Genomic DNA, 139,909 nt, shown 5'->3' with positions numbered 1-139,909 from the left:
AATAGGAGAGAAGGACTTACGTTTTTGCAGCGTAGTCGGAGATATATCCGCAAAAATGTGAAATGTAAGTTGTTGCGCTATTCTAGCAGCTTGTAATATTTTGACCTGGTTCTGGTGATTTCTATCCCTGGCTGGACCTTCCTTTGCCTTTGGTCGAAGTGCCCGATGGATTCTAACTCCAATCTCTGTAGGAAGATCCGGGAGGAAGGTAGTGAGTATTACATGAACTGCCTGTTGTATCTCTATCACCGTTTCTGGTATTCCACGAATGCGTACGTTATTCCTCCGAGATCAATTATCCGCATCCTCGATTTTGCCCATGGCGTCTTTCAATTGGGATTGCGTTAAAATGATATCTTGCTCATGTGCATCCAAAACCGTTACAACATCGCCATTTTATGCTCCAAAGTATCAATCCGATGGCCCAGGTCATGTATTTGGGAAGATATCTTTTCAGTGATATTATCTGCAGTTTTGGATAATTCCTGCTGTCAAAGTACCTTAAATTTGTCAAAGATTTCCGTTTCCCCAGAAGTCGTCCGCTGTTGTTGAGATGAAGCTGGTTGGGAATCTGGGCCGAACCATAAATCATCCTGCGACATCCTCGGTGCGCTTCTGTTAGCTTGTGGCGTAGTTAGATATGTCGCGAGGGTTTGCGGTTGTTTTTGTATCTTGGTTGTTGTCCCCTTCTGGTCTCTCGTTTGCCTTGTACTTGCCATTCGCCAACTACACCTTGCTCCAGCCGCTTGAGAAAATGAAGATTCCCGGGTCAGTTTTGTCTAAAACGTGATAGAATGTGGGACCTGTGGATGAGGAGCGATCTCAACGCGCAGCCATCTTTGTGACCTCACATGTGATTTGTATTTCTAATAATGCATTTATTGTAACTTATTTATTCCAATGACCCCTTGTTTGTTACTACTAATTGATTGTTTAGCTGTAGTGCTTTGCCCTCGAGGAGCGCTATAGAAATAAAATATACATACAGACATCCCACAGCCAATGTATTTCAATGGGGTCAGACGCCATCAGGTTTTATTGTGTTGGATGAAGAGGCAGCGTTTGCATCGGTTGTGTCGCATCAGATCCATGTAGTTTACACATCACATTTTTGTATCAGTCCCAATATATTCTGACTTACACAACTACATCCCACTAGTAACATGTGTTTCATCCATCCGACACCATCCTGCAAAATCTCCTTTGGTGTTTGGCTAAATTTGGTCAACAAACGCAGAGATCTGGTTATGTGCAACAGCATCAGTGAGTTTTCCTTTTAGATTGTAAGCTCTTTTTGCACAAGACCTTCCTCACCTTCTATACTGGTATTGATTGTGATGTATGTAACTCCATATGTTCTATGTATGTAATTCATGTGACTTAGTTGTATAATCCCATTTATTTTACAGCTCTGACAAATACATTGGCGCTATACAAATTCTGACAAATATTGGCGCTATATAAATAAATGTTAATAATAATAATAATGTGTGCAATGTTAATATGTCCCCATGAGTTAGAGTCCTGCAGCGGGTCGGAGTTCTGGGTGCGGGTATAGACCCGGGTTGGCGGTTCTGCTGGTTCACGGGTTGGGCCGCAGGTCTTCTCAGCGATTCTTACTCCTGTTTTCTGATCACGTCTACTTCCGATGAGGTCACTTCCAGTTTACAATGACATCACTTCCTGATTCTTGATGGTCAGCGGGTCAGTTAAGATACTTGCGGGTCGGGTAGCGGGTCCAAGCGGGTAAGAATGCGTGTCCGGGTTGCAGATTGCAGGTACGGGTTCCAAAAAAATGGACCCGCGCAGGACTGTACTATGAGTGCAAGGTGGGAGCCTGGGCTGGAAGGGAAGATTTTGTGATACTTTAAAAATGTAAAATGAATTGATACAAAATGCCACGAGCTACTGTGTGTGTTACTCTGGCACCCAGGACTGCTAATGTTAGGGTGCTGTGGGTGAATGTATCCAAAGTGGGAGTAATGAGACGTCTTCAGTGATCACTGAGCAAGTCCAGTTGTTCTACTGCAGGGATCCCCATGACGTCGATCGCCATCATTTTCCTGGTAGACCACGACCTGCCCAACGTTTTTCACCTGCACTTCCTGGTTGTGATGTCAGAAGCATGGGCGCCCTTATTGGCTCACTCTCAGTGCCTGATCAGTATATGATTGGTTGCACAGAAGTCAGACGGACATCAAGGTAAAGTGCTCAGTCACCCCCACACACAGACACACAGACATCACCTGAACGGACAACTTCCCTTTCACTGGCAGTGACTGACACTTGTCACAGAGATGGAGCCACTACTGACCGAGGCGAGGGAGTCGGGACATGGAGCAGGAGCAGTAGCGTTTCCGCAATGTTCTCCCCAACCGTCGCACTAGGGCTGCTGGTGGTGACCGTGGTGCTGTCTCACTCTGACTGCCTAAGCCTTTGAAATGAATGCACCCCTGGAGTTCATTGCAAGAAGCAAGGTCCAAGGTGAAAGCATCCGAGGAGAGTCACAGTCCCACGGGCGCCAGTTGCAGCCCTAACGTGGCAGTTGGGGAGAACATTGTGGAAACACTAGCGATCTGCTTCTGCTCCGACTCCATGTCCCGACTCCCTCGGTCAGTAGCGGATCCACTTCTGTGACACAGTCCCTGGCACAGGCCTGGTATGAGTGGGCAGTTAAGGACGTACCTGGGGGCTGGGGCAGGTGTACTTGCACAGTATTAACCCCCCCCACACACACACACACCTGGAAAATAAATCTTAATTAATCTTAATGTGTACTTAATGCGTCTGAGCATTTTCTGTCCTTATTAAGGGGCACCAGACTGCAAAAATTCTTTGGTCCCTTTAGATTGGAAGATTTACACTTAAATGGCTGGGAAAGGTCAGACGGCCTCATTATATCATCATTTGCCCTGAAACATTGCAGTATATTACATTACTATATGCTGGTGCATGCGGGAGTGAAATAAATGGAAACTCTGCATGTGTTTTAAAGGAGAAGGAAAGCTCCAAGACAGTTTATTGCCAATAGATGAGCCACAATAGTACAAGCTAGAACACTATATTTATTCTGCAGAATGCTTTACCATACCTGAGTAAACAGCTCTAGACACTCTCTGTTTGTTTAGGATAGCAGCTGCCATATTAGCTTGGTGTGACATCACTTCCTGTCTGAGTCTCTCCCTGCTCACTCATAGCTCTGGGCTCAGATTACAGCAGGGAGGGAGAGAGGAGCAAACTGAGCATGCTCAAGCCCTAGCCCTGGAGGTTTAAGCTGAAAACAGTTAGTCTGATACAGAAGCCCATGAGTACACAATAGAAGGAAAGAAATGTGATGTTTCTTTGTGGACTCATTACATTGAGGGGTTACTGGTGTATTTATATAGACCTTTCTGATAAAGCTTATTTACTTTTAGCCTTTCCTTCTCCTTTAAGTGCAACTATTTGCCCGGCTAATAATGAAGGACACATTTAACACAATTAAAATAGGAACTTTTGAGTGCAATATATACAATTTTTACACATAAGGGTGAGCGGACAGCAACAAGCACTGAGGGAAAGGGAGGGCTGAGCAGCAAACATGGAGGGAAAGGGAGTGTGTTTAAACTTTCATAACCAGTCAAATTTTGTAAAATTAACATGGTAATTAGAAGGTGTGGTCCAATAAATGGGCGTGGTCAAAAAATTGCAGCGTGTTACCAAGGTAGATCTGATGGGGGCCAGGTGTCAAGAGTAGATCCCAGTGCAAAAGTCTGGGCACCCCTGTTCTACTGGATATACCATGACCTGGATGAAAGAGAATCTTCATAGTCATATTGCCATTCATTTTGGAGAGAATACTGTAAAACTGGTTCAGGAATAGGAAAGAAATCTGGCGGACTATCAAGTGGTTACTGAATTCCCCATCACTCTATAGGGGGGTTATCCACTTAAATGAGTTTCCACAATGTAAATGATACAGAGAATGGCTCGTACGTCTGGACTGATCAAGGTACTCGAGCTACACGGACGCTACGCTGCATTGACGGAACATGATCGGTCTTCCTTTTATTCATTTTTGTATTAAAAACCAATAATACATTCCTGCTAAACAAAACAAAAGAATGATAGAGTGCAGAGAATGAGTGATTTGCACTCACGGGTCATTAGTAACAGACACTCAGTTGAGAGGAATCAGCGAGAGACACTCAGGTTGGGAGTCAAAAGAGAGAACCGCGTGACACATTCAGCTTGTGCATTAAAGGGGAAGGAAACCTAGTTGGTGCAAAAACCCTCCCCCCTCCCGTGTGTTGCCCCCCCTCCCTCCTGGCCTACCCGTCCCGCTGGGCAAATGCCCCTAACTTGTTACTTACCCTTCTGCGCAGGTCCAGTCCAGGGAGTTCACAGACGACATCTTCTTCCACGCGATCTTCTTCCTGCTTTGACCGGCGTTTTGCTGCATGCGCAGTAGGAGCATCTCGCCGGTACGATCTACTGCGCATGCGCCAAAAGTACTTTGTGACTTTTGGCGCATGCGCAGTAGATCCGTACCGCCTGAAACGCTCCTACTGTGCATGCGGCAAAACGCCGGTCAAAGCAGGAAGAAGATCACGGGAGGCGGGGGACGGTTTTTTCGCGCCAACTAGGTTTCCTTCACCTTTAAAGGGGTGGTTCACCTTGAATTGAACTTTTAGTATTTTATAGAATGGTCAATTCGAAGCAACGTTTCAATTGGCCTTCATTGTTTCTTTTTTGTATAGTTTTTGAATTATTTGACTTCTTCTGCCGACTCTTTCCAGCTTTCAAATGGGGGGTCACTGACCCCATTTAAAAAACAAATGCTCTGTAAGGCTACAAATGTATTGTTATTGTTACTTTTTATTCCTCATCTTTCTATTCAGTCCTCTCCTATTCATATTCCAGCCTCTTATTCAAATCAGTGCATGGTTGCTAGGGGAATTTGAACCCTAGCAACCAGATTGCTGAAAAGGCAAACTGGAGAGCTGCTGAATAAAAAGCTAAATAAGTCAAAAACCACAAATAATAAAAATATAGTCTCAGATAATAAAAAATAGTCTCAGAATATCCCTCTGTACATCTTACTAACAGTTAACTGAAAGGTAAACAACCAGTAGCAGCAGACATTGGGCTTCAGAGAAAGCCAAGAATCCTTTGCGGATGTGCCTGCGCAGGATGCATTACATTAGCCCAGGTGCATAATACTCGGACACAGCACAATTTGGCAACGGAATGCAAGCTCTTGTGTTTAGGAGCCAAACTGAAGGCACATGAAGCAGTGGAGGCTATAGGACAGGCAAGTGAGGAATCAGTGTGTGACACACTCATACTGGGAGCAGTGGGCTGCAATCATTATGTGACACAACACTGGGGGAACCAATTGGCCATAGACGTAGAGATCGACAAACAAGCAGATCGCTCACTGACTTGCCCACATTGACGTGGGCGACATTGGGCTGATCCGTGGGCCCTAGGACCCAACGACAGGCTCATAATGGATCTGCACAGATGCGACCGCGATCTGACGGGATTTTTAACCTGCCAGATAGAGATCTGCCCGATTTTCAGCCAAATATCACTCAGGGAAGCCCGTCGGATGGCCCCCCACACACGGGCCAATAAGCTGTCAACTCGATTATTGGCCTGTGTATTGGGGCCTTTACAGGCCTAACCTGTCCAATCAATATCAGTCTGGTTTGAAGAGCATTCAGGGCAAGGAACACATTGATGCATTGATGCGACCCTCACCTGCTAATAGGGATACACGGATTCCAGGATTCAGCCTTTTTCATCAGGATTCGGCCAAATCCTTGTGCCTTTGCATATATAAATTAGGGCTGGAGAGGGAGATCATGTGACTTTTCGTCACAAAACTTGGAAGTAAAACATTTGTTTTCCACTTTGTCCTTTCCTGCCCCTAATTTGCATATGCAAAATAGGATTCCGTTTGGGCCGAATCTTACATGAAGGATTTGGGCGAATGAGTGGATTCAGTAGATCCCTACCTGCTAAGTCTGACTCAGTGATTGGCCGACACGGGCAGAGATCTGCTTGTTTCTGGAGCACAGGAGCGGCTCTGCTATTGTGGATTGTGCTTCTATAGAAGAAGAAGAAGAAGGCAAAGTGGCTGCATGTGGGTTACAGGTTTATGTACATACAGGGGTGCAGCTCAGCTCCTGCACAAAAAAAACTTGGATTCTCAATTAAAACTGTTAAATAAAAACTTTCATAAATATTAAAAGACAAGGTGAAGGAAAAATGAAAATCTCTCAATAAAATGGGAATAAACGTATATAAATCAGCCGGTGCTTTTATAAATAGTGTTCGGTGCAAATTCCTCGTTACGAATATCCCGACGCCCTCACACACCAGTGCACTTGGGAAAGGAATCCGGCCCTCCGTTTTAATTTGCAGTTTAGCAGCAGAGCAGCGACCCCCCCCCATCACAAGGCCATTTTCCCTCCGCACCCATCAACATGTTGTTCTGCTGATCTCCCGCTGTAACACTGGAGCACCATTGAAATTCAGGGTGCAAATAAAAGAGGGGTAACGTCCTGCTGATGCTGCTCTCTAAAGGCTGTAGTGTAACAATAGCTGTAACAATAACAATAGGTGTTACTATCCATAAAGGATTCCACCAAACAATAGAGAATCCTTATTGCCCCCCCAAATGAATACAGCAAATCTGGGGGGTAAGAAGCTGCATCACAGGGTGTCACACAGTCCGTGCTGCTCCTTGAGGAGGGGTATTGGCACAGGTAGACATTTGGTTCGGCTTCCATTCAATACAGAACAACTTCAGTCAAACTAATATTGTCCATAGTCACCATGTAATTCAAGGGGTGACCATACGGGGGGTGCATATCCCCATCAACACGTCCATTAGAGTGAATGTGAGGTCACAGCGCCAACGGAAATAGGCAGCAAACGCTTCTACAAAAAACTTTTGGTCCATTAATGCAGCATCAGAGTCAGAAAAATATATCTAAGAGGGGAAAGGAATCTCCTCTCATGAAGGGACTGCAGAATAAGGCAAATGGGAGGAGTTTAATCACTTCTGGAGAGCAGCCATTGGTCTGTTTGTAACATCAGCATGGGAACGCCCGGTCGGCTGCAGACAAGTTTGGTTGAGTGAACAGGATTGTCTCGTCCAAGCGCAGTGATGTCACCCACGTTGCCTCCTGGGTAATTTGTTGCCAACAGAGCTGGCAATCTACGTGTGGCCCTGCTGATCCACAGTGAAGAAAGCAGCCGTGGAGAATCCCAGCTCACTGTGCGGGAAGAGAAGGAGGAACTGAATCAGGCTGATATTAAAGGGGTCTGCAAGATTGTTAACTGCCTCCCCACAGAGTCTCAGCATCTGACCTCTCTGGGCCTCTAAACCAGGGGCGTTAATTTGTGAATTTTAAACATCCTAAAAAAATCAGAGATAACCCCCCTCCCCTCTAACAGAACTACAACTCCCAGAATGCATCCAGGTGTACATTGAAGAGATCATCTCATTAGAGACTAACGTCTACAGTGTTTTGCCCTTTCTCCCTCCACAGTCCCCCAATTCATCAACTGCCTACCCAAAATCCTCCTCTCCTGTTTAGCCCATGACTGCCCCAATAATAACTGCTAAGTCTTTTGCAGGAAGTGAAAACCTTCGGGCCATTTCCAGCTTTGCTGGTCACGTCTGACTAATGCTCGGTAGGATATGGTAACGCAGTCTAGAACCCTAGAACAAGTTCTAGAGCAGATTGTATTAGAGCAGGGAGATGGGAAGCAGAAGTTGGACCCACTTTCCCTTCAGTCTGAATTACGTACAAAGTGGATCTCCGTCTCAATCTGGCTGATGTCCAGAGCCTCTTCCTCTCCTCCTCCTCCATCTTCTTGGTTGGATTCGTCCAGTACTTCAGTTCTGCAGAAAAGATGAGACACTGGGACAAGAGGCATTGGCCACAAGAATTTCTCTCCATTCAGAGACAGAGAAATAACTCGCTGGGAGTTCTTCACCCATTCTCCCCTCTTACCTCACTGTGTTTAACTCAATCTCTGTCACTTCAGCTTTGTGCACTTCCACCCCCACAGACCTGTGAATGACAGAGAAGAATGAAGTGCACGGATATAGGGACACAGACCTGGACCTGAAATATACACCTGGCTACATACCTGTGTGCCGGAGAGTTCAGCCCTCCACTGCCTAGTGAGGAGGTGGATAAGGTGGTGGCCAACGAATCACTGGCAGCTTCATCCACAAGAGGGGTTCGAGGAAGAAGGTCGGGGCGTCCAAACTGACCCACTGCAGAAAGGAAGTGGCTGTGAGCAAGTGAAGAGCAGGAGGTTGCCATCCTGGATTTGGGCAAACAGACTTACCTTGTTCTGAATCAACTTCAGGTGACAGATACTGCTTAGTTTCCTCCATCAGCTGCAAGTGGGTGGGTACTGCTGCCTGGGTGGGCCTGCGGGAGATACCTGGCATCGTACGGCTCTTCTTGGAAGGAGATGTTTTTACTGTAATGACAAAGGAGTCCTGAGACTGGTGCTACACTCAATTGGCCATAAAGCCCCACTAAACCTAACAAGCACTGCTCTCTAGGAACTGGACTTACATGGGATCTTCTTGAAGACAGAGACGCACATGAACTTCTGGAATCGGTCAGCATAGAATCCAGGTCTGTGAACCGACACAGTGTCCTGAGAACCAAAAGAGCCACCTTGTTATAGAGTGGTGACATTAACCCTGTCACCAATAGCAAAACCCTATAAACTACTCACCCCATCATGCACCAGGGCCTTCCAAGAGTGTTCCAGCTTCTTCATGAACCTAAAGAAAACACAAAGGAACTGCATCACTACCTCACTTAAGTTCTAAGGCTCACAAAATCACACCCGGCCGCCCCCAGCATCAGTTTTACTTGGAACACGGCAAGTAAAACACCTCAGCCTCACCTAATGCAGCGACTGAATGTTTGCACATGTTGAAAGACAGGGGGAGGAGCCACAGAAGCACCTACCTGTAAGACTGTAACACATCAATGACGCCAATGTAGAGCAGCAGGCGTTCTCCTTTGGCGTTGCGAGCGGGAATCCCACCCATTCTGTTTGAACAATGGACAAGATATATATTGTGCTAAGTATAAGCTTGAGTGCAAGCCCTATACCAAAGCTCAGAAGAGGGGCACAGGCTATTAAAGCAAAGGTAAGATGTATTTAAATGCAAGCATCACACCTACAGCCAACTGGGGGAGTTGAAGTTCAACCAGCTCTAGGAAGCCATAGATTACCCTTCTGATTTTACAGCCAAAAAGTGGGCACAGTTCTGATGAATAAAACAAATTGCACGTACTGGTCGTCTGTCTCGATGGCTCCCCCTCGCCGTGCCTCACCCTGGATAGACTCCATGGCAGTTGAGTAGAGTGCTTTCTGTGCAGCTGGGCGGCGGGTATCACTCTGAGCATCCACCACCATTGTTTCCTTCTGAGCAAAGTCCATGTTGTGGACTCCCACCAGTAAACTGTAATCCATGATCTTGAAGCTCTGCAGCACCTAGAAAAAAAAATGGGGAGTAAAATGGGGCAAATGTTCAATGGCTGAATAACTTCTCACAGATCTTATTGGCCTCAAGTCTGAGAGACCCTAGGTAATCACAAAAACATACACAAGTACCCCAATCTACATTGGACCTCACCAGACAGTCCCTCTGGATTGTCTTGCAAAGAGCGTTGTGCATATCGGGGTCCAGGTAGAGACCATCAGGCAAGTCCTGCAAAAAGTCCAGGTCCTTGTGTGTTGGGGAGCTCTTCTCCCGTTCTTTGGCGGAAGCACGGCGCTTGTACGTGGACCCCTTAAGGTCGTACTTGAGGTGCATTCTGACAGAGCGGGGCAGCAGATTGTTCATCACCACTATTCGAATGTTCTTGCCCCCGGCCTGGACACAGTACAAGCCATAGAACTTTGGCAGCAGAGTTCTGGGGTTCTGATTCAGGTTCTAAAATGAGAAAAGGAAACGGAAATCTGTAGGGACAAGTGATGTGGACACAAATAAATATCTGCACACATCTGATATATATATATATATATATATCAACAAAAGTGAGCTTGTGTATGTGAGCCAAAACATTGAATAAATACGTTTTTCACTTCACAAGACCTATTGAGTGCGACTACTTTTGTTGTTGTAATATTATGGGATTTGTTTGTTCCAGCACCTAGGCATTAACAGCTGATCTGCTGTGCACCAGGCCATAGGTATTTACCATGTAGTAACCAGGCAGCAGCTTCTGCAGGAACTCCGCCTCCTTGTGTTGGACCGTCTTTATAATGAACTCATCATCTCCAGAGACATAGAACACAGAACCACTGGCACCGGGATTGGACAATTCAATGAGGGGCTCGTTGCACAGAGAATACTGGAAATGTAAGAGGAGGAACCATTAACCCTTGCTGTGACACTCTCCTGCAGCTCCTAGGAGCAGGGGCGCATTTCCCACAATTCATTGTAAGCCGCAGGCCTGTTTATCATGAGGAATTCAATATTTTGTCTATACATACCAGATAGTCATCGGGCCGAATGCCAAAAAGCTCCCTGAAATATCGGAAGGCAACAGGGGCGTAGGTCTTGAAGCGGAAGTCATTATAATGATGAGCAGGTGTTAGATTGCTGCCCTCACTGTGGGGAAACAGACCAGTGACTGTTACTGCACATTTGGCTATAGAAATCATCATCATCCTCACGCTCACCACTGAGGGACACCATCATCCTCACGCTCTCCCCTGAGGGACACCATCACCCTCACACTCTCCCCTGAAGTACACCATCATCCTCACACTCTCCCCTGTGGGACACCATCATCCTCACAGTGTCCCCCGAGGGACACCATCATCCTCACACTCTCCCCCGAGGGACACCATCATCCTCACATTCCCCTCTGAGGGACACCATGATCCTCAAGTTCTGCCCTGAGGGACACCATCACCCTCACATTCTCCCCTGAGGGACACCATCACCCTCACACTCTCCCCTGAGGGACACCATCATCCTCACAGTGTCCCCCGAGGGACAACATCAGCCCCACACTCTCCCCTGAGGGACACCATCATCCTCACATTCCCCTCTGAGGGACACCATGATCCTCAAGTTCTGCCCTGAGGGACACTATCATCCTAAAGCTCTCCCCTTGGGCTACACTCATGCTCTCTTTGGGAAAAACGTGTCCGCCCAGTAGCCATGCAGGGAGGGGTTAAACCATTAAAAGATGACTTACCCTGGGAAAAAGATACTCTCCACCACATAGAAGTCCTGCATGAGGACATCTCTCTCAGGCTTGGTGCTTAGACTGCCCACTGTGTGAGTGATGCCAAGTTGGATTGCACCTTTCAAAGCAGATGATGTGGTCTGTTCAATGAAGCATTTTTGTTAGTGTATAAAACTATTCCTATAATGAAGCTTCTTGTGTTCCTAAAAACCCTTCATTCCCAAGGCCTCACCTTTTTGTACGTAGTCTCACCAGTCGAGTCAACTCCTCTGTGGCCAATTTTTTTCATGGTTTGAGCAGCAGACTGAGCAGAAGAGCCGGGTACCTGAGAGTAAAGTAGTAGTAAGTGTAAGGTTAGTGGTACAGGCGGTACTGAATACTGCAACTCTCTCGGGATTCTCTATAACCTTCTACTTGCTCAATGGGAGAAGCTGTTTCAAGTCTTGTTTAGAAGCCAAACTTCACTAGCACCCTGATGTGAGTCAAAAGCATGAACCCCCCCCCCCCACACACACACTAAGGTGCCCAGAAATAGATCAAAGCCAACAATGGTGAACGTTGTAGTGATACGGATTAGATCAGAGATGTCCAACCTGTTGCCTCCTCAACTAGAGAACCAGGAAGTTGAGGCCAGAGGCAGGGGCCACGGGAAGGCTATTCCTACACTAGTCATTCTGTAAATGTCTGGAGGGACTTGATGTAACTATGGGACATTTACAGCGTGCCACAAAGGAAGGTCTGTGAGATTTAAAGCATGCCACAAAGGAAGGGCAGGTTTCTCACCTCAGCTGGAAGAGGTTTCGTCAGAGTGGTTGTTCCTGTTGGGGAGAAGAGACGGGATTAGAAGATGCAATGGGAACGGCAGACTGAGGTAGAGGACTGACTCTACACATTCCATCTGTGTGTGTGTGTGTGTGAGACTGTGTGTGAGAGTGCGTGTGTGTATGAGAGAGTGTGAGTGTGTAAATGTGTGTGTGTGAGAGTGTGAGTGAGTGTGTGTGTAAGAGTGCGTGTGTGTATGAGAGAGTGTGAGTGTGTAAATGTGTGTGTGTGAGAGTGTGAGTGAGTGTGTGTGAGTGCGTGTGTGTATGAGAGAGTGTGAGTGTGTAAATGTGAGTGTGAGAGTGAGTGTGTGAGAGTGAGTGTGTGTGTGTGTGAGAGAGTGTGAGTGTGTAAATGTGTGTGTGAGTGTGAGTGTGTAAATGTGTGTGTGAGAGAGTGTGTGAGAGTGAGTGTGTGTATGAGAGAGTGTGAGTGTGTAAATGTGTGTGTGAGAGAGTGTGTGAGAGTGAGTGTGTGTATGTGAGAGTGTGAGTGTGTAAATGTGTGTGTGAGAGAGTGTGAGTGTGTAAATGTGTGTGTGAGAGAGTGTGTGAGAGTGAGTGTGTGTGTGAGAGAGTGTGAGTGTGTAAATGTGTGTGTGAGAGAGTGTGTGAGAGTGCGTGTGTGTATGAGAGAGTGAGTGTGTAAATGTGTGTGTGTGAGAGTGTGAGTGAGTGTGTGAGAGTGAGTGTGTGTATGTGAGAGTGTGAGTGTGTAAATGTGTGTGTGAGAGAGTGTGAGTGTGTAAATGTGTGTGTGAGAGAGTGTGTGAGAGTGAGTGTGTGTGTGAGAGAGTGTGAGTGTGTAAATGTGTGTGTGAGAGAGTGTGTGAGAGTGCGTGTGTGTATGAGAGAGTGAGTGTGTAAATGTGTGTGTGTGAGAGTGTGAGTGAGTGTGTGAGAGTGCGTGTGTGTATGAGAGAGTGTGAGTGTGTAAATGTGTGTGTGAGAGAGTGAGTGAGTGTGTGTTTGTGATCACACCTGTCACGTACATAACACACATACCTGCCTCACAAGGAAGTTGCCCTGAGTGACAAAACAGGTAAAAGATCTGCTCATTGGTAACTTGCTGCACAAACATGATACTAATAGAGTGTAAGATTCTAGGCACAGGATCTCCTATTATAGCACTAGAGTGTAAGCTCCTCAGGTGCAGAGTTTTATTGTAATGTGCCTATGATAACAGAGGATAGTTTGTCACACAGTGTTAGTAGTGTAAATAGAATGATACAGTTACAGATCTTTCTATAAACACATTCCCAGCGCCTGCTCAATACACTGTGCCCCATACAGAGAGGGCATAGTTCTACTACAGGGGGCACAGTGCAGATATAGTGTACAGTCAGTAAAGCAATACATGGGGTATCTGCCTACAGAGACAACTTGTTACCCACAATACACAAAGCCACAAACATTGTCAGACTTTCCTCTGCACAATGTCACACACCCAGGGGCCCAGGCTGTGCTGAATGTGAAATAAACAAGGGGTGTCATGTACGTGGCACAAGCTGGTACCTCTATGGGAGACTCAGGTGCCACAGGCCAGACAACTCAGCATGACTCCACAAATACAACATCACTCTGCATTACATACAGGTAACTACCCATTCCCAGCCAATGCCTCACTACACTCAACTCTTGTACCTGCAGAGTCCAGAATGGAATGGGCACTGCCTGAATTCCCAGCAAACAAACAAAAAGGTAGGTGTGTGTGTGTGTGTGTGTGTGTGTGTGTGTGTGTGTGTGTGTGTGTGTGTGTGTGTGTGTGTGTGTGTGTGTGTGTGTGTGTGTGTGTGTGTGTGTGTGTGTGTGTGTGTGTGTGTGTGTGTGTGTGTGTGTGTAAAGGAACCTCACGGACAACCCAAAATCTCCTTTCCCTGCACCCCCTGCTGTAATGTACCTGGGACAGGTGTGCACACAAACACTTCAGCCTGGGGCTCATGCCAATAACATGGAGTCTAGACGTGAGTCAGATCAGCCACACGGGCTGGGACATGTCCAACTGGTGTATGGATTCCAGCAGCTTCAAAAGCAGGAAGGCCCCCCCCGTGTGTGTGGAGCCGCTTCTCCTCTTCCTCATGTACAACTGTCACACACACACACTCACATCCCACACACCAAACTTACTTTCATTTCTGTGTCTGTGGTTCCTCTCTGAAGCTGCTCACAACTCTGCACTGAGTCTCCCCTTATATCAGAAGAGTGTAAGCTCCTTGGGACAGTGTCTCATTATCATGGAAACAATGAAGAGATCAGTAAGTGTTGATATGAGCCAGTGACTTGCTCTCCCAGTTCCGGTGCTTAGTGGCGCCTGTAACTGTCGGTTTGGCCAAACACACCAATGACATCCGACTGTCATACTCCCAACTGTCATAGGAGCACATTCCTGAGCCAATGACGAGGCAGCCGGGCCATGTTTACCCGTGGGCAGGAGGAATTTGTGTGGCCATTACACAATAGTCAGAAAGCAGGTGTGTGTGACCAAACGTGACACCTGTGATTCAGTCTATAGAAGTCTGTCTGTCTCACCTGTACACAACTCTCAGCACTGCCGTTACATGACACTTGCTCTTCATATTTGCCACTGTGTCATAAAGAACTGCATCACTAGTCTCAGCCAATCATGGAGTGAGAAATACACAATATAGCACAATATTCATTAATGAAGTGCAGCCATAAAAAGCCTGACACGGGGATGTGATAGTGAGCAGACACAAAGTCATCACAACTATTCATACAATACATATGTGTATCAGACACACAGCACCCATGGGTGAGCAGGAGGCGCAGTCAGCCAGTGCTACACTCTCACAATAGGCTGCAAAATGTGTCTGTCACATGGGTTTAGTCTAAGCTGGGCCAGACATATGTGTGTGTGATCCAATCCCCAATCCAGTCATTTATTTACTTGTGTAAAGCACCAGAGCCTGGAATGTCATATTTACATGTAACTGTCTGACTACAGATACACACACCTCTACTCTAAACACACACACTGTTGTGTACATAGAACGGCACCATGGGACATCTGTTTAATGTATGACACACACACACAGACTCACAAAGAGAGAGACACACACAGAGAGAGACTCACTCACACAGACACACACACTCACACACACACAGAGACACACACACAGAGACTCACACACAGAGACTCACACACAGAGACACACACAGGGTCCAGGCCTACCAATCAGTGGAGTGAATGACAGGCCAGTTACACACTGCTTGACGCTTGGGCACAGCCACAGTAACAGACTTTGTGTTTAAAGTAAAAGAGTGGGAAGAATAAAGAGCAACGTCACATGACGCCCATAGTCCCCCTCACACCCACCACGTCCCACCAGCCCAAGCAGTGAGATCCAGAGGGCCTGACAATAGCCCATGGTGGGGGGTGTATAGCGCCTGTGAGACAGTGGCCCAGGTACTTACACTGATGGCCCAGGTGCAGGTAGGTTGCCAGTGAATAAGTGAGTGTATGTGCCTGGGTTACAGGGAATATCAGGAGGGCAGCACACATTACTACACACATACACACAATAATCACAGCACTAGATTTCTGGCCAGGTTTCAGGGACAACCCCTTTGCTTTGTTTTCATTAGGAAGTTTCTCTTCCTGTTCCCAAATTCCGAGCAACAATCAGACACTCCTACGCGGGTGCCAGTCCCACGGGGCTGGATATAATTGCACCTCTAGGGAAGAATCAGGTAGAGTAAGGTACAGGGAGTTCCCAGTTGTTACAGTGTTCCCTATAATAGCGACTACTCAGCACTAACGGATTCCCTTTATCTCACCTGATATATGGGACCATCCCAGCCCCTCCCCCTACTGTCTGACCAATAGGGGATATTGGGGATCCCCAGTGCACAAGCCCAACTATTAGTGGGGCCAATCAAGGTGATATGTATATAGTGGGTATAACAGGCAGCGTGGGGTGCAGAGTAGCAGGGCCCCTGGGAACATGGGGTACAGTACAGCAGAGAGTTTAATAATAACTTATGGAGGGCCCAGAGGGCAGAATGAGGGGGCTGGGCAGTAATTAATGAGGATATGTCAGAGGAATAATAAAGCCCATCTGGTAAGGGCAGCCATTTATTCAGCCCAAGATCACCAGTGATGTCACAGAAATAAGAGGGGTCAGACAAAAAGGTTAAAGGTCACAATCTGTCCCATGAAGATCCAGTTATATATTGTGTGACTGGCAGTTAGAGCTGACAGCCATACTGAGAGGCACTAGAACATTGTGTGTAGCCTACACAGGGGCCCCCGGGGGACACCCAGCTCATACACAGTCCTTTGCTCACAGACAAAAGAGGTTTCCCTTGGTGCAGGAGGGCCGGCTCTGGGGGCTGCTGATTATGGGCCAATTCGTTTCTCTTACCTGGGCTTGTGCCGCTCACTGGCTCCACAGCTGCTGATGCCATTTTGGCCCCTGGCAGGAGAGTAGTTGTGGGATGTCGGGGGCTGCTGATAGGTCTGTCTCTGATCCAGACGGTTCCGCCTCTGAAGGGTCAGTATAGTGAGTGCGGCCCCTGCTCCTTATCTTTTAACTGTCCCATAAAGTCCAATGTCCTTATTTCTGGTTCTGAGGTGATGGGATCACTTTACTGGGATGTTGTTCTGCTCAAGCCCACTGCTCCCCTCAACCCTTCTGTATCAGGGGCCCAGCGAAGTAATAAGGGGCCCCAATGGAGTATCCTGGGTCTTTCTGTATCAGGGGCTCTTCTGTATCAGGGGCCCAGTGAAGTATCCGATCATCAGGTATGAGACTTGCCAAGGGGCCCTGGGGCCACAGGAGACAGCTGTGCCCCACACACAGGACAATGTATAGATATATGTGTGTGTGTGTATATATTAGGGCCTGTAGTATCAGTGGAGCTGCCGGAGTGTCGCCGCTCTGGTCACTTTCTTGTCACTGTGAGACGAGGAATCGGTAGCGGCACCTCCTGGGACTCCTCCGCCGCTTCTTTATCTGTTTGGGGCCCTCGGGTTCCCTGAGTCGGTTTGTAGGGGTAACACACCCCAGTGTCCCTCAATGGCGCTTCCGTTGTGCCGACTGCACCGCTCCTCACAGTGTCTCTCACACAAACAATTCGTCTCGCGGCAGCTTCACAACACGCATGCGCAAAGCGCACCACTGAAGAGGCGGGACAGAAGTGACGCAAGAAGCACGCAGCCTACGTCACACCGGAGAACCCCCATTGCCTCCTCCTACGCATTGTCACTTGAGAGAGACGTAACGTCCGCACGTGATTAATATAAACAATACGGCGTAGTGATGCCTTTGCTCTGCGGCAGGTGGAAGGGGGCGGAGTCGCTAGTGCAGGCGGAGGAGGGGCGCTGGGAAGACTGTACTTGTAGGGCTGACTAATGCCACGCCCAGCTGCTTGTCTCCTGCTGCACTTCCGCATGTGCGACATTACTGGGATCTACACACAGTGAAGCAAGTACAGTCTGAGGGGAGCGATTCCCGGCTGCTCTGCCTGAGACATTGGGGGGTTGTAGGGATTCTAGTGGGGCACAATGGCTGGGGGAAGGCAGATTAGTTAGTAATTAGTTAGTTAGTAATTGTGGGGAGAGGCAGATTCGTTAGTGACTGTAGGAAGGAAAATGGGGTGCAGAGATGGTTTGGGGATCCTATAGAGGGAAGCCTTTAACAAATACACATTTGAGGACATAGAAACACTATATAAACTCTAGATAAACACTATATAAAAACGATATAAACTCTATATAAACACTATATAAACATTATATAAACACTATATAAAAACGATATAAACTCTATATAAACACTACTATGTTGAGCAATCAGGAGACAGACATAGGAAATGAGGAACTGACTGTGCAACGGGCAAAAACTAATCCCAAACATTGTTATTTGAAGTAAATCCGTTTTAGTTGGGATCAAGTACAAAGTACTCGGTTATTATAACTAGGGATTCAGTTTGTGATTCGGCCTTTTTCAGCAAGTTTCTGCTGATTTCCTTCTGCCCCACCGAACTGAATCCTAATTTGCATATGCAAATTAGGGTCAGGTGGGGGGAGATTGCATGAGGAAGTAAAAAATGTTTCCCCCTTCCCACCCCTAATTTGAATATGCAAATAAGGTTCAGATTCAGTTCAGTATTTGGCCAAATCTTTCGCAAAGGGGTTTGGCTGAATCCATAATAGTAGATTCGGTGCATCCCTAATTATAAAATGGGAAAAAATAAATCATTTTTAATGGGGACCTGTCACCCTAAAAAAATAATTCCAAATCCTGTTTTCTGATGTTAGTTAAGCAAGATTACGTTTACTTACACTATATACATGATTTCAATCTTCTTTCTTTTAGTCTTGTTAATCACAATCACGTCAAACAGGCGGCAGCCATTTTGTGGACACTGTTATTAAAGGGATACTGTCATGGGAAAAAAACATTTTTTCAAAACACATCTGTTAATAGTGCTGCTCCAGCAGAATTCTGCACTGAAATCCATTTCTCAAAAGAGTAAACAGATTTTTTTATATTCAATTTTGAAATCTGACATGGGGCTAGACATATTGTCAATTTCCCAGCTGCCCCAAGTCATGTGACTTGTGCTCTGATAAACTTCAGTCACTCTTTAATGCTGTACTGCAAGTTGGACTGATATCATCCCCCTCCCTTTCCCCCCCCAGCAGCCAAACAAAAGAACAATGGGAAGGTAACCAGATAGCAGCTCCCTAACACAAGATAACAGCTGCCTGGTAGATCTAAGAACAACACTCAATAGTAAAATCCAGGTCCCACTGAGACACATTCAGTTACATTGAGAAGGAAAAACAGCAGCCTGCCAGAAAGCATTTCTCTCCTAAAGTGCAGGCACAAGACACATGACCAAGGGCAGCTGGGAAACTGACAATATGTCTAGCCCCATGTCAGATTTCAAAATTGAATATAAAAAAATCAGTTTGCTCTTTTTAGAAATGGATTTCAGTGCAGAATTCTGCTGGAGCAGCACTATTAACTGGTGTGTTTTGAAAAAAACATGTTTTCCGATGACAGGATCCCTTTAAGTGAAATTCTATCATTTTGCCAGTTTGGCCCCCACCCCATTGTAAGAAACTTACCTGGGGTGAAACTATTCACATAGTTCCTGGGTGTGATTTCTACTCTTTCTAACCTGTTCTTGACCCTGCCTGACCCTGACCAAGCCTGTTCTGCTGCCTGTCCTGACCCTTGTCTGTACTGGTCTGTACTGCTATATTGCTATTCTGACCTTGCTTGTGACCTTGACTACAATTTGTATGTGTTATTACAGTTTTGCTAATGGAGGTGAATTGCCCTTTATGTTGTGTAAGTTCTTATCATATCTAAAACCATTACAAAAGTATGTTAAGGATCCAGCCAGAATTGTCATGTTGGGTAGAAAGGTGTCACGTGACTTGTAACTGATTAGGGAGAGATTTCATCATGTCTGAACTGTCACTATGGGGCATTCACTAACATTATCATCATATCCCCCTTATATATTTATATATAGTGATCATATCCCCTTATATATTTATATATAGTGATCATATCCCCTTATATATTTATATATAGTGATCATATCCCCCTTATATATTTATATATAGTGATCATATCCCCTTATATATTTATATATAGTGACCATATCCCCTTATATATTTATATATAGTGATCATATCCCCCTTATATATTTATATATAGTGATCATATCCCCCTTATATATTTATATATAGTGATCATATCCCCTTATATATTTATATATAGTGATCATATCCCCCTTATATATTTATATATAGTGATCATATCCCCTTATATATTTATATATAGTGATCATATCCACTTATATATTTATATATAGTGATCATATCCCCCTTATATATTTATATATAGTGATCATATCCCCTTATATATTTATATATAGTGATCATATCCCCCTTAAAGTAATTGTTCAGTATAAAAATAAAAACTGGGTAAATAGACAGTGCAAGCTAAAAAATGTTTTCAATATAGCTAACCAAAAATGTAATGTATAAAGGCTGAAGTGACCGGATGTCTAACAGAACAGAACTTTGCAGCTTTATTTCTTACACTGAACTGTTCCTTTAAGTATCTCTACATAGCAAACCCCTGTATCCCATTCAGAAATAAAAGGTCAGGACTCAGGGGAAATCCACACACAATTCCTCTCTACTTTATTATTTGCCCTGACAGTGCATTAGCCCAGCGGCCTAACTGGGGGTTAAATAAAACTAAAGAACAATACAACACTCAGAAAGAGATGCCCCTAATCCAGTGTCCTGTATATAGGAGGGGGCACAGGGCCTGTATATAGGAGGGGGCACAGGGCCTGTATATAGGAGGGGGCACAGGGCCTGTATATAGGAGGGGGCACAGGGCCTGTATATAGGAGGGGCGCAGGGCCTGTATATAGGAGGGGGCGCAGGGCCTGTATATAGGAGGGGGCACAGGGCCTGTATATAGGAGGGGGCACAAGGCCTGTATATAGGAGGGGCACAGGGCCTGTATATAGGAGGGGGCGCAGGGCCTGTATATAGGAGGGGGCGCAAGGCCTGTATATAGGAGGGGGCACAGGGCCTGTATATAGGAGGGGGCACAGGGCCTGTATATAGGAGGGGGCGCAAGGCCTGTATATAGGAGGGGGCGCAGGGCCTGTATATAGGAGGGGGCGCAGGGCCTGTATATAGGAGGGGGCGCAGGGCCTGTATATAGGAGGGGGCACAGGGCCTGTATATAGGAGGGGGCGCAAGGCCTGTATATAGGAGGGGGCGCAAGGCCTGTATATAGGAGGGGGCGCAGGGCCTGTATATAGGAGGGGGCGCAGGGCCTGTATATAGGAGGGGGCGCAGGGCCTGTATATAGGAGGGGGCGCAGGGCCTGTATATAGGAGGGGGCGCAGGGCCTGTATATAGGAGGGGCGCAAGGCCTGTATATAGGAGGGGGCGCAAGGCCTGTATATAGGAGGGGGCGCAGGGCCTGTATATAGGAGGGGGCGCAGGGCCTGTATATAGGAGGGGGCGCAGGGCCTGTATATAGGAGGGGGCGCAGGGCCTGTATATAGGAGGGGGCGCAGGGCCTGTATATAGGAGGGGGCGCAGGGCCTGTATATAGGAGGGGGCACAAGGCCTGTATATAGGAGGGGGCACAGGGCCTGTATATATATATTATAAGTAGAATACAAATGCACACATTACATGGAGTGAGTGGCCCCTGCTGCTGCTCATCAGACTGTGCGTAGGGACCACAGCAGTTATTTCTAATCTAGAGCTGACTGGAACAAAATGTCTATTCTCTGGCTGGAGACACTGGGTACTGTGGCCCTACAGAACATGGTGGGACAGATAAGCAATGGCCGTCTCACCTCATGCCAGGGGACAGAACATTACACATGAGACAGAGGTCAGGCCGGGGGACACCATCATGAGTACAAAGGCACAGCTGATTCTGGGAAGCTCAATACAAATATAAAGGCACTGGTGAGAGACTAGAGGTTTTTGGGTAAAGGGACAAGGCATCGTCTCACACACAGGGGGTCCCACCTAATAGGATTTATAACAAAAGCACATTGTGGGGATGCAGCTGGACTCCATCCACCATCCCAGCTGTATTACTGGTGGGAGAAGTGTGTTACTCCCTGTGCACATGAGGAGTGGTGCATGAGTTACAAGGCACAAGGGGTTAAGGCAGACGGTGCTCCACATGTGAATAGTAAGGTCAGTGTGACTATTCTCTTTATATAAAATACAAACTTCCCTATCGGGGACAGAGAGAGGTAAGAACAGGGTTACTCAGTGCAATATACAGGGCACCATTACAAGGTACAGCTTGCCCTTTAATCAGCTGCCAGTTCTTTATCTCTCCCTGTCGTACTTCTTCTCCTCCTTCCAGTTATGGTGGTGCTTCTCCTTGTGGTGGTGCTGGTCGTGGTACTGACCATCCTTTGCCCACTTCGGGCTCCGTGTAGGATCCTCGTGCCTGTGGCCGGACCATTCCTCCTTGCTGTAGTACGGAGCAGGGGGGCCGTGTTCTTTCCAAGGCTTATGGCTTTGGGGGTGTTGGTGGTCCTGCTCCCCGTGCTTCTCATAGTGGGGCTGGTGGTACTGTTTGTGTTGGTCTTTATGGGCATAGTCTTTGCCCTGCCCCCGCGCCAGCCTATCCCCCTGTGGGTACTTCTCTTTGCCGTACTTCTTGCCATGCTCATGCTGCCACTCCTCCCCATGCTGATAATCCTTGTGCTTGTACTGATAATCGGGGTTCACTTGCTTCTCATAGTGGGGTTTGTGCTTGTGAAACTGCCCCTCGTCAGAGGATGCCCCGTGGCCTTTGTACCCATGAGAGTAATTCGATTCCTCACTCTCCTTGTAACGAGCTTTGTCTGCTTTGTATTTATCATTCTGGTATTGCTCTCCATGGCCTTTGTCTTTGTGGAACTTATGGTTATGGTGGGCATGGGCCTCCCCCTCGGGATACGTTGATTTTGGCGGCCTCTGTTTGTGTTCCCCATTTCGTCTCTCCTGCCCTTGATTGTGGGGTTTGGGGTAATTTTTAGCTTCGGGGTAGTTCTTCTTGTGAACTTTGGCAGCCAATCTAAAAAAGGAATTTATTGAGTCCTACAACATGTTATTAGATGAACTGCAAGTAACACTCTCCTCTTCCTGCACTCCAGCACCCACTCACTCACTCGCCCACATCAGCCCTGAAGTCTCACCCTTTCCCACTCGTTTAGGGAGTATTGGAATATATTGCCTGGGATGACATTGCAACACTAACAAATAGCTGAGGACTGGCCATACACATGTGACTACTGGCAATGCCAACACACTGACTTACCTCTTCTTGCTGATAGCGGCATCTCCAAAGAAGCTGGTGTAGACGTATTTCTCAAAGTCATCTACGATATCGTCGTCCCCAGTCTCCCTCTTCGCTAAATCCTCCAGGAAGTCTTCCATGTCGTCTACAAAGTCCCGGAAGCGGATCTTGTGGTGTGAGAAGACAGGCCCATCGAAGAAGCCGTCCAGAAGTGGAAGGAGCTCTGGGAGGGTCTTGGAGAGCTCCACTTTGGCCAGGTAATTGTGAAGAATATCTTCCAGTTGCTTCCTTTGAACTGGTTTCAGTTCCACGTTAAACAGATCCATGCCGTCCTTCCTGGCGCACTCTTCCACTCCGGAGCAGCCTTCAGGGATGCGGTACTGGTGATCCGACAGTTTCTTCCAGAATTTGTTGTGGTCATGGTGTCGGTGATGAGAGTCCTTCCCATGTGCTTGGCCTTCTTGCCCTTTCCGTTGGCTGTTCTTCTCCTCCTCCTTCTGGCTCTTGAAGTCTCTCTGTCCTTTGCGAGGGTGGAAATTGCCCCCTGTCTCTTCATGATGCTGGTGATGCTTTTCCTTCCAGTCCCTCTCAGAGGTCTCGTACTGGTGCCGTTTTGGGTCTCTCTCTTTGCCCCTCTGCTCTCTCTCCCAGGGCCGGTATTTCTGCTCCTCCCTCCTATCCTCTTGCTGTTCATACTTCTTTCTTTTCCATTCTTCATGCTGAGACTCCTTACCCTGATCCCTCCAGTGTTTAGAGCCATGTGCGGGTTTGATGAACTCCCCATTGGAAGAGGGAGTCTCGGGTCTCCGTAATTTCCCCCCCTTTTTCCACTCTTTATGGCTATGGTCTCTCCTCTCATCTTTGATTTGTTGCTTCCTCTTCTGGGCATGCTCATCATACTTCTTCTCCCATGTTTCTGATCTTTGAACCTCCAGGGCCAGGCGGCTGCTCATGTCGGAGATCTTTGCATGCAGTTGCTGCTCATCCTCAGGTTCTGCTAGCTGTGTATTAAGATTCTCCAGGTCTCGCCTGATGGAGGCCACTAAGAGTCTCTGCTTGTCCAGCTCCTGGCGAAGCATCTGTGACTCGGCCACAAGAGTTTCCTTCTGGGAGAGAAAGCCTACAATCTGATGTTGGGAGGAGTCCAGGTCTGCTTTCAGCTTTGTGTTCTCTGAGGTGAGAGCCTCCTTCCCCACCTTGCTCCCTTCCATGGCCTCCACTTTCTCTTTCAGGGCCTGCAGTTCCTCTTGGGCAGAGAGGTGTGCTGTCTCTTCCTTCAGCAGCGCCTCCTTCAGTCTCACATTCTCTTGCTTCAAGTCGTGATGCGGAGGAGCAGCAGTTGTTGTTTCCCCTTCGCTGACATTTAACATCACTTCCAGTTCCTCTTTCTGGGCCTGCAAGAAACAGGAATTGGGGTCAACTTGAACCAATAATGGCATGGAGTCAATGCAAGTCTCATTATTCACTTCCCAAAACTAAAATACAGAGAGCATCAGGCTGATGCTAAGTGATCACAAGGGCCCAGGTGGGATATTGCAATAAACATTCCTGCTAAATAATAGAATGTCCCCTGCCACTGAGGGGCACCTTGCCGGGCCCCTGTATCCCATGCGCCAGTTCCCCAACAGTATTTATAGTTCAACGGTGTGTGCCCAGTGCTCCCCGTACTGACTTATACACATTCCACTGGAGCAGTGTGAGGCCATGGAATGAGAGCAGAGCACTGGCAGCATGTATGAGCAACGGCCCAGTTACCTGTAGTGTGGCCTGCAGAAGTCGGATTTCCTGGTTTTCCTTGGCCACTTTGTCCAGAAGGCTGCTCATCACTTGTAAATTCCCAGGATCCCCAGTGAAATCCCCTGCGTGTTGCTTCATCCACTCCTGTGAAAAATCAGTGAGAATGGAGAATTCCCTGCACAGACACCAATCTGAAAACCCAAACTCCGCCACTTTACTGCATAGATGTTATGTGTGACTACTGTAGCGCACAAGTGTTGGGGATTATATGACTAAGAAGTAAACTGCATGGGGTTTGTGTAGAAAGGACATGATCTTTATCAACAGCCCACTGTTTCCTCTAATGGGCATAAGAAAAACAAAACAATAAGGAACCAGTGTATAAGGTACAGTGTAAAGGTTACCACTGTGTACGGTGGGCCCAGGCCTTCAGCAGAGGTAGCAAACACCAGGAAACATCAAAAAAAGGCTGGCACAAGCCGAACCACACAGAGTGGAGAAGCAGGAGCCGGATTGTAGAAGTTAAAAAATTACATTTTATTTTCCATAGCTAAAAGCAAAGGCCTGGACGATCTACTCTTGTTTCTAGCTGACCCTGGTCACTCTCTAGACCATACCCTACAGGTGCTAGACGAATTCCGGGACTTCTCTGGACTAGCTATAAATAAAGGAAAATCTGTAATCATGCCAATAGACCACCTCCCAAATCAGACTGATAAAATTAGCCCAGGTCTGAAATGTGCCCCCCAATTTAAATACCTGGGTATTACTATTACTAAAGATACAGCCTCATATACAACAAACAACCTAGAGCCAATTGTAGTCCATCTCAAAAAAGCTTTGTTAACATGGGCCAAATTACCGATGACACTATGGGGACGGGTTAATATTTACAAAATGATATATTTACCGAAACTGTTATATGTGCTGCTAAACTCACCAGTTAAGATTTCGCCCCTTTTCTTCAAGAAGGTTACCTCACTGCTTATTCCATTCATATGGGCTAACAAACCACCCAGAATGTCCTGGGTTGCCTTAACTGCTCCCATTGACATGGGGAGATTTGGGCTCCCGCATCTATTCCTTTATTATATAGCAGTCCAACTTTATCATATTCACTCCTGGTTTCACTCGGAAGAGGACAACCCTAACAGCATGCTATTGGGCACGCTACTAGGCTCACTAGAAGCGCTCCGCAATGTCCCCTACAGGCATCTAAGGGACTATGGCCCATTACCAACTACAGTTACTACCCCACATCATGCATGGAAATTGGCATGTAAAATCTCGCACAGGTCTATACCCCATAAGTCCCCCCATCTACCTCTTTAGAGGAATACCTACCTTCCCCAGCTCCAAGGGTTGCAAGATTTCCACTACTGACCCCAACTACGAGTCAGGTTCCTCAATGGCCTCCTGGTTGACTCTAAGTTTCCTACTATGGACCAGCTTAAGCAGAACTCGGGTCAGCAAAACATTCAGTGGTTTAGATACCTCCAACTCAGAGATGCCTTTCGTGCACAATTCTCTTCCCTGAAAATTACATATGACTCCCCCAGGTTTGAAGAATCCCTTTGGGATGTGAGTAAGCAAAAACTGGTCTCTAGTCTGTACAGGCCGTTAATAGTCTGCCTCCAGGCCCCCTTTGATAGAGCCCAACAGAAATGGCAAGCAATATTACCATCACTAGACCCAGATGACTGGGATGAGTCAACTGAAGGCCTATATGATTTCCTGATTTCAACCAGGGGCCGACTCGTTCAATTTAAGTTTACTCATCAGCTATATGTCACCCCAGTGAATCTTAAAAAATTTGGTAGATCCCCAGAAGCGAAATGCCCCAAATGTCAGCAACCCGGTGCATATGGTCTGGGAGTGTCCCCTAATCTCCCGATTCTGGACTGAAGTAATAGGACACCTGTGATCACCTAGCATTCCCAGGGACAGTCACGCAGAGGTATGTCTGTTGGGCATAGTTGAGGGATTGCTCCCACTAGTTAAATCCAGAATATGTGTAAAAACTGTCTTACTCTATGCTAAAAAATCATTGATAATGAAATGGAGGTCTCCTCATCCCCCTACATTACAGCACTGCTTCTCCCTTATAAATAAAAGCCTAGTTAATATAAAGCTGACTTACGAAGGCAGAGGATGTCCCGACAACTTTGAGAAAATTTGGTCCCCCTGGTTAGAGGCAAAACCAGAGCACGAACCTCAGATCCCTCACCTTCAAATCCCAGGTGATTCCACTTAATATGTAAAAAGGACTATTACTGTATAAATAATATGATATTGAAAATGTTGTAAAACAGAGAAATCAATGCAGACTACGTTGTATATTTGGACTATATTATTTGTTGTTGTAATCCCAACTCCCTCCCCCCATCTCTTTTAAAATGAATAAAATATACTTTCAAAAAAAAAAAAAAAAAAAAAAAAAAAAAAAAAGCAAAGGCCTGATGTGTTTCATGTCTACCAGGGACACTTAGTCATAAGCTGAGTGAGTACAACATACATGGTATTTAAAAGAGAGGGAGCCAATGGGAAATGAGTAGCCGGAGATACCTAATAAACCAATCAAAAGAGGGCCATTGGAATCCAACATGTTTAAACACACCCCAAGGCTAGAAAAGACAATAATTAACTTAATTAAGGAATACAAAATGAATATAACAATAAAAAGAAAAAAGTGGCTATTATACATAGCAGGAGACATCAGCATTTGAAATTGAATAAACTTTTTCTATCAGTGCCTACTGCTTTTTTTAAAGGCCGTTCCCATATTATCTCTACTGTAAACTTTCTTAAGCAGTCTTGTTTTTAAGTCCTCAAACTTATTAATTTTAATAAATCCTATAGCTTTGTAGGATTGGTATTTCGAGAAAATGACAAATCGTTATTAGAAATGCGGATAAAGGGGGGACAAATAGTTGTATTAAATAAAATTGATTATATAAAAGAGGCTGATAGACAATTATCTGATAAAAAATACTTACAATCATTTGGATACCAATCCTACAAAGCTATACAAAAAAACTTATATAAACTTATTTCAGAAGCTCTTGAAAATAAGATTATAGACGAAACAGTGGCTTCTTATTTAAAAGTAGAATATCCCAAATTCGAGAAAGTGTGGTCCCCTGGCTAGATATTCACGCTATAGATGATACGGGTAACTAATATGAAATAGCACATAATGTAAAGGGAGATATATCAACGTGTATGGTCTGTAACTCTGATAACTTAATTTGACTCTGAGTTCTCCTACAGTATTGAACCACTAGAAAAGTACAAATATATGTGCATTGGACAACTTTTTCTTTATCTTTACTTTCTTCTTCCTTCTTTAAGTTACACTAAATTGCCTGTTTTCAAAATGCAAAATAAAAACTTTAAAAAAAAAAAAAGTAGAATACCCCAAGACTGCAATTTTTCACCATCTTCCTAAAATTCACAAACTCACCCGCCCCCCATAGGCTGGCCCATTATAGCGGCCATCAGTTCACTGAGTGAAAATCTGTGTGCCTATATTGATTATCTGCTTCAACCGCTGGTATTCCAACTTACCAGCTATTTAAAGGATAGTGGTCACCTGATTTTTACTTTGAATAGCTTTAAATAGAAACGTGGTTTTAATTGGGCATCCATTGATGTAGTGGCCCTTTATTAATGCATCCCTCCATCTTGGATTACAGGCCATTGAATACCATCTTACTCGTCTTAGTTCACATGACTCTAACCTTATCTCATTTATCTTGCAATCCATCAAATATTTACTTACACATAATTTCTTTTTGTTTAACAACAAAAAATATTTGCAAAATTTTTCAAAACTGTGATTTTTCTATGGCTTTTCTATGATTGGTACATGTGGTAGTTCCACCCACTCATTTCCTATTGGCTCTCTCTCTTTTAAATACCTTATATGTTGTACTCATTCTTCAGCCTATGACTAAGTGTCCCTGGTGGACACGAAACGCGTCAGGCCTTTGCTTTTAATTATGGAAAATAAAATGTGATTTGTGAATTTTTACAATCCGGCTCCTGCTTTTCTACTTGGTGTGGTTCGGCTTGTGCCGGCCTCTTCTGATGTTCCCTAATGGGCATGGCTGAGGTGACTCAGGGGTATATTCATGCATGCAGTGGCAGTGTTTTTTTCATTGAGGCCCCATTCTACCCTCAGTCCAGGTATCTATGAGACCAATGGGTTAATGGATAGACCTACATAAAAGGGCACACTACAAAGAATACGACTTGTTTGGCAATGTGAGCTGGGGGGGACATGTAACAATGACAATACTCACCTGTATGGCTACAATAGACTGTGCATCCCCTCCACTCACACTGCGCAAATGCACATTCTCATAGGGGTCTGTGTATAGAGACAAGAGACAGCTCAGAGAATTTCCCCCAATAAACATAATATAGCACTCACACTCACACTCAGCAGTGCACTCACCTTCCTCTGTCATCATTCCACTGCCTGAAACACAAACCACAAGCTGATTAGTGCCCTTTCACCAGCACCCAACACTGTCCCACAGCTTCCTAACAACAGCTCTCCCATTATAGCACTAGAGTATCAGCTCCTTGGGACACAGTCTCCCATTATAGCACAGAGTATCAGCTCATTGGGACACAGTCTCCCATTATAGCACTAGAGTATCAGCTCCTTGGGACACAGTCTCCCATTATAGTACTAGAGTATAAGGGCAGGGCCTCACATTATAGCATATATAGGTCTCACATTGCTGTTAATGGCCCAAGGAGTCACGCTGGCAGGAGCCATACTAGAGAACAAACATGGCAGACCTGAGAAGAGCAGGAATCCGAGGGCTATGAGTGCCACAGCAGCAATGATGCACTTGTTGAGAGTCAAGCTGAGTGTCATGTCTGTCTCTTGCTCTGGGGTCTCTCTGGCAAAAGTAGGACCAACGTTGACTGGCGCAGCCCCCCGCACTGCACGTTTCCTGAGCCCCTCCACATCTTCCTCACTGCTCGAGCAGCTCACCTCCTCCAGCTCCTCATCTGTAGGCACAGAGTGGCAATGGGTACAGATATGAGATACTCTTGCACACACTCATCTCAAGGTGCAACTCTGCAGCAGCAAACACTCTGATCGAACCCCACCCATGATGCCCCGCCAGCAGAGATCAGAAACCCAAATGAAATGATCTTGCTCTCAGCAGCAGATAATGACTGTGCCCCTAAACCACCCCATATGAGCCCCTCTATAACCCTCGCCTATTCTTTCCCGTCAGTGCCTAGGCATGTGCCCCATGCAGTGTCGCCATCAGCAAAGCATGCCACACGCAGCACCTGCTCCACAATCCGAGTGCCGCCCCCAGCTCCTCAATCCTCCCCAGCTGGCAGGGATGTAATGGCTGAGCTTGGCAAGGAAACTCTCTTGAAGACAAGAAGGAGACAGACAGGAGGGCAGGTTTAATGGACCCTACAAATGATGGGAGAAACCACAGGATTGCAAGCGCGGGGGTGTCCTCCTCAGCTGTTCCTTATGTGCCAGGGAGGCCTAAGGATGGCAGTGGGCATTTGTGGTACATGCATTGAGATGGGGCTACACCTGTCACTCTACACAGGTTCATGCACTTGTGCCCTTGCCCATTCAGTTGCAGCAGGGGGTGCCCATACAACAGGGCATGCATAAATACATTGTAGAGAATCTGGCCAGGCTTGCTACTGACCCGCTGTCCTTGGCAGTTCTAAGCTGAGCTTCGGGTGAAGCGGTTCCAGCTCGGGGGCAGATATTTCAGGCACCTCGGGGGGGATGAACAACTGCTCCTCTTTGGTGGGGGTGGCAGCAGGCTGAGATGGTGGAGGAAGGGTCTCCTTAAGAAACAGAGAGAAATATGTGGGTGTTATTCTGTATACTGGGGGGCAGCATTAGTTAACAGACAGAGACACCCCTCAGTCCCACCTCGCTGACTCTGGAAACAGCCGACCCATCTGTCTGTGTGGCTCCCTGGTCTCTGCCAGTATCAGAGGCTGCAAGAAACAGGAGGAAGAGATCATTGGCACCCAACAGCATCCTGGGTATCTCCAGCTGCCACTGGCCTTACGGCTTCAGGGACACTTACCTGCGGACTCCTCCTCTGGTTGGACTTGATGGGCGGCCGTTTGGGAGGCTCCTAAAGTCTCTACTGGGAGACCCTGCAGAGAAAGTGAAGGGAAGTCAGAGAGAAGCAGAATGACTGTGTGTTGGAAGGAGGAAACACAGAGCAGGAACCCAACAAATCTCTCCCACCCTCTCTACAGAACAGCAAGGGGCAGGAACCCCCATTTCTTGTGTTAAAGGGTAACTAACACCACATAATGAAATATACCACTCATTGAATGTAGTGCAGCAAGTGAGCCAGTGTACAGTGGGGTACAGGGGCAGGATGAGGCAAACTTCTTCCTTAAAGAAACAGTTCAGTGTGAAAATAAAAACTGGATAAATAGATAAGCTGTCCAAAAATGTTTCTAGTTAGGCAAAAATGTAATGTATAAATGCTGGAGTGAGTGGATGTGTAACATAATAGCCAGAACACTACTTCCTGCTTTTCAGCTCTCTAACTCTGAGTTAGTCAGTGACTATAAGGGGGGCCACATGGGACATAACTGTTCAGTGAGTTTGTAATTGATCAGCCTTCAGCTCAGATTCAAAAGCAGATATGATCCATGTGACCCCCCTCAAGTTACTGCCTGGTAACCAATCAGCTGAAAAGCAGGAAGTAGTGTTCTGGCTATTATGTTACACATCCACTCACTCCAGCCTTTATACATTACATTTTTGCCTAACTAACTATATTAGATACATTTTTTATTTTGCACAGACTGTCTATTTACCCAGTTTTTTATTTTTACACTGAACAATTCCTTGAAGTGGTTTCTATTGGGTGTGTAGGGTGTGTAGGGCAGCCCCAGGGCCCGCAGATAGTCACTGGAACACTTCCCTGTGGCCTGTTTCCCTGAGTCACAGAGGAATTTTGAGAGCTGTGTCAGCTGCCCATGAAGCAGTATCTCTGTGGGGCCGTTTATAGCTCAGGATTCCGGTTACCCTGACAAATATCTCGACAGCTGCACTGCTCATTCTCCCTGCAGAGAGGGCCCCCACAGCACCCCCTTCCCCTGCTTCACCCAATGCTACAGAGACACAAAGCGTAGGGAAGAAAAACCAGTGCTAGACTGTGAGCTCTTTAGACTAGAGAGCTGATGTAACCTGACTCCATGCCCCTCCTGTTTATGTACCTGCACATAGGCTTTTTTACTTACACAGACAGCCAATAGGGTGTGAGTAACAGCCCGCACCTGCCTATGCACTTACCTCATTATTAGTGATCACCCAGTTATTCTCCGAGTCCCTGCTCTCTGCTGCACCCGACATCTTGCTCTAGATCCACTGTGTCCCTGGCTGGGGGTGAGAGAGGATCTTTCAGGTTAAAGGGGCAAATTAGAAGATATAGAGGAATTCAGGAGGTTCTGCACCTATGAAATACTAAGCACCTCAGCTCTGCTCCCACTCACTTCCCTGTTCTCCGGAGCCCTTGCACACAATATTTACCTGTCATGCAAATCAGCTCTAATACCCAAATATTTCCTGCACTGCTGCCACAGACAGGGGCCATGTTGCTACAGTAAACTATGGCAGCATAGGTATTCCGTGTACTCAGCACAATTCAGCAGGAACAGTCCCTAAGTTTGCTCATAGTCTGTACAGAGAGATCCCATAAAACTATGGTACATAGGTATTCCCTGTACTTAGCACAATTCAGCAGGAACAGCCCCTAAGTTTGCTCATAGTCTGTACAGAGAGATCCCATAAAACTATGGCAGCATAGGTATTCCCTGTACTTAGCACAATTCAGCAGGAACAGCCCCTAAGTTTGCTCATAGTCTGTACAGAGAGATCCCATAAAACTATGGCAGCATAGGTATTCCCTGTACTTAGCACAATTCAGCAGGAACAGCTAATAGGAGAATAGTTATCTCTAATAGGATGGTTGTTATGAGTGAATAGAGCAGCACAAACTAACAGCAGATAGGGTGGCCAGTAATGCTAAGTCCAGTTGCAAATCTTGTGGCCTGCAGCCATAGTGAATTGTATAGGGGCGCAATGTTAAAGGGACAGTTGGGTACCCCTGAAGGGAGAGATAGGTTACTGTGAGCAAAATATAGTGGCCGAGGATATGGCTTTGGGTGGGTTATATTATAAACTAACATAGGAAGTTTGCCTTGGCCATGTAACGGGGTGCATGTGCACATCACTGGATCCCCATATAATGAGTGTTACTTACTGAGAAGGAGCAGGAAGTCAATATTTATACAAAGAATATTATTATATTTCCAGTGCTTCCGTTCCCTAGCAACACTGCATAGCCTCATACAGATACATGGATATGCATGAGTTACTCCTAGGACTGACTATAATCCCCACTAACATTCACATCATGGCCCCAGCAGGCATTGGCACTCACATTATGGCCCTAGCACTTACAGCACAAACTCAGCAGGCAGCAGCAGCAGTCACATTATGGGCATCAACACTCACATCAGGGCACTTCATGGCTCCAGCAGGCAGCAGCAGTCACATCATGGACTAGTCTGAACAATACAAACCAAGCAGGCTCCAGCAGGCAGCGGTGCTCACATGTTGCTTATGAAATGCCCTGCAAGTCCTGGTTAAAGAATGAATTGTGTCTCAGGGGCAGAGAGAGCAGAGAGAGCAGTGGGTGGTACCTACTATATAGAAGCAAATGCTGATGGGCATGGGGAATGGGCTGACTGTGGCCAAACATGGCAAAAAGCAGCACAAGAGGATTTCTTTGGCAGCTCCTCACTGACACGTGATTGGTTGGTACAACAGGACAGTTGGGGGCTATAATATAGAAGAACATGCTCTCTTGCTGTTGTACAACCATTGCACTAGACTCATTATGGAATTGTGTGGTTCAATAACTCAGAGCAAATGTGTGAAGCTCCCCTCGTTTCATTGGGGTGACAATGTTCCTCTGACAAACATCATAGAGATGCCAACATGTACCTCCCACCCATTACATCTGAACAGTCACTGCACTCACTATAATACCAGTAAGCTCAAGCAGGAGGCACCCTTATAATGCCCATGAAATGCCCATGTAATACCCATGTACTGCCCACGTAATATCCATGTAATGCCCATATAATATGCATGTAATATCTATGTAATGCCCATGTAATACCAATATAATACCCATGTAATATCCATGTAATGCCCATATAATATCCATGTAATGCCCATCTAATGCCCATGTAATATCCATGTAATGCCCATCTAATGCCCATGTAATATCCATGTAATGCCCATATAATATCCATGTAATGCCCATCTAATGCCCATGTAATATCCATGTAATGCCCATCTAGTGCCCATGTAATATCCATGTAATATCCATATAATATCCATGTAATATCCATGTAATACCCATGTAAAACCCATGTAAAACCCATGTAATGCCCATGAAATGCTATTCATCACTGGTCAACCTGTGCCCCCTCCTGCCTGATGGATCCAAAATAAAAGCCAAACAAAACTCCCAGAGTCCCCTTGTGCCTCCCACCCAAACTCATCAGCTTGCGCCGCTAGAAAGCAACTGGCACGGGGGGTGGAGGTTCCCAGGAAAGTGACAGAGAGGGGCATTCTGAGAGGGGCACGCTGAAGGGCAAAGTCTGCCCAAGTGAGGAGAATGAAGAGCGTTGCTAGGGGCAACGGCAGAACAAATGTGGGAAAAAGAAGTTGGATGTGGGTTCCTGGCAAGGTGCAACATCTGAAGTGCAGATCAGTCACACAAGGGTGCTGGGGAGAGAGGGTTTAACCCTTCACAGGAGAGACGAGGGATGGGGCAGAGCTGCACAGTGTAAATCTAGTGGCACCTACAGGAGGGCAGATCTATAGATTAGAGAGAGGAGAGGGCCCACATTTCAGTACAAGTGCACAGGCTACAGATGAGTGTGACATGTAACATCACAAGTGTTTCACACACTGACACTTACACAAGATCTATTCATAAACTCACTATACACATAACTATCCAGTACAGATATGGGCACCCCAGAACCAGGAGAAATGCACCCTCTGAGCACCCACCCATCAACCCACAAAGCTACAACCCCCTCCTACCACACACACCGTGCTTTACTATACACACACACTTACTATACACACACTTACTATACATACATTTACTATACACACACACTTACTATACACACACTTACTATACACACACACTTACTATACACACACTTACTATACACACACACTTACTATACACACACACTTACTATACACACACACTTACTATACACACACTTACTATACACACACTTACTATACACACACACTTACTATACACACACACTTACTATACACACACTTACTATACACACACTTACTATACATACATTTACTATTACTATACACACACACACACTTACTATACATACATTTATTATTACTATACACACACACTTACTATACACACACTTACTATACAAACACTTACTATACACACACTAACTATACAAACACTTACTATACACCCATTATACAAACACTTACTATACACTTACTATAGACGCACTTACGTGCCCTCAGAAGAATTCCATAAAAGCAGCAGTTTATTGGTAGCAACTCCCTGCGCTGCTTGTGTGCGACACACTGGGAGTGAGAGACGGGCCGGCTGTTCCTCTGAGTCCCGGGGATGTGATCAGATTGCACAAACACTGAGACATAAATAGAGAAGTGAGTGAGCGACAGTGAGAGAGAGTCACAGACACTTCTACTGCTTTCTCTTTATGTAACACTTGTGCTGCCATTAAAGGGGAACGGTCGAGAAAATGAAAATTCAATATAAGTTTCCTCACACAGAAATAAGAAACTTTCTAAATACAATCAATTAAATATTCTGGATCATTTCTGAAATAATCAAGTTTATCTTCACTATTCCTCTCTCAGCATCTGTTTCTCTTCATTCTCTCTTCATGCAGCAGTTGGGTGTCAGATATTCATATTCATTCATTACATCCAATATATGTAACTGTCAGTGAATATCTGACACCCAACTGCTGCATGAAGAGAGAATGAAGAGAAACAGATGCTGAGAGAGGAATAGTGAACATAAACTTGATTATTTCAGAAACAATGCAGAATATTTAATTGATTGTATTTAGAGAGTTTCTTATTTCAGTGTGAGGGAACTTATATTTCACAATAGTTCCTTCCTTTATATCTCATTCACCATTTCTGAGATTTCAAACCCAATTTGGATGTGTAGCTGTACAATTCCATTCACTCATTTAAAGACTTGGTTCTTGGGCCCAGATCATTAGGGCCCAGTTGTACAATAGAATCAACATGAGCTTTTCAGGGTCACAAACAAACACACCTCCCCCGCAGGACTGACAACTATAACATAATAAGGGGCTCACGGCTCAGCTGAAATAAATGGACAAAAACACTGAATGTAAAGTGACTCCTCCCACTCACCTGATTATTATTTGTGTTTTCCACTCAACTCACTCACCTGCTCCTTCTTCTCCCTCTTATATCTCTATATATCTCTATATATATCTCTATATACTCTCTGTACTTTCTACTGGGGTCACCTGCTCCCTCACTGAAATCCTTGGGGCCCCGTGTAGTTCCCTGAGTGAAATCCTTGGGGCCCCGTGTAGTTCCCTGAGTGAAATCCTTGGGGCCCGTGTAGTTCCCTGAGTGAAATCCTTGGGGCCCCGTGTAGTTCCCTGAGTGAAAATCCTTGGGGCCCCGTGTGTTCTGAGTGAATCCCTGGGGGCCCCGTGTAGTTCCTGAGTGAAATCCTTGGGGCCCGTGTAGTTCCCTGAGTGAAATCCTTGGGGCCCCGTGTAGTTCCCTGAGTGAAATCCTTGGGGCCCCGTATAGTTCCCTGAGTGAAATCCTTGGGGCCCCGTGTAGTTCCCTGAGTGAAATCCTTGGGGCCCCGTGTAGTTCCCGGAGTGAAATCCTTGGGGCCCGTGTAGTTCCTGAGTGAATCCTTGGGGCCCCGTGTAGTTCCTGAGTGAAATCCTTGGGGCCCCGTATAGTTCCCTGAGTGAAATCCTTGGGGCCCCGTGTAGTTCCCGGAGTGAAATCCTTGGGGCCCGTGTAGTTCCCTGAGTGAAATCCTTGGGGCCCCGTGTAGTTCCCTGAGTGAAATCCTTGGGGCCCCATGTAGTTCCCTGAGTGAAATCCTTGGGGCCCCGTATAGTTCCCTGAGTGAAATCCTTGGGGCCCAGTGAAGCGGCAGAGCCCGGGGTATCACTCACCTGTTACAGTGAAGTCTCCCAGTTCCAGTCCTGGTCCGGCTGCCTCACAATCTCCTCACAACCTGTTCTGCACCATCAATTTCACTCTCTGCATCCCATGTGACACCGACTCACCAATCAGCGCTTCCCCCAGACAACAGCAGCCAATCGTATCCTTCCATTGTGTGTGAGTGACAACTGGCTCTGCCCCTCAAAAGACTCGACTCTGTATCTCTGGGCTGGGAGAGGGGCGGAGCCTGAGGGAGTGAGTGGCAGGTGCAGAGGGGACACATTCTTTTCATGCAGTTCTGAGACATTGGGAATATATCAGCTACTGACCTACAGAGCTTACACTCTATGTTTTGGGCCAGGGGGTGGCGGAAGTGATTATTATTATTGTATAGCCAATAGTATCACCATTCCTGCCATTGGGCCAGCAGGAGGCGTGTCACTTCCCTTCTGCCACTCCTCCTGTAACCACCGGCCTGCTGCCCTCAACCTCATGCTCCATCCACTCCTACTGTCTCCATCTTGCCCTACTGTCTCCATCTTGTTTTACTGTCTCTATCTTGTCCTACTGTCTCCATCTTGTCCTACAGTCTCCATCTTGCCCTACTGTTATCTTGTCCTACTGTCTCTATCTTGTCCTACAGTCTCCATCTTGTTTTACTGTCTCCATCTTGCCCTACTGTCTCCATCTTGCCCTGCTGTCTCCATCTTGCCCTGCTGTCTCCATCTTGTCCTGCTGTCTCCATCTTGTCCTGCTGTCTCCATTTGTCCTGCTGTCTCCATCTTGTCCTACTGTCTCCATCTTGTCCTACTGTCTCCATCTTGTCCTACTGTCTCCATCTTGTCCTACTGTCTCCATCTTGTCCTACTGTCTCCATTTGTCCTACTGTCTCCATTTGTCCTGCTGTCTCCATCTTGTCCTGCTGTCTCCATTTGTCCTGCTGTCTCCATCTTGTCCTACTGTCTCCATTTGTCCTACTGTCTCCATTTGTCCTACTGTCTCCATCTTGTCCTGCTGTCTCCATTTGTCCTGCTGTCTCCATCTTGTCCTGCTGTCTCCATCTTGTCCTGCTGTCTCCATCTTGTCCTGCTGTCTCCATCTTGTCCTACTGACTCCATCTTGTCCTACTGTCTCCATCTTGTCCTACTGTCTCCATTTGTCCTACTGTCTCCATCTTGTCCTGCTGTCTCCATTTGTCCTGCTGTCTCCATTTGTCCTGCTGTCTCCATCTTGTCCTGCTGTCTCCATCTTGTCCTGCTGTCTCCATCTTGTCCTGCTGTCTCCATCTTGAACTACTGTCTCCATCTTGTCCTGCTGTCTCCATTTGTCCTGCTGTCTCCATCTTGTCCTGCTGTCTCCATCTTGCCCTGCTGTCTCCATCTTGCCCTACTGTCTCCATCTTGCCCTACTGTCTCCATCTTGCCCTACTGTCTCCATCTTGTCCTACTGTCTCCATCTTGCTCTACTGTCTCCATCTTGCCCTACTGTCTCCATCTTGCCCTACTGTCTCCATCTTGCCCTACTGTCTCCATCTTGCCCTACTGTCTCCATCTTGCTCTACTGTCTTCATCTTGCCCTACTGTCTCCATTTGTCCTACTGTCTCCATCTTGTCCTACTGTCTCCATCTTGTCCTACTGTCTCCATCTTGCTCTACTGTCTCCATCTTGTCCTACTGTCTCCATTTGTCCTACTGTCTCCATCTTGCTCTACTGTCTTCATCTTGTCCTACTGTCTCCATCTTGCCCTACTGTCTCCATCTTGTCCTACTGTCTCCATCTTGCCCTACTGTCTCCATCTTGCCCTACTGTCTCCATCTTGTCCTACTGTCTCCATCTTGCTCTACTGTCTCCATCTTGTCCTACTGTCTCCATTTGTCCTACTGTCTCCATCTTGCTCTACTGTCTTCATCTTGTCCTACTGTCGCCATCTTGTCCTACTGTCGCCATCTTGTCCTACTATCTCCATCTTGTCCTACTGTCTCCATCTTGTCCTACTGTCGCCATCTTGCTCTACAGTCTCAATGTTGTGCTACTGTCGCCATCTATGTCTATGTTGTGTCTTTGTCGCAGTGTGTGGAACAATATTGTTTGTGTCTCAGGTGAGAATAAATGTTGAGACTTTGTGGCACACAAGTGCACAGCTGAGGGAACATGTGGGCTCATTACTGGGGCCCCTTTATACTCTGGTAATATCCTTACTATATTCGTTGGGACACCAGGAGTGCACATTAGTGGAGAGGTGCGACTCATGCAGATTATTTTGGTACAAGGAATGTGTAAGTGGAAGGGAATTTGCTGCAGGGACAGATTTCGGCTGCTCAGATTCATGTTCCTCTCCCAGAGCCCAAAAAAACAACCAGTAGCCACTATGGCCGACCCGATAGGTCTGAGCAGCACATTCACTGGAGCAGCTTCTTCTGTTCTACCTACCAGCACCAACCTGCTCCTCCTTTTCTCTTCACCCTGATTGGCTGGGAACTGGGGACTGTCCTGGGGCAAAAGCTGCTCTTCTTGGAGGCCCCATGTACATGAGATGATGTTGCCAGATATCTTTACTCAGTACTTTTTCACTGTGGGGGTTACATGTAAAATCAGACAGGTACCCCCCTTTTCCACTGCAGCCTGGCACAACACAGGAGGACCCATATTCTGCCTGGCTATAGAATCACTAGCGCATTTCATGCCTATCCATCGCAGGACTGTAGCTCACAACCGGCAGAACATTGAGAAAGTCCCGGCCTTGTGCTAATTAACATGTTGCACATAATCCCTGAGTTCTGAACCCAAACAGATAACATGTGGGACTGGAACAGGCTCCTTCCTACAATGGACCCACAGTTTACTTTTATTTAACTAAATGGTCCTGACAACCCACCCCAACTGGCAACACAACCCAACAGACACCCCAATGGGCAACACAACTCAACGGACACCCCACCCCAACGGACAACACAACCAAACGTAAAACACAACCCAAGGACACCCCACCCAACAGGTCACACAACCCAACGGACACCCCACCCAACAGGTCACACAACCCAACGGACACCCCACCCCAATGGAAACACAACCCAATGGGCAACACAACCCAATGGGCAACACAACCCAAAGGACACCCCACCCCAATGGACAACACAACCAAACGGAAAACACAACCCAACGGACACCCCCCCAAGGGGCAACACAACCTAACAGACACCCCACCCAACAGGTCACACAACCCAATGGACACCCCACCCCAATGGACACACAACCCAATGGGCAACACAACCCAAAGGACATCCCAAAGGACAACACAACCAAACGGACACCCCAATTCAACAGGCAAAACAACCCAGCGGATACCCCACCCCAACGGACAACATAATGGACACCCCACCACAACGGACACCCCATCCCAATGGACAACACAACCCAACAGACACCCCACCCCAATAAACATCACCCCAACGGGCAACACAACCCAATGTTTTCCTGGAACGGACTGCTGGGCTTGTATTTTAGTTTCCTTGGTTCAATAGAAATTAACTTTTTTGTCATTCTGCACATCCACCTGTATCTTTGTGAGCTGCACTTTCATATTGGTAACAGAACCAACACCCCCCCCCCTTTCATCCTTATCTGTTCCTTTTATATACTGAATATATGGGATTGGCATGAGCTTTATTTAAAAAAAAAACAAAAAAAAACAAGCAGTAAAACAAGTAACATTATTAGCAGCCCTGTATTTCCTCCCTTGGAGGAAATCTTCTCAGCATTTTAACATAGAACCTACTTTCCGCTAATCTCATTGGGTCCCTCTTGTATGCTGGGAGGAGCTACTGGTGAATATATTGTATACTCCCCCTCATATACAGTGATCATATCCCCCTTATATATTTATACATAGTGATCATATCCCCTTATATATTTATATATAGTGATCATATCCCCTTATATATTTATATATAGTGATCATATCCCCCTTACATATTTATATATAGTGATCATATCCCCCTTACATATTTATATATAGTGATCATATCCCCTTATATATTTATATATAGTGATCATATCCCCTTATATATTTATATATAGTGATCATATCCCCTTATATATTTATATATAGTGATCATATCCCCTTATATATTTATATATAGTGATCATATCCCCCTTATATATTTATACATAGTGATCATATCCCCTTATATATTTATATATAGTGATCATATCCCCTTATATATTTATATATAGTGATCATATGCCCCTTATATATTTATATATAGCGATCATATCCCCCTTATATATTTATACATAGTGATCATATCCCCTTATATATTTATATATAGTGATCATATCCCCCTCCAGTTTAACCAATTACAATCTCTTCTCCAGTGTAACCAATCACAACTTGTCTTTCCCCATAACTGATCCCTTCCATTCCCTTTATCAGCTTAGTCGCTCTTCTCTGTACTTTCTCTATTTCATTACTGCCCCCCTTGCACCCAGCTGATATAGAAGAGAAGGCTATGAAAGACATGAGCACCCTGAGTTGGGGCCGGGGAAGAGAAAAGATGACACACAAATACAGAGGAGGCGGGATTCTCTCAGAAATCTTTATAAGGAGATGAAAGGAAACGCATCACAATTCTCACTGTAGGGGACAATATGGCTGCTTGGGGCTCACAATACACTTACAGTCCTAGCAGTGAAAATGCAGATTAATAAAGGAATGATTGCACCCGCTGGGTCATAATACGTCCATTTGTGTCTGGTTTAGCCCCAGTGTCAGTGCCTTCAGAGAGTGCAGTATGGCAGTTTCACCAGTAACCGCCCTGAGCTGAGATTCCATTATTATTATTATTATTATTATTATTAAGGGCAGCTCCCAGAAAGCCGAGGGGAAGGGAAGTCAGAGCTACTGGACCCGTTGGCTGCAGAGCCCGTTTGTACATTTATTGGACAGGTAAGAGCGGTCGCTTGAAGACAGGATCAAACAGGAAATGGCAGGAGAAAAATAAATTTGGGGTACGGGGGATATAGGTTCAGGTAAGTACAGTCAATGTGGGGTCTCTTAGGATTCAGCCATGGTTTGCATTGGGTTATAATGAGGTAGAATGCAAACGTTCCAGGGGAAATAAACACTGAGATTATTGCTTGCAACGGTCTCCCACACCCCCCAGTGCAGCATTCCACACAAAGTGCCTCTCCCCAATACAGGGAACCCTATGTATTGACAGCACTGAGCAGCTATGAACTCTTCCTGCCACTAGGGGGTGCCCAGCTACAAATACCCAATTCTCTGCTTAGTTTGCTCCTCAAGGGAGGAGTAATGGGCTGCCCCTGTCTCCACCCATGAGGAGAGGCATTTTCCCTTCCCTACCCAAGCCTTTACCTTTCCTTACAGGCAGGGGGCGGAGACACAAGGGAACACTCATTAATTAAATCAATCATTAATGACATTGTTTCCGTAGAGACAAGGAAATAAATAACTTTTTAGTTAATAGTTTGTTCCCCCCTATGAAACCACAATTATCCCATGTGCACCGCACCTTCTCCTGCCAAGAGATCAATAAGTGCAATAAGAGGGACACATTTTGGCGGTTCAGTTACTTGCAGACTGATTGGGGCCCAAGAGAGGAGTCAGTGCCCCCCACAACACAGCTAGAAATGAATCCATTATAAAACTGCACCAATCAGTAACTCCAGACTCAATCCTTCCATCTCCCATTGGGAAGCAAGTAAACGTCACAATAGAGTGAAATGCGCCAGCACAAGGATCATTATACTCCCAATTAGTGAGGCCACAATGGAGGGTCAGAAATGCAGACAAGACTTGAACACATTATCAAAAATATACATAGAGGGGGGAGGGGCTTGTTTCTGTTCTGTACAAAATAAACGGAGTGTGAACGTTCACAACTATCCCATGATTCCGAATGCTTCCCATGATCATCCAGCTCTATGAGTGAAGGGGAGGCCAAGAGGTTGCCTTACACCCCAAAATCCAAAACAGAGGCGGAGTCAGATCAGACGAATGTGTTTGTAGAAGATTTTCCGCCAGGGATCCCTCATACTGGGAAAGCCTCTCCACCCCAAAAAGACGGCTTCTTAAAGCTGTGAGTAACCATGACACCCAACTCTTTGCCACATTCAACCATCGTTGGCTGCCACCAGCTGGCCCATGGCCCCCCGGATGTAGACGGACTGGATTTCCTTGGTTTTCAGGCAGTAGTCACAAGCCCACACGGCCGAGACCTCTCTGGTGAGCAAGCTGTAGGCACTCTCAGTCATCCCTGTGCACTCTCTGTGGAACCATTTCTGGCACGATGCCTCACACAAGATGGCGTCTTGGTCATCATTGACTTCCCGCTCGCAGGCCCCACAGGGGTAAATAAGTCCGGGGGGCGGCTGGTGCCCAGAGTTGCCGGTGGGTTTGCTCGGGGGAGGGATGTTGTTGACTTCGGGGGTGCTGCTGTTGCCACGCGTGGAGTTGTTGGGAGTGAAGTTTGGTTGGTTCCCATTGACAGCAGAAGGCGACCCAACATGCTGGTCTTGATTAAACGTGTTGCTGGGAGGGTTGGTGTTCTTGCCGTGTTCTTCAACCCCTGGGGGGAAGCTTTGGTCGGCCCCTGCAAACGGACTGTTGTTTGGTGGTAGGCTGGCTCGTGGCACTGGGGGCTGTCCAAATGGGTGCCCTGATGGGCCAAACCTTTGAGTAAATGGAGGGCCACCAGGAGAATTCAATACAGGACCAGGGCCCATCTCTCCTCTAGGGGGCTGACCCATGTTTGGTGACATCATTGGGCCAAACCCTCCTACTGGTCCTTGCATCATTTGCCCAGCAGGGGGGCTGAAGCCCTGACCCATGGCTTGATTAAAGGGGGCATTGGGGAAGTTCATGTTTCCAGGCTGGTGGTAGTTTGGGTTTTGGGACATTCCAAATCCAGGGCCCATCTGATTAGGAGGAAAAGGGGGTGCCTGCCTTCTCATGGGCTGTGGGCCACCAGGATAGCCGGGGGTCATCTGATGGGGCATGGCACCCGGCATGCGGTAGTTTCCAAAGGGCACCGGGTTGCTCATGAAGGGGGAGGGGCCAGCATTGACTTTCGGAGCTCCAAAGTCATCTTCAAAAGGGTTGGACGCCACCAGGTGGTCGACCATTGGGGTGGGTGGTGGTGCAAATTCAGAAAGATGGGAGTATGCGGGGCCCTAGAGCATATAGGGACACAAGCGATTAGAGCCAAATCATCACAGACATGAGAGAGCCAATCACGTGCCCTGAAATGGCCTATCATCCTTTAATCTCACCAGCCCTCTCCCACCTGCACACAAACTACCTACCCACATACCTACTGTACCTACTGTACTGGGACTGTGTATCCCTCCCCTCTCCCACCTGTACACAAACTACCTACCCACATACCTACTGTACCTACTGTACTGGGACTGTGTATCCCTCCCCTCTCCCACCTGTACACAAACTACCTACCCACATACCTACTGTACCTACTGTACTGGGACTGTATATCCCTCCCCTCTCCCACCTGTACACAAACTACCTACCCACATACCTACTGTACCTACTGTACTGGGACTGTGTATCCCTCCCCTCTCCCACCTGTACACAAACTACCTACCCACATACCTACTGTACCTACTGTACTGGGACTGTATATCCCTCCCCTCTCCCACCTGTACACAAACTACCTACCCACATACCTACTGTACCTACTGTACTGGGACTGTGTATCCCTCCCCTCTCCCACCTGCACAGAAACTACCAGCCTGGCTGTTACCTATTAGGAATAGTGCAACTGCAAGACTGCACGGCTCTTACCTGAGTGTTTGACTTGCGCCGTTTCTTCTCGGGGCTCTTCATTTGCATACCTGGGACAGGAGCAGAGACTTGTTACTGGTGAGGAATAAACGTGTAACACAGACACCCCCCTGCCTGGCACACTGAGCCCCCATGTCACTGGCTTTTGTGCGGTGTAATCACATGTGCTCTGTGTGTGACACAGATACCAGCCATTGCTACACTACATGCCCACACGTTACACATCTGACCCCCGGGCACTGTGCCCACCCAGTGTTACCCTGCAGCTTTCCACTCACACTCCCACTGTCACCCCTCCCCCACTCACCCGCTGTCACTGTTAATCCTATGGGGGGGGCTCTCAAGCACAGACTGAAGCAAATCAATAGTTACACAGTACAAGTCACACGGGGGGAGACTTACTGATCCTAGTGACAGCGGCAAATGCCCCACCAACAAGCCCCTCTCACCAGTCTTGGCTCTGCGGCCCGGAACGGTCAGTCCATCCAACTTGTCCTGATCTGCAGCCATCAGACTCAGCTGCTCGGGGGCCGGAGCTCACACACCAGTCATGACCCAAAGCCCCTCTACGTCACGGCCCTGCACTTTGCTGCCCCACTAACTGTCAGATACCCCCTCAGCTGGGAGCCCAATAACACACTCACTTCTAAGCCCCTAACTGCCAGTTACACCCCTGTAGCTAATGCCCAAAACTGCTGCCCTGTATATGCCCAATATCTGCCCCTACACCCCTGTATAGCCCAATATCTGCCCCTAAACCCCTGTATAGCCCAATATCTGCCCCTAAACCCCTGTATAGCCCAATATCTGCCCCTACACCCCTGTATATTCCAATATCTGCCCCTACACCCCTGTATAGCCCAATATCTGCCCCTACACCCCTGTATATTCCAATATCTGCCCCTACACCCCTGTGTTTATGATCTGCCCATTAACCCTGTATAATCGCTCTTGCCCCTCACTAGTCCATATGAATGAGCTGCCCGACACCCCCAGTATGTGCGGAACCCGAAGTCCGTCAGGTGCGGGTGTCCAGCCCCAGTATATGATCCTCCTCCCTGTGTCTCAGCCCAGGAGCTCCCGGTGCCTCGGGACGGTTCCCAGACTTCCCCGTTCCACTCAGGCTCGGCTCCAGCTATGGCTTCTCATCCGAACACAAAAACCGGAAGAACAAACCGCGCGCCGGAAACTCGCCGGGCACTTACCACTCTATAGACTTGAGGGGAATGGGTTGGAAAAAGACCGTCGCACAGTCCGCAGTACTAACCAGTCACAGATCAATGTCCTTAAACTTTTGTAACCCACCAAACAGAGCCGCGCTAACTAGTGACCGCTTCATATCCGCACATAATGGTATCGCCCAAACTCAATGTAGGGTTAGTGCAGCGCCGGGCCAGCCCATCGGAACATGGGGGTGTGTAAGTGATTACAGCCTGTCAGTAGCGGCTGATAAATTAGCGGCTCACACTGTGCGCTTAATTCTTATTATACTGTCATCAAATAACAGACTGCGTGAGCCGACAAAGACTGATGAACGCTAATAACAGCCACCCTATAGGCTTTCAGATGGTAGAGCCCACAGTTTGAACTACGCATGCGTCGCGCAAGGAATTGTGGGAGAAGTAGTTTCCCTGTGAGGAATGTTTCCGTCTTTGCGCCATTAGTTGTCCTGCGCTGTCTCTTCGGGGACCGTAATGCGCGGGTTCCTCGCTCTTCTCATTACTCTCCTCTCTCCTCACTTCCCGCGGCCGCGATGTGTCTGTTCGGACAGGGGAGAAGTTTCTTCGCATCTCGCTCTTTGTGCTGCACAGGGAGTGTAAAGGGGAAGTAAAGCTTTTCCATTTAAAGCAGCTCCTTATCAGTCACAGGCAATTACTTATCTCTCATAGGGACTCCTTCCTCACAGCTCGTTACTGTGCTGATTGACCCCTAGCAACCGAAAGTACAGCCTCCCCAATATGTTATTTATATGTGTAACGTGTATCTTTGTCATCCTAAAGCCTCCCCTCCAACTACTGACCCACCTACTGAGCTCTGATTCTCTGTACTTCCTGCTCCTGGGCTGTTCTCTTTCCCATGGTCAGACAGGAACCTCCCCCTGGGTAAGTGAATCCAATCTCCCCCAGTACTTACCCAGGTACAGAGCTCTGATACTCTGTACTTCCTGCTCCTGGGCTGTTCTCTTTCCCATGGTCAGACAGGAACCTCCCCCTGGGTAAGTGAATCTCCCCCAGTACTTACCCAGGTACAGAGCTCTGATTCTCTGTACTTCCTGCTCCTGGGCTGTTCTCTTTCCCATGGTCAGACAGGAACCTCCCCCTGGGTAAGTGAATCCAATCTCCCCCAGTACTTACCCAGGTACAGAGCTCTGATACTCTGTACTTCCTGCTCCTGGGCTGTTCTCTTTCCCATGGTCAGACAGGAACCTCCCCCTGGGTAAGTGAATCCAATCTCCCCCAGTACTTACCCAGGTACAGAGCTCTGATTCTCTGTACTTCCTGCTCCTGGGCCGTTCTCTTTCCCATGGTCAGACAGGAACCTCCCCCTGGGTAAGTGAATCTCCCCCAGTACTTACCCAGGTACAGAGCTCTGATTCTCTGTACTTCCTGCTCCTGGGCTGTTCTCTTTCCCATGGTCAGACAGGAACCTCCCCTGGGTAAGTGAATCCAATCTCCCCCAGTACTTACCCAGGCACAGAGCTCTGATTCTCTGTACTTCCTGGTCCTGGGCTGTTCTCTTTCCCATGGTCAGACAGGAACCTCCCCCTGGGTAAGTGAATCTCCCCCAGTACTTACCCAGGCACAGAGCTCTGATTCTCTGTACTTCCTGGTCCTGGGCTGTTCTCTTTCCCATGGTCAGACAGGAACCTCCCCCTGGGTAAGTGAATCCAATCTCCCCAGTACTTACCCAGGTACAGAGCTCTGATTCTCTGTACTTCCTGCTCCTGGGCTGTTCTCTTTCCCATGGTCAGACAGGAACCTCCCCCTGGGTAAGTGAATCCAATCTCCCCCAGTACTTACCCAGGTACAGAGCTCTGATTCTCTGTACTTCCTGCTCCTGGGCTGTTCTCTTTCCCATGGTCAGACAGGAACCTCCCCCTGGGTAAGTGAATCCAATCTCCCCAGTACTTACCCAGGTACAGAGCTCTGATTCTCTGTACTTCCTGCTCCTGGGCTGTTCTCTTTCCCATGGTCAGACAGGAACCTCCCCCTGGGTAAGTGAATCCAATCTCCCCCAGTACTTACCCAGGTACAGAGCTCTGATTCTCTGTACTTCCTGCTCCTGGGCTGTTCTCTTTCCCATGGTCAGACAGGAACCTCCCCCTGGGTAAGTGAATCCAATCTCCCCCAGTACTTACCCAGGTACAGAGCTCTGATACTCTGTACTTCCTGCTCCTGGGCTGTTCTCTTTCCCATGGTCAGACAGGAACCTCCCCCTGGGTAAGTGAATCTCCCCAGTACTTACCCAGGTACAGAGCTCTGATTCTCTGTACTTCCTGCTCCTGGGCTGTTCTCTTTCCATGGTCAGACAGGAACCTCCCCCTGAGTAAGTGAATCCAATCTCCCCCAGTACTTACCCAGGTACAGAGCTCTGATTCTCTGTACTTCCTGCTCCTGGGCCGTTCTCTTTCCCATGGTCAGACAGGAACCTCCCCCTGGGTAAGTGAATCTCCCCCAGTACTTACCCAGGTACAGAGCTCTGATTCTCTGTACTTCCTGCTCCTGGGCTGTTCTCTTTCCCATGGTCAGACAGGAACCTCCCCCTGGGTAAGTGAATCTCCCCAGTACTTACCCAGGCACAGAGCTCTGATTCTCTGTACTTCCTGGTCCTGGGCTGTTCTCTTTCCCATGGTCAGACAGGAACCTCCCCCTGGGTAAGTGAATCTCCCCCAGTACTTACCCAGGCACAGAGCTCTGATTCTCTGTACTTCCTGGTCCTGGGCTGTTCTCTTTCCCATGGTCAGACAGGAACCTCCCCCTGGGTAAGTGAATCCAATCTCCCCCAGTACTTACCCAGGTACAGAGCTCTGATTCTCTGTACTTCCTGCTCCTGGGCTGTTCTCTTTCCCATGGTCAGACAGGAACCTCCCCCTGGGTAAGTGAATCCAATCTCCCCCAGTACTTACCCAGGTACAGAGCTCTGATTCTCTGTACTTCCTGCTCCTGGGCCGTTCTCTTTCCCATGGTCAGACAGGAACCTCCCCCTGGGTAAGTGAATCCAATCTCCCCCAGTACTTACCCACCTACAGAGCTCTGATTCTCTGTACTTCCTGCTCCTGGGCTGTTCTCTTTCCCATGGTCAGACAGGAACCTCCCCCTGGGTAAGTGAATCCAATCTCCCCCAGTACTTACCCAGGTACAGAGCTCTGATTCTCTGTACTTCCTGCTCCTGGGCCGTTCTCTTTCCCATGGTCAGACAGGAACCTCCCCCTGGGTAAGTGAATCTCCCCCAGTACTTACCCAGGTACAGAGCTCTGATTCTCTGTACTTCCTGCTCCTGGGCTGTTCTCTTTCCCATGGTCAGACAGGAACCTCCCCCTGGGTAAGTGAATCCAATCTCCCCAGTACTTACCCAGGTACAGAGCTCTGATTCTCTGTACTTCCTGCTCCTGGGCTGTTCTCTTTCCCATGGTCAGACAGGAACCTCCCCCTGGGTAAGTGAATCCAATCTCCCCCAGTACTTACCCAGGTACAGAGCTCTGATTCTCTGTACTTCCTGCTCCTGGGCTGTTCTCTTTCCCATGGTCAGACAAGAACCTCCCCCTGGGTAAGTGAATCCAATCTCCCCCAGTACTTACCCAGGTACAGAGCTCTGATTCTCTGTACTTCCTGCTCCTGGGCTGTTCTCTTTCCCATGGTCAGACAAGAACCTCCCCCTGGGTAAGTGAATCCAATCTCCCCCAGTACTTACCCAGGTACAGAGCTCTGATTCTCTGTACTTCCTGCTCCTGGGCTGTTCTCTTTCCCATGGTCAGACAAGAACTCCCCCTGGGTAAGTGAATCCAATCTCCCCAGTACTTACCCAGGTACAGAGCTCTGATTCTCTGTACTTCCTGCTCCTGGGCCGTTCTCTTTCCCATGGTCAGACAGGAACCTCCCCCTGGGTAAGTGAATCTCCCCAGTACTTACCCAGGTACAGAACTCTGATTCTCTGTACTTCCTGCTCCTGGGCTGTTCTCTTTCCCATGGTCAGACAGGAACCTCCCCCTGGGTAAGTGAATCTCCCCCAGTACTTACCCAGGTACAGAGCTCTGATTCTCTGTACTTCCTGCTCCTGGGCTGTTCTCTTTCCCATGGTCAGACAGGAACCTCCCCCTGGGTAAGTGAATCTCCCCCCAGTACTTACCCAGGTACAGAGCTCTGATTCTCTGTACTTCCTGCTCCTGGGCTGTTCTCTTTCCCATGGTCAGACAAGAACCTCCCCCTGGGTAAGTGAATCCAATCTCCCCCAGTACTTACCCAGGTACAGAGCTCTGATTCTCTGTACTTCCTGCTCCTGGGCCGTTCTCTTTCCCATGGTCAGACAGGAACCTCCCCCTGGGTAAGTGAATCTCCCCCAGTACTTACCCAGGTACAGAGCTCTGATTCTCTGTACTTCCTGCTCCTGGGCTGTTCTCTTTCCCATGGTCAGACAGGAACCTCCCCCTGGGTAAGTGAATCTCCCCCAGTACTTACCCAGGTACAGAGCTCTGATTCTCTGTACTTCCTGCTCCTGGGCTGTTCTCTTTCCCATGGTCAGACAGGAACCCCCCTTACCCAGGGGGAGTTCCTGCCCAACCATGGGAAAGAGAACAGCCCAGGAGCAGGAAGAACAGGGAACTGTCTCAAATGGGATGTGTTTTATTGTGATTGGATTGTGACACATTAAGTTGTTTAGTGGCTAAACACAAACACACATTGTACCAAACTGTCGCCAATATCAGCAGAGGTGCAGCCAGATAACAATATGGTGCAGGGGTATCCCCTCTCGTCTAATTGCCCTGTATTTCCATTGTGCCCCGCAGAGCTAACAGTCTATGTGCCAGGGTTACATTTCCCCTCTCATTGTGTTTGATCCACAACTGACCATTGTCTCACAGGCAAACAGGCCGGGATTACACGAGTCACCTGATTAGAGATACAGCCAATCACTGTCACTGATACAAGGTCGTTACTTCTACTGGAATATTATTATTATTATTATAGTGGAATATTATTATTATAGTGGATTATTATTATTATAGTGGAATATTATTATTATAGTGGATTATTATTATTATAGTGGAATATTATTATAGTGGAATATTATTATTATAATGGGGAAATGTTTCACTTCGTATTAAAGGGGATATTCACCTTCCAAACACTTTTTCAGTTCAGTTGGTTTTGGATTGTTCTCAAAAAATCATTTTTTGTCTTTTATTTTTTACCGTTTTCCCAAAATTGAAGTGTAAAGTTACGTGATAGAACAGCATGTGACTTAACTACACTTCTCGTGAGATTTTGGTCGTGATGTGGAACGCGGGATCGATATGTTGAGAAAGCCATTTAGCGAAACGCGCGTTGGTGGAATTGCTGTGAAAAACAGTTTTTTTAATCTTCTAATGGTCGGGCAGGGTGGGCTCTAGTTTCAGACTGGTCTAAGGTTCAATCTCTCCTTCTCTCTTCTATTGGCTCCCACACTGGGAATCTCAAGGGACCAATCATTTGTGGTTATTGAGGCTCAGATAGTTCATTAGAAAGTCTACATGAGTCAATGATGAGAGCTCAGTGTTGGTTACACTCCCTCCCTCGTTGTGGTGTCTGAAGTTTTTGGGACAGATCCACCTTCTCCTTTTTCCAATTTCCTACTAATTTCAATTTGAACCGAGTCCATTTGAATGAATTTATCCTCCAACATTTCATTTGGTCACATTGTTTTTTTATCAATTAATGAATTACCAATATATGAGTACGATTCATCTGTTAGCGCTGCAATTTAATAACTGATATCTAGTAACTAGAAACGTATTCATTTAATGTAAATCCATGTATTTATTTATTAGCACTGCACTTTAATAACTGATATCTAGTAACTAATTAATTTAATGAAAATCCATGTATTTATTTATTAGCACTGCACTTTAATAACTGATATCTAGTAACTAATTAATTTAATGAAAATCCATGTATTTATTTATTAGCACTGCGCTTTAATAACTGATATCTAGTAACTAATTAATTTAATGTAAATCCATGTATTTATTTATTAGCACTGCACTTTAATAACTGATATCTAGTAACTAATTAATTTAATGAAAATCCATGTATTTATTTATTAGCACTGCGCTTTAATAACTGATATCTAGTAACTAATTAATTTAATGAAAATCCATGTATTTATTTATTAGCACTGCACTTTAATAACTGATATCTAGTAACTAATTAATTTAATGAAAATCCATGTATTTATTTATTAGCACTGCACTTTAATAACTGATATCTAGTAACTAATTAATTTAATGAAAATCCATGTATTTATTTATTAGCACTGCACTTTAATAACTGATATCTAGTAACTAATTAATTTAATGAAAATCCATGTATTTATTTATTAGCACTGCACTTTAATAACTGATATCTAGTAACTAATTAATTTAATGAAAATCCATGTATTTATTTATTAGCACTGCGCTTTAATAACTGATATCTAGTAACTAATTAATTTAATGAAAATCTATGTATTTATTTATTAGCACTGCGCTTTAATAACTGATATCTAGTAACTAATTAATTTAATGAAAATCCATGTATTTATTTATTAGCACTGCACTTTAATAACTGATATCTAGTAACTAATTAATTTAATGAAAATCCATGTATTTATTTATTAGCACTGCACTTTAATAACTGATATCTAGTAACTAATTAATTTAATGAAAATCCATGTATTTATTTATTAGCACTGCACTTTAATAACTGATATCTAATAACTAGAAACTAATTAAATGAAAATTCTATGTATTTATTAGCACTGCACTTTAAGAATCATCAATTGAGTTTACACTGTAATTAATTGCTGATAAAACTATTATACCAGCACTTTAATGTATATAGTATTAAGGTACTATCAACTGTGTCCTACTTAGTTATTAATTAATTGCACTAGCACTTTAATACATAATCTGGTAAATTGCAGTATTAAGTAAATAATGAACTAAAGTAAGGGTGGTACCTTATGCAGTGTTATTGTGGACAAATACTGTGGACATTTTAGTTTTGGGGGAGGAGGAGGGATCTTTTTGTCTCTATTAAAATTAACTGAATTCTTCAGACCTCTATTTCACTAAAGTGATACATTATCAAGGTGTAATCTCCAGTATCTAATTACTTTCAATATAATAATGTAAAGTTGAATGTTCATGTCTCTGGTGTGTCAGTCTGACAGCTCAGTGATCAGGAGCATCTGAACTGTTACTATTTCTTACATTTACTTACAATTGATAGAATTAGTTGATACATTTAGTTAATGATATAATTAGTTGTTACATTTAGTTAATGATATAATTATTTGTTACATTTAGTTGATACAATGAGTTGATCCGTCTCTCAGTAGGATCTATGGGGAATATAAGTGTAACTATTGTATCAAGTCTAACAGTTGCCTTTAATGTCACTCAGGGATTCTGCTCAGCAGGGACAAACACATGGATCAACTTATGTATCAATTTAGATCAGTATTTCCTGGTACTCGTGTGACTGTCTCTACTTCCTTTGAATTGGGGAATGTATTTCCTGGTACTCATGTGACTGTCTCTACTTCCTGTGCACCGGGGAGTGTATTTCCTGGTACTCGTGTGACTGTCTCTACTTCCTTTGCACGGGGAGTGTATTTCCTGGTACTCGTGTGACTGTCTCTACTTCCTTTGAATGGGGGAGTGTATTTCCTGGTACTCATGTGACTGTCTCTACTTCCTTTGAATGGGGGAGTGTATTTCCTGGTACTCGTGTGACTGTCTCTACTTCCTTTGCACAGGGAGTATATTTCCTGGTACTCGTGACTGTCTCTACTTCCTGTGCACGGGGGAGTGTATTTCCTGGTACTCGTGTGACTGTCTCTACTTCCTTTGCATGGGGGAGTGTATTTCCTGGTACTCATGTGACTGTCTCTACTTCCTGTGCACGGGGGAGTGTATTTCCTGGTACTCGTGTGACTGTCTCTACTTCCTTTGAATGGGGGAGTGTATTTCCTGGTACTCATGTGACTGTCTCTACTTCCTGTGCACGGGGGAGTGTATTTCCTGGTACTCGTGTCACTGTCTCTACTTCCGTTGGATGGGGTAATGTATTTTCTGGTACTAGTGTGAGTCTCCATTTCCTTTCCACGGGGAGTAGTACTTCCTGGTACTCGTGTGACTGTCTCTACTTCCTTTGCATGGGGGAGTGTACTTCCTGGTACTCGTGTGACTGTCTCTACTTCCTTTGCATGGGGGAGTGTATTTCCTGGTACTCGTGTGACTGTCTCTACTTCCTTTGAATGGGGGAGTGTATTTCCTGGTACTCGTGTGACTGTCTCTACTTCCTTTGCACAGGGAGTATATTTCCTGGTACTCGTGACTGTCTCTACTTCCTGTGCACGGGGGAGTGTATTTCCTGGTACTCGTGTGACTGTCTCTACTTCCTTTGCATGGGGGAGTGTATTTCCTGGTACTCATGTGACTGTCTCTACTTCCTGTGCACGGGGGAGTGTATTTCCTGGTACTCGTGTGACTGTCTCTACTTCCTTTGAATGGGGGAGTGTATTTCCTGGTACTCATGTGACTGTCTCTACTTCCTGTGCACGGGGGAGTGTATTTCCTGGTACTTGTGTGACTGTCTCTACTTCCTGTGCATGGGGGAGTGTATTTCCTGGTACTCATGTGACTGTCTCTACTTCCTGTGCACGGGGGAGTGTATTTCCTGGTACTCGTGTGACTGTCTCTACTTCCTTTGAATGGGGGAGTGTATTTCCTGGTACTCATGTCACTGTCTCTACTTCCGTTGGATGGGGTAATGTATTTTCTGGTACTAGTGTGAGTCTCCATTTCCTTTCCACGGGGAGTGTACTTCCTGGTACTCGTGTGACTGTCTCTACTTCCTTTGCATGGGGGAGTGTATTTCCTGGTACTCGTGTGACTGTCTCTACTTCCTTTGCATGGAGAGTGTACTTCCTGTACAATGTGCAACTGAGTGGGATGGTTTTGGGGTTCAGGCAGATGAAATGAAGAGAGAGAGAGAGTTGAACAGGAAAGACTTTGTATAGAAATATCACTTTAATAACAATAAGAAGCAGAAGATCTGAGTTCCTTTGGTATAATCGAGGCATCTGATTAAAACAATAAGAAAGTGGGACATATACATGGGGGGTGTTGGGGGTACACGCGTGTGCGTGTCAGATATGCAGAATGTGCACTGGGGTGAGACTTTGGTGTCGGGGTACAAAGTGACATGCAATACAAAGATCAGATTTATGTACATGATTGGGGGGTGAATCATTGTCCCCAATACAGAGCGGGGTACAGCCCCATTCCCTCCTCCTCAGCCGATTGTCTCATTCCCCAGACTGTGGGAGCAGCACAACTACCACTTCCACCCGGCTATGGAGGGAGCAGAGGTTCAAATGCTTTTAAAGGGGAAGTTACCCTCATCATTGACTTATACAAAATTGTAGCACAGGGAAGTGCGTGCTCCTCATCTTGTTCAACTACAACTCCAGCAATAGTGAGTGGGACATGGGCTCCGCCCCCCGGCAGCAGCAAGTCAATTATTAGATTTGCTAATTATTATTTTTACTTGTTTTAAAATGATTGCATTTTAATGGGGGAAACTGAAAACCGTAGATTTCTCATGATCCCCCCATTCTCCTGGGGTGGAGAAGTCTTTCCTTTGAAGCAGAAGTCCTGGATCAGGAGATCCGCTCAGTATAACGATGTCCCTCCCATCGATGCTGCCTGTGTCTCGGGCTTACAGGGAAAGAGGAGTTCTTCGTACATTCAACTGCCATCTCTACCTGCCACCATTTTAACGAAACACAAGCCTATAGATTGCTTTTATTGGAAATCCTGAGCACAAAGGGAGTTCAGTGCTAAGGTTGAACTAGGGGGGGGGAGGGTGTACTGCCCCTTTAACACACCATCTCATCGAATCCAGGGGCAGTGCCCATAGCAACCTGATCAGGAAGTTAGTACAGTGGGGGGACCAATGTGAGAGAGGCCAACTTGTTTCATTGTGCCACCCTATACCAGCACACGGGCGCTGCAGGGCATTTACTGCTATTCTGCCCATGCAACATCACAGGGAACTCTGGGAAAATGAAACAAGATGGCGGCTCTCACATTGGCTCCCCCACCTTTTGGTTGGGCCCCAGCAAGAAACAGGGAGTAAGTTTGGGTTCCAAGATGAAGGAAATGTCAATCACCTGAACCTGCCCAGGGCCCCTACTGGCTATTGAGAGTTATTTTAGGGAAACTTTCCCTTTAATGTGACCAGTATTATCTGACGCAGACTTGTCTCCCCCTCTAAATGTTGCGCTTTGAGCCAACCAATAGCACAACTCCAGCTGGAGGGGAGATCCATCAGATATTGGCTTAACTACGGAGCACTGGTGATCATGTGACAGCTGGGAGGCACCCGTGGGTGGCCATTTATTTGGGTTCTCAGCTAGAGGAGCAGCAGTTACACAGAGAGACCCGTGTGAGAGGACAGCTTTGCCCGAGACAGCTTGGGAAGACGTCAGTCACAGAGTGAGATGGACACAAAGACGACATACTGGGGCCCCTCTTGCTGGTAGGGCCACGACAGGAGACGACAGGTAACAGGTGAGCGGTGGATAAGGCACAAGGTACAGAGACCCCCCCAATACGACCCCCAGATGTCTCTTGCCTCGAGTCCCAGGAAAGAAAGACTTCAACTTGTCCGTCTGTCTCCCAGGAGAAGAACACGGCAGGTTTGGGAGGGGACTCAGAGCAAACCCACCAATGGTAAGAAAGATCCAATGGATCCCTCTTCTGTCAGTTGTGAGCCAGTCCTGAGGTGGGTGCTGGGCATAGGTGGGTGCCACAGCTGCTGTTTGTGTGAGCGGTGGGGAGTAAAGGCACTAGAGAGTGTTGGGCAGATGCAGTTTGGAGTGCGTGTGCTTAAAGGGACGGCATTGTGCAGAGACACTGGCAGTGCCCATGGAAGAGTCTGACCCCAGTGTATCCTGGCACCACAGCAAGGCCCGAGTGCTCCTATTCTGCTCATTGTGTCTCAGCTTGGGGTCTCTGGGGTAATTGGGGACACGTAGGAGGCTCTTGTGCAGTTATCAGTGGCCCTAAGCCAAGCTGGGCCCCGGGAGGCTCCGCCTACTACAGCAGCGCTTGCCGGAGACATGGCCAGAAGTCACTTCCTCTGGACGAAGGAAAGACAGAAGGAGATGTGGGTAGTGTTGGTGAAGGGGCGGAGCCCAGCAAGAAGGCGGGGTCACTGTCTCCGCTCCACCGGCTGCTGAAGGCAGAGCTCACTCCCAGCCGAGATGATGGGCAAGTGATTGTCCATGTGATAACTGATCAGGTGACTGACACTCTCAAACCTGTGGTCTTTGGTTCGAACCTGAACAAGAAAAGGCAAAGAGAGAGTTAAACATCAGGATTCCTGACCCAGATCATTCGCCCCCAACTACAGTTTCCTCCATTCAGCCCTTAATACCCCCACCTGGGGCAGGAGTATCTAAACTTTGCCCCTATGTTTTCATTGCAGCTTCAGCTCGGGATCTAATTTGGGGGTCTATCCAATGGCTCAACTGAAGAAGGCGGGTCCAATATCTATTGCCTTAGCTCAGCCAATGGGAGTTCTGCTAGGATAATGACAGGCAGTAACTTACCACCCCTTCAGGGTCCACGAGCAGCAAGTGTTTGGGCTGGGCACACTGCAGGCCGGTCAGTACGTATTGCCCCGGGGTGGTGGTACTCTCCCGCACCAGGAAGTCTCCATTCACTTTCAGCAGCCTCTCTGCTTCCTTGCGGCTCATCTTACCCTGGTACCAGGGCTCCCGATTCAGCTGATCCTCTATACTCACTATTGCCTGAGCCGAGGGCAGCGCATCATCAAATGGCTCTAGGGGGGACAATGACCTGTTAGTGGCGCCCAAGAGACAGACCCAGAGACATGTCAGTACAATGAGTGCACTCTAGTCCCGGGAGAGACACTCGGGTCCCGGGAGAGACACTCGGGTCCCGGGAGAGACTGATCCACAGACATGTGGGAGCCATGAGTCTCTGGGCCGGGGGTGATGTATGAAATTCAGGCTACATTTACAGTTAGGCCCATAAATATTTGGACAGAGAGAATTTTTTTCTAATGAAATTTAAATGAAACAACTCAGATGCAGTTGAACCGCAGACTTTCAGCTTTAATTCAGTGGGTTGAACAAAAAGATTGTATAAAAATTTGACAAACTAAAGCCTTTCTTAACACAATCGCTTCAAAAGTAATTGGACAATTAACTCAAAAGGCTATTTCATTGCTTCGTTATCGTTAATATTTTGGACCCGGACACTCCATAAATATAGTATTCACATAGTGGTATTTGTAAAAAGGAATATATATATATATATATATATAATACACAAAAGCCATGAATATCCTGTAAATTATATCCTTATAAACGGTGAGTTCTGATGTCATCAGTTATAAACGGTGAGTTCTGATGTCATTTCTGTCACATGACTCACTGAAATTTGTGTATTATAATAAATAAAGTACCCCCAGTTGTAAAATATGAGGATATTAGAAGTTACCTCTGAGTTCCATGACCTGTATAAAAACACTCGGCCTTCGGCCTCATACTTTTATCTGGTCATGAAACTCCTCGGTTACTAATAATATCCTTATATTTTACAAGAGGGGGTACTTTATTCACTATATATATAATATGTTGTCAATTCATACAACAGAAGTTAGCTGTAAGAAAGAAATGGTGGCTAAGTGTGTTACTAAGAGTAACTGACAGTGTTGGGCTATTGGATGATAGGAGTGTCCATCATGGGGAGGTTACTAGGCTGCAATATTATATAGTGAATAAAGTACCCCCTCTTGTAAAATATAAGGATATTATAAGTTACCGAGGAGTTTCATGACCATATAAAAACACGAGGCCGAAGGCCGAGTTATACAGGTCATGGAACTCCGAGGTAACTTCTAATATCCTCATATTTTACAACTGGGGGTACTTTATTTATTATAATACACAAATTTTAGTGAGTCATGTGACAGAAATGACATCACTACTCACCGTTTATAACTGATGACATCACTACTCACCGTTTATAACTGATGACATCACTACTCACCGTTTATAAGGCTATAATTTACAGGATATTCATGGCTTTTGTGTGTGTATTATAAATATATATATATGCGCATCACTAGGGAGACTGAGGGCAAAGCTTGCGTGGCTCTGCTGGACGTATGGTCTGTGGAAATGACGCGTGCGAATGTGACGTCACAGATTCGGAAGCCAATTGTGAAACTGGAGAGGTGGAGGTTTAGTACAAAAAGGTATTTATGTTGTTAGCAAACAGTAATGCACCAGAATTCCCCTTAATAAAGACTTCAACGCCGAAACGTCGGGTGATTCTCACTCTCTGACAAGGTGTCTGCTCCCAAGTAGCGCTCCACTTTACTGTTACAGATCAGTGGAGATTTTCTTTTTGTTATATGCATTGACAATGTATTATATAGAAAAATTCCTTTTTACAAGCACCACTGTGTGAATTCTATAATTATTATATTTAGGCAGCTCCAAAATATTACCGATATGGTGTTTGTGACCACTTTATGGGAGCGGTTATATATGCACCTCTTTTACTCAATTGGGGTGATCTCTATTCTCAATTTCTTAGTTATGTCATTATCAATGAAGCAGATAAAGCCCTGGAGTTGATTTGAGGGGGGGGGGTGTATGTGGAACAGACAACATGAGGACAAAGGAGCTCTCCATGCAGGTGAAACAAGTCCTCCTTAAAGGGATACGGTCATGGGAAAAAATTTTTTTTTTCAAAATGAATCAGTTAATAGTGCTGCTCCAGCAGAATTCTGCACTGAAATCCATTTCTCAAAAGAGCAAACACATTTTTTTATATTCAATTTTGACATGGGGCTAGACATATTGTCAATTTCCCAGCTGCCCCAAGTCATGTGACTTGTGCTCTGATAAACTTCAGTCTCTCTTTACTGCTGTACTGCAAGTTGGACTGATATCACCCCCCTCCCTTTCCCCCAGCAGCCTCACAACAGAACAATGGGAAGGTAACCAGATAGCAGCTCCCTAACACAAGATAACAGCTGCCTGGTAGATCTAAGAACAACACTCAATAGTAAAATCCAGGTCCCACTGAGACACATTCAGTTACATTGAGAAGGAAAAACAGCAGCCTGCCAGAAAGCATTTCTCTCCTAAAGTGCAGGCACAAGTCACATGACTGGGGGCAGCTGGGAAATTGTCAAAATGTCTAGCCCCATGTCAGATTTCAAAATTAAATATAAAAAAATCAGTTTGCTCTTTTGAGAAATGGATTTCAGCGCAGAATTCTGCTGGAGCAGCACTATTAACTGATGTGTTTTGAAAAAAACATGTTTTCCCATGACAGGATCCCTTTAAGCTGCAAAAACAGAAAAAACCCATGTGAGAAATGGCTCCAATATTAGGAGAGGCAAAATCTCCAGTTTGGTACATGGTGAGAAAGAAAGAAATCACTGGTGAACTCGGCAACACAAAAAGACCTGGACGTCCACGGAAGACAACAGTGGTGGATGATCTCAGAATCATTTCCATGGGGAAGAGAAAGCCCTTCACAAGAGCCAAACAAGTGAAGAACAGTCTCCAGGAGGTAGAGTCTCCATATCCAAGTCTACCATAAAGAGAAGACTGTATGAAAGTAAATACAGAGGGGGCACTGCAAGGTACAAGCCACTCATAAGCATCAACAATACAAAGGCTACATTGGACTTTACTTAAAATAAAATCTAAAAAACCTGGAAAACCATTGTTTGGACGGATGAAACCAAGATGAGCCTCTAGCAGAATGATGACAAGAGTAAAAAAGTGTGGAGAAGGCTTGGGAAGAGCTGATGATCCAAAGCATAGCACAGTTGTGTATAAAACATTTGGGGGGCAGTGTGATGGCTTGGGGTGCATGGCTGCCAGTGGGACACTAGTGTTTATCCATCATGTGACACAGAAGCACAAGAATGAATTGTGAGCTCTTCAGAGACACTGTCTGCTCAAATCCAGCTAAATGCACTCACATTGATTGGGAGGCGTCTCATAATGAGCCAAAACATAGAGCCAAAGCAACCCAGGAGTTTATTAAAGCAAAGAAGTGGAATATTGAGCTGATGTGAAGCCAATTGAGCTGCATTTCACTTGTTGAAGACTAAACGTGGGACAGAAAGGCCACAAACAAAGAGCAAGTGAAAGAAGCGGCTGCAGTAAAGACCTGGCAGAGCATTAAACAGGAGCAAACCCACAATCTGCTGATGTCCATGAGTTCAACACTTCAGCCTGTCATTGCAGCAAAGGCTTTTCTACCAACTATTAGACATGAACATTTCATTTGCACTTTTTTTATTTCTCCAATTACTTGTGAGCCCATGTAATGAAGAGATTGTGTTAAATAAAAAGCTTTAGTTCCTCACACTTTTATACAATCTTTTTGTTCCACCCACTGAATTAAGCTGAAAGTCTGCGGTTCAACTGCATCTGAGTTGTTTCATTTCCAATTCATTGTGGTCATGTACAGAACTAGGGATGGGCGAATTTTTTCACCCTGTTTTGCCATAGACCTGTATGGCGGCGTGTGTCCAAAACAAAAAAAAAGACGCGTGTTAAAAACTTTTTGCCGCGCAACAATTTTTTTTTGATGCCCATAGACTTTACTGGCCGTCGGTGACATTTCGCCGGCGACAAATTTTTGGCGAAACGAAACGGGTGAAATTGGTCCCTATACAGAACCAAGATTATAAAAAAGTTGTCTCTGTGCAAAGCATTCTGGACCTAAGTGTGGATTCCGCATGCGAATGAATGGAACGTACTCATGTCGAAGATGTCCGTTTGTCCGTTTGCTGCGCGCAGAGGCTGCCGGGACTTCTCCAGGTTCTGGACATTGACGTAGGAGGGGTCATCGAAGAGATCAGGGCAATTAGAAGGCCGACAGCAGGGAATTAGGAACCTCTCCTTGCCTGTGGGGAAGAGAGATGCACAAATACAGTACAAGTAACTACCTGCCCCCATAAGGGACACTGGCAGTTGTAGTCCATATTGTTACACAGACTGAGGGCCCCGAGTGGCTCCTACCTTGCCCTGTGGGCTGCATCTTCCTGGAATCTTGTTCTGCACCAGAAACCTGTCCCATTGGCTGTTAGAGATAAAAGGATAAAGTCAGCCCGGGTCAGGTTTGGGTGCAGCACCCAGTCTTCCCTGCCCATTAACTTACCAGGGTGGCACCCATGTGATTTGGACTCTGCCTTGGAACTGCAGCGCCATCTCGCAGCCTCATATCCACTACTCCCCCAATAGGGGGCTCTTTCCCTGGGAAATCATTGTAATAGGCGTGGTCTGGGAGCTCCTCCTCTTCCTCATCCCACGCCGACCCATCAAAACCAGCCATTCTGCCAGGAGTAAAGGCAAAGGTGAAATTCCCTGACTATTAGTCTACTTGTCCTTTATTCCATACTGGGTGCCACTTACCTGTCGTGGGGGGTGACCAGTTTGGGGGGATTTTTGAGGTATTGCTTGAAGCGAAGTTCAAAAGCCTGTCCTATTGTGCTGATCACGTCCTGAGCAAGGCCCTCCGGGCACTCCAAGATATGGCAGGCTGCAATACAGACCAACTGTCACTCCTCCTACTGACTGCAACAACCGCTTCTGATTGGCTCCTGACACTTTATAATGTATTTCACTGGCTGCTTTTCTCTGATTTTACACCAAAATGTTGTCCCCACAAAAGTCTGTGTTGTCACTGGATGTGGTTAGTGAAGAGGTTCCAGTACTGACCAGAAGCAGATCTTGCCATGGCTCTGTCTCTATACACATAATATATATATATTGCCCCCACCTCTCTGATTGACTGGATCTTTGGCCACATACGCAACATACTCAGCTGTGTCCTAAGAGGAACAAGAGAATTGATTGGTTACAGAGGCAGGACACCCATGTCCTACACATATATATATATATATATTACTAACACACACATATTTATATATTAACACTAACACACACACACACACACACACACACATATATATATATATATATCAACACTAACACAGTATCTACAACACTTACCGGATCTCCCCCAGAAGCAAAGGATATAGACTGCATGTGATGGTTGGCGATGATCTGTAAGAGGGGGGGGGAGTGTAATTATTATTTGTCCCATCATGACCCCCCACTGTCACATTGATTGAATTACTTGGCGTAGCTACACCCCTCACATTCCATGTCTGCTGCAGCCCTAGAATGGTAACCAGTAGGGATGCACACAATCCAGGATTCGATTCGGGATTCGGCCTTTTTCAGCAGGATTTGGACGAATCCTTCTGCCCGGCGAACCGAATCCTAATTTGCATATGCAAATTAGGAACAGGGAGGGGAATCACGTGATACAAAAACAAGGAAGTAAAAATGTTTTCCCCTTTCCACCCCTAATTTGCATATGCAAATTAGGATTTGGTTCGGTATTCAGCCAAATTTTTCGCAAAGGATTCAGGGGTTCGGCCGAATCCAAAATAGTGTATTCGGTGCATCCCTAGTAACCAGCATGTCAATCAAACACAATCCCAGCATCCCCTGCAAGCGGTGGAAGTAGGAGGTCACATGACAGCACATAGTACTACATGAGACAGGCAGCCGGGGGCTCTCACCTGTTTGCAGTCGGAAGCCATGAGGTTGAGGCTACTGGTGGACACAGTCAGTGTGATTGGCATGCCCGCAAACTTCAGGTTGCTTTTTCCTAGGATGGAGTTTAAGGAGCGTCCGCAAGTCTTTGGAGGGAAGAAGGTGAGAAAGGATTGGACTGAGCAATAAAACAACAGGGTTAGTAAGAAGTGCAGGAGGCCGGGGATGTTGGAAGCAGCAGGAGGGATCACAGGGGAGGGCAATTAAGCAAACGTCAAGGGGCTACCGGCAAAATCCAGGGCAAGAGGGTGAAATCCACAGAGGAAGAAGCCCCTCTAGGTTATAGGTGGGCAGTTGTAAAGTGACAATGCTCGGCTTCAGGGGGGCCCCACTTCTCATAATTGGGGGGGCATGTCTAAGTGACTCTGGGTAATAGGACTCAATTAGCAGGCAAAAGGCTACAAGGGCACCCCCTCTTTCCCAACTATGGCAGGAATCTGCATGAAGAGGAGCTGACGCTCTGTCCCACAGGCCACGCCCACCCATTAGCAGATGGAGTCCAGACACAATCATATTGATCTGTTTTCCTTTCATTAACCCAATTCCTGCCCTCTCTGTTTAACTCTTCCCACTCAGGTGAAGGTTCTTTAGGTATATAGGCGAGTACAGCTGAAGAGTTGGCCAGCAGGGTAGCCTTTAGGCACAGAGGGGATGCTGGGAGTTGTAGTACATTAACTTATTCATAGTTACCTTTCTCCGTCGCATTGCCCCCTTTGCTCCTGGGACAGCATCACACACCAGGCTTATGGCTTCCCTGCACACACAGAAAGGCACTGGTTAGGGGACACACCCCGACCTATTTGTGCAAAGCATTCTAGAGTGTGAGCCTTTGGGCCAACCAAACATATTGGGGGAAAGTTGCTCAGCCTTCAGCAATAGGACCATATATTCTCCACTGTAAGAAATGATTTGTACTACGAGTCCCCACTGTGGGCATTACCAGCACCCCATGCCCACTCAAGGGCTGTGCCAATATACTATTTAATAGGCTGCATTGCATGGAGTGTAATTAATAGTATTTAATAGGCTGCATTGCATGGAGTGTAATTAATAGTATTTAATAGGCTGCATTGCATGGAGTGTAAGTAATAGTATTTAATGAGCTCAGTAGTATCTGGCTACTCACACGTCTGTGGGCCATTAGTATATTCCGTCTCACTGGAGTTACTTGGGAATTGTACCCCGTTCAGGTCGGGGTCCTACCTTGTGACTTGCGTCCGGGTGTTGAAATCCAAGGCTCTCATTGACTGCAGAACCTCCACACATCCCATGTACTGCAAGAGCACAACAACACAGTCAGGGAACATACACGGGGGATACACAAGGGATACACGGGGGATACACGGGGCTTGTGTGTATACGCTGGGGGTGCTAGATGTAAGCCAGTAGGATCTGTGGGGCAATGGGATAGTGAGGAAGGGAAGCAGCTGAGGAAGCTCAGTGTAGAATGAGTGTTGTACCCCCCCAGTGTAGGAACCAATGACAGGTACGGACAGATTTGTGTGTGTGGGGGTTCAGTAAAGGCACAGCAGCGGTGCAGTTATGGGGTCACTCAAGTGTTCGCTTATGAGTCAAGAGACAAACACAAGTAGAACACAATAGGCGAGTGTGAGTAGAGGGAAGGGGCAAGAAGAGCTGGGTGTGAGCAGGAGCAATAGAGAGTAGGGCCAGGAAGGTACAAGCATTAATAGCAGCTGGGAGTAGAGAGGGTAGGAGTAAGGGGAGCATCTGTAGTAGATGCTGGGGGTGGAAACAACAAGTAATAGAAGGTAGGAACATGAATAATAGCTGGGAGTACAGAGAGTAGGAGTAGAGAGAATCCCCAGGAGGACAAGGTAGGAGCAGAGAGAGCAGCAATGAGTAGAAGGTCGGGCAGGAATAGTAGCTGTGAGTACTGGAGCATAAACAACAGCCAGGAGTAGAGGGTAGGGGCAGAGCAAGCAGCCAGGAGTAGAATGAGGGCAGCAGTAGGGATACACTGAATCCAGGATTCTGTTCGGCATTCGGCCTTTCTCAGCAAGATTTGGTTGAATCCTTCTGCCCGGCCAAACCGAATCCTAATTTGCATATGAAAATTAGGGGCAAGGAGGGAAATTGCGTGACTTTTTGTCACAAAACAAGGGGGTATATAATTTTCCCCCTTCCCACCCCTAATTTCCATATGCAAATTAGGATTCGGTTCGGTATTCTGCCTAATTTTTGCAAAAGATTCGGGGGTTCGGCTAAATCAAAAATAATGGATTCATGCATCCCTAGGTAGGAGTAGACAGCAGCCAGGAGTATATGGTAGGGGCAGAGGTAACAACCACTAGTAGAGGGTAGGGGTGTGTAGGTAGGATTTGGAATATCAGCTGAGAGTACTGAGAGTAGGAGGAGAGGGAACAGTCAGGAGTAGAGGACAGGGGATGATATGAACAAGAATAGTAGCAGAGAGTACATTGCCAGGGGCAGAGGGAGCAGAGAGCAGGGGTTGCCAGGAAAAGAGAGCAGGGGTTGCCGAGAGTAGAGAGCAGGGGTTGCCGGGAGTAGAGAGCAGGGGTTGCCGGGAGTAGAGAGCAGGGGTTGCCAGGAAAAGAGAGCAGGGGTTGCCGGGAGTAGAGAGCAGGGGTTGCCAGGAAAAGAGAGCAGGGGTTGCCGAGAGTAGAGAGCAGGGGTTGCCGAGAGTAGAGAGCAGGGGTTGCCAGGAAAAGAGAGCAGGGGTTGCCGAGAGTAGAGAGCAGGGGTTGCCGGGAGTAGAGAGCAGGGGTTGCCAGGAAAAGAGAGCAGGGGTTGCCGAGAGTAGAGAGCAGGGGTTGCCGGGAGTAGAGAGCAGGGGTTGCCAGGAAAGAGAGCAGGGGTTGCCGAGAGTAGAGAGCAGGGGTTGCCGAGAGTAGAGAGCAGGGGTTGCCAGGAAAGAGAGCAGGGGTTGCCGAGAGTAGAGAGCAGGGGTTGCCGGGAGTAGAGAGCAGGGGTTGCCGAGAGTAGAGAGCAGGGGTTGCCGAGAGTAGAGAGCAGGGGTTGCCGAGAGTAGAGAGCAGGGGTTGCCGGGAGTAGAGAGCAGGGGTTGCCGAGACGAGAGTAGAGAGCAGGGGTTGCCGAGAGTAGAGAGCAGGGGTTGCCGAGAGTAGAGAGCAGGGGTTGCCGAGAGTAGAGAGCAGGGTTGCCGAGAGTAGAGAGCAGGGGTTGCCGGGAGTAGAGAGCAGGGGTTGCCGGGAGTAGAGAGCAGGGGTTGCCGGGAGTAGAGAGCAGGGGTTGCCGGGAGTAGAGAGCAGGGGTTGCCGGGAGTAGAGAGCAGGGGTTGCCGGAGTAGAGAGCAGGGGTTGCCGGGAGTAGAGAGCAGGGGTTGCCGGGAGTAGAGAGCAGGGGTTGCCGGGAGTAGAGAGCAGGGGTTGCCGGGAGTAGAGAGCAGGGGTTGCCGGGAGTAGAGAGCAGGGGTTGCCGGGAGTAGAGAGCAGGGGTTGCCGGGAGTAGAGAGCAGGGGTTGCCTGGAGTAGAGAGCAGGGGTTGCCGGGAGTAGAGAGCAGGGGTTGCCGGGAGTAGAGAGCAGGGGTTGCCGGAGTAGAGAGCAGGGGTTGCCGGGAGTAGAGAGCAGGGGTTGCCGGGAGTAGAGAGCAGGGGTTGCCGAGAGTAGAGAGCAGGGGTTGCCGAGAGTAGAGAGCAGGGGTTGCCGAGAGTAGAGAGCAGGGGTTGCCGGGAGTAGAGAGCAGGGGTTGCCGGGAGTAGAGAGCAGGGGTTGCCGAGAGTAGAGAGCAGGGGTTGCCGGGAGTAGAGAGCAGGGGTTGCCGGGAGTAGAGAGCAGGGGTTGCCGAGAGTAGAGAGCAGGGGTTGCCGAGAGTAGAGAGCAGGGGTTGCCGGGAGTAGAGAGCAGGGGTTGCCGGGAGTAGAGAGCAGGGGTTGCCGGGAGTAGAGAGCAGGGGTTGCCGGGAGTAGAGAGCAGGGGTTGCCGGGAGTAGAGAGCAGGGGTTGCCGGGAGTAGAGAGCAGGGGTATCAGGGAGTAGAGGCAGCCGGGAGTAGAGAGTAGGGGTTGCCGGGAGTAGAGAGCAGGGGTATCTGGGAGTAGAAAGTAGGGGTATCTGGGAGTAGAGGCAGCTGGGAGTAGAGAGTAGGGGTATCCGGGAGAAGAGGGAACAGCCAGGCAAGGGGGTGGGAGTAAATGAGAGGGTTTAGTGATACAAGAAATAATTTGCAGCCCAGAGAGAAGTTGCCCAATAAGGAGAGAAATGTGCCCTTACCCTGACCAGATAGGGAACTCCGGGGCCCATGACCTTGTCGTCGGGGTGCAGCCAGCCTCGGGTGGGTTTATTGACAAAGCTCCCGTGTCTGGTCCATTCATCACCAGCCAGTTGTCCTCCTTCCACTCGGGACTTTCTCCCGCAGCTCAGTTTGTTCATATCCTTTGAGAAAACAGTGAAAGTGCCGCCTGATTCTGGGCTACTGCCTTCATTGGGGGGCTCCCCTTGCTCCCCGGGGCTGACACTCTCCTTGGAGGAGAAGCTGCGCGGGTTGAGCAGATTGGCCCGGTTGGAAAGTTTCCGGTTGCCCATTTTGGGGAAGAAGGAGCACAGGGTGGTGGGACTCTCCTCCGACTCAGAGGAAAGCTCGGCCAGCATGGGGGCCAGGGAGGAAGAGGAGGCTGAGTGGGCCACAGACTGGGACCCCACCATTTCCACTGAAGGACTGAGGGGCCCAGCGGCCAAAGCCTCTTCTCCCGAGCTGAGCGACTCATTACGAAGGTGATTGTACTTGGTTTTGGGAAGCAGATCCATGATGCCAGCGGCCAGCTTGCACTCTACAGCAAGGGGGGGTCGGCTTCTCATTGTCTGGTGCCGGCCAAACCCGCTGTCTACATGGATCTCCCCCTGGGACCCCACATTGGTACAGACCCCTCCGTTATAAAGGGGAGTCAGAGCATCAGAGCATCAGAGGAGAGAAGCAGGTCATGATCCAGTGAGAGGCCAAGAGATATGACAGTCACTGGGAGCAAGTGCCACACAGCGTGGCCCCTCCCACCAATCAATACATCAAAGGGAACAGGCTGCTGGGTGGGCAGAGATATGAGGCACCGGCAGGAGGGTCCCCCCCAGAGGAAACGCACTGGGTGAGAAATAAATCCATCTATTTATATATCCCGCTCCTCTAGGGGAAAGTGGGGGGGCTAATCCTCGTGGGAAGATGGACAGATGGACAGCAGGACGGGGGCAGGGAACTCCATTATTCCACCTGACTCCATTCACACGTCTAAGCCTGGGGCCCCGGAGCCCAGACACAAGGGGGAGAGATCAGGTGCAGGAGGAGGAGGGACCCCAGGCTGGAGCTGCTGCTCTTCTATTGGATCTGTACCCATGAATGGACCTACGGCTGCCTCACTCACTGGCCAATAGCAACGCTCTGCTGACTCACCTACTGACACGCCCACTTCCTCTCAATCACACCCTCTCTGCTCTGCTGGGCCCCAGAGCTGACTCTCTACACCTTGCCACTGTCTGCTGCTATATATCTGTAACCTTGTTATGAGCTAAGAGGGTCCAGTCTGAAGGTCAGTTAGGGGGAGATTTGGGGTGAGTGTTTATTTGTACCCTGGGTACCCCTGGAACTATAGCAGGGTGACACCCCAATGTTTCTATATATCTGTAACCTTGTTATGAGCTAAGGGGGCCCAGTCTGAAGGTCAGTTAGGGGGAGATTTGGGGTGAGTGTTTATTTGTACCCTGGGTACCCCTGGAACTATAGCAGGGTGACACCCCAATGTTTCTATATATCTGTAACCTTGTTATGAGCTAAGGGGGCCCAGTCTGAAGGTCAGTTAGGGGGAGATTTGGGGTGAGGGCTTATTTGTACCCTGGGTACCCCTGGAACTATAGCAGGGTGACACCCCAATGTTTCTATATATGTGTAACCTTGTTATGAGCTAAGGGGGCCCAGTCTGAAGGTCAGTTAGGGGGAGATTTGGGGTGAGTGATTATTTGTACCCTGGGTACCCCTGGAACTATAGCAGGGTGACACCCCAATGTTTCTATATATCTGTAACCTTGTTATGAGCTAAGGGGGCCCAGTCTGAAGGTCAGTTAGGGGGAGATTTGGGGTGAGTGCTTATTTGTACCCTGGGTACCCCTGGAACTATAGCAGGGTGACACCCCAATGTTTCTATATATCTGTAACCTTGTTATGAGCTAAGGGGCCCAGTCTGAAGGTCAGTTAGGGGGAGATTTGGGAATGAGTTTGTGGGGGTCGGGTTGGTAGGAGATGTATCAGGAGTCTCATTTGCCCTGTACAGATGGCAGTTAGACACCGAGATGGGTATAAAGCAAGTGTCACACAGGAGGGAGAGGGTTAAATGCATTAGTAGGAAGAGAAGTGGTTTCATGGAGCAGCTTCCCAGCAGAGGGGGTAAGGGAGGGACAGCATGGCCAGTGATATACACTACAGAGCTCAGTCACCTACTCCCCCTCCTTTCTTTCCTGAACCCCCCCCCAACACTTTCCACTGGCCTCCAAAGCAGATTTTCTATTAATTGCCCATCCAGTGTGTCCCTGGGGAGGGCCGGCTTCCTGCATCTCTGGCTCACAGCCCGGCCCCCCCTCAGCACACAGGAAGGGACTGAGTATCTCTGCCCCCCCTCCTACCTACTAACCCTTTCACTGTTAACCCAATAAAGAGTTAACCCTGCCACCATGTTTCCCATGTTGTAGTTTATTAGCAGCAGGGGGGCCGTACAGCCAACAGTCCTGATCTGTTTCATAATACAGAGAGGTGGGGGCAGGTTAGGGGGGGTAATTCCTCCATCTTTAATGTAAGGCCCATTGCCCTTCGCTCAATGGGTGCCAGGTAGGTAGGTGGGTGGGTAAGTGGGGGCAGGGCATGTGTGTGTTGGATGAGGTGGGTGGGTAACCCAGAGGGACAGAAATGGGAGGCCCCCCAGCAGGGGCGTCAGATGACTTAAGAGGTGCCATGTGGGTAAGTACATGAGGGACAACCCAGGAGGAGACTAGGTCGTATGATTTGGGGAGCAACAACACCCCCCTAAAGAGGACAGAAGAAATAAAGACAGTGCCCTCCACCGTATCCAGACCACCAGAGAAGTGCACAGAGCCCCCCACCAGCAAGAGAACATGATGGGCAGGTGGGCGCTTACCACGTACTCCATGTCTGGTGCCACCCCCCGTCTTCTACAGCCTGCGGGCAACAAAAATGGGCTTTAGTGAGGGGCTCACTGGATACATAGAACCTGCTGGTCCTGACTGAGCCACATAGTTTAGCCAATCAGAGCTCAGAAGGTGGGTCACATGGGCTAAATAGCTGCAGACTCCCCTGTGGCCCAATATCATCACATTGAGCAGCACAGCTCGGCCAATCAGGAAGGAAGAAGTAACACGAGTTCTGAGAATTTCCTTTTCTATAGAAACAGTGAGAGCTGAGTGTCCCCCAATATGTGACATTCATGGGCACGACTCCTACTAACTGCGCCCACACAATGCCCCCAATGTGCCACATAAAAACTAGAGCAGCATAGGGATTCCCTGTACTAAGCACAATTCAGCAGGAACAGTCCCTAAGTTTGCTCATAGTCTGTACAGAGAGATCCCATAAAACTATGGCAGCATAGGTATTCCCTGTACTAAGCACAATTCAGCAGGAACAGTCCCTAAGTTTGCTCATAGTCTGTACAGAGAGATCCCATAAAACTATGGCACATAGGTATTCCTCTGTACTAAGCACAATTCAGCAGGAACAGTCCCTAAGTTTGCTCATAGTCTGTACAGAGAGATCTCATAAAACTATGGTACATAGGTATTCCCTGTACTAAGCACAATTCAGCAGGAACAGTCCCCTAAGTTTGCTCATAGTCTGTACAGAGAGATCCCATAAAACTATGGCAGCATAGGTATTCCCTGTACTAAGCACAATTCAGCAGGAACAGTCCCCTAAGTTTGTTCATAGTCTGTACAGAGAGATCCCATAAAACTATGGCAGCATAGGTATTCCCTGTACTAAGCACAATTCAGCAGGAACAGTCCCTAAGTTTGCTCATAGTCTGTACAGAGAGATCCCATAAAACTATGGCAGCATAGGTATTCCCTGTACTAAGCACAATTCAGCAGGAACAGTCCCTAAGTTTGCTCATAGTCTGTACAGAGAGATCTCATAAAACTATGGTACATAGGTATTCCCTGTACTAAGCACAATTCAGCAGGAACAGTCCCTAAGTTTGCTCATAGTCTGTACAGAGAGATCCCATAAAACTATGGCACATAGGTATTCCCTGTACTAAGCACAATTCAGCAGGAACAGCCCCCTACACACCCTACACTAGACACAGTGGATTTAAAGGGACAGTGCATCTCCTTGTGCAACACAAGTACGCAAGTCGTATTCATTGAACATATGTTACTGCCCCTTTAACAACTGTGAGTGTAGGTGGATGGTTACAGATAAACCTTACAGTACAGCAGATTACAGTGGGTTACAGTTACGCACTATACAAAATCCACAGGCTACAGGCAATGAGGCACTCACCTTCCCCTCTCCCCGAAACTCTCCAGCACAAGTGATGCTCCCAATCCGCCCTCCCACTTCCCAGAGGTGGGACATTCCCCGACACACACAGAATTCCTTCTCCGCAGGCTGGAGCCTCCCCATTACTAGAGAGGCTGAATGGACTGCTCCGTGTCCTATGCAATGATGGAGGACAACATACAGGGAACGAAACAACTGCAAGCTCTTTGCCCAAGTGAGATCTGTGAGCAAAAACCTTGCTTCTGCATGAGCTGCACTAGTACTTAATATAATCATGAGAGCTCTGCAGAACTGCAACACCCACCTTTACCTGCACAGTGACAATAGGACAGAGCCTTGTACTGCTCCACCAGCACATCATCATCATCATCATCCTCCTCCTCCTCATCATCATCATCCTCATCCATACAGCACCAGCGACTCTAATTAACATAGGAGGGTTTGGAAAGCCTGATAGGAGGTGGCAGGGAGTTCCAGAGACAGGCACATGATAGAAGGTGGCAAGGAGTTCAATTTTTTTTAGAGTAATTCGGCCGAATCCTTGTGCCTGGCCGAACCGAATCCTAATTTGCATATGTAAATTAGGGGGCATGTAGGGAAATCACGTGAGTTTTTGACACAAAGGAATTTTTTTTTCCACTTTTTAATTTCCTGCCTCTAATTTGCATATGCAAATTAGGATTCAGCTCAGTATTCAGTCAAATCTTTCACCAAGGATTTGGGGATTCAGCTAATCCCAAATAGTGGATTCAGTGCCTCCCTAGTTTCCTCTGCAGCAGCCGGGGCTTCACTGGAACTTCATTATAATCACCGAGTAATGACATGTGCCCCAATTACTGCATCCAGGTAACTGACACGCCTCCTTATAAGGATCCCGCCCCCTGCCCAGGTACCACTTTATACTGAATGTCATCAGGCTTTGCTGGTCTCTCTCTCACTGTCACACACACATATATATATATATATCTCCAGCACATTAGAGGTTAATACTCCCATCTTGGGGGAACTACAGGAATACTCAGTGACTGACAGGAAGTAGTGAATAACTGGGGGAGGGGTACTACAGGAATACTCAGTGACTGACAGGAAGTAGTGAATAACTGGGGGAACTACAGGAATACTCAGTGACTGACAGGAAGTAGTGAATAACTGGGGGGAGGGGTACTACAGGAATACTCAGTGACTGACAGGAAGTAGTGAATAACTGGGGGGAGGGGTACTACAGGAATACTCAGTGACTGACAGGAAGTAGTGAATAACTGGGGGGAGGGTACTACAGGAATACTCAGTGACTGACAGGAAGTAGTGAATAACTGGGGGGAGGGGTACTACAGGAATACTCAGTGACTGACAGGAAGTAGTGAATAACTGGGGGAGGGTACTACAGTGATTGACAGGAAGTTAATGAGTGCAGCAGTGACAGGTACAGCGGGGTATTTGCCCGCAGTGAGGGGACAGTTCGCAGCCTCGTACTGAGGTGTCATCACAGTAAGTTCAGTCAGTCCCTCCCACAACCCCAATCAGGTGACACGGCGAGACCCGTGAGGCCACTCACCAGGGAAGCATGAAGCGAGTGTAGCCTGTGAGGCGCGGAGCCTGCCACTCTCCCTGCGTAAACTTTCCGCGCTTCTCGGCCACCAGAACTCTCAACTTTTACGCGCTTCTTCCGGCTTCGCCAAGCCGCTGCGTCACTTACGTTTACTGGGTGGAGAATCCGGACATGGGAGCGGCCATGTTGGAGGCGGGGAGATTGCGTCTCTTACCTCGTTATGGCGTTTTGGGAAATCGGGGCGGTGCCTAAGCAATTGATTGGCTAAGGAAGCAGTTGTCGCGGTTGGATTGGCCGGCTTGTGGCAGCCAATGGGAATAGACGGTCGGGCAAGTTTGAATGGGTGGATATTGGCGCGTAACGGTCAGTGTGAGTCTGGTGAGGAGACTGAGAGCTGCGGCAGCGCCATGTCCGCCAAGAACATTTACTACTCGGACAAGTACGATGATGAACTATACGAGTACCGGTAAGTGGGGCGTGGCAAGTTCCCTCCATGTGCTGGACTACATCTCCCAGCATCCTCCCTCATCCACAGGTTTATTCTGCTGACTTGTGAGGAGTTGGGGTTCAGCGGCCCAATAACAGGGACCAGCCCAAAGCTGACACTTTCCCTCCTCACTGTCATCTGTCTGTAGTGACACCCTCCCCCCAGCCTTTATTTGTAGCTCTGGGGCACAGACAACAGCTGCCATTATACTACTATACACACACTAATGTAGCAGCCTGGCTGGTTGCTAGGGTCTGGGACTATAGTAACCACACTGGCCTTTGTGGAGTAGCTCAGGGGCTCCAGATTCAGCAATAAAACCAGCCAAGAGGCACTTGAAAAGTAGCCCAAAAACAGCCCAATATAGTGAGAAAGATGAAGAGCAGGAGACTGGGGGACAGAGGCCACAATGTGGGAACTTGTACACAAGTCAGTCCCAGTGCATGCTGGGTATTGTAGTCTTACATTCCACTTGTTACACAAAGACTACATTACCCAACATGCATCGGGACACACACCGGCTCAGCACATTAGGGCAAGTAAACATTTTGGCTGGTTTCTAAATTACAAACCAATCAAAGGGCCAAAAAGTAGCCCAAATCTGTACTTTGACTAGTTTGTACTTTTAAAACCAGCCTGGGCTTTGGATTAGTAGCCACATTTGTCTGGAAAGCTCCACCCTGGATAAGTCTGTACAATATATAGTGGATAATGTACCCCCTACTGTCATTTATAAAGATATTATAAGTCACCGAGGAGTTCTGTGACCATAGAGAAGTACCAGGCTGCAGACCAAGTGTCTTTATACAGGTCACATAACTCTGATTTATATCTTTATAAATAGATTTATATCATTTATATCTTTATACATTTCTAGTAGGGGGGTACATTATGCATTATAATCTACATTTTGTGGGGGGGTTGGAGTCGATATTTTGGTCGCCAGCGTCAAATTCTGCTCCGTTTCAGACGCACAACGTCAAATTCAGCGGCCTGGGGCCCCTGTTATAAACTATGCGTTCTGACATCAGAACACGCTGTTTATATAGTGAATAAAGTAGCTCCTCTTGTAAAATATAAGGATATTATAAGTTACCGAGGAGTTTCATGACCATATAAAAGTACGAGGCCGAAGGCCGAGTTATACAGGTCATGGAACTCTGAGGTAACTTCTAATATCCTTATATTTTACAACTGGGGGTACTTTATTTATTATAATACACAAGTTTCAGTGAGTCATGTGACAGAAATGACATCAGAACTCACCGTTTATAACTGATGACATCACTACTCACCGTTTATAAGGATATCATTTACAGGATATTCATGGCTTTTGTGTATTATAAGGATATAATTTACAGTCTGGTCCCATAGGGAAATGACCAGACTGTAGATTATATAAAAGTACACACCAGGAGGGCAAATATAATTAAGGTGCGGGGGGGGCAGGAGGAACACAGGCCCTAATTCATATACAATTCCAATAGATATTAAAGAGGTGGTTAACCTTTAAGTTAACTTTTAGTGTGTAATAGAATGGCCCATTACAAGCAACTTTTCATTTGGTCTTCATTATTTATTTTTTTTCATAGTTTTTGCATTATTTTCCTTCTCATCACTCTTTCCAGCTTTTACATGGGGGTCACTGACCCCATCAAAAAACAAATGGTCTGTAAGGCTATAAATGTAGTATAAATGTTATTGCTACTTTTATTACTCCTCTTTCTATGTAGACCCTCACTTATGCATATTCTTGTCTTTTATATAGGGATGCACCGAATCCTTCTGCCCAGGCGAACCAAATCCTTATTTGCAGATGCAAATTAGGGACGGGGAGGGAAATTGCGTGACTTTTTGTCCCAAAAGAAGGAAGTAAAAATGTTTTCCACTTTCCACCCTAATTTGTATATGCAAATTAGGATTCGGTTCAGTATTTTGCAGAATCTTTCACGAAGGATTTAGGGGTTCGGCCGGATCCAAAATAGTGGATTCGGTACATTCCTACTTTTATAAAAGTCAATGCATGGTTACTAGGGTAATGTGGACCCTAGCGACCAGACGGCTGAAATTAAAAACTGGAGAGCTGCTGAATAAAAAGCTAAATAAGTTAAAAACCACAAATAATAAAAAAATGAAAACAAATTGCAGATTGTCTCAGAATATCCCTCTGTACATCCTGCTGACAGTTAATTTAAAGGTGAACCAGCCCTTTAATAAAATTGCTGAAATGATTTGCTGTGGGAGCCAGTAATATCCAGTTATGCCACTGGTTCGGGCATTGTCCCTTAAAGGGGTTGTTCACCTTTGAGATCACTTTTAGTATCATGTAGAGAGGGATATTCTGAGACAATTAGTTACCAGTCTGGCCAGTAAAAATGATGGTTGATCCCAATGTTATTAATAGGGAAAAAAATTAAATATATAGGAAGGCCGGTATTTTTTTCCAAAAAAAAGTGGCAACTCTATTTGCAATTGGTTTTCATTTTCTATTATTTAAAGGAATTGTTCAGTGTGAAAGTAAAAACTGTGTAAATAGACAGACTGTGAAAAATAAAAAATGTATCTAATATTGTATGTTAGCCAAAAATGTAATGTCATTTTATTTTTTATTTTGCACATATTTATTTTATTTGTACACTGAACTGCTCCTTTAAGGTTTTTGCGTTATTTAGCTTTTTATTCAGCAGCTCTCCAGTATGTAATTTCAGCCATCTGGTTGCTATGGTCCAAATTCCCCTAGCAACCATGCATTGATGTGAATAAGAGACTGGAATATGAATAGGAGAGGCCTGAATAGAAAGATTATAAATACACAAAGTAACAATACATGTGTAGCCTTACAGAGATTTGTTTTTTTAGATGGGGTCAGCGACACCCATTATAAATCTGCAGAGAGTCAGAAGAAAAAGGCAAATACCTATAAAACTATTTAAAAAAATAAATAAATAAAAACCAATTGAAAAGTTGCTTTGAATTGGCCATTCTAAAAGTTACGTTAAAGGTGAACCACCCCTTTAAAGGGCAGCTGTTGCCAAAAGATATCGGCAACGACAGGCGAGGGCTATTAAAGGCTACACTCTAGTTGGGAGTAACTGTAGTTTTGTGTTTTTATCTAAATTGCTCCCGTTCAAGTGGCTGTGTTGGGTCATGTGCACAATGGCAGGGGATCTATATATATATATATATATAGTGAATAAAGTACCCCTCTTGTAAAATATAAGGATATTATAAGTTACCGAGGAGTTTCATGATCATATAAAAGTACGAGGCCGAAGGCCGAGTGTTTTTATACAGGTCATGGAACTCCGAGGTAACTTCTAATATCCTCATATTTTACAACTGGGGGTACTTTATTTATTATAATACACAAATTTCAGTGAGTCATGTGACAGAAATGACATCAGAACTCACCGTTTATAACTGATGACATCAGAACTCACCGTTTATAAGGATATAATTTACAAGATATTCATGGCTTTTGTGTATTATATATATATATATACACACACACATACATGTTACCCCCAGCCAGAGTGCTGACTGTATTAGCCCTAACCTTTGGTTGCGTAACTTGCGTCTAATATTGTTTGGCCCCTTAAGTGGCAACACTAATATTCTAGTGCTCCACAAGGGAGAGATTGAGAGAGTGGGTTCCTTGCAGAGGAATTCAGGGATCCCAGAGGGAAGGAGCAACAAGATAGAGAGGGTTAAGCTGAGAGGTGGCAGTTGCTGTGGCTGGAATGAGGGAACTGGCAGCAGAAGGACTTTCTATCCAGACAGCTAAGTGTTTGCTCAGTCCTATGTCAGAGTGTGAGACTGATTGGAGGGGAGAGAGGTCGGTTAGTAGGAGGGTGCAATAGTCTAGATGGGATAAGGGCATGGATTAGTGGCTGTTATTTGGGGAAAGGGGTGGAGCTTGGCAATACTGCGCAGGAAGAAGATTTCGGCGGTAGTATTAATCTGGGGTTAACAGGGTTAATGGTCGTGCCATTGATAGTAATGGGGAAAGGGAGAGAAGAGCAGGTTAGGGATGGCCGGGCGGCAGTTGGATATGGGCTACTAGAGAATATTCTTGGTTAGCCTGGGACAGGGTAGTAGAAATTGCGAGTAGGGGGAAGTCGCTTTTCTATGGGATTTCCCCACATTAATTCTGCCACTTGCCTACAGGAGCCCAGAAATCCTATTGGGGAGTTAATCCAGGGGCAGGAGTGTGGGTCTGACTGTGCTGCAGAGGGATGTCAGGGTTTTTCACTGTTCAGCAAAGAATAAAGGGACAGAAATGTCCGGTTAAACCGTGTCACTAACTGGCAGCTTTTCTTTCATTCGTTCTGAACACATGGCTGCTGAGCTTTGCCTTCTGATTGGATAACTGTGGTCTGGACCCCTATCAAATCATTCATAGGAGTTCTATATAGGGAACTGTGGTTATTGTAACATGAGAGAGGCAGGGCCTTCCTACAGTAATCCTCTGTCCTGCTGCACTGCGGGATTCTGGGAGTTATAGTTCTACTTCATACTATGCAGCAATCCTGGTTGCATTGACAGGGGACCCCACATTTACCCGTGAGCCACATTCAAATGTAAAAAGAGTTGGGGAGCAACACCAGCATGAAAAGACTTCCTAGCAGTTGGCTATTGGTAGCCCCTATGTGGACTGGCAGGACGCTCTGTTTGGCAGTAGCCCTCCAAGCCTGGAAATTAAATAAGCAACATCGAAGCCGTTGATATTAAATCATTAGACGTCGTGGAGAAGCTGTGTGCCTCTAGATGCTAAACTACAACTCCCAGCATCCCTTCATGGCATTTTGCAACTTGCTGAATGTGACAATATCTCTGTTGGCCAGAAAGGGAACCGGCCCGGCTTTAGAAACCGCCGTTTGGAAGTGTTGGGCACTAGAGCCCAAATAACCAGAAAATAGACCCTTTCTAATATAATTTCATATTCAGCTTTGCAGAATGTTCCGTTTTTCCCTCCCTGCAGGTCGTGATCACATGATCAGTTGGCAGATTGCTGGGGCCCTCCATGTTGGTAGAGCAGAACTAACACTTTGCATCTTGTCTTGCAGGCACGTCATGTTACCCAAGGATATAGCAAAGCGGGTGCCCAAGACCCATCTCATGTCAGAATCGGAATGGAGGAACCTGGGGGTGCAGCAGAGTCAGGGCTGGGTACACTACATGATCCATGAGCCAGGTAAGTGCATCCTAGAGATTGGCTCATGTTCCCAGCATGCTCTGCTGGCCGCACGTCTGTGACATCATGTGAGCAGATGTTTTGTGATTGGCTGCAGGTCACATGGGTTTATGGTTCTGATCATGGCTTTTCTCTTCTGCAGAACCACATATCTTGCTGTTCCGAAGGCTCCTGCCAATCAAAAACCCTTAGCGGCGCCCCCTTGTGTACATTACTGTCTCCTGCACCTTCCCGGCTGTGCCGTTCCTCTGGTTCCTCTCCGGCTGTCCCACTCGTATCATCATGCACCGAGACACCGACCCCTCCTCCCTGGAAAAGTGACCCAGACCCCAGCAAGGCCCCCACTGATGCCAATGTGACTGTATTTATCATTCCTGTCTGTAGGAGAATGCCACTGTGTGGGGGGCCGGACAAGAAGTGTCCCCTAATTGTGGCCCTGTGATAGGGCCCGTCATGTCTATATTTACATGTTGTGTATGTCCCTCTATGACACTGCAACTTGTTGCTACATTAGCACTCGCTTCAATAAAGTGACTCTATCTGCTCTTTGTATAGGACTTGTTATTTGGGGGCCGCTTGTACCGCCATAACCCCAGGGCAAGATTGTGGCACGTAATTTATAGAACTTCTCCACCCCAGCGGCTCCTGCTTTGCTTGTGAGCTTTATCTTAATGGAACGGTTCAGTATAAAAATAAAAACTGGGTACGTAAGCTGTGCAAAATAAAACATGTATCTAATATAGTTAGTTAGGCAAAAATGTAATGTATAAAGGCTGGAGTGAGTGGATGTGTAACATAATAGCCAGAACACTACTTCCTGCTTTTCAGCTCTCTAACTCTGAGTTAGTCAGTGACTATAAGGGGGGCCACATGGGACATAACTGTTCAGTGAGTTTGTAATTGATCCTCAGCCTTCAGCTCAGATTCAAAAGCAGATATGATCCATGTGACCCCCCTCAAGTTACTGCCTGGTAACCAATCAGCTGAAAAGCAGGAAGTAGAGTTCTGGCTATTATGTTACACATCCACTCACTCCAGCCTTTATACATTACATTTTTGTCTAACTAACTATATTAGATACATTGTTTATTTTGCACAACCTATCTATTTACCCAGTTTTTATTTTCACACTGAACTGTTCCTTTAACTCCGCTCCAGCACCCTGGCAAACGCTAGTCTATTAACTCCTGTCGTCCTCAAACAACACGAGCATTCAGGGAGTTTCAGTCTCTGCCAGGATAAGAAGCAGGGGTTTGTAGCAATTTTGTTAATTTATACAGTGAGAAGCTTTCTACAAGTTTTCTCCATGTCTAGATAGAAAGAGGCCTAGAGCTTAAAGGGATACTGTCATGGGAAAAAAAAATGTTCCCAAAATGAATCAGTTAATAGAGCTGCTCCAGCAGAATTCTGCACTGAAATCCATTTCTCAAAAGAGCAAACAGATTTTTTTATATTCAATTTTGAAATCTGACATGGGGCTAGACATTTTGTCAATTTCCCAGCTGCCCCCAGTCATGTGACTTGTGCCTGCGCTTTAGGAGAGAAATGCTTTCTGGCAGTCTGCTGTTTTTCCTTCTGAATGTCTCTCAGTGGGACCTGGATTTTACTATTGAGTGTTGTTCTTAGATCTACCAGGCAGATGTTATCTTGTGTTAGGGAGCTGCTATCTGGTTACCTTCCCATTGTTCTGTTGTTAGGCTGCTGGGGGGGGCAAAGGGTGGGGGCGATATCACTCCAACTTGCAGTACAGCAGTAAAGAGAGACTGAAGTTTATCAGAGCACAAGTCACATGACTGGGGGCAGCTGGGAAACTGACAATATGTCTAGCCACATGTCAGATTTCAAAATTGAATATAAAAAAATCTGTTTGCTCTTTTGAGAAATGGATTTCAGTGCAGAATTCTGCTGGAGCAGCACCATTAACTGATTCAGTTTGAAAAATTTTTTTTTCCCATGACAGTATCCCTTTAAGGAAAGAGACCTGGAAGTATTGGGCAAACTAGAGAAACCCTGGTCTGCCCAATTACCCAGACTCCTGTGGGGGGCGTATAATCATATACAAGACTTATAATAAACAACCCTAGTAATGAGAAGGTGACGTGTGGGACATGATGACCAGGTGCCGCTGGGCTTTGTAACTGTCGCCCTTCTACCCTCTTATGTGAGGACAACCTTGTGGCTACCAACAGTCTCTATCAGACCAAAATGGTGCAGTTAAAGGAGAATTGTGACACCTGCCTTTCTCAGTGAAGTCCTACATCTCCTCCAGTCCTCACCATAATGTGCTACTAAATAACCAGCAGAGACAGTGAGGGTTCTGGGAAATCAGGAGAAAACGAGAGATCTGGGCAATAACAGAACAGTCGGGAGGAAAAGAGCTCGGCACAAGGACGGGAAGTGAAAAACATCCCCCCCCCAAAGATTGGCCAAGGCAAATGCAGGGCTGCTGGACCAGGCTAAAGTGTATTCAGTCCATGGGGAGAAGAAGCAACATGGGGAAATTGTGTTCAGGAAGTTATTGGGTTGGACCCATCATTAGTCCAAAGGTACCTCCCCTTATACAGCTCAACATCCCATAATACAGCCAGCCATGATCTCCATAGAAATGATCAGCCATTAAACCAGGAGATTCCCATGTGACGGCTGCTTCACCCCCAGCACTTACCTGTCTCTTACCTTTAAATTGCCGTCCCACCCACTCCTGATACCCACTTACCTGTCTCTTGTACTTATGGTGCAAACTTTCCTAATGCCAGCTGTACCCTCCCACTAACCTGTTGCACCCAATCAGGCGCCTGCTCTTATTATAAGCCACCAGTCAGAGGTTGACTTCCATAGGAATGAATGAGACACTAGCTTTATTCTAACACAATCATCACATGGACGGATAATGTTTCTGCTTTTCTATTGGGAATGAATGAAAGCCATGGCAAGTTAATGTATTTACACAGCAGCGAAGGAGCTCTGGTGCAGGTAGTGCGGGTACTGTACTCAGAGATGGTGTTAGTAAGTAAGTGTAACCCACACACGTCACAAACTGAATATATCTATTTATATGGTGACAATGTCACAGGGGGATGCAGGTGGGACGCAGGGTTCGGTGGGTCTGGCATCAGGTGTCTGGGAAGGTGATGGGCAACTGTGTGGAGATCAGGCTACAAGGCTCTCCTGGAATTTGGCCGGCGCTAGAAACACAAACACAACGTATAACTGGCACATAATATGGAGAAAGGACATGGGACTCAACATGGAAATCACGTACAGACCTGACACTGCCTGAAGGGGGCGATACATAGAACATAGCTCAGAGCAGCCATTGACTGATGCCTACGTTATGCTCTGTCCCTTTCACCTGTGAGCTGATTGGTCAGTAGAGATGTCCTTATGGGCCCCAAAGAGGAGCAGTTCTAGGTATAAAGGGTGGGCAATAGCTACCGTAGGGGAAGATGGAGACAGTAAGTTAAGATGGAGACAGTAGGGCAAGATGGAGACAGTAGGGCAAGATGGAGACAGGTAGGGCAAGATGGAGACAGGTAGGGCAAGATGGAGACAGTAGGGCAATATGGAGACAGGTAGGGCAAGATGGAGACAGTAGGGCAAGATGGAGACAGTAGGACAAGATGGAGACAGTAGGACAAGATGGAGACAGTAGGACAAGATGGAGACAGTAGGGCAAGATGGAGACAGTAGGGCAAGGTGGAGAGAGTAGGGCTAGATGGAGACAGTAGGGCAAGATGGAGACAGTAGGACAAGATGGAGACAGTAGGACAAGATGGAGACAGTAGGGCAAGATGGAGAGAGTAGGACAAGATGGTGACAGTAGGACAAGATGGAGACAGTAGGACAAGATGGAGACAGTAGGACAAGATGGAGACAGTAGAGCAAAATGGAGACAGTAGGGCAAGATGGAGACAGTAGGACAAGATGGAGACAGTCGGGCAAAGTGGACATAGTAGGGCAAAAAGGAGGACAAATAGAGCAGGACAAGATCAAGAAAGTATGACACAATGGTGAGAATAGCAGTGGATGCAGAAAGTAGGGCAAGATGATTACAGTTGCTGTAGGACAATGGAGAGAATGGGACAAGATGGAGACGGCAGGACAAGATAGTGACAGTGGTGCAATTTGGAGACAGTAGGACAAGATGGAGAGAACAGGACAACATGGAGACTAATGATGTGTGGGCTGGCTTGAAGTCCACAGGGTTCTCCTACCCCACTTCTGCCTCCATGTGCCCTACCCCCTTCTGTGACATCATGGTGGGGCAGGGCTAGAGGAGGTTTATAAACAGGGGAGGGTGCCAGGTTAGGGTCGGGTGTTTTTAGATCAGTTTAGGGTCATGTTTGGGTTGACTTTTAGTTGACCTGCACATCAATAATGGAGACAGTAGGTCAGCTATGTAGTTTGACTAGAGGGGGTGTTAGTGCCCTGGGTGCAGAATAATCTTTCTTGTATAGGAATCTCTTTATTGTCTCGTACACCCCCTCCCCCGGATCATCCGTTGCTTGATTTTGCAGCTACAGGGTACTTACCAGCAAGAGTGGTCACCAGGTAGGTGGGCTTGTTATTGCACAGCAGAGTGGCCAGGCTCCCTAACGTGCCCACGGCAACCGCTTGTACATCCAGGGACAGACCCAGTGTGACGTTCCTCTGCCAACAAAGACAAACAGTGAGATGTGGGGCTCAGGGGCACCAACAAGAGTTATTTTGTACACAAAACATAATCCTATTAGTGTGAATATACTGTAGGACTGACCCTCTGCAGGGAGTGGGAGGGGCCTAGTGACTCCCTGCATAAATTAATGAATAGAGGGTTGACCCTCTGCAGGGAGTGGGAGGGACCTAGCGACTCCCTGCATATATGAATATGGGGCTAAGTCTGTGCAGGAGGTAAGAGGAGTTTAGGGACTCCCTGTATGGATGAATATAGGGCTCAATGGGTTGGATTACCAGCACAGCCTGAAAGTAGATCTCCAGGTCCTGACAAGATGGCAGGGCTTCGGTGGATTCCATCTTGCGTGCCACACATCCCTCCGGCTGTCCATGATAAATCATCAGGTGCTGGTGGGTGAGAGATGGGGGGTCACATAAGCACTGGCTTCTTTTAGTTGAATTAATAACAGAAGGAATTTCAATAGGTCCCCCCCCCCTCTGGCTCAGTAGCCCCCCGTGTGTCCTTCCTGTATTTAACTTACATTTTTAAGGTCGCAGGTGATGCCCAGGGATGAACGTTGATCCGTGAAGTCACTGAGTGCCAGGAGAAGAGACGCCTCATTCTGCACATTCAGCTGTGCTGGCAGGTAAGTGGCCACCTCTCTCTAATGTAACAACACAAGCGACACTGAATTGTACATATACACATTGTGCCTTGGCAGCAGGATCAGAGCCACCTTCATTGTCTGGGTCAATCCACAATTTACAGTTTAATTGAGCTTTCCTATATTTTCTGAAATTAAATTTCACCATCAGCATAGGAAGGGGTTCTTTACTGTAAGGGCAGTCAGGTTATGGGATTCCCTACCAAGAGAGAGGAATGAGTGATTCATTGGTGGGGAGGAAAGGAGATCTCACCATCAGCATAGGAAGGGGTTCTTTACTGTAAGGACAGTCAGGTTATGGGATTCCCTACCAAGAGAGAGGAATGAGTGATTCATTGGTGGGGAGGAAAGGAGATCTCACCATCAGCATAGGAAGGGGTTCTTTACTGTAAGGACAGTCAGGTTATGGGATTCCCTACCAAGAGAGAGGGGGAATGAGTTATTCATTGGTGGGGAGGAAAGGAGATCTCACCATCAGTATAGGAAGGGGTTCTTTACTGTAAGGACAGTCAGGTTATGGGATTCCCTACCAAGAGAGGGGGAATGAGTGATTCATTGGTGGGGAGGAAAGGAGATCTCACCATCAGTATAGGAAGGGGTTCTTTACTGTAAGGACAGTCAGGTTATGGGATTCCCTACCAAGAGAGGGGAATGAGTGATTCATTGGTGGGGAGGAAAGGAGATCTCACCATCAGCATAGGAAGGGGTTCTTTACTGAAAGGACAGTCAGGTTATGGGATTCCCTACCAAGAGAGAGGGGGAATGAGTGATTCATTGGTGGGGAGGAAAGGAGATCTCACCATCAGCATAGGAAGGGGATCTTTACTGTAAGGACAGTCAGGTTATGGGATTCCCTACCAAGAGAGGGGGAATGAGTGATTCATTGGTGGGGAGGAAAGGAGATCTCACCATCAGCATAGGAAGGGGTTCTTTACTGTAAGGACAGTCAGGTTATGGGATTCCCTACCAAGAGAGGGGGAATTACTGATTCATTGGTGGGGAGGAAAGGAGATCTCACCATCAGCATAGGAAGGGGTTCTTTATGTTACAGTGATGTGCTAGTATACTGTTTTGTGCAGTGCCAGCACCCTTACCTGGCTGCAGGAAGCTCTCCCAAGGTAAGTGGCCAGCAGTACTCCTAGGACACTAATGGCCAGTGCACTGACTGCTCCAACTGTCATTATAAGTAGCTTGCGGCCAGCAGACACTGGAGGGCCAGGGAAGTCCAGGCTGGTCGGGAAGGTCTGGGATAGAAACAGAAAAGGATGAAATCAGATTCAACGTGTGGATCAGAACCAGATTAAAAGTTCCTGCCAGAACAATAAATGGGCCCACAACAATTTTTGGGGACCTTCATTCTAGGATGATCTACTCCATCCTACTTCTGTCCTGTGCCCCCTTTTTCATCATTGTAGTAATTGGTAATTATCGTAACGAGCTGCATCATTGATACACATATATTAATACATGATGATAATACAAGGCTGGATCTCCTGCAGCTGCATTGTCCGTGCCAAACGGTAGCAGCTTCCTCAGGGGCGGAGCCAAACAGGGGAGGACTTCAGTGCACCAGTGGTAGTTCCACCCCTGAGCTTCCAGCAATAAAATGTAGTTATCCCTAAATCTGACAGTTGCCCTGTATTATAGTGATTATGAAAACCTACCGTCTCTACCTCGTCCTACTAACTCCCGGCATTTACCAGTTGAAGTCGAAGTTGGGACCAATGAGAAAGCAGAGTTCAGGCAAACAGTTCAATAGGCGGTATCCAAAGGTAAAAAGCGGAAATCGCACGTTTAATATGGGACACTTCAAACACATCAGGGAAGGAAATGCGCCGTCTTACTGAAGTGGTCTATTACCACCCAAATGATTGGAAGGTGGTAGTTCAACAATGAAGTCAATGGCTAAGGGGTCCAAGGTCGAGAGGGAACAGAGACCACATAGAAAGGATGGCTAGGCTTGGATGTGGCACAGAGGGTGCAAGAAGCAATAAAACTGTTGGCTTCTTTCTTCATGGATGGCCACCATACAAGGCAATTTAACAGATTACCCTACTGTCTCTATCTTGTCTTACTGTCTCTATATTGCCCTACCTGTCTCCATCTTGTCCTACTGTCTCCATCTTGCCCTACTGTCTCCATCTTGCCCTACCTGTCTCCATCTTGCCCTACCTGTCTCCATCTTGTCTTACTGTCTCCATCTTGCCCTACTGTCTCCATCTTGCCCTACCTGTCTCCATCTTGCCCTACCTGTCTCCATCTTGTCCTACTGTCTCCATCATGCCCTACTGTCTCTATCTTGCCCTACTGTCTCCATCTTTCCCTACTGTCTCCATCTTGTCCTACTGTCTCCATCTTGCCCTACTGTCTCCATCTTGCCCTACTGTCTCTATCTTGCCCTACTATCTCCATCTTGCCCTACTGTCTCTATCTTGCCCTACTATCTCCATCTTGTCCTACTGTCTCCATCTTGTCCTACTGTCTCCATCTTGCCCTACTGTCTCCATCTTGCCCTACTGTCTCTATCTTGCCCTACTGTCTCCATCTTGCCCTACTGTCTCCATCTTGTCCTACTGTCTCCATCTTGTCCTACTGTCTCCATCTTGTCCTACTGTCTCCATCTTGTCCTACTGTCTCCATCTTGTCCTACTGTCTCCATCATGCCCTACTGTCTCTATCCTGCCCTACTGTCTCCATCTTGCCCTACTGTCTCCATCTTGTCCTACTGTCTCCATCTTGCCCTACTGTCTCCATCTTGCCCTACTGTCTCTATCTTGCCCTACTATCTCCATCTTGCCCTACTGTCTCTATCTTGCCCTACTATCTCCATCTTGTCCTACTGTCTCCATCTTGTCCTACTGTCTCCATCTTGCCCTACTGTCTCCATCTTGCCCTACTGTCTCTATCTTGCCCTACTGTCTCTATCTTGCCCTACTGTCTCCATCTTGTCCTACTGTCTCCATCTTGTCCTACTGTCTCCATCTTGCCCTACTGTCTCCATCTTGTCCTACTGTCTCCATCTTGCCCTACTGTCTCCATCATGCCCTACTATCTCCATCTTGCCCTACTGTCTCTATCTTGCCCTACTATCTCCATCTTGTCCTACTGTCTCCATCTTGTCCTACTGTCTCCATCTTGCCCTACTGTCTCCATCTTGCCCTACTGTCTCCATCTTGCCCTACTGTCTCCATCTTGTCCTACTGTCTCCATCTTGTCCTACTGTCTCCATCTTGCCCTACTGTCTCCATCTTGTCCTACTGTCTCCATCTTGCCCTACTGTCTCCATCATGCCCTACTGTCTCTATCTTGCCCTACTGTCTCTATCTTGCCCTACTGTCTCTATCTTGCCCCACTGTCTCCCCTGTTTCCATCTTGTTCCATATTCCCTGCCATCCACCTCTATTTATATCACTGTTGATCTGCAGGGCCCCACTATAAGAAGAGCCCAGGACTCCTGTACTGGTACAGACAACCACGTAGGTACTCTAATTCCCCTTCAAATGTAATATTTCTACTGTGCAAAGAATAAATTGATTCAATAAGCTGAGCAATAGTCTATAGTCAATAGTCTGTCCCACAATTCCCCCCGGCCCAATTTACCTGTTTCACATGAATAGTTACATAGTAGCTTGGAATAGGGCAGATCCATCAATTTCCATCTATTAACACCCCAGAATTACTATAAAGGTGATGCACACCCCAATATTCCAATGGAAGGGATTGTAATTACCCAAATATTAACAGGAGCAAAAGTACTGCCAGGACAATTTTATGGCACAGGTTGTTGAGGAGCCAACCAGAAAAAATGCTATTGTGGATCTAGTGATCTCTAATGAGCCAGAACTTATAGCAAATGTGCAAGTCATTGAACCCCTGGGTAATAGTGACCATAATGTTATATCATTTAATGTCTGGTGCAAAAAACAAATATATACTGGGGCAACAAAAACCAGGAATTTTGCAAAAGCTAATTTTAGTGCCTTGAGGGCTGTCCTACAGAGTATTGATTGGGGCATTAGGTTTTCAGCTAAAAACACAGAACAGAAATGGTTGTCCTTTAAAATGATATTAAATCATTACTATTCTCAATTTATTCCCTTAAGGACTAAACGTAGAAGCTCTAAGAATCATCCTGTGTGGCTTAATACAGAAGTAAAGGAGTTAATAGGGAAGAAGAGAAAGGCATTTAATAACTACAAATCTGTAGGGACAGAAGCTGCATTTAATGAATATAAACACTGTAATAAATGTTGTAAATCAGCAATCCGGAAGGCTAAGATAGAAAATGAGGAGCTCATTGCGGCTGAGGCTAAGACATTCTGCAACTCCCAACACCTGTCTCCTTAGTGCAGCACACGGGGGGCTACGGCTGCCTGACTGGGTATATAAATATATATATTCACTTACATAGGGAGGAGTTTTGAGATGGGCCCTTGGGGGCCAGGACTCGGGGGCTTTCTCTTCGGAGGACATGTGTAGTAGGCAGTCGATGTTCCCTCAGTACAGGTGTGCAGTGCAGGTGAGAGCTGGAGGGTGTTGCCATGGAGATATATTCCAGACCCCCTCCCATCCCTTTCTACCTGTGACCAATCAGAGCACAGAGAAACCTGATGCAGGTGGGTACTGCCAGCAGCAATGACTGGGGGAAATCCCAAACCTGCTTTATCTGGGGATAAAGAGAAACAAACCTTAACACAAATGATTTTAATATTAACGTTTTCAGGTAAGACATGAATATAGCTGATCTGTAACTCTGATTATTGGGGAGGGCATTTTCCTTTGCACATCAGACTTCCTGCTACCTGTACAAACAACCCCTAGAGCCGTAGGAGCTAACAATCTACACTTCCTCCAAGTGTCTGCTTTATTAATATATCACTAGATTTTATTGGAAGGATGTGTGACTCTTAGAATGTAGGGCAGTTTGGTGACAACAGCCATTTCTCTGCTTCCCCTCCCCATCTGGGCACTGAGGTTGGCACATTACCCACGGCCCAGGGGAGATCAGGTTCCCCTTCAGACAATTGGGGGGGGGGACTGGCTGGCAGTTTGTTACCAGAGCCTGCTGAATACAAGGGGCTTCTGTTCCTGAATTCACTGTGATACAACAATATGAATGGGGCTCAGTGTCCAGAGGAATCTCACACGCCAACATCCAGTCCAGATCTGAATTCTGAACCCCTAAATTCTTTTTCCTTCTTCACTTACTCGGAAACCTTTATTGGTAAAAGTGAGGGTAAAGTTTATTGTGTGCCCAGAACATTCCTTCTCTGTATATTTGTATTTATACATATGGGAGGAGGTGCCATATTGATTCCCTTAGACAGTACAGTATGAGGGTATAGCTTATTGTGTGCCCAGAACATTCCTTCTCTGTATATTTGTATTTATACATATGGGAGGAGGAGGTGCCATATTGATTCCCTTAGACAGTACAGTATGAGGGTATAGCTTATTGTGTGCCCAGAACATTCCTTCTCTGTATATTTGTATTTATACATGTGGGAGGAGGAGGTGCCATATTGATTCCCTTAGACAGTACAGTATGAGGGTATAGCTTATTGTGTGCCCAGAACATTCCTTCTCTGTATATTTGTATTTATACATATGGGAGGAGGAGGTGCCATATTGATTCCCTTAGACAGTACAGTATGAGGGTATAGCTTATTGTGTGCCCAGAACATTCCTTCTCTGTATATTTGTATTTATACATATGGGAGGAGGTGCCATATTGATTCCCTTAGACAGTACAGTATGAGGGTATAGCTTATTGTGTGCCCAGAACATTCCTTCTCTGTATATTTGTATTTATACATATGGGAGGAGGGAGGGACCATATTGATTACCTTAGACAGTACAGTATGAGGGTATAGCTTATTGTGTGCCCAGAACATTCCTTCTCTGTATATTTGTATTTATACATATGGGAGGAGGAGGTGCCATATTGATTCCCTTAGACAGTACAGTATGCGGGTATAGCTTATTGTGTGCCCAGAACATTCCTTCTCTGTATATTTGTATTTATACATATGGGAGGAGGAGGTGCCATATTGATTCCCTTAGACAGTACAGTATGAGGGTATAGCTTATTGTGTGCCCAGAACATTCCTTCTCTGTATATTTGTATTTATACATATGGGAGGAGGTGCCATATTGATTCCCTTAGACAGTACAGTATGAGGGTATAGCTTATTGTGTGCCCAGAACATTCCTTCTCTGTATATTTGTATTTATACATATGGGAGGAGGAGGTGCCATATTGATTCCCTTAGACAGTACAGTATGAGGGTATAGCTTATTGTGTGCCCAGAACATTCCTTCTCTGTATATTTGTATTTATACATGTGGGAGGAGGAGGTGCCATATTGATTCCCTTAGACAGTACAGTATGAGGGTATAGCTTATTGTGTGCCCAGAACATTCCTTCTCTGTATATTTGTATTTATACATATGGGAGGAGGAGGTGCCATATTGATTCCCTTAGACAGTACAGTATGAGGGTATAGCTTATTGTGTGCCCAGAACATTCCTTCTCTGTATATTTGTATTTATACATATGGGAGGAGGTGCCATATTGATTCCCTTAGACAGTACAGTATGAGGGTATAGCTTATTGTGTGCCCAGAACATTCCTTCTCTGTATATTTGTATTTATACATATGGGAGGAGGGAGGGACCATATTGATTACCTTAGACAGTACAGTATGAGGGTATAGCTTATTGTGTGCCCAGAACATTCCTTCTCTGTATATTTGTATTTATACATATGGGAGGAGGAGGTGCCATATTGATTCCCTTAGACAGTACAGTATGCGGGTATAGCTTATTGTGTGCCCAGAACATTCCTTCTCTGTATATTTGTATTTATACATATGGGAGGAGGAGGTGCCATATTGATTCCCTTAGACAGTACAGTATGAGGGTATAGCTTATTGTGTGCCCAGAACATTCCTTCTCTGTATATTTGTATTTATACATATGGGAGGAGGAGGTGCCATATTGATTCCCTTAGACAGTACAGTATGAGGGTATAGCTTATTGTGTGCCCAGAACATTCCTTCTCTGTATATTTGTATTTATACATATGGGAGGAGGGAGGTGCCATATCTCAACGGGAGCTGCCATATTGTTTTCATGGTGCTGCAGGAGACACCAGCATTGTTATTAGTTTCTGTAATGTCCCATAGTTGTCCATTTCTCAGGGCTTTCTCAATGAATAATGACTGGAGGAAAATTCTGCCCTTCTTCTCACCTGGGCCCGGTGGAGGGCACAAATACCATCACAGTCGAATGAATGAGCCTTTGTCTAGAAGATGCTGCTGGGTATAAAGGTTCATTCAGATCTTGTCCCTTCCCTTGATTTCCAGTTGACTCCTCCAGCTCACTGCCTTCCCTTACTGGCTCTGTATGTATGAGACACCCCCAACTGGAGCAGTATAGAACCCTCAGATTGTTCCCTAACTGAAAGAAAATTGCCAATAGATCCTGCAGAACTGCAACAATGATCATTTTATGAGACAGCACCGTCACCCAAGGATAGTACTGCTGCTTTACTGCTCTGGGGTTCTAGGTTCGTTTCCAACAGAAGAAATGTGAACGTTCTTCCTGTGCCAGTGGGGGTTCCCTTTGGGTGACCAGTTTTCTCCCCACACCCCAAATACATACAGGAAGGTTAATTAGCTCCTGATAGTATTATGTATATGAATATTATATGGAACATGCACTGCTTTCCCCTGGTAGGGAGCTGCTTAGTAGGTGGTGGTGCCCATTATTTCTCATGCCCACCAGGCAGGCAGGGACTGATGGGAAAGATGTATAATGTCTGTGAGGAGCTCCAGACTATGTTGACACTATTAAATGTAATATAATAAAAATAATCATTTTTCAGGAGTTATCCAAATATATTCCCCAAAGGAGGGTGGATCTAGGGGCTTTTTTGATTGTTGTTGGGGTAGATCAGTAATGGCAGGTTAGGTGCAGGTCTTCCCATGAGTCAGGTAAATTGAAATACTGGCCCCAACCTTAGCAGATGTTTTATGTCATGTGGACAATGCAGATCCCACCCCACCACTGCTTCAATAGAACAATTCCCCACTGGCTAAGATGTAGGGTTTTTCTGCTGAGAAAATGCACCGCTGTGATCAGGTGACCTGGAAGTCCAATCTCTTAGGTTTTCTTGGGCCAAAGGTAACATCTCCCAGGTCACATTGAGCAGCAACTTGCGCGGTTCCTACCCTTGTTGGACTCAATACTGAACTAACTAATCTCAGGCAGCTTGAAAGGTTTGAGAATGTATAAGAATTACTGCACTCCAAATAGATGTTAAAACCACCTTTATTCCAAATGTACCATTAAGGCGGTTTTAACACATAACTGGAGTGCTGCAATTCTTATACATTCTCAAATTGGAGGTATGTGAAGGTGAACACATTTCATTGCGGGCACCTTATGAGAAAAAGACTTTGGATGTACCAAGTGTGCTGGATAATTGATGTACTTGAATGGATTGGTCTTGAAACCAAATCTCTGCAATGAAGGGCCACCTGTACTGCCTTCAGCTCTTCAAAGTTGGAAGAGGAAGACCCCTTGAACTGAGGCAGCCAACTCTTTAGAACAGAGGGAAGGCAGCATATTGTCTAGATAAGAAACAATTAAAACTCCTTTCAGAGCTTCCAAAACCTTCAAAACAACCTGAAATGTTAATGATCCAGGGTTGGCTTGAGCCCTCCTGAGGATTCCTGATCACAAAGTAAGGAGAAGCAAGGCCTAGAAGGTTGCAGCTCAGACCTGTAGGGAAACTGGTGACTTTGACCTGACAAACCAGTGTTGCAGAGGAATGGCCCTTGGTGAAAGAGAACAGTTCTTGAAGACGGCAGCCAAGAACCCTGAGATAAGGGCACCCAAGCCTTGGACACCTGAACACCCACTTCTTGGGTTTCCTCAACTCAACAAGACTAGCCTGGGTTGGACATCTTGGGCAGCTTCTTGGAAGGACTTATCACCAAATCTGAAAGTTGAGAATATGTCCATATGTCTCCTTTCTTGGTGAAGGGTTTCTCTCTTCCCTTCCAACATCTTATTCATTATATAATCCAACTTGCTACCAAAAAGCAAACCACTGTCACAGAGTACAAATGAATCTCAAGAAAGATCCACAAAATGCCTTATCGAATACCAATTGGAATCTTTGATAGAGGATATAGCCAAATCCTCCCACCTGGTCGAACAAAATCCTTAAAATCATGTGACTTTTTGTCACAAAACAAGGAAATAAAGAAATGTTAACACTTTTTTCCTCCTCATTCCTGATTTGCATATGCAGATTAGGGTTCTGTCAGGAGTGGTTGCTTCATAGACAAGATGGCGGTGCCCAGGGCCGTGTACTGACATCATTGTGCCGGGTGTGTGACATAATCGCTCCAAAAACAGAACAAAAATTCTAATTAAAGGGAACTCCAGGACACAGGTTTGATGTCCGAAAATAGGTCTCACTTCTTGGCATTCCTGGTTGCTAATTCTTTGTTGTTTCCTGGACATTTGACCTTCTGCTTTGTTCCTGGTCACGACCGTTCGCCACTTGTCTTTGGACCTTTTATGGAAACATGACTATGATCCTTCCGCATACTGGACTTTATATATCTAATTCTTTCTCAATGGTCTGGACTTCTCCCCTAATTAAACTGTGAGGCCCTGACAGGTTCGAATTCAGTTTGATATTCGGCGGAATCTTTCACGAAGGATTCAGGGGCTCAGCAATAGTGAATTTGGTGCATCCCTGATCTATTAACTTCCAGGCAGACAAAATAACAATAGGACAGTTTATTCCCATTTCTCATTTAAAAAACTAAATTTGATAATGACTAAGGAAAAACTGACCAGCATACTTATGGACAGACACAAAAAATGTAGGAAAATCTGGGATCATTGATATATATATATATATAACAAACAAGGGAAAGTTGTGCTCACCACTATTTTTTAAAACCATTAGGCGGGGGTGCAATGAGGCTGTGACCACAAAATACATATAGTCAACTACAAGAGTCCTCTGCACTCAACCCATTATCAATATATTTAAGACAGAGACATTTTGTGCTACTGCTACTGAAAAATGCCTTACCCTTTAAACAAAACAGGGATTGTTTGTCCATATATTGCAATATATTTAAGCTGAACAACTACGTCAAAGTCATCCCATATCTGGCCAGTCCTACGCTTAATTTTCATCTGATTCATTAAGAATTCTATTGCTTCATTATACATTTTACTTTCCCTTGTTTGTTATAGTTTATACAGGAGCAGTGACCAGCTCCATGTTGTAGCTCCCACCCTTCCCAGCTATAGTCAGGTGATCCCACTGGTGTCTAATAAAAGGGCAGCCAAGTTTGGGAGTTTTACTTTGAAAGCAGCAAGTAAGTTGCAGGTAAAACGTATTCGTCCCTTTTATAAAATGTATAATTAAACCATAGAATTCTTAATGAATCAGATGAAAATTGAGCATAGGACTGGCCAGATATGGGATGAGTGTGACGTAGTTGTTCAGCTTAAATATATTGCAATATATGGACAAACAATCCCTGTGTTGTTTAAAGGGTAAGGCATTTTTAGTAGCAGTAGCACAAAATGTCTCTGTCTTAAATATATTTATAATGGGCTGAGTGCAGAGGACTCTTGTATTTGTCTATATATATATATATATATATATATATATATATATTCCTTCCAACTGCAAACACTCTCCACACTTTCACTCTAGATCGCTCTTACAGTGGCCATAGACGTTAAGATTTTTAAAAGATCCTTTTGTTATTGTAAGACCAAGCTTATCTTGAACCGATCGTTTAAATGTACGATTTCTCCATCAACTACAAAGACCATTTCAAGCGCCTGCTCGGCCCTGCAAACAACTGGACAATGGATACGTTTCACTGTAAGCAATGAAAATCTTCCAACCTGCACAAGCGATTTTCTGACCAATGTCGGATGAAAAATCGTTAAAGGGATCCTGTCATCGGAAAACATGTTTTTTTTCAAAACACATCAGTTAATAGTGCTGCTCCAGCAGAATTCTGCACTGAAATCCATTTCTCAAAAGAACAAACAGATTTTTTTATATTCAATTTTGAAATCTGACATGGGGCTAGACATATTGTCAATTCCCAGCTGCCCCCAGTCATGTGACTTGTGCCTACACTTTAGGAGAGAAATGCTTTCTGGCAGGCTGTTGTTTCTCCTACTCAATGTAACTGAATGTGTCTCAGTGGGACCTGGATTTTACTATTGAGTGTTGTTCTTAGATCTACCACAACAATATGGTAGAGTGCTTCCACCCCTGATCATGTAGCCTTTGTGTTACCAGGTGCTACACCGGAGGACCCACTCCTGCCATGCGGGTCATGTAGGTACATAGAAGAAATTCCAGTGGCACACTGAATGCTGAAAAAAGTGTTAAATTTATTCACCCAAATACATACAGACAAGGGCAACGTTTCGGACCACTCGGGCCCTTTGTCAAGCCTCAAAGGGCAAAGGGCCCGAGTGGTCCGAAACGTTGCCCTTGTCTGTATGTATTTGGGTGAATAAATGTAACACTTTTTTCAGCATTCAGTGTGCCACTGGAATTTCTTCTATGTTCTTAGATCTACCAGGCAGCTGTTATCTTGTGTTAGGGAGCTGCTATCTGGTTGCCTTCCCATTGTTCTGTTGTTAGGCTGCTGGGGGGGGGAAGGGAGGGGGTGATATCAGTCCAACTTGCAGTACAGCAGTAAAGAGTGACTGAAGTTTATCAGAGCACAAGTCACATGACTGGGGGTAGCTGGGAAATTGACAAAATGTCTAGCCCCATGTCAGATTTCAAAATTGAATATAAAAAAATCTGTTTGCTCTTTTGAGAAATGGATTTCAGTGCAGAATTCTGCTGGAGCAGCTCTATTAACTGATTCAGTTTGAAAAAAATTTTTTTCCCCATGACAGTATCCCTTTAAGACGCATGACCGTCCCCACTAACCTCATATTAATTTGATGGATTCGTCGGAGTGCACTAGAATTGGTCGTTTGGGAGAGAAATCTGAAAGTCTATGGGCACCTTTAGGCAGGACCGTTGTTGTACTGACTTGCCAATGCCGACACTTTCTCTAGTTTTATTTATCCATTTTCTCTTTAATTGTCGCCTCCTCTCACAGCCGCGAGTCACTAGAATATTTCACGTCCCAAATGAATCGTCAGTCTGAACTCTTTATATCAATAACACTCTGTGATCCGTTGGTTTAACCTATTGTTTACGCTTCATTTTCTTCCTTTTTCAGCCCTACTGTTTGGTTGAAACTGGCCGGTTCTTTAACATTCTTTTTTTTAAAAAAAAGCAAATAAAAATCAGTGAAAAGAAAAAGTGAGAGCCAACTGAAATGTAATTAGCCATTTTATAACATACTAAAAGTTAACTTAAAGGTGAACTTTAATTCCAATATGGCGGCGCCCATCCAGGCACAGATTGTCAGCACAGGGCGGGTCCATAAGTCCAGGCCCATAAGTCAGGCCCAGTCACTGCACATGATACAAACACTCTGCGCCTCAGAGAGGAAGAAGTGGCGCCACAGTGAGTCCATCGGTTCCGCCTTTAACTTGGAATACAGGAAGCAAGGAGGCTCAGAGCACCTCAAATGTTACTTTGGGGGAAGGGAAACAGGCCTTGACTGACATTCAAATAGTCCCTGGGTCCTGTCACGTGACATGGGCCCAAACAGCTCCCAGAGGCCAATCAGCAGAGACTGTGTAGGAATCTTACAGCAGCGCCTCTGTCATTTGCCTGTTATGTTACACTGAACACAAAGTGGGGCATGTTAAACAGAAGTTGCTATGACGCTGGGCTTAGCAGGTGTAGGTAACCAATCAGAGCGCGAATGTGATGAATGACGTGTCGGTTTCGCCAATAAAGGTTGTCCAGGTAGTGTCTAGCCAATTACACTGCACGTAGTATTAAACACCTGCGTAGCGGGGGCCGCTATTCGTGACTGGCAAATCAAAAACCAATGAGGCGATTGCATTTGCTGCTAGGGCGGTGATAACAGGACGGACAGTTGCAGCAGCCAATGAGATTGCGCGCGTCTGGTAGCACTGCGAAATGGTACCTGCTGTCTCTGAACCGGGAGGGGGGACGAGCAGGGAAGTTGGGAGGAGGAAGCGGAAGTCGAGCCCGGTGGAGACTTCGAATGGGGAGTGAAGCTTCCGGGGCTAGAGTCTCTTTGAGGAAACTAAGTTAGAGCGGCCCGGCCCGGCTGGGAACTAAGGGAAGAACCCGAGGTAAGAGACAGCGGGGAGGCGCTCGGGGAGCCTGATATAGGGCAGAGGGTGGGACGGGAATGGCTGAGGGAGTGAAGGCAGAGCAGCTCAGGGGAGGAGACCAGAGCAATTCGGGGTAGAATGAAGCTCAGAGGAGGGGCGGGGCGAGAACAGTTCTGGGGAGGAGCAACGTGTGGAAGGGAACCTGCTGGGACCTCAGGGGCGGGGCGACAGATCTGCGCTGGGGAGGAGCAACCTGAGGGTAATGCGGAGCAGCTCTCACACAGGAGCCGAGAGGGACAGGGTGAGAGGAGAGATCTCCCAAGAGTTGGGATAGGATTACTGGGAAGTGGGTGAGGGTCAGAGAGACAGTGGAGAGAGAGAGAGAGAAAGCCAGCGGAGAACAGAGAGAGAGAGAGAGCCAGCGGAGAACATATATATAGAGAGAGAGAGCCAGCGGAGAACATATAGAGAGAGAGAGCCAGCGGAGAACAGAGAGAGAGAGAGAGAGAGAGAGCCAGCGGAGAACATATATATAGAGAGAGAGAGCCAGCGGAGAACATATAGAGAGAGAGAGCCAGCGGAGAACAGAGAGAGAGAGAGAGCCAGCGGAGAACATATATATAGAGAGAGAGAGCCAGCGGAGAACATATAGAGAGAGAGAGCCAGCGGAGAACAGAGAGAGAGAGAGAGAGAGAGCCAGCGGAGAACATATATATAGAGAGAGAGAGCCAGCGGAGAACATATAGAGAGAGAGAGCCAGCGGAGAACAGAGAGAGAGAGAGAGCCAGCGGAGAACATATATATAGAGAGAGAGAGCCAGCGGAGAACATATAGAGAGAGAGAGAGCCAGCGGAGAACATATAGAGAGAGAGACCCAGCGGAGAACATATAGAGAGAGAGAGCCAGCGGAGAACATATAGAGAGAGAGCCAGCGGAGAACATATAGAGAGAGAGAGCCAGCGGAGAACATATAGAGAGAGAGCCAGCGGAGAACATATAGAGAGAGAGAGCCAGCGGAGAACATATAGAGAGAGAGCCAGCGGAGAACATATAGAGAGAGAGAGAGCCAGCGGAGAACATATAGAGAGAGAGCCAGCGGAGAACATATAGAGAGAGAGAGCCAGCAGAGAACATATATAGAGAGAGAGAGCCAGCGGAGAACATATATAGAGAGCCAGCGGAGAACATATATAGAGAGAGAGCCAGCGGAGAACATATATAGAGAGAGAGCCAGCGGAGAACATATATAGAGAGAGAGCCAGCGGAGAACATATAGAGAGAGAGAGCCAGCGGAGAACAGAGATAGAGCCAGTGGAGAACAGAGATAGAGAGAGAGCCAGCAGAGAACAGAGAGAGAGAGCCAGCAGAGAACATATAGAGCGAGAGAGAGCCAGCAAAGAACAGAGAGAGAGAGAGAGAGAGCCAGCGGAGAACAGAGAGAGAGAGCCAGCGGAGAACAGAGAGAGAGAGCCAGCGGAGAACAGAGAGAGAGAGCCAGCGGAGAACAGAGAGAGAGAGCCAGCGGAGAACAGAGAGAGAGAGCCAGCGGAGAACATATATAGAGAGAGAGCCAGCGGAGAACAGAGAGAGGGAGAGCCAGCGGAGAACATATAGTGAGAGAGAGCCAGCGGAGAACAGAGATAGAAAGAGCCAGTGGAGAACATATAGAGAGAGCCAGCAGAGAACAGAGAGAGAGCCAGCGGAGTACATATAGAGTGAGAGAGAGCCAGTGGAGAACAGTGAGAGAGCCAGCGGAGAACATATAGAGAGAGCCAGCGGAGAACATATAGAGAGAGCCAGCGGAGAACATATAGAGAGAGAGAGCCAGCGGAGAACAGAGAGAGAGAGCCAGCGGAGAACAGAGAGAGAGAGCCAGCGGAGAACAGAGAGAGAGAGCCAGCGGAGAACAGAGAGAGAGAGCCAGCGGAGAACAGAGAGAGAGAGCCAGCGGAGAACAGAGAGAGAGAGCACCAGCGAAGAACATATAGAGAGAGAGAGCCAGCGGAGAACATATAGAGAGAGAGAGAGCCAGTGGAGAACAGAGAGAGAGAGCCAGCGGAGAACAGAGAGAGAGCCAGCGGAGAACAGAGAGAGAGAGCCAGCGGAGAACAGAGAGAGAGAGCCAGCGGAGAACAGAGAGAGAGAGAGCCAGCGGAGAACAGAGAGAGAGAGAGCCAGCGGAGGCGGAGAACAGAGAGAGCACGGAGAACAGAGAGAGAGAGCCAGCGGAGAACAGAGAGAGAGCCAGCAGAGAACAGAGAGAGAGAGAGCCAGCGAAGAACATATAGAGAGAGCCAGCGGAGAACATATAGAGAGAGAGAGCCAGCGGAGAACATATAGAGAGAGAGCCAGCGGAGAACATATAGAGAGAGAGCCAGCGGGGAACAGAGAGAGAGCCAGCGGAGAACAGAGAGAGAGCCAGCGGAGAACAGAGAGAGAGCCAGCGGAGAACAGAGAGAGAGCCAGCGGAGAACAGAGAGAGAGCCAGCGGAGAACAGAGAGAGAGCCAGCGGAGAACAGAGAGAGAGAGCCAGCGGAGAACAGAGAGAGAGAGCCAGAGGAGAACAGAGAGAGAGAGCCAGAGGAGAACAGAGAGAGAGAGCCAGAGGAGAACAGAGAGAGCCAGCGGAGAACAGAGAGAGAGAGACAGCGGAGAACAGAGAGAGAGCCAGCGGAGAACAGAGAGAGAGCCAGCGGAGAACAGAGAGAGAGCCAGCGGAGAACAGAGAGAGAGCCAGCGGAGAACATAGAGAGAGAGAGACAGTGGAGAACATAATAGAGAGAGAGCCAGCGGAGAACAGAGAGAGAGCCAGCGGAGAACAGAGAGAGAGCCAGCGGAGAACAGAGAGAGAGAGCCAGCGGAGAACAGAGAGAGAGAGCCAGCGGAGAACAGAGAGAGAGAGCCAGAGGAGAACAGAGAGAGAGAGCCAGAGGAGAACAGAGAGAGCCAGCGGAGAACAGAGAGAGAGAGCCAGCGGAGAACAGAGAGAGAGCCAGCGGAGAACAGAGAGAGAGCCAGCGGAGAACAGAGAGAGAGACAGCGGAGAACATAGAGAGAGAGAGACAGTGGAGAACATAATAGAGAGAGAGAGAGCCAGCGGAGAACAGAAAGAGCCAGCGGAGAAGAGGGAGAGTGAGAGAGCCAGCGGAGAACAGAGAGAGAAAGAGCCAGCGGAGAACAGAGAGAGAGAGCCAGCGGGGAACATATAAAGAGAGAGAGCCAGCAGAGAACATATATATAGAGAGAGAGAGCCAGCGGAGAACAGAGAGAGAGCCAGCGGAGAACAGAGAGAGAGCCAGCGGAGAACAGAGAGAGAGCCAGCGGAGAACAGAGAGAGAGCCAGCGGAGAACAGAGAGAGAGCCAGCGGAGAACAGAGAGAGAGCCAGCGGAGAACAGAGAGAGAGCCAGCGGAGAACAGAGAGAGAGCCAGCGGAGAACAGAGAGAGAGCCAGCGGAGAACAGAGAGAGAGCCAGCGGAGAACAGAGAGAGAGCCAGCGGAGAACAGAGAGAGAGCCAGCGGAGAACAGAGAGAGAGCCAGCGGAGAACAGAGAGAGAGCCAGCGGAGAACAGAGAGAGCCAGCGGAGAACAGAGAGAGAGAGCCAGAGGAGAACAGAGAGAGAGAGCCAGAGGAGAACAGAGAGAGAGAGCCAGAGGAGAACAGAGAGAGAGAGCCAGAGGAGAACAGAGAGAGAGAGCCAGAGGAGAACAGAGAGAGAGAGCCAGAGGAGAACAGAGAGAGAGAGCCAGAGGAGAACAGAGAGAGAGAGCCAGAGGAGAACAGAGAGAGAGAGCCAGAGGAGAACAGAGAGAGAGAGCCAGAGGAGAACAGAGAGAGAGAGCCAGAGGAGAACAGAGAGAGAGAGCCAGAGGAGAACAGAGAGAGAGCCAGCGGAGAACAGAGAGAGCCAGCGGAGAACAGAGAGAGCCAGCGGAGAACAGAGAGAGAGAGCCAGCGGAGAACAGAGAGAGAGAGCCAGCGGAGAACAGAGAGAGAGCCAGCGGAGAACAGAGAGAGAGCCAGCGGAGAACAGAGAGAGAGCCAGCGGAGAACAGAGAGAGAGCCAGCGGAGAACAGAGAGAGAGCCAGAGGAGAACAGAGAGAGAGAGCCAGAGGAGAACAGAGAGAGAGAGCCAGAGGAGAACAGAGAGAGAGAGCCAGAGGAGAACAGAGAGAGAGAGCCAGAGGAGAACAGAGAGAGAGAGCCAGAGGAGAACAGAGAGAGAGAGCCAGAGGAGAACAGAGAGAGAGAGCCAGAGGAGAACAGAGAGAGAGAGCCAGAGGAGAACAGAGAGAGCCAGCGGAGAACAGAGAGAGCCAGCGGAGAACAGAGAGAGCCAGCGGAGAATAGAGAGAGAGAGCCAGCGGAGAACAGAGAGAGAGCCAGCGGAGATCAGAGAGAGAGACAGCGGAGAACATAGAGAGAGAGAGACAGCGGAGAACATAGAGAGAGAGAGACAGTGGAGAACATAATAGAGAGAGAGAGAGACAGCGGAGAACAGAGAGAGAGCCAGCGGAGAACAGAGAGAGAGCCAGCGGAGAACAGAGAGAGAGCCAGCGGAGAACAGAGAGAGAGCCAGCGGAGAACAGAGAGAGAGCCAGCGGAGAACAGAGAGAGAGAGCCAGCGGAGAACAGAGAGAGAGAGCCAGCGGAGAACAGAGAGAAGAGAGAGAGCCAGAGGAGAACAGAGAGAGAGAGCCAGAGGAGAACAGAGAGAGAGCCAGAGGAGAACAGAGAGAGAGAGCCAGAGGAGAACAGAGAGAGAGAGCCAGAGGAGAACAGAGAGAGAGAGCCAGAGGAGAACAGAGAGAGAGAGCCAGAGGAGAACAGAGAGAGAGAGCCAGAGGAGAACAGAGAGAGAGAGACAGCGGAGAACAGAGAGAGAGACAGCGGAGAACAGAGAGAGAGACAGCGGAGAACATAGAGAGAGAGAGACAGCGGAGAACATAAGAGAGAGAGAGACAGCGGAGAACATAATAGAGAGAGAGACAGCGGAGAACAGAGAGAGAGACAGCGGAGAACAGAGAGAGAGCCAGCGGAGAACAGAGAGAGAGAGCCAGCGGAGAACAGAGAGAGAGAGCCAGCGGAGAACAGAGAGAGAGAGCCAGAGGAGAACAGAGAGAGAGAGCCAGAGGAGAACAGAGAGAGAGAGCCAGAGGAGAACAGAGAGAGAGAGCCAGAGGAGAACAGAGAGAGAGAGCCAGAGGAGAACAGAGAGAGAGAGCCAGAGGAGAACAGAGAGAGAGAGCCAGAGGAGAACAGAGAGAGAGAGCCAGAGGAGAACAGAGAGAGAGAGCCAGAGGAGAACAGAGAGAGAGAGCCAGAGGAGAACAGAGAGAGAGAGCCAGAGGAGAACAGAGAGAGAGAGCCAGAGGAGAACAGAGAGAGAGAGCCAGAGGAGAACAGAGAGAGAGAGCCAGAGGAGAACAGAGAGAGAGAGCCAGAGGAGAACAGAGAGAGAGAGCCAGAGGAGAACAGAGAGAGAGAGCCAGAGGAGAACAGAGAGAGAGCCAGCGGAGAACAGAGAGAGCCAGCGGAGAACAGAGAGAGCCAGCGGAGAACAGAGAGAGAGCCAGCGGAGAACAGAGAGAGAGAGCCAGCGGAGAACAGAGAGAGAGCCAGCGGAGAACAGAGAGAGAGCCAGCGGAGAACAGAGAGAGAGCCAGCGGAGAACAGAGAGAGAGCCAGCGGAGAACAGAGAGAGAGCCAGAGGAGAACAGAGAGAGAGAGCCAGAGGAGAACAGAGAGAGAGAGCCAGAGGAGAACAGAGAGAGAGAGCCAGAGGAGAACAGAGAGAGAGAGCCAGAGGAGAACAGAGAGAGAGAGCCAGAGGAGAACAGAGAGAGAGAGCCAGAGGAGAACAGAGAGAGAGAGCCAGAGGAGAACAGAGAGAGAGAGCCAGAGGAGAACAGAGAGAGCCAGCGGAGAACAGAGAGAGCCAGCGGAGAACAGAGAGAGCCAGCGGAGAATAGAGAGAGAGAGCCAGCGGAGAACAGAGAGAGAGCCAGCGGAGATCAGAGAGAGAGACAGCGGAGAACATAGAGAGAGAGAGACAGCGGAGAACATAGAGAGAGAGAGACAGTGGAGAACATAATAGAGAGAGAGAGAGACAGCGGAGAACAGAGAGAGAGCCAGCGGAGAACAGAGAGAGAGCCAGCGGAGAACAGAGAGAGAGCCAGCGGAGAACAGAGAGAGAGAGCCAGCGGAGAACAGAGAGAGAGAGCCAGCGGAGAACAGAGAGAGAGAGCCAGAGGAGAACAGAGAGAGAGAGCCAGAGGAGAACAGAGAGAGAGCCAGAGGAGAACAGAGAGAGAGAGCCAGAGGAGAACAGAGAGAGAGAGCCAGAGGAGAACAGAGAGAGAGAGCCAGAGGAGAACAGAGAGAGAGAGCCAGAGGAGAACAGAGAGAGAGAGCCAGAGGAGAACAGAGAGAGAGAGACAGCGGAGAACAGAGAGAGAGACAGCGGAGAACAGAGAGAGAGACAGCGGAGAACATAGAGAGAGAGAGACAGCGGAGAACATAAGAGAGAGAGAGACAGCGGAGAACATAATAGAGAGAGAGACAGCGGAGAACAGAGAGAGAGACAGCGGAGAACAGAGAGAGAGCCAGCGGAGAACAGAGAGAGAGAGCCAGCGGAGAACAGAGAGAGAGAGCCAGCGGAGAACAGAGAGAGAGAGCCAGAGGAGAACAGAGAGAGAGAGCCAGAGGAGAACAGAGAGAGAGAGCCAGAGGAGAACAGAGAGAGAGAGCCAGAGGAGAACAGAGAGAGAGAGCCAGAGGAGAACAGAGAGAGAGAGCCAGAGGAGAACAGAGAGAGAGAGCCAGAGGAGAACAGAGAGAGAGAGCCAGAGGAGAACAGAGAGAGAGAGCCAGAGGAGAACAGAGAGAGAGAGCCAGAGGAGAACAGAGAGAGAGAGCCAGAGGAGAACAGAGAGAGAGAGCCAGAGGAGAACAGAGAGAGAGAGCCAGAGGAGAACAGAGAGAGAGCCAGAGGAGAACAGAGAGAGAGCCAGCGGAGAACAGAGAGAGCCAGCGGAGAATAGAGAGAGAGAGACAGCGGAGAATAGAGAGAGAGAGACAGCGGAGAACAGAGAGAGAGCCAGCGGAGAACAGAAAGAGCCAGCGGAGAAGAGGGAGAGTGAGAGAGAGAGCCAGCGGAGAACAGAGAGAGAAAGAGCCAGCGGAGAACAGAGAGAGAGAGCCAGCGGAGAACAGAGAGAGAGCCAGCGGAGAACATATAAAGAGAGAGCAATTGGAGAACAGAGAGAGGGAGCCACCAGGAAAACAAAGAGAGAGAGAGAAATCCAGCGGAGCACATATAGAGAGAGAGCCAGTGAAGAGCAGATAGAGAGTGGAGAACATTTAGAGAGAGAGTCAGTGTAGAGCAAATGATAAGGATATTAGCCAATGAGGGGTTATCCGGTGAACTCCGAGTATCACTCATGTATTATAAGGGATAATGTACCCCCTACTGTAAATGATAAGGATATTAGAAGTCACTGAGGGGTTGTTCTGTGACCATATAAAGGCACAAGGCTGCAGGCTGAGTTATACAGGGAACTCTGAGTATCACTCATGTATTATAAGGGATAATGTACCCCCTACTGTAAATGATAAGGATATTAGAAGTCACTGAGGGGTTGTTCTGTGACCATATAAAGGCACAAGGCTGCAGGCTGAGTTATACAGGGAACTCTGAGTATCACTTATGTATTATAAGGGATAATGTACCCCCTACTGTAAATGATAAGGATATTAGAAGTCACTGAGGGGTTGTTCTGTGACCATATAAAGGCACAAGGCTGCAGGCTGAGTTATACAGGGAACTCTGAGTATCACTCATGTATTATAAGGGATAATGTACCCCCTACTGTAAATGATAAGGATATTAGAAGTCACTGAGGGGTTGTTCTGTGAGCATATAAAGACACAAGGCTGCAGGCTGAGTTATACAGGGAACTCTGAGTATCACTCATGTATTATAAGGGATAATGTACCCCCTACTGTAAATGATAAGGATATTAGATGTCACTGAGGGGTTGTTCTGTGACCATATAAAGGCACAAGGCTGCAGGCTGAGTTATACAGGGAACTCTGAGTATCACTCATGTATTATAAGGGATAATGTACCCCCTACTGTAAATGATAAGGATATTAGAAGTCACTGAGGGGTTGTTCTGTGACCATATAAAGGCACAAGGCTGCAGGCTGAGTTATACAGGGAACTCTGAGTATCACTCATGTATTATAAGGGATAATGTACCCCCTACTGTAAATGATAAGGATATTAGAAGTCACTGAGCGGTTGTTCTGTGACCATATAAAGACACAAGGCTGCAGGCTGAGTTATACAGGGAACTAAAGTGATAGAATATATTTCTATTTTACAAGAGGGGGTACAGTATTATTTATAATGGAGACGTATCAGTAAGGGGTGTGACAGAAGACATCAGTAAGGATATAATGGGCAGTATATACATTGCTCTTGTGTATTATATAGAGAACATATTGGCACAGTGGGGGCATGAGGATCTTCCTTTATTTTCTTGATATTATATAATAATGTATGGGGGATGGGTGCTGCACATATTCCTTTCCTTGTGCCCAATAGCATGCTGGGAAATATGTTATTGGCCACAGGCGCTGGGTCTCCTGGGACGTGGGTGGGACAGTTGGTCTGTAGGAAAGTTGACGAGTGTCCTGTGATCTCTGCTACCTCCCCCCCCAATGGCGGAACTACCGGGGGGAGCAGGGGCTGTGAGCGGGCCAGGACCCACACCCCCTCAGGGCCCCCCGGCAGCGATGCATGCCACTAAAATCCCTGCAATTCGGGCTGTACGGAGTTACGGTACTGCCCCCCCCACCTTACTAATGTACCCGCCCCATCCAGTCTGTGCAGGGGGCTCACACCTGTAGAGGGGGGGATATAATAACTGAGCACCTGTTGAGGGGGTTGATAAAAGACCGATGAAACGTTGCCAAGGGGATCGGGGTCTGAGCCCATGTCTCAATAAAGGCATTTTAAGCAAAGGAATCCATGACTGGTGCTGTCAATATTTGAAAATTGAGGGGGGTATCATGGCATGAGCTGTACTAATTGCTTTGTGTCTCCCCCCCCATGTTCAGCAGCTTCACATTTAACCCCTCGTGTGCAGGTTCCTGTACTGCTGCCTGGGGTAAAGATCCAGTGCCCCTGTTTGCAGTGTTGTCCCCTGTGCATTTGGTCTGTTCCATGTGTTGCTACCAGCTGGCTGTGTGTCCCCTATAGGAATGAGTGATAATGAGTGGCATGGGGGGGGGCAGATACACAGCAGCTGGTGACGTGAGGCTCTTGGGCCCAGAGCAGGAGTGGCCTGTGTTTATCAGAGGAAACGGCACTGACATTCCTGAGCTCTAATTGTATTCATTGTACCCTCTGCCCTGCTCTTAGTGCTGCCTCCCTGCATCGACCCTGTCTCACCATCCTGCCTGCAGCACACGCGAGGTTAAACTGTCACTTCCCACAATGCACCTTGTGAGCCAAATGTTTTGCTGTGGGGCCGCCCTGACCTTCTGATGTCATGGTCACATGATGCTGACTGCTGTTTAACCAGGCCTTCTCTGCAGCTCTCCTTTCCCGAAACCTGAGCACTTCCCTTACAGGTCAGCACATATCCCATGATCCCACTCACTGATACTGCCCCTCATCCAACTCCCCCTACAGCCCTGATACTGTCCCTCATCCATCTCCCCCTACAGCCCTGATACTGCCCCTCAATCAACCCTCCTACAGATCTGATACTGCCCCTCACCCATCTCCCCGCTACAGCCCTGATACTGCCCCTCACCCATCTCCCCCTACAGCCCTGATACTGCCCCTCATCGATCTCCCCCTACAGCCCTGATACTGTCCCTCATCCATCTCCCCCTACAGCCCTGATACTGCCCCTCATCCAACCCCCCCTACAGCCCTGATACTGCCCCTCAATCAACCCTCCTACAGATCTGATACTGCCCCTCATCGATCTCCCCCTACAGCCCTGATACTGTCCCTCATCCAACTCCCCCTACAGCCCTGACGCTGCCCCTCATCCATCTCCCCCTACAGCCCTGATACTGTCCCTGATCCAACCCTCCTACAGCCCTGATACTGCCCCTCATCCATCTCCCTTTACAGCCCTGATACTGCCCCTCACCCATCTCCCCCTACAGCCCTGACACTGCCCCTTCAAACTCCTCCTACAGCCCTCCATCAAAGTCCTCCTACACCATGAGAGTCTCACTGCTAATGCAGTGGGGGATAGTGAAATGGGCATTGTGGGCACAGTACTCTTACTGATTGGTTGGGCCCTGGCAACTGTTTTTGAAATAATCATGATTCTGCACAAAACTAAATATGAAATCAGTTCTAGTAGAGGAACTTTTTGATATCTGTTGTCCCGATTCAACTATTTCTCGGTGCATGGATTTATATCTCTGTGCATGGATTTATATCTCTGTGCATGGATTTATATCTCTGTGCATGGATTTATTTCTCGGTGCATGGATTTATTTCTCGGTGCATGGATTTATTTCTCGGTGCATGGATTTATTTCTCGGTGCATGGATTTACTTATCTGTGCATGGATTTGTATCTCTGTGCATGGATTTATATCTCTGTGTATGGACTTATTTCTCTGTGCATGGATTTGTATCTCTGTGCATGGATTTATATTTCTGTGCATGGATTTATATTTCTGTGCCTGGATTTATTTCTCTGTGCATGGATTTATTTCTCGGTGCAAGGATTTATTTCTCGGTGCATGGATTTATTTCTCGGTGCATGGATTTATTTCTCGGTGCATGGATTTATATCTCTGTGCATGGATTTATTTATCTGTGCATGGATTTGTATCTCTGTGCATGGATTTGTATCTCTGTGCATGGATTTATATCTCTGTGCATGGATTTATTTATCTGTGCATGGATTTATATCTCTGTGCATGGATTTATATCTCTGTGCATGGATTTATTTATCTGTGCATGGATTTGTATCTCTGTGCATGGATTTGTATCTCTGTGCATGGATTTATATCTCTGTGCATGGATTTATACTGTATCTCTGTGCATGGGTTTATATCTCTGTGCATGGATTTAGTTCTCTGTGCATGGATTTATTGCATTTGGGCTCTATGGCAGTGGCAGGTAAGCGGGGTGTGCTGCTTGGTGGGTATCTGTTCTGCCACCCTGCTCCCTGATGATTAGATGTTTATAGGGCACATTGGTGGCTGTGGAATCCTGCTTTGGGCCAGTCTGCCAGCAGGGCAGGGATGTTTCCTTGCGAGGGCTGTCTGACTGGAGATGCTTCTATTTGGCTGTTGCAAAGATGATGCACCACTTTTGTCCAGATGCTTGAGCTGCCATTACCTGTAGGGTTCCAGTAGAACAGTGCCACCAGCCTTCTGCCATAATGGCAATGGAATTATTATTATAATGTGTGTACAAGCAAGAGCTGTTGGTGAGGTGTATGTGCCTGGCAGCAGCATTAATTGTGGACTGGAGAGGGACAGTGTCAGGAGTGGCCGATTAATAGGGGGTTACATTAGTCACTATGTGCAGAGGTATAATTAGAGGGGAACAGAAAGTAGATGGGCAGAGGCTTTGATTAAACAGAGGGTGGCATATAATATATAAAACATAGAAATGGGCCCTGATCACCATAAAGTCCAAACCCCTCTGGTTTCGGCCACACCAAAGGCCCATTTTAATATTGCACGGATTAAAGTCTCATTATGTTTCCTGGTGGTGCAGTTCTTAATATAACCTGTACATAACTGTGATCTTCTAGATTGGCCCATATAGTTCATCATGGGTGATATGAAAACGCCAGACTTTGATGATCTCTTGGCTGCGTTTGATATACCTGACGTAGACACAAATGAAGCCATAAACTCTGGGCCTGAAGATGAGGAGGGACAAGAGAAGTCTTCCAGTGGGGAGAGTTTGGACCAAGGACTTCCTCATGGTGACATCACTACTGTCAGTGTTATAGTCAAGAACACTGTGTGCCCTGATCAAGTTGAACTTTTGGAAAGTCATTGCAAGGATCCACAAGTTACCGGGCCCCGGCTACTGCAGAATGGCTTTAATAACACTGATGTCACTAGATCTTCTGCTCTGATGTCCATGGATTCTGCTCCCACAGCTTCAATTGGTGGAGAGGGTTGGGCAGCACAATCAAAAGGGCCAAAACCCATAGACTTATTCACTGAGTTTAGTGCTGTGGACAATCCCATGGACGGCCACACAGCTGATTTGATAGACAGGCCACGGGATATCAAACCCAAAGACAAGACAATGTTCCAACCAGCTGATCCAGTGCTTTGTTCTCCATCCGTCAATGTGGTGGAGGAGAGCAGCCACAGTTTATCTAGAGGAACACCACAAACTTTCAGTATAGCTAAACTCACTGCGGACAGTGCATCATTCGGACTGCCAGTTGGACCTCCCTCAATCAAGCAGGAGCCACAGGATGATACAAGCAGCAATGATTGCGTTCAGAGGGAGGAATTGGCAAGGGAATGCTCACTGGAGAACAAGAAGTCAGACTCTCTTCTGTACCCTTCTGAAGAACCTCCTCTTCCCTCTTGGTCAGGGCCAGAGCAGAAATCCGAAGCCTCTGTAAATAACCTTGCTCCAACAAAGAGCCAATCCTACCCAATGGATACATTGCTGAAGAGTTCTCCGACCCCTGAGCCTAATGTAGATGTTCCAGATATTCCAAAGGAACCCAAGAACAGCTCTGTGATTGAGGCTCCAGGATTGAAGGAGGAGCCAGGATGGAGCCCGAAAAGTTTGTCCAGTGATGTAGAGGAAGATGAGAGTATCAGCTCTCCCTCTTCTAACTCATCCAGACCCCTGAAGGTCCGTATTAAGACCATCAAAACCCGGTCTGGAAGCATTACGAGGACCGTCACCAGAGTTTCCTCTGATTCAGACACTGTTTCTTCAACCCCAGTGAAGGGAGAATCCCCCCAAGAAGCGGCTTCAGAGGCCTCTCCTGAGAAGAACACAGAGGCAAAGGAAGAGCTCAGTCAGTTGGCTGAAAAGGACTCTGAACTCTCCAGCCCCACAAAGGCTGAGACTTCCCAGACGGTTAATGCCCAGCTGGGTAATGGGGTTCAACTCAAAGGCTCAGTGCTGCCTGTCTCCACCATCCAGAATGCCAGCAGTGTGATGCTCATGGCAGCCAGTGTGGCACAGCAGAAAGCTGTGGTGTTGCCTTCAAAGCCCAACAAAGTGATGACCAAGAATATCATCCACCTTGTGCAGCAGCAGCCTCTCGCTAACACCACAACTCTCAGTAATGTCAATGTGACCAACCAGGTACCTCCTGGCCCCACCATCACTAGCACTCCCAGCCCTCAGCGCAGCGCCACTGTGGTGATGGTGCAGCCTCAGAAACCTTCCCCTTCTGTAGCTGGGACGGTTATCTCCCGGACACAGTCTAGCTTGGTGGAGTCCTTCAACAAGATCCTCAACAGTAAAAATCTGCTGCCCACTTACAAGCCCAACCTCAGTCCTCCAGCAGACTCTAGCCTGACCCTTCCAGTTTTCGGGTTCCGTTGCCTGGAATGTGGCGATTCTTTTGCCCTAGAGAAGAGCCTTGCCAGGCATTATGACCGGCGGAGTATGAGAATCGAGGTCACCTGCAACCATTGCACCAAACGTCTGGTCTTCTTCAACAAGTGCAGCTTACTACTGCATGCCCGAAAGCACAAGGACAACGGCTTGGTAATGCAGTGCTCACATCTCGTAATGAGGCCCATTGCACTGGAGCAAATGATTGGACAACCCGATGTCACACCTCTGGTCTCTGTCGCAGTTCTGACACCAGGTAAAACAGCGACCCCAGGACCTTCTCAAGATGCAGCAGCGACAGCCAGTACAGGAGGGGACTCTGCCATCCTCCCCGGGAATGGAGCCTCTGAGCAGTCTGTCTACTCCACCTTCAGGTGTCTCGAATGCAAGGAACAGTGTAAGAATAAGACCGGCCTGGCATTGCACTTCCAGCAAATTGTTGGTTCTCCCGCATCGGGCAGCACGGTAAGGGGGGTAGCATTTTGTGAGAAATGGGGGGGGCAAACAACTAAGCTAACAGATTTGTACCACTGAATTCTTTGTTATACAGATAGCTAGAATCTCAGCTGCCATAAAGCAGGACAGGACTGCTGCTTACAATGGGGATCAGATAGGATCTGTGCAGCCACTGGGACAGAATGTTCTGTTATACAGATAGCTAGAATCTCAGCTGCCATAAAGCAGGACAGGACTGCTGCTTCCAATGGGGATCAGATAGGATCTGTGCAGCCACTGGGACAGAATGTTCTGTTATACAGATAGCTAGAATCTCAGCTGCCATAAAGCAGGACAGGACTGTTGCTTCCAATGGGGATCAGATAGGATCTGTGCAGCCACTGGGACAGAATGCTCTGTTATACAGATAGCTAGAATCTCAGCTGCCATAAAGCAGGACAGGACTGCTGCTTACAATGGGGATCAGATAGGATCTGTGCAGCCACTGGGACAGAATGTTCTGTTATACAGATAGCTAGAATCTCAGCTGCCATAAAGCAGGACAGGACTGCTGCTTACAATGGGGATCAGATAGGATCTGTGCAGCCACTGGGACAGAATGCTCTGTTATACAGATAGCTAGAATCTCAGCTGCCATAAAGCAGGACAGGACTGCTGCTTACAATGGGGATCAGATAGGATCTGTGCAGCCACTGGACAGAATGTTCTGTTATACAGATAGCTAGAATCTCAGCTGCCATAAAGCAGGACAGGACTGCTGCTTACAATAGGGATCAGATAGGATCTGTGCAGCCACTGGGACAGAATGTTCTGTTATACAGATAGCTAGAATCTCAGCTGCCATAAAGCAGGACAGGACTGCTGCTTACAATGGGGATCAGATAGGATCTGTGCAGCCACTGGGACAGAATGTTCTGTTATACAGATAGCTAGAATCTCAGCTGCCATAAAGCAGGACAGGACTGCTGCTTACAATGGGGATCAGATAGGATCTGTGCAGCCACTGGGACCGAATACTCTTTAAGCTCTTACAGTTCAGCTTGGCACAATGTATCCCTGGGCAGGGAGCTGACCTTTTTCATGTTTCTATTTGCAGATCTGCTCTTTGTGCCCCATGATGATGCCGAATCGCTGCAGCTTTGAGGCGCACCAGCGCATGCACAAACAGGCCCCGCCTCATGTCTGTCCAGAATGTGGAGGGAATTTCCGCATGGAGAACTTCCAGGCCCACTTGAAGGAAACCTGCCTGCACTACTCCCGCAGGATCGGGTACAAGTACGTTTGAGATTTGTTACTTCCTGTTCTAAACATGTTCCTCCCCTCTGTACAGGAGCCCGCTAGCCTTCTGACCACCGATTCTGATAAGCTTCTGGTGCCCGGCACTCATGCAGTTGTCCGTTCTCTTCCCCCAGGTGTCAGAGCTGTTCTGTGGTCTTCGGAGGGGTGAATTCAATCAAGTCCCATATCCAGACGTCTCACTGTGAAGTATTTCACAAGTGCCCCATCTGCCCCATGGCATTTAAATCTGCCCCCAGCGCTCACTCTCACATTTATAACCAGCACCCAGGGTTCAGCAACCAGCAGGCCAAGTAAGTGCTCTCTTGTATTGCACGGTAAGTCCCTCGTACCCTCTGATCTGTATAATAAGGCCCTATCTCTGTCTTTGTCATCAGGATGATCTACAAGTGTGCTATGTGTGACACTGTCTTTACCCACAAGCCTTTGCTCTGTTCCCATCTGGACCACTCCCACTTTGACCAGCAGCTGGGCAACCAGAGAGTCAGCGTGTTTAAGTGCCCAGACTGCCCCCTGCTGTTCGCACAGAAGCGCACCATGCTGGAACATTTAAAGGTATATTTGTGTCTGTAGTGTCTGTGCTCCCAGCATGCATTGTGCCAGCTTAAGCTTTTTGCCAGTAAATCTGCTCACCCTGTGTCTCACCCCTTGTTTTGTGATGCAGAACACCCACAATAGCCTAGTAAGGGAGGACCCTCCTTCTATTCCGGAACCCCTCACACCCAAGCCGGAGCCGGTAGAGATTCCCGTCAGCAAGTTATCGGAGCCCATGGAGGAAGCTGAGCCTGAACTAGAGCCTCAACCCGAGCCGGAACCCGAGATGGAAGAGTCTTCATCTTCTGAGCCGCCAAGCTCCCCGGAGCCACGCAAGAAAGGGGGCGCTAAAGAGCAGCGTAAGACTGACGGCCCCCGGCAAAGGAGCAACTGTTGGACTTGCGGGATTTGCCACTCCTGGTTTCCCGAGAGGGATGAGTATGTCGTCCACATGAAGAAGGAGCATGGCAAGGTCAGAAGGGGAACGGGAATTATGGGTTATGAGAGAGAAAACGGCAAGGCAACACTTTTTAAATGAATCCACTTTGGGTATGGGAAGCTTTATCTTTCCTATAAGGGCTTAGTGTCAGGGAGCCGGGAGCTCCCTCCAGGGAGGTAGTCAGGATCAAGGAGGAAGCCCTCTTGAGGGAGCAAGGTCGCGGTATCCAAAGGGTTAACCAAAATACAAGGTCAAAGTCCAGGCAAGAGTTCAATGGCAGGCAGATCAGGATCAAATAACAAGAGTCCAGGCAGGGGGTCAAAACCAAGGCAGGAACAGGATAAAGGAATCAGGAATCAAGAACCTAGGTTCAGAGTAGCAAAACCTATTCTTGGGCGCCATTCTGGCGTCCTGGGGGCCTTTTTATATTCAAACTTGGCGCCAAAGTGACGTCATTGACGTCCTTACGCCGGCGTGCTTGCGCCGGCATGTTTGCGTTTGCGCGTGCGTCGACGTTGCGGCGCTGGCGTCCCAGCGCCCACGTGGCCCGACTGGGCGCCGCCATTTTGGATTATTCGCCGCCGGGAGCAGACGCGCCTCTTCGCGCTCCCGGCGGCCTTGACACTTAGGTCAGTTATCGTTTTGCCCCAAATGCAAACGGGAAAATGTGAACCTTTTTCATTACCTTTGGAGCTTTCCTCACATTCCCCCAGTTTGGCAAAAAGTAAATGAGTTTAGTTTTATCTCCAGTTTATGCCCTTTTAAGCATTGCCCACCCTTCTTTTACATCGGGTAAATCTAACCCAAATTTGAGTTCAAACTTAATGTTACACTTTATGGAGGCTGCTAAAAAGGCCGTATTTCTGTTCTGGATTTTAGAGTTCCCCCTCCTCCATAAAAGACATTTTAACCTAAGCTATGCTGGCAAGAGGCCACAAAAACCAAATCAGAAGAACCACATCTTAAACTCAGGTTTATTGATAATTGCTCTCTTTATTTTGATCAGGTAGACTCTAGGCCCAAATCTGGGGCTGTTACAGATTTCAATATTTTATTTCTGGACAACATTCATGACTTGGTGTCATTATAAAACTTATATTTGTTGTAAATCCACCATGCTCAGTTTGGTTTTATGTTGGTCTGGTTATTTAATATTACTTTAGGGGGTTTATTGGCTCGTTATTTTTATAGTGTAGTTATTGTGCTTATATATATATATATAATTATTATATACCGTATATACTTGAGTATAAGCCGAGTTTTTCAGCCCCCAAAATATGCTGAAAAACTCTACCTCGGCTTATACTCGGGTCAAGCGCAAAAACGGTCGCCGGCGTCTAAGAATAGTCGCCGGCATCCAAGAATATTCGCCGGCGTCCAAGAATGGTCGCCAGCATCCAAAAATGAGACGCCGGCACCTCCAATGGGAGCAGAAACCCTCAATTTTTTGATTGAAACTTACCAGAAGCTGCTGCATCACCCTAGGCTTATACTCGGCTTATACTTGAGTCAATAAGCTTTCCACGTTTTTGGAGGTAAAATTAGGTACCTCGGCTTATACTCGGGACGGCTTACACTCGAGTATATACGGTACTCTTGTGTTTTATACTGCATGGTATATGCATTTATGTAATTTTATTGTGCTTAACATGCTCTGTTTAAATGTAAATATTTTATGCTTTGGAAAACCCAGTAAAAATGCTGAAAACAAAAACAGCAAGACATTGGGGGCAAGGACAGCAGGGGGCAGAGTTGTGCGGTTAGTCTGTGTTTACAGCAGGTGGTGGGTATTTACCTATTAAATATGTTAATTTGTCGCCCCGTCACAGTCCGTAAAGAAGTTTCCATGCCGTCTCTGTGAGCGCTCCTTTTGCTCAGCACCCAGCCTGCGCCGGCACGTCCGAGTTAATCACGAGGGAATTAAACGGGTTTACCCATGCCGGTGAGTAAGCCATGCAACCTTCTAGTGCCACCACTGCGGGGGCCACAAAATGTGACTGACCCTTAAACGATCTGCTTTTTCGGTGTGTGAGTTTTATAATGTTCTAAATGTGCCCCCCACTCGCAGGTACTGCACAGAGGGCAAGAGAACTTTCAGCAGCCGCCTGATTCTAGAGAAGCACATCCAGGTGAGACACGGCATCAAGATAACCGACCAGGCGAGGAGTCAGGAGATCTCCGTCTCTCACATTTCCCAGAAGTCTCAGGTACGTGTGTTTGGGGGGGGGGGAACTCTCGTCCCATCTTGTGATCCCATTCAGGGTTTTTGCATTACTGATGTGCACAGCGTATTCTTCTTTAGGAGACCTCATCCAGGAAGAGGAAGTTGTCATCAGACGATTCTGGCAGCGACGAGTCCCCGAAAGCCAAGCACACCCCACAGAAGCCCAAGCGCCCGTTCCAGTGCCGAGCCTGCGGTTACAAGACGAGCAGCCTGGCGGATTTCCGGCAACATATTCCCCAGCACCGGACAGATGAGAGCGCCCATCAGTGCCGGGAATGTGGGGTCTGTTTCACTTCTCAGGGCTCCTTAAACCGCCACCGCATCATGACACATAAAATGAAGGGCGCAGCTGCTGCTGAGGAGGACGAAGAACCTCCCCAAAAAGCTGAAGATGGATCTGAAGGGAAACTGACCTGCCAGGTGTGCAACAAGAGCTTCGACAGCCAATTGAACCTAAACACACACTTCAGGACTCACGGTATGGCCTTCATCAAACAGAGGCAGAGCGGGGGCACCGAAAACTGAGAGGGCGCTGACCTGCCCATGTAACGTGTTCCACTTAGCGTGATAGGAGGGCTAACAGACTCATGAGGGAGAGGGTATCCGTATCCATTCTTACTTATTGGGCAGGATCACTGCTTTCCAGTGCTGGTGCTTTTCAGCCTCCAACACAACAGATCAGAGCAGCAGCTGAGAAGCAGGGGTCACTGACTCTTACTGCCTGGCTTGTCCGGCCTTCACTGAACCCCGTCTGGTGCCTGTGCCCCTCAATCTTCCATTATGGTAAAACCAGCTGTGAGTTGTATGTGATTGTCTTTCCTCTGCCAACCCCACACACACACATACATTGAGCTACAATCCAATGGCCAATGAGAGCAGTGCTGTGCCGGATAGTGGATTTACTCAGTGTGACTTGGTCAGGGCCACCAGACATTTATTGCCCTGCAACTAAACCCTAAAGGTGCCTTATTGCTATGTCTGTGTCTGGAATATGTCATTGCCCCTTCATGTTCTGCAAGAACTGACACTTGTGCTGCGGCTCAGAAACTGTCAATACTCGCAGTGCCACCAGCGCTTCCGCTATTGCGCCACTGCATTCCCTGTGCCCACTACATGCCAGGCTGGAAAGCATGAAACTACTTCCCAGCCAACGAGAGTATCCAATGGGCACTGCTCGGGGCTCATTCTATTAACCAATCACTGCAGCTTTTTAGACATAAAATATTGCCCCCCCCCCCTTAAAGGCTCAAATGGATTTGGGAGGAGCCTGTTTCTCCACTGCTGTTCCTATCAGGCTTCTCCCTGGTCACCCTCAGGGAGGGGCAAAACCTGCTGTAAATATGTAAATACCTCCATTATAAATATATATTTTTCTGCACAGAATTTTTTAGACCTGTAGATCGGATCCACGTCTCTCTCCTTGCGTGTGAGCATATTTTATACTGACAATTATCTTTTTTGCCCTGCCGCATGGCCCAATGACTGGAATGCACCCCATCTCCCCGTGTGTACCGATATTATTATTATTATTATTATGGTTGATGTTAGAAACCCTGCTACTTTATGTTCATTATAAAGAGGAAATGTAAGTTTTGGTTCCTCAGAGCTAACCAGATAGTGGCGTCCTCCAGTCACAGGGCCTATTGAGTCCAGCAGAACCCATAACAGGCCAACACGTTTATGATCAAGCCCTGGAAATGATGGTTTTATGTTTCCAAAAACAGAGGGGTTTTTTTTTCTTTTTTACACTAAAATAAAGGTGATTTGTGAAAATGAAGTTGGCACTTCTAACACTGGCTGTTTGGCACATGAAGCCAAGAGTTACACTGCTAAGAGGAGACAAATAAACATATATTTGTATTCATTTACACAATAGATAAGCAGAACAGTCGTTACGTTGGGTGGGAAAGGTAAATACACCCTGGCTTTATTCATGATATAAAACGACCTTCCCATCTCTTATATCTCTATCTGATACTGGTTGTTGACACTCCTCCATGCGGGATTTAGGGGGGCAGTTCAAATCCCCCCACTGCTGGGATTTGGGATTTAGATCTGAATGTTGACTTGCCCATTCCAGGACCCTCTTGTTTTTCTTTCACCCATTTCTCTGTAGATTCAGGTCCACGTCATTGAGTTGAGCTTCAATCTCAGGCCCTCGCTGGTACAAGGAAGACATCATAGTGGGTTCTTTGCTGATGTGGCCCAAAAAGACTTCTCTTTGCCTCGTTATCCAAAAACTACTGCCCGGGTGTCCGTGGGTAACATTAGTCTTGCCCAGATGTTCTCTTTGAGGAGCAAAGGTTTCCTCCTGTCACAGCCCCCATGACAACACCATATAGATCGCTTTGTCTCAAAAATGGCCAATCTGAAGTATGCAAGAGCAATGGAGAGTAGCCCAGTGGATTTTATTCAGTTTATTTTGTAAGCCCAGCAGTAACACAGCAGTAACATTCTTCTATGGATAACAAAAAAGGCAGTTCCAAAATCCAACAAAGGTCTATCCACAGTCCCAAAAAAAGTAATGGCCACAAGTAGTAAGGAAGTAGAACCAATGTGCAGAAGACCTTTCCTCTATCCCTGAAGACCAACTCCAAGTCTCTCTTGGTGACTCTTTTTATGCCCCTACTGGCCCAGCCTCCCAGTAAATTCCCATTGTTCTCATGCAGGTGTGTGAGACGTATTGGAGCCACTGGATTATGTCCCACTGTTGGTGGTGCCCATTGTGCCTATTGTCAAACACAGACTTCTAAGAAAATTGAATATCTTCTAAACCCTTTCAGGATTTAGAAAGAAATCAAATCAACATCTCCAGTGCTTGTCACGGGTCTGTCACAGACTTCAACAGTGGGAAGAACTTGCAGCATCTTGTGTTCTGCTCTTGTACTCAACTTGCTGGGATGCTCAATGGCAGTGACATTTCTACTTGTAGGTGATCTTCTCAACTCCTGGATTCATGTCTAGCCTATCTGCCTTGTAATTAGACTCCAGGATAGAGCTGCCTGATCCAAAATAAATATGGATTGCCAAGAAAAATTGCCTTCCACCAAAGAAATCACACAATGGCTTATGGTGCTGCATCTAAAGGCAGAGACACTCAGATTCAGGGAAATTTAGTCGCCCGGCAATCTCCTCTTCTTTGGGGCTACTAATCTACCTGAACTGCCTCCCGACATCTAGAATCTAAATCGCCAGCGGGATGGCACTCGGAGCGCTTCATTTTCTGAAGTTGCCAGAAGTTTCCTCGTGAGGCAACTTCGGAAAACAAAGCGCACCGATTGCCATCCTGCCGACGATTTACATTCTAGCCAGTGGGAGGTAGTTTGGGGAGCTTAGTTGCCCCAAAGAAGAGGAGATTGGTGGCCGGGCGACTAAATCTCTCCGAATCTGAGGGTGTGTGTCTGCTCTAAAGGGCAGTGAATACTAGGCTGAGATCCCAATGCTGAATTGTGTCCCTTTCTGGAGGCCTAATTGTTACCCTGCGTGGAAGAACTGTGTTCTGCTACTAAAGCCCAGCCAGGCTGTTGTGTCTACAAAAGGGAAACGCTCATTCCATTGTGAAAACTCAAGACTGTAACTAGACTTCCCTCTTAAAAGACTGGCCATAGTATGACTGGGATGTGGAAGGCTTTCTAGTGGCTGCTAGAGTTGGAGAAAAAAGAAGGATTTTAAACTTTACGGAAAATCCTTTTCTAGATGGCTCTGCCTGTCAGTACAGACACTGTGGGGTTTAATATCCACCTCCGGAGGCAGGACTGAAGAAGAAGAACAGTTTTTGTCTCCACGCTCTTCATATGAGCTTATGCTCCTTCTTTCATCTCAGATTTCATTTAACATACAGGTTTGGAGGAGAAGAGATAACGGACAAGAACCGGACCGGGAAAAGGTCACAACATCAACATGTCATTGAACAAGAACTCTAAACTCGCTAACTGAACTGTAGAAGGGTGGGTCTTACTGCACAGTTCAGGTCGTCTGGAAAAAGATTTTCCTGTAAGTTTAAAAATCCTCCTTTCTCTTGAATGGCCCTCCTGTCAGTGCTTGCTAATGGTGCAGCCTGGAGGACCTTCCTACTTAAATCTGATGGGGTTGAATGGAACATGTAGTCTATAAAAATAAGCAAAGGTAGAGAGTGAGGCCCAAGTGGCTGCCCTACAGATTTGCTCAGGTGTGGCAGTTATGTAGAGCCCAGAAGGTACTCCGTGCTCTAGTGTAGTGTGCCATAACCTTTGGTTTCTTGGTAAGGTCATGTGCACTATTTATTGTCTCTGCAAGCCACCTGACTTTAGTATCCACCTCCGGAGGCAGGACAAAAGAGGAAGAAGGTGTAGGGGACCCCTTGTTGACTCCGTATGTAACAAGGAAGGCATCCACCTTCATGTAGGTCTTGGATCTGTCTAAGGAGTATTGGATTGCCCAGACAACGGCTAGTTTATGGAGGGCCTTTTCCTTGACATTGGAGGGCCTTGGGCACAGGGAGGGAAGATTAATCTTCTTGTTAATATGAAACACAGGGACCACCTTGGGGATTGTTCTGAAGACTGCTCTATCCTGGTGTAAGATGAGTCAAGGCTCTTTGTAAAATAAGGCAGCTATATTGGACACTCCAGGTAATCTCCAGGAGGAAAGACATCTTCCAGGACTGGAAACTATAGGACGTCAGACTAACTGGCCTATAGTTTTGAGGATGAGAACGTGATCCTTTTTTGAATAGAGGCACCACATTAGTAATTCGCCAGTCTCTCGGACTTCCCTCTGCCCGTAGCCCCAGTCCCAGTGTGGCAACAGAATTACTTGCTGCTTTGTAGTCCCTTTCAGGACAGTGTTTCCTGGTTTGGGCACAACATGTGATCCAATATGTCAGCTGGAGCCACGAGCAAAGCTGCGGTGGCCTTGGTTTCAGTAACTAAAGAGTTGTCTCTGAGGAGAACTTGTGGTTAAGGAGAAGACTCCTAGGGTAGAGTACTGCAAAAACCTGCGGTAAACTGCGGGTTGAAGTTCCGGGTGCGGTATAGACGCAGGTGGCGGTTCTGTGGGTTGCAGGTCTTCACAATAGCAATTTTTACTCCCTTTTCTGGGGTCTGGGTTGTGCAATTGCAGGTTGCGGGTACAGGTCGGGTACGAGTTCCAAAAAATGGACCTGTGCAGGATTCTATCCTAGGAAAAACATTTTAGAGGCTTTTAGATTAGCCTCCAATTTCTGTTTGGCTGTAGCTGTAGATCTCACCTGGATATCTTCTCAGATTTTGGAATAATAGCTTGCAGGGCCCTATGGTAGTGGTTTACCGCATCTAAAAATGTAAAATTCTTTATGTAAAATGCAGTGGTGTAACTAGATGTTACTGGGCCCCACAGAACATTAGTTTTAGGGCCCTGAACATATCCAGAGATTGTCCTGTTTTACCAATATATATTGTCATTGCTCATTAAGTAGAGCCTCATGGGGCCCCTATACTTCCTGGGCCCCCCTGCAGCCCCACAGTCTGTTTCCTCTGTAGTTACACCCTGGTAAAATGCCATGTGAAAGGATGATCATTTCAAAGTCAAAAGCTGTCGTTGAGAAGACGCCTAGATCACCTAGCGGCCAAAAGCCCAGAGATGGTCAGCTTGGTCTACCTCTGTTGAGGACAAGACACCTTCTGCAAGGTTTGGTTCAGGTAGATTCAAGATTCCTGAGTAATAGACACTTCGCTGGCTTCACTCTGTACTGGGGCTTCAATTCACTGTTTGGGGGGCATTTGACAAGCTGTCTGTGGCCCCTACACCCAAAAAGAACAATCTTGCTTTCATCAGTCCACAAAATATTGCGCCAATTTTTCTTTAGGCCAGTCAATGTGTTCTTTGGCTAATTGTAAGCTCTTCAGCACACTTCAGCAACTAGTCTGGTAACAGAGGCCCCACAACTAAAATAAGGCTTTACCTTGGAGGAGCCCTTTTGGGTGGAGCTCTGCACAGATGCTTCGGGCAAAGGTTGGAGAGCCCATCTATGAGATATGTGGGCTCAGGGGAGCTGGGACAGAGGTATCATCCAACATTTTGGTGCTCAAGGGTGTATTTTGCAAGCTCTCCTAGCCTTCCAGGTTGTCTTAAAGGGTAAAGCAGTCCAGATCAAGCAAGACAATGCATTGACTGTAGCTTATATCAAGGGTCAGGGAGGTATCACTCTTCAGAGAGAGAAGACTTATAATGGAGGAGGCACAAGAACACCTGTTGGACATAACGGCTCAGTATGTTCCCCATCCTCAGAACAGACTTCCTCAGTCGTCATTGTCTTCTGAGGTAGGAGTGGGCTGGTGTCTACCTGGATAACATCTCGCTGGGGTGGTCCACAGGTGGATCGGACTGCAACAAGGAGAATATACAAAATGTCCAGCCTTCGTTTCCCAGACGCCCTGCCCAGGAGCTCTGGCAACAGATGCATTCACCCATAGCTGGGAGGATCTCGATTTATGTCTTCCCACCAGTACCAGTGATAATGAGAAAAGGTCTTACATATCAGGATGGAGGTAATTGGCATTCTTCCCAATTAGCCCAGGAGGCCTTGGTTTTTGTTACCAAGTGACTCTCATGAAGAATCCCCAAGATTTGTTGCAATTTCTGGATCTCCTAGACCAAACCTTTTTTCCTCATGATCAGCATGCAAATGTAAAAAAGCTGGAGACCAACACAAGCATGAACAGTTCCTGATGTGCCATATAAGGGTTCTGATTGACTATTTGGCAGACCCAATGAGGACTGACCTACAGGAGACTCTTTTAGGCAGTACAGATGTTTTTTATGCAACCAAAACTTGCCTCCAAGCCTGGAATTCAAAAATAAGCACCTGTTTGAGGCCACTGGGAGCAACATCCAAGGGTTCGTTGAGCAACGTTACTCATGAGTCACTGTTGGGGGTCATTGTCCTAGATCAAGGAGTCTGAAAATATCCAAATCCCCACAACTTCAAATTGATGACTTGGTGGTGGAGAGATAGATCTTAAAGCAACATGGATGCTCAGAGGCAGTCATAGAGACTCTCAACAAAGCTAGGAAGCAGAGAACTCTTCTAAATATCAGAAGATTTGCGAGTTTGAAGAAGTTTGATCCTCTTGGTTTTGATTCCTCCAAGAAGGGTGCAGAGAACCCTACTATTAAGGGTCAAGTCTCTGCCCTGTCGGAATTTCATGGCAGGACTCTCTGACTAAAAGAGATATCTTTCGGTTAAGGCCAACAGCTAGACCAGTTTGGGCAGCCTGGATCTACCTCTAGTCTTAAGAGCTCTTATGATGGCTCCATTTGAACCGTTGTATCATTTCTCTTTTTTGGCTTCTAACGCTGTGGATCCTCCTTATATCATATTTCATGACAATAAAGTAGTTCAGAGCCCAGTTTTGGAATTTCCTCCTTAAGTTGTTTCCAAATTTCATATCTGCTGACAGTTTCATATCTGCTGACAGTTCAACCTTCTTTGTCTCCTTCTCAATCACCTCAGGAAGATCTGGCTGCTCTGAATGTCAGAAGATGTTTAGAGAGCACTGGATTTGGCCAAATGCCACCCGTCCAACCCCATTTGGGCTTTGGCCCAGGGACCTGCCACTATCAACCATGCCATTGCTCTTCGTCATTTGGCTTCTGCTACAGTGATTCAGGAGTCAAAACCACCAATGCAGAGACACTATTGTTGGTAACAAACACAGTAAGAACGAGGAATCAATGGATATTGGGATCTTGCTTAGAATGATATTTTCTTTCATTAGGCAATGTTTTATTTCTTGGTTTACTTCCCCTTTAGTTGAGTCATCCAAACAGTATTAGGCATTGGTAAGGCAGATTATAGAATAAAAAGAGGTAGTTTACCTTTCAGTTAACTGTGAGCATGTTATGGAATGGCCTAGTTTTGGCAACTTTTCCATTGGTCTTCATTTTTATAGTTATTGAATAATTTGCCTCTTTCCAGCCTTCAAAGGGGGTCACTGACCCTGGCAGCAAAAAACTATTGCTCTTTGGCTACAATTGTATTGTTACTTTTTATTCTTTTTCTTTCTATTCAAGCCATTGCTATTGTTTATTGGACCCTAGCAACCAGACGGCACGTACAAACTGCATCATACTTAGTTAATTAATACGTTAATTTAAAGGGGAACAGACCCTTATTATATATTATGAGCCAAACCCACTCACCCCCTCATCTACATGACACGAAGTGTAGCAACATGCAGTACTCACAGTTTATGTAACAATCAGTTTCTATATCAGTAACCTATACACATTAATTGCCCTTTAAGGATATTCCTGCACTTCATGCCTACACTGGAGGTTACACTGGAAGCTGCCCAACTCCCTGTGACATGTAGGCAGGACACATGACCCATTTTCGTGGGAATTACATCAAATCTCTGATACAGTGAACAGACCCCGCCCCCTAGGAGCCGCCAAGCTACAGGTACAAAAAGAGACTCTGGGAATTATAATTTTTAATAGAAATAAACATGAAAGCGTTCAGACGTAATCATTTCTTAAAAAGTCCCACCCCCTATTAATAATCTGGAGTCCCAGGTTCTCCCGCCCCTATATAAAGCGGGGGGGGGGTGCTTCTTCCCTAAAGCCATTCCATATGCCCTCCAAGCCCACGACAGTCCAGTTGCCTTGATGCTACAGCCATAGAATCAGTGTTGGAGGCTAAACGTTTGCTTGTGGGCCGGGGCACAGGGGGAGGGGCCCTAAAAGGGCTGTTCTGCTCTTGGGGCCCACGGCAGAGGGTAGCAGGGAGTTACAGAGAGTGATACATTTCCTAATAAAATCATATAAATAAAAGAGAATAATCAGAGGGGATTCCATATACAGGGGGTAAGAAGTTGCCCCTCCCAGTAACAGGCAGGTGCTGCCATAGAGCTGCTCGTCTATCAGGGGTCAGTAAGGGAATCAAAGAGCTTAGAGGGGTGCGAAGGAAACTATAAAAAAACCTTGGGGGGTGAGGGGCTGCCTGTGTGCAGCTGAATTTAGGGTTTTGGGGCCGTTAGATGCATGGATGTACATACACTGGTGCCAATAGGTGGGGCAAGTAGCTGTCACATTACCAGGCCCCAATGGGTTAATCTGCATCTCCCTTTCCTCCAGTTCCGCTTTAAACCTTCCACAGAGGAGGTCTGGAGACTGACCCCTCCCCCACCTCCTTGGTGGGAGGTGCCTGATCACATGAGGAAGTTTTAGGACAGAACCTCGTGGGTGTGAATAATCCCACAGTATAGCAATGAGGGGCATTATGGGAGACACAAAGCATGATACGGGGGGGGGGGGGCGCAATGTTTATAATTACACAGTGGGGGTGATTGAAATTGCAGAGAGGAACTGCTGGGAGGAGCATTAAGGTAGGGACCTCAAAGGAGGAGCTTGATCACATGGGAAAGCAAAGTGGCAAAGTCAGGAGCAGGTGGGAGGAGCTAGATCACATGGGGGGGAGGAGCACGTGAAATGAGAATATGGGGGAGTGATATAGTAGAGAGGATCTTAGGGGAGGAGACAAACACTGAGTGGAAATACTGAATGAATGAGCGGGGGTGGGGCAGTTGCCTGCATAGTGGTCACCATAGCCTAGTGCTGTAGCCAGGGAGGTGCAGGGCAGCCCACCAGCCCCAAAGGAATACGCTCATTCTAAGTCATGATCCTGTACAATGTGCTGTGGGGGCTTCATTCTCTCCCTGCCCAACAGTTCAAAAATAAAGAGTTTGGTGAAAGGTAAACCGTAGCTGATCCAGCCGGCCGGTGGCTCCTGGGGGGCGGGTCACATGATGCCATTGGTCAGGTATTGGAATCCATCGTACAGTTTGGTGGTTATGGATCTCATGCTGCCGTCCACCATCTGCTCCACCAGGATCTGTAGCTGCTCCTCCGTCATGTTCATGTGGAAACGCTCCTTCAGGTTACGGATAGTGCTGGAGCCATGGAAGCAGGGCAGCTGGGAACCTGAGTGAGGAGGGCAGGAGTCAGGCCACAAGAAAGACAGAGAAGAGGCAGGAGAAAGGCAAAGAAGGGGCAGGAGTCAGGGCATGAGAAAGGCACACAGGGTGGGGAGCTGGTGCACAAGTTATATGAAAAGCATCAGCACACACAGCTCAAGGGCCACACTATGGGGCCACATACCTTGCTGCATGATTTCCACAACCTGCACCACTTTGTCCATGTGTTTCCGGGCAGCAATCAGTCCCTGCAGCATTAGCATCTTGTAGTAGTTGAACATGTCCCCATTCAGCCCTCCCATCACCTGCGGGAAGAGAGTGATCACATGATGTCGCTGCAGTAGCCTCCGCATTCCCATGCATACCCGTTAACAACATTAACAACTCTTCTGTCTCTAAACTTCTCTCACTAACCTCCTCCCTAGGCTTATGTTTGTGCTCAGACTCCCCCTCTCACTCCAATGGTAATGCTCTGGATCTCATATTTACCAGACTCTGTTCAACCACCAATTTTACTAACTCCCCATTTCCCCTCTCTGATCACAATATGGTCACATTTCAACTCTCACTAACTCCCTCCTCACCCCCTGCTATTCCCCAAACACGTACTTACCGTGACTTGCAAGCTGTAGTCTCATCTCTCTTCTTCCTTTCACTCTCTTCACTCTAATATCTCGGCCATCTCTTGTCCTAATGTGGCTACTACTATAGTCCTCTCACCAGTGCCCTAAATGAGCTGCTCCTATAAAAACTAAACGTTCTAGTCCCAAACCCCTTCAACCGTGACATACTGCTCATACACAAGCTCCAAAGACATTCACGTGCACTTGAGCGTCGCTGGTGCAAATCCCGTTCAGAATGAGACTTTTGGAGCTACAAATCTGCCCTGCGCTCCTTTAACACCAGCCTCTTCCAAGCCAAACAAACTTACTTTACTTCACTCATTAACTCCCTTTCTAAAAAACCAGCACAACTTTTCTCCACCTTTAACCCTCTCCTTTCCCCTTCTCCACCCCCTCCATGCACATCTGTCTCTGCTCAAGATATTGCTGAGCACTTCAAAAACAAAACTGACACTATCAGAAGGGACATTCCACTACTCAACCCCCCTAGACTTCCACCCCCCTCCCTCCACACTCCCCAGTCTCTCCTGTGCTCCTTCACCCCTGTCACTGATGAGGAATCTCAAAGCTTCTGGCCTCTTCTCACCTTACCACCTGCCCGCTTGATCCAATTCCCTCAAAACTTCTCAACAATACCAATCCTTGTCTAATCAAAGCCTTAACTCACCTATTTAATCTTTCCCTCTCAACTGGACTGTTTCCTTCTCAACTAAAACATGCTCTTGTCACCCCCATTCTGACAAAACCCTCTCTTGATCCCTCCAATCTTGACAACCTCCGACCTATCTCTCTGCTACCTTTCATCTCTAAACTACTTGAGCGCCTAGTCTACAACCGACTTACCTCATTCCTCTCTGACAATAACCTGCTGGACCCCCTACAATCTGGTTTTAAGCCACAACACTGCACTGAAACTGCCCTGACTCGACTAACTAATGACCTTCTAACCGCTAAAGCCAACAATCATTTCTCACTACTAATACTGCTTGATCTCTCAGCCGCATTTGACACTGTAGATCACCCTCTCCTCCTCCAGTCCCTCCATTCGCTTGGCCTTCATGACACAGCCCTGTCCTGGTTCTCTTCTTACATCACCAATCGTTCCTTCAGTGTCTCCTACAATGGAGTAGCATCTTCTCCCCTACCTCTTTCTGTTGGAGTTCCTCAAGGCTCTGTCCTGGGACCATTACTATTCTCCCTCTATACTTCCTCCCTCAGCAAATTAATCAACTCGTATGGTTTCCACTACCACCTCTATGCTGATGATACTCAGATCTATCTCTCATCTCCTGATCTCAACCCAGAACTCCTAACTCGCGTCTCCTCCTGCCTGTCCGCTATCTCTACCTGGATGTCACAACCTTAAATTAAACCTCTCTAAAACTGAAATGGTTCTCTTTCCTCCAATTAACACCAGTAACATCCCGGAAGTATCCATCATAGTTAACAATTCCACTATCACCCCCTCTCCCCAGGCCCGGTGCCTTGGGGTTATCCTAGATTCTGCCCTGTCATTCACTCCTCATATCCAGTCACTTATTAAATCATGTCACTTCCACCTAAGGAACATATCCAAAATACCATCATTTATCACCCAAGATGCTGCCAAAATTCTTATTCACTCTCTCATCATATCACGTCTAGACTACTGTAACTCTCTTTTAATTGGCCTCCCCCTCCAGAGACTGTCAGCTCTCCAGTCCATAATGAACACTGCTGCGAGGCTCATACACCTCAGCAACCGCTCCTCCTCTGCCTCGCCATTCTGTCAATCCCTGCACTGGCTTCCGTTACCTTTCAGAATCAAATTCAAATTAATGACACTGACTTTCAAAGCACTTCATAACTCTGCTCCACCCTACATCTCTGAACTCATCTCTATATACTCACCCACTCGCTTACTACTCTCCTCTACTGACCTGCTACTCAACTCTTCTCTCATTACCTCCTCACATGCTCATATTCAAGACTTTGGAAGGGCTGCACCCCTCCTCTGGAACTCTCTCCCACGATCTGTCCGACTTTCTCCCAACCTTTCTGCTTTCAAAAAATCTCTGAAAACGCACTTCTTTCGAGAAGCCTCCCCTCACTCTGCTTTACTACCAAACACAACACCACATACAGTACCACATTTCTCATCCACTTAATTCCATCTTGCCCACTCCCACACCTTGTGTATTACTCCCTTCCCTTTAGACTGTAAGCTCCTATGCATAGGGCCTTCCTCACCTCTTTGTACCTGTATTGATTGTGATGTTTGTTACTCCATATATTCTATGTATGTAATTCATGTGATGTAGTTGTATAATCACAGTTACTTTACAGTGCTACGCAATATGTTGGCGCTATATAAATACATGTTAATAATAATAATAATAATAATGCATCCCTAAATAACAGCCTGGGAGTAAAGACTAGATTGGACATCCTCTCTCTATATTTCTACCTTGCGGTGGGAGCTACCATACTGACTGCCGTACATAGTGACTGCCATATATAATGACTGCCGTATATAGTGACTGCCGTACTTACATCCACAAACTCAGCCGTGAGCTTGAAGGCCGAGGTCTCAAAGCCGAGGTTCCGGGGGGAGCTGGAGAGAATGAAGCCAAAGTCGATGTGGATAATGTGGCCCTCGGCGTCCAGGAGGATGTTCCCATTGTGCCTGAGTGACAGAGGGGTGTCATTATTAATGCACTGGCGCATTGTGAGTGTGTGACCGTATGTAGCCGCACTCACCTGTCCTTGACCTGCAGCAGGTAACACACCAGGCAGTAGGCGGCGCAGCTCTGTACAAAGTTGCGCTGAGCGGTGAGGAAAGCTTCGGTGGTGCAGCTCCCGTGTTCCTGCAGGAAATAATGCAACAACGAGAGCTGCGACTGCTTCTTCACCTGATGTATCGACACCGCATTCACCACCGGCTCAATCATTCCACTGTCTGCCGAAATCACCAGGATCTTGTACGGCCGGATCCACAGAGGCACCCGCTCGCTCTCCCAGATGGACTGAGGGGTGAGACACCCGGTTACCCCATTGTGTGCCCAGCGGAGGGTCCTCTCCTCCCACTAACCCCCGGGACTCACCTGCAGCTGTTTCAGCACCTGAGAGGCCAAGAGCTCCTGGCGCAGGTCGTCCCCACACTTCACTATGACTGACAGGAGCCTCCAGTTTGGGAAGTGCCCATAGGGGGAGCCCTCCCTGATCCTCCTGCGGGGGGGGGGGTAAAGGAATGAGAGACCATCCCCACCCTCTATACCCACATATGCCCCCCACACATCACCCTCTCACCTGACTTTCTCCTGCCAAGGTTCCTTAAGGGCCACAGCCGAGGGGTCTTCGGGGTCCCTGCGGAACGTAGTTGGGGTGTGAGCCAATTGCTCCGACAGACGCCTCCTGTAGAGACAGAGAATCAGCCCCCCGCAATCACCCCATGCCCCCGTTACTCTACATCCCGGCCGCAGTAAGATCTCACCTGATGTCGCCGGCCGCTATAAACACGGGGTCCTTGCTCTCCTGACTGGTGATACTGTCCACCGAAAACTGAGAGATGTTGTCACAGCTGTTTGTATGAAGTTCAGGCAACTGGGGGGGAAGAAAAGAGAAGCGAAGGGTAAGAACATGGAGTCTCACCTCTTGCTTGTCCCATACGGCCCACTTTACTGCACCTTCCATTGTACAACTTGGCTTGTACCTCTCTGTACTTCCTGCTCCTGGGCTGTTCTCTTTCCCATGGTCAGACAGGAACCTCCCCCTGGGTAAGTGAATCCAATCTCCCCCAGTACTTACCCAGGTACAGAGCTCTGATTCTCTGTACTTCCTGCTCCTGGGCTGTTCTCTTTCCCATGGTCAGACAGGAACCTCCCCCTGGGTAAGTGAATCCAATCTCCCCCAGTACTTACCCAGGTACAGAGCTCTGATTCTCTGTACTTCCTGGGCTGTTCTCTTTCCCATGGTCAGTCAGGAACCTCCCCCTGGGTAAGTGAATCCAATCTCCCCCAGTACTTACCCAGGTACAGAGCTCTGATTCTCTGTACTTCCTGCTCCTGGGCTGTTCTCTTTCCCATGGTCAGACAGGAACCTCCCCCTGGGTAAGTGAATCCAATCTCCCCCAGTACTTACCCAGGTACAGAGCTCTGATTCTCTGTACTTCCTGGGCTGTTCTCTTTCCCATGGTCAGTCAGGAACCTCCCCCTGGGTAAGTGAATCCAATCTCCCCCAGTACTTACCCAGGTACAGAGCTCTGATTCTCTGTACTTCCTGCTCCTGGGCTGTTCTCTTTCCCATGGTCAGACAGGAACCTCCCCCTGGGTAAGTGAATCCAATCTCCCCCAGTACTTACCCAGGTACAGAGCTCTGATTCTCTGTACTTCCTGGGCTGTTCTCTTTCCCATGGTCAGTCAGGAACCTCCCCCTGGGTAAGTGAATCCAATCTCCCCCAGTACTTACCCAGGTACAGAGCTCTGATTCTCTGTACTTCCTGCTCCTGGGCTGTTCTCTTTCCCATGGTCAGACAGGAACCTCCCCCTGGGTAAGTGAATCCAATCTCCCCCAGTACTTACCCAGGTACAGAGCTCTGATTCTCTGTACTTCCTGGGCTGTTCTCTTTCCCATGGTCAGTCAGGAACCTCCCCCTGGGTAAGTGAATCCAATCTCCCCCAGTACTTACCCAGGTACAGAGCTCTGATTCTCTGTACTTCCTGCTCCTGGGCTGTTCTCTTTCCCATGGTCAGACAGGAACCTCCCCCTGGGTAAGTGAATCTCCCCCAGTACTTACCCAGGTACAGAGCTCTGATTCTCTGTACTTCCTGCTCCTGGGCTGTTCTCTTTCCCATGGTTTGAGATAAAAGGGCTGGGGGTGAATATGAGATTTAGCCCAGTACCCGTTTCCCACTCACCTCCACCTGCAGCTCCCCGATATCATCCACAGACCAGGCCTCCTCATCGTTATCATAATTGGGGACGGTGGTGAAGCTGCTGGCTCGCTGCTCGTGGCTGATGCCGCACTCAGGCAGGTTCTCTACGGAGCGGGTGCTGCGGATTCGATTCTCTGGGATTCGGACCGGGACCAGCGATGTCTCAAAGTTTTCACATTCAAGAACCTCCACGTAGATCAGATAAGGGGCCTGGGGGAGGTAATGAGTTTATTTGGTTTGTCCAGATAAGTGTCCCCCATCTCATGCGCTGCCCCACTCAAGACTTACCTTATCCTTGGAGTTCAGTACAACGGCCTGTGTGTGCGGCACCCTCACAACATGGTGGTCGAAGCCGGCGGTGGGCAGCCAGACCCGTGCGGGCAACTTGTGGTTGAGTAAAGACAACTCCGAGATAAGTCTGTGGGTCTTCTGCTCCTTGGTGGGGAGGGTGGCCAAGCGCTTTCCGATGCCCATGAGAGACTTGATGAATTCCCTCTCAGGAGCGAGGCGCACCGGCTGCCAGTTCAGAGATAGAGCCAGAGAGTCAGAGCAGAACAGTCTCCCCCACCCTACACGACCCCCCCTTCTTCCTGGAGCAGCGCAGGTTCCTGGGTGCACATGGATAGACAAGGCTGCACCTCAGATATCAGCCCCCCTGCCGCGTATCTATAGACCACGCCCCCTTACATACTCACCTGGCATTGGGCCGTCCCCCAGCACTCACGGTCACAGAAGAGTGTAGGGGGTTAATATGACATTAAAGGGATTCTGTCATGGGAAAACATGTTTTTTTCCCAAACGCATCAGTTAATAGTGCTGCTCCAGCAGAATTCTGCACTGAAATCCATTTCTCAAAAGATATTTTTTTATATTCAATTTTGAAATCTGACATGGGGCTAGACATTTTGTCAATTTCCCAGCTGCCCCTGGTCATGTGACTTGTGCCTGCACTTTAGGAGAGAAATGCTTTCTGGCAGGCTGCTGTTTTTCCTTCTCAATGTAACTGAATGTGTCTCAGTGGGACCTGGATTTTACTATTGAGTGTTGTTCTTAGATCTACCAGGCAGTTATTATCTTGTGTTAGGGAGCTGCTATCTGGTTACCTTCCCATTGTTCTGATGTTAGGCTGCTGGGGGGAAAAGGGAGGGGGGTGATATCAGTCCAACTTGCAGTACAGCAGTAAAGAGAGACTGAAGTTTATCAAAGTCACGTGACTGGGGGCAGCTGGGGAACTGACAATATGTCTAGCCCCATGTAGATTTTATAAAAAAAAATCTGTTTGCTCTTTTGAGAATTGGATTTCAGTGCAGAATTTTGCTGGAGCAGCACTATTAACTGATTCATTTTGGGAAAAAAAAACTGTTTTTCCATGACAGTATCCCTTTAAATGTGGAGCAGATCTGGTATTCAGAGGGCATGGAATTCAGGGTTTGGGGGGGTCATTGCATCAGAAGATTTGTTTTAGCCCCAACCCCCAGGGAATCCAGCCAACCAAATCGGAGCACTGCTTTGTTCACTGCTTTCCAAGAATTAAAGGGGAAATTAACTGCTCAACGGAGTTACTTTTAGCGTCTGGTCCCCGGGTTCCTGCAGAACTGCAAGTCTCAGTGCCCCAGCGGCAGCCGCGAGGTGCAGTCCAGCAGGAGCCGCAAGTCTTTAGATCAGAGCAAGACTGAAGGGGAAACAATACCACGAGAGATGAGACGGAGTATTTAATATATAGTAATAATGAAGAGATTGATAAAGGGATACAGACAATTAAATGATGGATTTCCCACAGAAAACAGTTTTTCCCCATTTCCCAGGACACAAATGATCAAATTTTGTACAAATGAACAGCATTTCCTCTGCCCCCCCCCCCCGGGCACCCATAGGTGAGTGATCAGTGGGGCACCTTCATGGATCTCACAGATATAGGGGCACGTGAAATGGGGCTTTAGGGCAGGAAACTAGTGGGGGGCCTGGGGCCCTTCTGCCAAGAGATTAGGGCCAACAACAGAGAACTGGAGGGTCTATAAAAGGCAACTGGTTGCTGGGAGTTGTAGTTCCCAAAGATAAGGGGTGGCCTCATTATGCAGGTGCTAAATAGGAAGTGGCAAGGGGAAACATTTTGCACCCCAGTCCCTTGACTAAACTTTCCAGGACAATTAAACGGGGCCACTGGGGTGTTTCCTGCTTGAAACTGGGCACCAAAATTGCTCCCCAAAACAGAAAAATATGCGGAATCTGCAGCCCCAAAACCATGCCCTGCCCCCTCCTCACAGCCTCCCTGCAGGGGGGCATGCGGGTCTCAGTGATGAGAGGGAGTATGTGGGGGTGCAGCAAGCTGGGGCCCCCAGTAAGGGAGTGAATGAATTGCGTCTCAGAGACATGCACATGGAGCACCCCGCTGGAGCCAACCACCACCACTGGGCAGCCATGTTGAAATAAGCTGGGCGTGGAAAGGAGGAGGAGCTGGGTAAGGAGGAGGGGCTGGGTAAGGAGGAGGGGCTGGGTAAGGAGGAGGGGCTGGGTAAGGAGGAGGAGCTGGTTAAGGAGGAGGGGCTCCTAGGCATAGGGTGGGAGTGGCTGGATGGTGCAGAGGAAATGCTGCCGGAAGGAAAGAGAAGCCAGTAAGTCCCCAGCCAACGACATGAAATACGGCGGCCACTTACGGAGGAGAACGACCTATCGAGACTTTCCGAACTGGATGAGAGCTCCTGGGAAAGAGGGCGGAGGGAAAAGGCACAGGGGGATAAAGGGGAGAAAAAGGCACAGGTTTAGCCACCAAATGTCACAATGTCCCAATCAACTCACCCATAGTCTGGGCAGCACGGCACACGGAGCGGAGAATGACTGCAGGGGCGGGGCAAGTGGCTCTTCTAGAAACTCTACCTCAACCAATCAGAGCAGCTTTTGCCTAAGCCAATCAGGAGAGATCACCCCAACCTCAATTAGATTCATTCAGCTCAGGTCTTTTCTTAACCTGCCCATCAACCAATCAGAGCAACTCTTCCCTATGCTCCTTAAGAGCCAATCACTGCAGCTTTTCTCCAACCTCTTGCACTCAGTTTATACATATGGGAGGAGGAGGTGCCATATTGATTCCCTTAGACAGTACAGTATGAGGGTATAGCTTATTGTGTGCCCAGAACATTCCTTCTCTGTATATTTGTATTTATACATATGGGAGGAGGAGGTGCCATATTGATTCCCTTAGACAGTACAGTATGAGGGTATAGCTTATTGTGTGCCCAGAACATTCCTTCTCTGTATATTTGTATTTATACATATGGGAGGAGGTGCCATATTGATTCCCTTAGACAGTACAGTATGAGGGTATAGCTTATTGTGTGCCCAGAACATTCCTTCTCTGTATATTTGTATTTATACATATGGGAGGAGGAGGTGCCATATTGATTCCCTTAGACAGTACAGTATGAGGGTATAGCTTATTGTGCGCCCAGAACATTCCTTCTCTGTATATTTGTATTTATACATATGGGAGGAGGAGGTGCCATATTGATTCCCTTAGACAGTACAGTATGAGGGTATAGCTTATTGTGTGCCCAGAACATTCCTTCTCTGTATATTTGTATAAAAGGTGGGAGCTGCCATACTCCAGCATCAAATGGAATACAAATTGGGTTTATTAAGAGGACACACTGTTCACCTTCCAAACACTTTTTCCAGTTCAGTTGTTTTCAGATTGTTCACCAGAAATAAATACTTTTTTTTAATTACTTTCCATTATTAATTTATGATTTGGAGTAGTGTAAAGTTGAATGTCCTGTGTCTGGTAATTCAGGCGCAGACTCTATAGGAGGCCACACACGGGCAGATAAAGCTGCAGATATCAGTCGTTTAGACCAATTTGACAGCTTATCTGCCCGTGTATGGGGGCTGCTGATGGGTCTTCACAATCAATATCTGGCCACCATATCGACCGGGAAGGTTTGATTTTAACCCGTCTGAGCCCCTTGGTGTATAATAATCTGATCGGTCGACCATTCGGCCGAACATTCGAACTACCCCTGATATAGCCCTGCCGTTAGTGGTATATTGGGGGAAAGATCCGCTCGTTTGGTGATGTCGCCAAACGATCGGATCTTTGAGTCTATGGTCAGTACAGTTTTGTTACATTTAGTTAATGATATAATTATTTGTTACATTTAGTTGATACAATGAGTTGGTCCATTTCTCAGTAGGATCTATGGGGAATATAAGTGTAACTATTGGATCAAGTCTAACAGTTGCCTTTAATGTCATTTAGGGATTCTGCTCAGCAGGGACAAACATAACAAATATATCAACTAAATGTATCAATTTATAACAGTTTACAGGGTCGGCGACCCCCCCTCCCACAGCTGCTTTAGAAGGTGAAACATTAAACTTTACACTTCAATATTAGAAAAACGGTGACAAATAGGAAGTCATTGGTAAAAGTCATTATTTCGGGTGAACTGTCTGAAAACAACTAGGTTTTTGAAGTGAACAAGTGGTGGCTGCTCCGACCCCCAGACACACAGAGGTGGGGTATTAGTGAGATGCCCAATAGACAGCGTGTGTCTGTAAATAGTCCGGCAGAGGAATTATTAGCAGTGTTTCTAGGGATAATCGGAAGCTTAGTGCCTCTCAGGGGCCCAGGAACAATTAAGCCCTTGACTTGCCTGGAATGGGCCCCTGTGTTCCGCACATCATCGGACTTAATTCTGAGCTTCCAGCTGTCAATCATGTGCTGATCTGATGCTCCTCCCCTACTGGCTGTCACTCCCACCCAGGACCCCGGCTCTGCTGAATTCTTTGGGGTTTCCCTGTACAGACACAGAGAGCTAATGGAGTACAGACAGACATGCCGATTCCACGAGCTGTTGCTGTACTACAATTCTCAGCAGCACCCAATACTCCAGCAACAGCAGGGAGGTGCAGTTCTACATTCCCTCAGCTCCGGGTGCCTGTTATTATGGTGGACTAATCATAGGGTAGAGTGCAGAGTACAGTGGTGCAGAGTGTGACACACACAAGTAGGAGGAGTCACACCCACGTGCAAGGCCTGTGTCTGACTCTGCCAACTGTCAGCTGGGGCATGTGGCTCTGTGTATAAAAGCGATGGGGGGGGCAGGGTTCCTATACAATTTCTCTCAACTCTCCTAGTGATGCACAGGGGGCCCCCCAACTTATGTGGCCAACAACTACTCCTTTGGCCATTTCATTATCAGCCCCCACTTTGCTCCCCAAATTGCCAGAGATGGGGGTTCCGCCTGCAGGACAGAATCAGCTCTGTATAATGGGTTACAGCAGACACACGGCACAGAGGGGAATGACTGACACTGGGCATTGCACTGGGAGGATGAGTGAGACTAATACAATACAATGATCAGAACTTCCACGTAGAGAGGGGAGTGTCGGTGGCTGGAGGGTTAACCCTGTGGGTGGTACAGGAATGACTGGCAGGTCCTAGATGAATCTTTGTGACACAGGAATAAGGAACCTCTCAGTCATTCAGAGCCCTCCAGGACCTGACCCACAGGAGCCCACCCCGTACCCGACCCACAGGACCCTCAATGGCACCTTGTGTCAGAGCCCAGACAATAGAGAGCGGAGAGGAAAGTGCTTTACCCGTGAGTTGCACAGTGCCAGTCCCACACATCTGCAGGCACAGGGCCAGTACAGTGGAGACTGAATTTGTCCTCCTCAGCCAATCAGAAGCCAAGTTCTTCTGCACTCAGCCAATGACAGGCTTAGCACCCACATATACCCCCATCTCACCTCGTCGTCGTTCTCCACTTTGGGGTTGCTCGATGTCCGCTTTAGGTTGCTGCTGAGGCTGATGCTGACCGTGGCATCAGATTTGGACCTTTGGTGAGTCCTCTTGGAAGGCGAGAGGCCCGTATCTGGGGCCAGACTAAGGGGCGGGATCTCTCTCTTCTTGTGGGCGGGCTTGAGCTCGTCGGAAAGGATGAGTTTCCGCAGTTTGGTGCCGCGGGAGTGCCGCTGGGTGGAGATGTGCATGTCGGAGGAGTAAGCGCCCAGGAGCCACGCGCACTGCAGGGAGAAGTTGATGCTCTGGCGGCACCGATGGACCACGTAGGGTTTGATTGCGTCGCCCACGTCCTCGTCCATGTTAATGTACATATTGAGCAGCTGCGGCAGGTAAAAGTCCACGTCTTCATTGCGGAAACAGAAGAGCCGGTTACCGATGTAGGCCTGGACCCCCGGCTCCTTGGAGTTGTACAGGTATGAAATCGCCATGGAAACGTCAAATAATTTGCACTCAAAGAGCCGCAGGAGCCACGACTGTTTGGCCGAGTTGTTCTTCTGTCTCCGGCGGGCGGTCTTTACACTGTTTATGTCCAACAGAGACTCCTCTTCAGTAATCCTGGAGCTGGCGGCAGTATGTCCAGTCTCAATAAGTTCCGGCTCTGTGTGCCCATTGGCCAGAGAACCTCCATCTCCAGCATCTCCACCATCTACTTTGTCCAAGCTCTCGACAGAGGAGCCGTGAATCATCTTGACTTTCTCAAGCACCTCCTGGCAGGCTTTCTGCGCCACATCTGGGTCTATAACCAACGACGCCTCCCCCACGCCCTCCGTAATGACACACAGGGGACTCCCTCCATTGCCCCGTAACACCAGCGACTGATCCGACAGCTTCACAGGTACTGGTTCCACCATGGTGTCTCCCATCTCACGGCCCAGGCCTCAAGTCAGAGCTGCACAAGACAGAGAAATAAATCAGAAATGTGCAACACAAACCAATTGTGCAAATACACTTATACTGTAGATCCCTGGTAAGGTCTCACCTAGAGCTCTGGGTTCAGTTCTACAGACCCGATCCCCAGGGGACAGAGACAGTGATACCACTTTATAGATCCCTGGTAAGGTCTCACCTAGAGCTCTGGGTTCAGTTCTACAGACCCGATCCCCAGGGGACAGAGACAGTGATACCACTTTATAGATCCCTGGTAAGGTCTCACCTAGAGCTCTGGGTTCAGTTCTACAGACCCGATCCCCAGGGGACAGAGAGAGACAGTGATACCACTTTATAGATCCCTGGTAAGGTCTCACCTAGAGCTCTGGGTTCAGTTCTACAGACCCGATCCCCAGGGGACAGAGACAGTGATACCACTTTATAGATCCTGGTAAGGTCTCACCTAGAGCTCTGGGTTCAGTTCTACAGACCCGATCCCAGGGGACAGAGACCAGTGATACCACTTTATAGATCCCTGGTAAGGTCTCACCTAGAGCTCTGGGTTCAGTTCTACAGACCCGATCCCCAGGGGACAAGAGAGACAGTGATACCACTTTATAGATCCCTGGTAAGGTCTCACCTAGAGCTCTGGGTTCTGTTCTACAGACCCGATCCCCAGGGGACAGAGACAGTGATACACTTTATAGATCCCTGGTAAGGTCTCACCTAGAGCTCTGGGTTCAGTTCTACAGACCCGATCCCCAGGGGACAGAGAGAGACAGTGATACCACTTTATAGATCCTGGTAAGGTCTCACCTAGAGCTCTGGGTTCAGTTCTACAGACCCGATCCCCAGGGACAGAGACAGTGATACCACTTTATAGATCCCTGGTAAGGTCTCACCTAGAGCTCTGGGTTCAGTTCTACAGACCCGATCCCCAGGGACAGAGAGAGACAGTGATACCACTTTATAGATCCCTGGTAAGTCTCACCTAAGCTCTGGGTTCAGTTCTACAGACCCGATCCCCAGGGGACAGAGACAGTGATACCACTTTATAGATCCCTGGTAAGGTCTCACCTAGAGCTCTGGTTCAGTTCTACAGACCCGATCCCCAGGGACAGAGACAGTGATACCACTTTATAGATCCCTGGTAAGGTCTCACCTAGAGCTCTGGGTTCAGTTCTACAGACCCGATCCCCAGGGGACA

The 139,909-nt window shown here is 47.3% G+C and overlaps 8 protein-coding genes across 27 annotated transcripts in view; 2 read left to right on the top strand and 6 right to left on the bottom strand.

Annotated features, from left to right (window-relative positions):
• Positions 1-6,125: 6,125 nt before the first annotated feature.
• pip5k1a.S (phosphatidylinositol-4-phosphate 5-kinase, type I, alpha S homeolog) lies at positions 6,126-17,265 on the bottom strand. 7 transcript variants are annotated; one of them, XM_018231811.2, is made up of 16 exons: positions 16,444-17,261; positions 12,021-12,055; positions 11,470-11,562; positions 11,247-11,377; positions 10,534-10,651; positions 10,239-10,391; positions 9,641-9,970; positions 9,329-9,528; positions 8,997-9,080; positions 8,758-8,806; positions 8,592-8,676; positions 8,356-8,493; positions 8,152-8,281; positions 8,013-8,072; positions 7,807-7,900; positions 6,126-7,268 (listed from the first exon to the last, which is right to left on the bottom strand). In XM_018231811.2, exons 1-16 carry the CDS (start codon positions 16,484-16,486, stop codon positions 7,266-7,268), a joined length of 1,746 nt encoding a protein of 581 aa, XP_018087300.1. In that variant the 5' UTR covers positions 16,487-17,261; the 3' UTR covers positions 6,126-7,265.
• A 2,961-nt stretch (positions 17,266-20,226) lies between these two features.
• Positions 20,227-37,021, bottom strand: LOC108700443 (pre-B-cell leukemia transcription factor-interacting protein 1). Of its 7 annotated transcripts, none has more exons than XM_041574622.1 (13): positions 36,943-37,017; positions 35,230-35,382; positions 31,946-32,032; positions 30,717-30,789; positions 30,557-30,624; positions 30,324-30,468; positions 29,941-30,027; positions 29,434-29,649; positions 29,081-29,104; positions 28,926-28,993; positions 24,640-24,765; positions 22,906-24,278; positions 20,227-22,662 (listed from the first exon to the last, which is right to left on the bottom strand). In XM_041574622.1, the coding sequence occupies exons 3-13, from the start codon at positions 32,003-32,005 to the stop codon at positions 21,927-21,929; spliced, it is 2,976 nt and encodes a 991-aa protein (XP_041430556.1). In that variant the 5' UTR covers positions 32,006-32,032; positions 35,230-35,382; positions 36,943-37,017; the 3' UTR covers positions 20,227-21,926. The 7 variants fall into 7 exon arrangements, with proteins under 7 accessions (XP_041430556.1, XP_041430554.1, XP_018089124.1 ...); XM_041574620.1 differs by having other exon boundaries at positions 35,245-35,382; XM_041574625.1 differs by having other exon boundaries at positions 22,489-22,685; positions 35,245-35,382; positions 36,943-37,021.
• A 4,491-nt stretch (positions 37,022-41,512) lies between these two features.
• pygo2.S (pygopus family PHD finger 2 S homeolog) lies at positions 41,513-45,541 on the bottom strand (the record flags this gene model as incomplete). Its single annotated transcript, NM_001086487.1, is given in 3 exon segments — positions 41,513-44,122; positions 44,751-44,800; positions 45,200-45,541. Coding segments are annotated over 3 exon segments (1,170 nt in total). The 3' UTR covers positions 41,513-43,063.
• A 9,457-nt stretch (positions 45,542-54,998) lies between these two features.
• On the bottom strand, positions 54,999-73,891 carry shc1.S (SHC (Src homology 2 domain containing) transforming protein 1 S homeolog). Of its 5 annotated transcripts, XM_041574618.1 has the most exons (15): positions 73,736-73,874; positions 72,181-72,335; positions 70,799-70,839; positions 67,899-68,060; positions 64,890-64,960; positions 64,377-64,440; positions 63,653-63,772; positions 63,075-63,128; positions 62,842-62,893; positions 62,475-62,601; positions 62,221-62,395; positions 62,082-62,142; positions 61,820-61,966; positions 57,609-57,841; positions 54,999-57,337 (listed from the first exon to the last, which is right to left on the bottom strand). In XM_041574618.1, exons 1-15 carry the CDS (start codon positions 73,744-73,746, stop codon positions 57,209-57,211), a joined length of 1,602 nt encoding a protein of 533 aa, XP_041430552.1. In that variant the 5' UTR covers positions 73,747-73,874; the 3' UTR covers positions 54,999-57,208. The 5 variants fall into 5 exon arrangements, with proteins under 5 accessions (XP_041430552.1, XP_018089122.1, XP_018089123.1 ...); XM_018233633.2 differs by lacking the exon at positions 72,181-72,335 and having other exon boundaries at positions 73,736-73,889; XM_018233634.2 differs by lacking the exons at positions 70,799-70,839; positions 72,181-72,335 and having other exon boundaries at positions 73,736-73,891.
• Positions 73,892-74,111: 220 nt separating this feature from the next.
• On the top strand, positions 74,112-79,954 carry cks1b.S (CDC28 protein kinase regulatory subunit 1B S homeolog). The gene is made up of 3 exons (NM_001171736.1): positions 74,112-74,195; positions 79,283-79,410; positions 79,553-79,954. Exons 1-3 carry the CDS (start codon positions 74,137-74,139, stop codon positions 79,600-79,602), a joined length of 237 nt encoding a protein of 78 aa, NP_001165207.1. The 5' UTR covers positions 74,112-74,136; the 3' UTR covers positions 79,603-79,954.
• Positions 79,955-82,251: 2,297 nt separating this feature from the next.
• Positions 82,252-97,580, bottom strand: LOC121397605. 2 transcript variants are annotated; one of them, XM_041574616.1, is made up of 7 exons: positions 96,736-97,580; positions 89,136-89,394; positions 85,823-85,972; positions 84,606-84,728; positions 84,361-84,471; positions 83,943-84,060; positions 82,252-82,595 (listed from the first exon to the last, which is right to left on the bottom strand). In XM_041574616.1, exons 2-7 carry the CDS (start codon positions 89,199-89,201, stop codon positions 82,561-82,563), a joined length of 603 nt encoding a protein of 200 aa, XP_041430550.1. In that variant the 5' UTR covers positions 89,202-89,394; positions 96,736-97,580; the 3' UTR covers positions 82,252-82,560. The 2 variants fall into 2 exon arrangements, with proteins under 2 accessions (XP_041430550.1, XP_041430551.1); XM_041574617.1 differs by lacking the exon at positions 89,136-89,394.
• Positions 97,581-97,869: 289 nt separating this feature from the next.
• On the top strand, positions 97,870-118,338 carry znf687.S (zinc finger protein 687 S homeolog). The gene is made up of 9 exons (XM_018233631.2): positions 97,870-98,027; positions 109,820-112,077; positions 113,165-113,343; positions 113,481-113,657; positions 113,742-113,919; positions 114,029-114,370; positions 116,167-116,279; positions 116,406-116,544; positions 116,640-118,338. The coding sequence occupies exons 2-9, from the start codon at positions 109,840-109,842 to the stop codon at positions 117,084-117,086; spliced, it is 3,813 nt and encodes a 1,270-aa protein (XP_018089120.1). The 5' UTR covers positions 97,870-98,027; positions 109,820-109,839; the 3' UTR covers positions 117,087-118,338.
• Positions 118,339-124,997: 6,659 nt separating this feature from the next.
• The window catches only part of pi4kb.S (phosphatidylinositol 4-kinase, catalytic, beta S homeolog), a 26,166-nt gene continuing 11,254 nt past the window's right edge, over positions 124,998-139,909 (bottom strand). For 2 of the 3 annotated variants that reach the window (XM_041574614.1, XM_041574613.1), the window contains exons 2-12: positions 137,781-138,724; positions 134,687-134,731; positions 132,321-132,548; positions 132,015-132,242; positions 130,592-130,701; positions 130,408-130,512; positions 130,203-130,326; positions 129,859-130,124; positions 129,652-129,784; positions 126,681-126,801; positions 124,998-126,503 (exon numbers count right to left, since the gene is read on the bottom strand). In XM_041574614.1, the coding sequence (XP_041430548.1) occupies positions 126,322-126,503; positions 126,681-126,801; positions 129,652-129,784; positions 129,859-130,124; positions 130,203-130,326; positions 130,408-130,512; positions 130,592-130,701; positions 132,015-132,242; positions 132,321-132,548; positions 134,687-134,731; positions 137,781-138,698 (2,460 nt within the window). In that variant the 5' untranslated portion in view covers positions 138,699-138,724 and the 3' untranslated portion in view covers positions 124,998-126,321. The remainder of the gene's footprint in view (positions 126,504-126,680; positions 126,802-129,651; positions 129,785-129,858; positions 130,125-130,202; positions 130,327-130,407; positions 130,513-130,591; positions 130,702-132,014; positions 132,243-132,320; positions 132,549-134,686; positions 134,732-137,780; positions 138,725-139,909) is intronic. The other variant, XM_041574615.1, reaches the window with a different exon arrangement.

The sequence above is a fragment of the Xenopus laevis genome, chromosome 8S (assembly GCF_017654675.1).
Source record: "Xenopus laevis strain J_2021 chromosome 8S, Xenopus_laevis_v10.1, whole genome shotgun sequence".
Lineage (NCBI taxonomy): Eukaryota > Metazoa > Chordata > Amphibia > Anura > Pipidae > Xenopus > Xenopus laevis.
The sequence above is the reverse complement of the archived record's forward strand: the minus strand, read 5'-3'. Positions and strand labels throughout refer to the sequence as shown.

Excerpts from the sequence above, each read along its gene's own strand:
- pip5k1a.S (XM_041574049.1), bottom strand. The coding sequence starts at position 16,486 with ATGGCATCAGCAGCTGTGGAGCCAGTGAGCGGCACAAGCCCAG. Across the intron at positions 8,282-8,355 it reads TGAAGTTGATTCAGAACAAG|TGGGTCAGTTTGGACGCCCC; the intron begins GTAAGTCTGTTT and ends TCCTTTCTGCAG. Across the intron at positions 7,901-8,012 it reads ATTGAGTTAAACACAGTGAG|AACTGAAGTACTGGACGAAT; the intron begins GTAAGAGGGGAG and ends TCTTTTCTGCAG.
- LOC108700443 (XM_041574622.1), bottom strand. The coding sequence starts at position 32,005 with ATGTCGGGTGCAGCAGAGAGCAGGGACTCGGAGAATAACTGGGTGATC. Across the intron at positions 29,650-29,940 it reads GCACTCGGATTGTGGAGCAG|ATGAGGAGCTGGAGGAGGTG; the intron begins GTGCTGCGTGTG and ends CTGTGCCTACAG. Across the intron at positions 24,766-28,925 it reads AGTCTATTGTAGCCATACAG|GAGTGGATGAAGCAACACGC; the intron begins GTGAGTATTGTC and ends GATTTTTCACAG.
- shc1.S (XM_018233632.2), bottom strand. The coding sequence starts at position 68,483 with ATGAGAAGCCGACCCCCCCTTGCTGTAGAGTGCAAGCTGGCCGCTGGC. Across the intron at positions 61,967-62,081 it reads GATGCAGCCCACAGGGCAAG|GCAAGGAGAGGTTCCTAATT; the intron begins GTAGGAGCCACT and ends TCTTCCCCACAG. Across the intron at positions 57,842-61,819 it reads AACGGACATCTTCGACATGA|AGCCATTTGATGATGCGCTG; the intron begins GTACGTTCCATT and ends TGTCCCCCCTAG.
- cks1b.S (NM_001171736.1), top strand. The coding sequence starts at position 74,137 with ATGTCCGCCAAGAACATTTACTACTCGGACAAGTACGATGATGAACTA. Across the intron at positions 74,196-79,282 it reads GATGAACTATACGAGTACCG|GCACGTCATGTTACCCAAGG; the intron begins GTAAGTGGGGCG and ends CTTGTCTTGCAG. Across the intron at positions 79,411-79,552 it reads CTACATGATCCATGAGCCAG|AACCACATATCTTGCTGTTC; the intron begins GTAAGTGCATCC and ends TCTCTTCTGCAG.
- LOC121397605 (XM_041574616.1), bottom strand. The coding sequence starts at position 89,201 with ATGTCCTCCGAAGAGAAAGCCCCCGAGTCCTGGCCCCCAAGGGCCCAT. Across the intron at positions 84,729-85,822 it reads GGAGAGCTTCCTGCAGCCAG|AGAGAGGTGGCCACTTACCT; the intron begins GTAAGGGTGCTG and ends TTGTTACATTAG. Across the intron at positions 84,061-84,360 it reads TCTACTTTCAGGCTGTGCTG|AGGAACGTCACACTGGGTCT; the intron begins GTAATCCAACCC and ends CTTTGTTGGCAG.
- znf687.S (XM_018233631.2), top strand. The coding sequence starts at position 109,840 with ATGGGTGATATGAAAACGCCAGACTTTGATGATCTCTTGGCTGCGTTT. Across the intron at positions 113,658-113,741 it reads TTCAGCAACCAGCAGGCCAA|GATGATCTACAAGTGTGCTA; the intron begins GTAAGTGCTCTC and ends CTTTGTCATCAG. Across the intron at positions 116,280-116,405 it reads AAACGGGTTTACCCATGCCG|GTACTGCACAGAGGGCAAGA; the intron begins GTGAGTAAGCCA and ends CCCCACTCGCAG.